The sequence below is a fragment of the Mus caroli genome, unplaced genomic scaffold, assembly GCF_978045245.1.
Source record: "Mus caroli unplaced genomic scaffold, Mus_caroli_1 scaffold_9, whole genome shotgun sequence".
Taxonomy (NCBI): Eukaryota; Metazoa; Chordata; class Mammalia; order Rodentia; family Muridae; genus Mus; species Mus caroli.
Genome location: NW_028227264.1, coordinates 15,037,501 through 15,176,566, shown reverse-complemented (window position 1 = coordinate 15,176,566; position 139,066 = coordinate 15,037,501). Strand labels below are relative to the sequence as shown.

General features: G+C 40.5%; 1 protein-coding gene and 1 pseudogene across 1 annotated transcript; one reads left to right on the top strand and one right to left on the bottom strand.

Annotated features, from left to right (window-relative positions):
- Window positions 1-38,593: 38,593 nt before the first annotated feature.
- On the top strand, window positions 38,594-86,483 carry Heca (HECA ribonucleoprotein granule regulator). Its single transcript, XM_021174994.3, has 4 exons — window positions 38,594-39,119; window positions 70,520-71,560; window positions 78,390-78,544; window positions 84,211-86,483. The coding sequence occupies exons 1-4, from the start codon at window positions 38,846-38,848 to the stop codon at window positions 84,373-84,375; spliced, it is 1,635 nt and encodes a 544-aa protein (XP_021030653.1). The 5' UTR covers window positions 38,594-38,845; the 3' UTR covers window positions 84,376-86,483.
- Window positions 86,484-100,566: 14,083 nt separating this feature from the next.
- Window positions 100,567-101,655, bottom strand: LOC147002566 (protein kish-A pseudogene; annotated as a pseudogene).
- Between the last annotated feature and the right edge of the window lie 37,411 nt (window positions 101,656-139,066).

The following is a 139,066-nucleotide window of genomic DNA, read 5'->3' as shown; positions in this document are numbered from 1 at the left end:
TCTATTTCAAGTCTGCCTAGGGAGTCTCTAGGGCTGAAGTCAACATAGGAAAGAAAATGGTAATAGGTATATGTGGTTTGAAAAAAAATACCACAGTTTCATACCTTCTGCATATACTGATGTGGTACACAAATCTCACAAATGCTGGAATGGAAAGGTGCATTTGTGTCAATTTTTCATCACTATAACACCTTGTAAGGAAAGAAAAAATGATTTGCTTCCAATTCTGGAGGCTTCAGTCCATGATTGCTTCCTGTCATGGTGGTCATGTATGTCAGAACAAAAACCTTTTGCTTCAGGGCCAGGAAGTAAAGTAGATTAAGAAAAGGAGGCTGGGTTCCTATTACCTGCTTTGAAGCACTCCCCAAAGGCCTGGAGACCTTCTACTAGGCTCCACCTCCAAAAGTTCTACCACCTTCCAATAGCCTGAAAGTTGGAACTGGCATTTAACACAAGGGCCTCTGGGAAACATATAGATCTAAACAATTGTCGCAGACCCTCTGGGTCCCTGTGTCTGTGTAAAACGGGTCTCTAGAGTAGGTGGGCAAAGCTTAGGATTAATTTGACAAACAGATACACACACAGGAGAGGTTGTGCAGAATCTGAATGTAATGTTCTGGTCGAGCTTTAGACTTTTTATAATACAGAGAATTATCAGGAGCTACAAATCACAAATAAGACAAGGTACACTGAAATTTACCAGATACAACAGAAAAGAATTTGCAGGAACTAATTAAATGTTTACATTAGGGATAAGAAGCCCTGCCTAGGATCAGCCTAATGCCAGGCAAGAATTTTACACTTTAGTGTTAATAGCACCAGGGGGTTTTAACTCTTGACAGGCTTCAAGAATAATGTAGTGTCACTGACCCCGAAATTCTCTAGGTCTTGTTAAATTTTATCTAGTCTGGAGAATCCTCATTATCAGGATAGTATATTAACTTGCTCTTGGCATGGAATGTAGCTTGTGGTAAAATTTTTATCTCAGTGAGAATTCCAGTCTCTTTCTGCAGACAACTGAGTTAATGGCTCTGTTTTATTGTAGTGCTTAATTAGTTACTGAATAGGTTAAGCTCCTTGCTGCTATCTGGGATCTTGGAACACTGGGAGAGGCTTTAGCTAATTCAGAATACAATCTTAAAAGGCATTTACAATAAGGTAATACTAAACAGAGAGCAGGTGGATCCATACACTAGACTAACGTGGGAGTGGAAAATTAATTTTATGGTTTAGGGGAAACGCCAAACTCCAGGAGGGAATTTCCGTGGAACTCTTTTCCTTGTGGGCAGCTTTCAAGCTTTCGCTTGTCAAACTGACCCAATTGGAGAGCTGGCTTTTGTCAGACTCCAGGAGGAGAGCTTCCTTGAAACTCTTTTCCTCGTGAACAGCTTTTAGGCATCTCTGCCTGACAGGCTGACTCCACCGGAGTGCCGTGGCAAACAATAGCATTATCATATTAAACTTCTCTCAATTTCCTACTTCTGGGATCTAGGATATGTAAATTATCATTATATATCTAAAACTTTCTTTGCTAACTATAGCATCTTCCAGAAAGCAAAGCTAGGATCAACAGGTACAAACTATAAGGATGTACAATTACTTTTGCCACAAAGAGAAACTTTGTTGTGTCTGAAGAGGTAGCCTGGTAGTTAGAGCACTTGCTTCTCTTTCAGAGGACCCGGATTTCTCAACCATTTGAGCTTCCAGTTCAGGGGATCCAATGTTCTCTTCTGACCCCTGAGGAAATCAGACATGCATGTAGTACATACACATACATACATACATACATACATACAAACAAACAGGCAAGCCATGGATTGAAACATTGGAGTTTGGTTGGTAAAGTTCATGTTTGGATCTTAGCAACCTTGTAAAAGATGGCTGGTGCAGTGTCTATGAGCCTAGGGCTGGGAGGCAGAGACAAAGGATTACCAGGCAATCCAGTCAATCAGTGAGTTCCAGCTTCAGTCTGAGATCCAGTTTCAAAACTGTAATGTGGAAAATGACTTAGAAAGACATCAATGCAGACACCCCTGGCATCCACTGGTGCATGTCTACACACATCTATGTAAACTCTTATATAAACCAACCCTCCACACACACACACCCCCAAAACGTTGATATGTGAATACATATACATTCTGTGTGACTTAAGTTCTTAAGGTGCATGGCAGATACTAATTTCAAGTGAAATAAGGACCTCGTTATAAAAAGGGTATAGAAAACTTACTTTGAAAGGAAATAAAGTTGTCTTTTAAGTCTATTGCATTATCTGCATTTAATGAGGCTCCAGAATTTCTTTTAGTCCCTCCTCTTTTTCCTCCCTTTTATTCTACTCCTTTATGTGCCTGTCTAGATCCTGTTTTCCCTTTCTTTCAGTTGCTTTCATAGAAACATACAAAGATGTCCAAGTCCTGGACAAATCTACCAGTTGAGAAGAAAGAAGTATAGCTCAGAAATACATTTTTACAAATGATTAAAGGATAGCAGAAGTAGATCTTCCCCTCCCCTCGCCCTCGCTCTGTCTCCATGTTGCTGTCTCTGTCTCTCTGTGTATGCGTAGAAGGCCTGTGGAGGTATCATCACAAGATCTGGAACTGCAGCAGACAAGTGGGTCAAGAATGAGTCAAATAACCCCATTAAAAAATGGGGCTCAGAACTGAACAAAGAATTCTCACCTGAGGAATACCGAATGGCAGAGAAACACCTGAAAAAATGTTCAACATCCTTAATCATCAGGGAAATGCAAATCAAAACAACCCTGAGATTCCACCTCACACCAGTCAGAATGGCTAAGATCAAGAATTCAGGTGACAGCAGATGCTGGCGAGGATGTGGAGAAAGAGGAACACTCCTCCATTGTTGGTGGGATTGCAAGCTTGTACAACCACTCTGGAAATCAGTCTGGCGGTTCCTCAGAAAATTGGACATAGTACTACCGGAGGATCCAGCAATACCTCTCCTGGGCATATATCCAGAAGATGTGGCAACCGGTAAAAAGGACACATGCTCCACTATGTTCATAGCAGCCCTATTTATAATAGCCAGAAGCTGGAAAGAACCCAGATGTCCCTCAACAGAGGAATGGATACAGAAATTATGGTACATTTACACAATGGAGTACTACTCAGCTATTAAAAAGAATGAATTTATGAAATTCCTAGCCAAATGGATGGACCTGGAGGGCATCATCTTGAGTGAAGTAACACAATCACAAAAGAACTCACACAATATGTATTCACTGATAAGTGGATATTAGCCCAAAACTTAGGATACCCAAGATATAAGATACAATTTGATAAACGCATGAAACTCAAGAAGAATGAAGACCAAAGTGTGGACACTTTGCACCTTCTTAGAATTGGGAACAAAACACCCAGGGAAGGAGTTACAGAGACAAAGTTCGTAGCTGTGATGAAAGGATGGACCATTTAGAGACTGCCGTATCCAGCGATCCATCCCATAAGCAGCTTCTAAACGCTGACACCATTGCATACACTAGCAAGATTTTGCTGAAAGGACCCAAAAATAGCTGTCTCTTGTGAGACGATGCCGGGGCCTAGCAAACACAGGAGTGGATGTTCACAGTCAGCTATTGGATGTATCACAGGGCTCCCAATGGAGAAACTAGAGAAAGTACCCAAGGAGCTAAAGGGATCTGCAACCCTATTGTTGGAACAACATGATGTACTAACCAGAACCCCGGAGCTCTTGTCTCTAGCTGCATATGTATCGAAAGATGGCCTAGTCGGCCATCAATGGAAAGAGAGGCCCATTGGACTTGCAAACTTTATATGCCCCAATATAGGGGAATGCCAGGGCCAAAAGAATGGGAATGGGTGGGTAGGGAAGTGGGGGGCGCTATGGGGGACTTTTGGGATAGCATTGGAAATGTAATTGAGGAAAACATGTAATAAAAATATTAAAAATCAAAAAAAAAAAGAATGAGGTGAAAGCAACTATAGCCTTTCAATCATCTTTATTAGTTTGTTAGCTAACACCCTCCTTCCCCTCAATGTTCTCACACCTCTCTGTGTTTCTCTCATTCATTTGGCCTTATCCAGATTTATCTTGTAATTATTTGTGAAGATGTAAAAGCAATGAGGAGCACACAGAATTAAATACTACTGTTGATCCTCTAATAGAGTGTGCCCCATGCCAATGTTTAAAAGTTGTCATTTTTCCTGTGATTCTCTGTGTGTAGGAGCCTGGTGGGTGGGAAGTGGTACAGAGTTTCATTGTGTGAGACATGTCTCTCCATCCAAAGCTCTTTCCTTCTCCCTAGGCCACTCTGCCCACATGAAAGTCCAGTTTCCTTCCCTTCCTGGCTTCCTCATACATCATACCTCTGCACTGGAATATCTCTCCCCTGTCTCCTTCTCTCACTTGTCACATAATACTGTCTTCAAGTGGCTATAGAACTGAAGTTGACATCTACTTTTAGCAAAGAAAAAATCTTTTATGAAAAGATCCACTCTTTCTAGATAGATTTTAAGTATTTGATTTTTGTTACTGGGAAATACCACAGGTTGGCCTTATATCTAATGCTCTGTTGGTTAGAAATTTTAAATATGGTTCTATAATCTAAGCAAATAATTCCTTATCACCCCCAAAGAAATGTGGATGTCAATGTTTCTGAAGAGTGCATGAGCATACAGGTAAGATCTGAGATGACTCCTCCCTCCCTCCCTGCCTATCATCCCGTGCTCTGCATTGCATCTGTGGAAAGCTGACATTATTCTTGGCTGTCAAGTGTCAGGCTCAATTACAGCACTTCTGGGATTCCTTCTGTCAGGCACCTATCCAGGACTCAAAGGCTAGATTATTACTCATGATAAGAAAGCTAGTGATGGTCTGAAGAAGCTGAAAAGGATACCCCCACAACCCCTGCTTTGGCTGCCTGACTGAAAAATAAAAATACTGATAAAATACTAGCCTGATAAAAATACTAGCTTCATAAAGTCAGCATAAGAAATATGCTATATTCTACTTCCCTTTAAATCAAACTTTGTTACCTGTCCCATTTATTGAATAATTGGAAATCTATGACCTTTTTTTAGACATTAGGGGTGTGGATTTTATAATCAGAATATTCTTTTATGTTTTGGTCACTGTTTTTTCTATTACTAGGTTAAAAATAATATTCTTGAATGTGTATTTTCTTTTAAAAATAAAAGTCAATATGGAATCAGAATTAGTATTCAAAGAATAACTTCTGTTTTGTGCTCTTGGACTTCTGGGGAGATTTACTTGAAACTCTAAACATGCATTTATTCTTTGGACAGCTATTCCTTGTGTGGTGATTTGAATGGGAATGGCCATCACAGACTCATGTGTTTGAACGCTTGGTTCATAGGGAACGGCACTATTAGGAGGGGTAGCTTGTTAGGGTAGGTATGGCCTTGTTGGAGGAAGTATGTCACTGTGGGGGCAGACTTTGTGGTCTCATAAGCCTAAGCTATGCACAGTATAACATAGCCTCTTTCTGCTCTCTCCACACCAAGATGTAGCACTCTCAGTTTCTTCTCCAGCACCATATCTGCCTGCATGCCACTATGTTTCCTGACATGATGATAATGGACTACAATTCTGAAACCATAAGCCAGCCCTAATGAAATGTTTTCCTTTATAAGAGTTGCTGTGGTCTGTTCTCTCCCTCCCCCAGCTCCACTGCCTTCCCTCCCCAGGAGGCCTTCCTGGCCCCAGGAACATCCAGGTTAGACCCTGCCCTACCTGTCTCCTGCCTGTCTGATCCACCTAGGGCACAGCCAGCAGAGATAGGCTGCCTATACCCCTCCCCTGACCCCACCAGGAACATCCAGGTTAGACCCCTCCCCACCAATCCCGTTTACCTGGTCCACCTGGGGCACAGCCATCAGAGGTTAGCAGCTTGCTATTCCCTGAGCTCCACTGTCAGGCCCAAGGCTCTGCCTGACTCCCTGAGGAGTCTTGTCAGCATCAGGAATATTCAAGCTAATATCAGGCACTATCAGATAGCTAAAGGCCAATGCAAGAACATGACCAACAAGAACCAGGGCAATATGGCAACACCAGAGCCCAGCTATCCTATCAGAGCAAGTCCTGGATATCCTAACACAGCCACAGAAGATGACCTTAAATACAATCTCATAAAGATATAGGCCTTTTAATGGGGAAATGAATAAAAACTACAGGAAAATACAATCAAGCAGTTGAAGGAAATGACTAAACCTGTTCAAGACCTGAAAATGGAAATAGAAACAATAAAGAAAAACACAAACTTAGGAAATCCTGGAGATGAAAACCTAGGGAAGAGAACAGGAACTACGTACGAAAGCATTACCAACAGAATACAAGAGATAGAAGAAAGAATCTCAAAATAGAAGATATGATTAAAGAAATTCACACATTACTAAAAGAAAATATTAAATATAAAAACTGTCTGACACAAAACATGTAAGAAATCTGGGATACTATGAAAAGACTAAACCTAGAGAATAATAGAAATAGAAGAAGACTCCTAGCTCCAAGGCCCAGAATATATTTTCAAAAAAAAAAGATAGAAGAAAATTTCCTCAACTTAGAGAAAGAGATATCTGTAAATATATAAGAAACTTACAGAACACCAAATAGATTGGACCAGAAAAGAAAAATTTCCCATCACATAATAATTAAAACACTAAATGTACAGGAATAAAAGAATATTAAAAGCTACAAGGGAAAATGGCCAAGAAATATATAAAAGCAGACCTATCAGAATTATACCTGACTTCTCAACAGAGACTCTAAAAGCCAGAAGGGTCTGACAGATATCTTGCAGATTCTAAGAGAGCACATGTCAACCTATACTACTATATACAGCAAATTTTTTTAATAACCATAAATGGAAAAATAAGATATTCCAAGGCAAAAGCAAATTTAAAAAAATCTATCTATAAGTCCAGCCCTACAGAAAATAATGGGGAAATTCCCACCCAAGGAGGTTAACAATATTCAAGAAAACACAGAAAATAAATAATTACACACCAGTAAAAGCAAATAAGAGCAGTTACACAGACACACACTAACACCACCAACATAAAAATAACAGGAATTAACAATCATTGGTCATTAATATCTCTCAATATCAATGAACTCAATTCCCCAATAAAAAGACACAGAACAACAGACTGAATACATAATTAAGATCCACCATTCTTCTGCATACAAGAAATGCACCTCAGCAACAAAGATAGAAACTATCTCAGAGTAAAGGGCTGGCAAAAGGTTTTCCAAGCAAACAGACGCAAGAAGCAAGCTAGAGTAGCTATTCTAATATCTAAAATAATAGACTTTCAACCAAAAGTAATCAAAAGAGATGGGGAAGGACACTTCATACTCATCAAAGAAAAAAAAAATCCACCAAAATGACATCTCAGTTCTGAACATCTATGCCTCAAATGCAAGGGAACCCACATTTGTAAGAGAAACATTACTCAAGCTTAAATCACACATTGAATTCCACACATTAATAGCGGGAAATGTTAACACCCATCTCTTACCAATGGACAGATCATCAAGATGGAAACTAAACAGAGAAATAATGAAATTAGAAGATGTGGTGAATCAAATAGACCTAACCTATATCTTCAGAACATTTCACCCAAACACAAAAGAATATATCTTCTCAGCACCTCACAGAATCTTCTCCAAAATTGACCATATACAAAGCAAGCCTCAACAGATACAAGAAACTTGAAATAATCCCCAGTATTTTATCAGACCACCATGGATGAAATCTGGACTTCAACAGCAACAGAAACAACAGAAAGCCTACAAACTCATGGAAACTGACCAACTCTCTACTTAGTGACGACTGGGTCAGGAAAGAAAGTAACAAATTAAAGACTTTTGGAATTCAATGAGAATGAAGCCACAACATACCCAAGCTTATGGGACACAATGAAAGCAGTGCTAAGAAAAAAGTTCATAGCACTAGATGCCTTCATAAAGCAATTAGAGAGTTCTCATACCAGTAATTTAAAAGCACACCTAAAAGCTCTATGAAAAAAAGAAGCAAACATACCCATGAGGAGTAGAGAGCAGGAAATAATCAAATCTGAGGCTGAAATAATAATAAATTAGAAACTAAGAGAATAATACAAAGAATTGACAATACCAAGAGCTGGTTCTTGGTGAAAATCAATGAGATAGACAAACCCTTAGTCAATCTAACTGAAAAGCAGAGAAACAGTACCCAAATTAACAAAATGCCTAAACCACATGAAGACTCAACAAAGATAATTTTAGACTAATTCTCCTTATGAACACTTATGCAATAATACTCAATAAAATTCTCACAAACTGAACCCAAGAACACATGAAAAAGATCATTCATTATGATTAAGTTGGCTTCATCTCAGAGATGACTTTTCAACATGCAAAAATCTGTCATTATAATCCATCATATAAACAAACTGAAAGAAAAAAACACAACACAAGCATCTCATTAGATGCTGAAAAAACCTTTGACAAAAGCCAACACCTCTTCCTGATAAAAGTCCTAGAGAGATCAGGGATACAAGGCTCTAAACACAACAAAGGTAATATACAACAAGCTGATAGCCAATATCAAATTAAATGGCGAGAAATCTAAAGAAATTCCACTAAGATCAGCGACAAGACAAGGCTGTTCACTCTCTCCATATTTATTCACTATGGTACTTGAAATTCTAGCTAGAGCAATAAGACAACTAAAGGAGATCAAAGGGATACAAGTTGTAAAGGAAGAAGTCAAAGTATTGCTGTTTTCAGATGGTACATGTGATAAGTGACCCCCAAATCCTGCCAGAGTATTCCTACAGTCAATAAACACCATCAACAAAGTGGCTGGATACAAAATTAACTAAAAAAAAAAATCAGTAGCCCTTCTTTATATGAATGATAAATGGGTGGATGATTATGAGATGGACCCCCTGGTAGGGCAGTCTCTGGATGGTCCATCCTTTCTTTTTAGCTCCAAACTTTGTCTCTGCAACTCCTTTCATAGATATTTTATTCCTTATTCTAGGGAGGAATGAAGTATCCATGCGTTGGTCTTCCTTCTTGATTTTCTTGTGTTTTGGAAGTTGTATCTTGGGTATTCTAGGTTTCTGGGATAATATCCACTTATCAGTGAGTGCATATCAAGTGACTTCTTTTGTGACTGGGTTACCTCCCTCAGGATGATATCCTCCAGATACATCCATTTGCCCAAGAATTTCATAAATTCATTCTTTTTAATAGCTGAGTAGTACTCCATTGTGTAAATGTACCACATTTTCTGTATCCATTCCTCTGTTGAGGGACATCTGGGTTCTTTCCAGCTTCTGGCTATTATAAATAGGGCTGCTATGAACATAGTGGAGCATGTCACCTTATCACCAGTTGGAACATCTGGGTATATGCCCAGAAGAGGTATTGATGGATCTAATGGTAGTACTATGTCCAGTTTTCTGAGGAACCGCCAGACTGATTTCCAGAGTGGTTGTACCAGCTTGTAATCCCACCAGCAATGGAGGAGTGTTCCTCTTTCTCCAAATCCTTGCCAGCATCTGCTTCCACCAGAATTTTTGATCCTAGCCATTCTGACTGGTGTGAGGTGGAATCTCAGGGTTGTTTTGATATGAATTTCCCTGATGATTAAAGATGTTGAACATTTTTTCAAGTGCTTTTCAGCCCTTTGATATTCTTCAGTTGAGAATTCTTTGTTTAGCTCTGTACCCCATTTTTTAATGGGGTTATTTGAATTTCTGGAGTTGAGCTTCTTGAGCTCTTTGTATATATTGGATATTAGTTCCCTATCAGATTTAGGATTGGTAAAAATTCTTTCCCAATCTGTTGGTGGCCTTTTTGTCTTATTGACAGTATCTTTTGCCCTACAGAAGCTTTGCAATTTTATGAGGTCCCATTTGTTGATTCTTGATCATACAGCACAGGCCATTGCTGTTCTGTTTAGGAATTTTTCCCCTGTGCCCATATCTTCGAGGTTTTTCCCCACTTTCTCCTCTATCAATTTCAGTGTCTTTGGTTTTATGTGGAGTTCTTTGACCCACTTAGACTTGAGCTGTGTACAAGGAGATAAGAATGGATCAATTCTCATTCTTCTACATGATAACCACCAGTTGTGCCAGCACCATTTGTTGAAAATGCTGTCTTTTTTTCCACTGGATGTTTTTAGCTCCCTTGTCAAAGATCAAGTGACCATTGGTGTGTGGGTTCATTTCTGGGTCTTCAATTCTATTCCACTGATCTACCTGTCTATTGCTGTACTAGTACCATGCAGTTTTTTGTTTGTTTGTTTTTTTTGTTTTTTTTTTTTAATCACAATTGCTCTGTAGTACAGCTTGAGATCAGGCATGGTGATTCCCCCAGAAGTTCTTTTATTGTTGAGAATTAGTTTCTGTATCCTAGGTTTTTTGTTATTCCAGATGAATTTGCAAACTGCCCTTTCTAACTCAGTGAAGAATTGAGTTGGAATTTTGATGGGTATTGCATTGAATCTGTAGATTGCTTTTGGCAGGATAGCCATTTTTACTATTTTAATCCTGCCAATCCATGAGCATGGGAGATCTTTCCATCTTCTGAGATCTTCAATTTCTTTCTTCAGAGACTTGAAGTTCTTATCATACAGATCTTTCACTTCCTTAGTTAGAGTCACACCAAGGTATCTTATATTATTTGTGACTATTGTGAAGGGTGATGTTTCCCTAATTTCTTTCTCATCCTGTTTATCCTTTGTGTGGAGAAAGGCCACTGATTTGTTTGAGTTAATTTTATATCCAGCTAGTGCACTGAAGCTGTTTATCAGGTTTAGGAGTTCTCTGGTGGAATTTTTAGGGTCACTTATATATACACTATCATCTCATCTGCAAACAGTGGTATTTTGACTTCTTCCTTTCCAATTTGTATCCCCTTGATCTCTTTTTGTTGTCGAATTGCTCTGGCTAGGACTTCAAGTACTATATTGAATAGGTAGGGAGAGAGTGGGCAGCCTTGTCTAGTCCCTGATTTTAGTGGGATTGCTCCAGCTTTGATCCATTTAGTTTGATGTTGGCTACTGGTTTGCTGTATATTGCTTTTATCATGTTTAGGTATGGGCCTTGAATTCCTGATCTTTCCAAGACTTTTATCATGAATGGGTGTTGGATTTTGCCAAATGCTTTCTCGGCATCTAACGAGATGATCATGTGACGTTTGTCTTTGAGTTTGTTTATATAGTGGATTATGTTGATGGATTTCCGTATATTAAACCATCCCTGTATCTCTGGGATGAAGCCTACTTGGTCATGATGGATGATCGTTTTGATGTGTTCTTGTATTCAGTTTGCGAGGATTTTATTGAGTATTTTTGCATCGATATTCATAAGGGAAATTGGCCTGAAGTTCTCTTTCTTTGTTGGATCTTTGTGTGGTTTAGGTATCAGAGTAATTGTGGCTTCATAAAATGAATTGGGCAGAGTACCTTCTGTTTCTATTTTGTGTAATAGTTTGAGTAGAGTTGGAATTAGGTCTTCTTTGAAGCTCTGATAGAACTCTGCACTAAATCCATCTGGTCCTGGGCTTTTTTTTTTTTTTTTGGTTGGGAGACTATTAATGACTGCTTCTATTTCTTTTGGGGAGATGGGATCAGATTGTTAATCTGATCCTGATTTAACTTTTATATCTGGTATCTGTCTAGGAAGTTGTCCATTTCATCCAGCTTTTCTAGTTTTGTTGAGTATAGCCTTTTGTAGTAGGATCTGATGATGTTTTGGATTTCCTCAGGATCTGTTGTTATGTTTCCTTTTTCATTTCTGGTTTTGTTAATTAGGGTACTGTCCTTGTGCCCTCTACTTAGTCTGGCTAAAGGTTTATCTATCTTGTTGATTTTCTCAAAGAACCAGCTCCTGGTTTGGTTGATTCTTCCAATAGTTCTTTTTGTTTCCACTTGGTTGATTTCAGTCCTAAGTTTGATTATTTTCTGCATTCTACTCCTCTTGGGTGAATTTGCTTCCTTTCATTATAAAGCTTCTAGGTGTGCTGTCAGACTGCTAGTGTATGCTCTCCCTAGTTTCTTTTTGGAGGCACTCAGGGTTATGAGTTTTCCTCTTAGGACTGCTTTCATTGTGTCCCATAAGTTTGGGTATGTTGTGGCTTCATTTTCATTAAACTCTTAAAAGTCTTTAATTGCTTTCTTTCTTTCTTCCTTGACCAAGGTATGATTGAGTAGAGTGTTGTTCATTTTCCACGTGAATGCTGGCTTTCTATTATTTATGATGTTATTGAAGATCAGCCTTAGTCTGTGGTGATCTGATCAGATGCATGGGATAATTTCAATATTTTTGTATCTGTTGAGGCCTATTTTGTGACCAATTATATGGTCAATTTTGGAGGCGGTACCATGAGGTGCTGAGAAGAAGGTATATCCTTTTGTTTTAGGATAAAATGTTCTGTAGATATCTGTTAAGTCCATTTGTTTCATAACTTCTGTTAGTGTTTATGTGTCTGTTTAGTTTCTGTTTCCAGGATCTGTCCATTGGTGATCGTGGGGTTTTGAAGTCTCCCACTATTATTGTATGAGGTGCAATGTGTGCTTTGAGCTTTACTAAAGTTTCTTCAACGAATGTGGCTGCCTTTGCATTTGGAGCATAGATATTTAGAATTGAGAGTTCATCTTGGTAGATTTTACCTTTGATGAGTATGAAGTGCCCCTCCTTGTCTTTCTAGATAATTTTGGGTTGGAAGTCAATTTTATTTGATATTAGAATGGATACTCCAGCTTGTTTCTTCAGACCATGTGTTAGTTAAGGTTTTACACTGTGAACAGACACCATGACCAAGGCAAGTCTTATAAGAAACAACATTTAATTGGGGCTGGCTTACAGGTTCAGAGGTTCAGTCCATTATCATCAAGGTGGGAGCATGGCAGTATCCAGGCAGGCATGGCGCAGGAGGAGCTGAGAGCTCTATGTCTTAATCCAAAGGCTGCTAGTGGAGACCGACTTCCAGGCAACTAGGGTGAGGATATTATGCCCACACCCTCAGTGACACACCCATTCTAACCAGGTCACACCTATTCCAACAAGGCCACACCTTCAGATGGTGCCACTCCCTGGTCCAAGGATATACATACCATCACAGACCATTTGCTTGGTAAATTGTTTTCTACCCTTTTACTCTGAGGTAGTGTCTGTCTTTATCCCTGAGGTGGGTTTCCTGTAAGCAGCAAAATGTTGGGTCCTGTTTGTGTAGCCAGTTTATTAGTTTATGTCTTTTTTAAAAAAATATTTTTATTAGGTATTTTCCTCATTTACATTTCCAATGCTATCCCAAAAGTCCCCCATACCCTCCCCCCCACTCCCCTACCCACCCACTCCCAATTTTTGGCCCTGGCGTTCCCCTGTACTGGGGCATATAAAGTTTGCATGACCATTGGGCCTCTCTTTCCAGTGATGGACGACTAGGCCATCTTTTGATACATATGCAGCTAGAGACAAGAGCTCCGGGGTTCTGGTTAGTTCATAATGTTGTATCACCTATAGGGTTGCAGTTCCCTTTAGCTCCTTGGGTACTTTCCCTAGCTCCTCCATTGTGGGCCCTGTGATCCATCCAATAGCTGACTGTGAGCATCCACTTCTGTGTTTCCTAGGCCCCGGCATAGTCTCACAAGAGACAGCTATATCAGGGTCCTTTCAGCAAAGTCTTGCTAGTGTATGCAGGGTGTCAAAGTTTGGAGGCTGATTATGGGATGGATCCCTGGATATGGCAGTCTCTAGATGGTCCATCCTTTTGTTTCAGCTCCAAACTTTGTCTCTGTAACTCCTTCCCTGGGTGTTTTGTTCCCAATTCTAAGAAGAGGCAAAGTGTCCACACTTTGGACTTCGATCTTCTTGAGTTTCATGTGTTTAGAAAATTGTATCTTATATCTTGGGTATCCTAAGTTTCTGGGCTAATATCCACTTATCAGTGAGAACATATCATTTGAGTTCTTTTGTGATTGGGTTACCTCACTCAGGATGATGCCCTCCAGGTCCAACCATTTGCCTAGGAATTTCATAAATTCATTATTTTTAATAGCTGAGTAGTACTCCATTGTGTAAATGTACCACATTTTTTGTATCCATTACTCTGTTGAGGGGCATCTGGGTTCTTTCCAGCTTCTGGCTATTATAAATAAGGCTGCTATGAACATAGTGGAGCATGTGTCTTTCTTACCAGTTGGAACATCTTCTAGATATATGCCCAGGAGTGGTATTGTGGAATTCCCCAGTAGTGCTATGTCCAATTTTCTGAGGAACCACTAGATTGATTTCCAGAGTGGTTGTACAAGCTTGCAATCCCACCAACAATGGAGGAGTGTTCCTTTTTCTCCACATCCTCACCAGCATCTGCTGTCACCTGAATTTTTGATCTTAGCCATTCTGACTGGTTTGAGGTGGAATCTCAGGGTTGTTTTGATTTGCATTTCCCTGATGATTAAGGATAGTGAACATTTTTTCAGGTGCTTCTCTGCCATTCAGTATTCCTCAGGTGACAATTCTTTGTTTATCTCTGAGCCCCATTTTTTAATGGGGTTATTTGATTTTCTGGAGTCCACCTTCTTGAGTTCTTTATATTTATTGGATATTAGTCCCCTATCAGATTTAGGATAGGTAAAGATCCTTTCCCAATCTGTTGGTGGTTTTTTTGTCTTATTGATGGTGTCTTTTGCCTTACAGAAGCTTTGCAGTTTTATGAGGTCCCATTTGTCAATTCTTGATCTTACAGCACAAGCCATTGCTGTGCTATTCAGGAATTTTTCCCCTGTGCTCATATCTTCGAGGCTTTTCCCCACTTTCTCCTCTATAAGTTTCAGTGTCTCTGGTTTTATGTGGAGATCCTTGATCCACTTAGATTTGACCTTAGTAAAAGGAGATAGGAGCTCTTCCGGTCAGAAAAGCACCGCGGTAGCTAGGGCGCAGAGTCAGCTGACACTCGCCAGCTACCCACAACACCCGCCACAGGATCTTAAGACTTCTGGTGAGTGGAACACAGCTTCTGCTCCAATCCAATTGTGCGCGGGACCTGAGACTGCATTAGTTAGGGAAGCAGAAACTGGCCTGAGTAGGGCCACAGGCCTCATCCGGCCGGAACAGCACCAGTGTAGGTAGAGCGCAGGGTCGGCTGACACCTGCCAGCTACCTACGACCCCCGCCACAGGATTTTGATACTGCTGGTGAGTGGAACACAGCTTCTGCTCCAATCTTTAAACAGTGACAACGACAACAACTAACCCCAGAGATGACCAGATGGCAAAAGGTAAACGTAATAATCTTACTAACAAAAACCAAGACCACTCACCATCATCAGAACCCAGCACTCCCACTTCGCCCAGTCTAGGGCACCCCAACACACCGGAAAGGCTAGACACGGATCTAAAAGCATATCTCATGATGATGGTAGAGGACTTCAAGAAGGACTTTAATAACACACTTAAAGAAATACAAAGGAACACTGGTAAACAGGTAGAAGACAATAAAGAGGAAGCACAAAAATCTCTTAAAGAATTGCAGGAGGACACTGCTAAAGAGTTACAAATCCTTAAAGAAAAACAGGATAACCTAATCAAACAGGTAGAAGTCCTTACAGAAAAACAGGAAAACACATCCAAACAGATGATGGAAATGAACAAAACCATACTAGACCTAAAAAGGGAAGTAGACACAATAAAGAAAACCCAAAATGAGGCAACACTGGAGATAGAAACCCTAGGAAAGAAATCTGGAACCATAGATACCAGCATCAGCAACAGAATACAAGAGATGGAAGAGAGAATCTCAGGTGCAGAAGATTCCATAGAGAACATCGGCACAACAATCAAGGAAAATGTAAAATGCAAAAAGATCCTAACTCAAAACATCCAAGAAATACAGGACACAATGAGAAGACCAAACCTACGGATAATAGGAGTGGATGAGAATGAAGATTTTCAACTCAAAGGACCAGCAAACATCTTCAACAAAATTATAGAAGAAAACTTCCCAAATCTAAAGAAAGAGATGCCCATGATCATACAAGAAGCCTACAGAACTCCAAATAGACTGGACCAGAAAAGAAATACCTCCCAACACATAATAATCAGAACAACAAATGCTCTAAATAAAGATAGAATACTAAAAGCAGTAAGAGAAAAAGGCCAAGTAACATATAAAGGCAAGCCTATCAGAATTATACCAGATTTTTCACCAGAGACTATGAAAGCCAGAAGATCCTGGACGGATGTTATACAGACACTAAAAGAACACAAATGCCAGCCCAGGCTACTATACCCAGCCAAACTCTCAATTAACATAGATGGAGAAACCAAAGTATTCCACGACAAAACCAAATTCACACATTATCTCTCCACGAATCCAGCCCTTCAAAGGATAATAACAGAAAAAAACCAATACAAGGACAGGAACCACGCCCTAGAAACTACAAGAAGGTAATCCCTCAACAAACCTAAAAGAAGACAGCCACAAGAACAGAATGCCAACATTAACAACAAAAATAACAGGAAACAACAATTACTTTTCCTTAATATCTCTTAATATCAATGGACTCAACTCCCCGATAAAAAGACATAGACTAACAAACTGGCTACACAAACAAGACCCAACATTTTGCTGCTTACAGGAAACTCATCGCAGAGAAAAAGATAGACACTACCTCAGAATGAAAGGCTGGAAAACAATTTTCCAAGCAAATGGTATGAAGAAACAAGCTGGAGTAGCCATTCTAATATCTGATAAGATTGACTTCCAACCCAAAGTCATTAAAAAAGACAGGGAGGGACACTTCATACTCATCAAAGGTAAAATCCTCCAAGAGGAACTATCAATCCTGAATATCTATGCTCCAAATACAAAGGAAGCCACATTCATTAAAGAAACTTTAGTAAATCTCAAAGCACACATTGCACCTCATACAATAATAGTGGGAGACTTCAACACACCACTTTCACCAATGGACAGATCGTGGAAACAGAAACTAAAAAGGGACACAGTGAAACTAACAGAAGTTATGAATCAAATGGATCTGGCAGATATCTACAGAACATTCTATCCTAAAACAAAAGGATATACCTTCTTCTCAGCACCTCATGGTACTTTCTCCAAAATTGACCACATAATTGTTCACAAAACAGGCCTCAACAGATACAAAAATATTGAAATTGTCCCATGCATCCTATCAGATCACCATGGATTAAGGCTGATCTTCAATAACAAAATAAATAATAGAAAGCCAACCTTCACTTGGAAACTGAACAACACTCTTCTCAATGATACCTTGGTCAAGGAAGGAATAAAGAAAGAAATTAAGGACTTTTTAGAGTTCAATGAAAATGAAGCCACAACATACCCAAACTTATGGGACGCAATGAAAGCATTTCTAAGAGGAAAACTCATAGCTCTGAGTGCCTCCAAAAGGAAACTAGAGAGAGCACACATTAGCAGCTTGACAACATACCTAAAAGCACTAGAACAAAAGGAAGCAAATTCACCCAAGAGGAGTAGACTGCAGGAAATAATCAAACTCAGGGGCGAAATCAACCAAGTGGAAACAAGAAGAACTATTCAAAGAATCAAACAATCAAGGAGCTGGTTCTTTGAGAAAATCAACAAGATAGATAAACCCTTAGCCAGACTCACTAGAGGGCACAGGGAAAGCATCCTAATTAACAAAATCAGAAATGAAAAAGGAGACATAACAACAGATCCTGAAGACATCCAAAACACCATCAGATCCTTCTACCAAAGGCTATACTCAACAAAACTGGAGAACCTGGATGAAATGGAGAAGTTCCTAGACAGATACCAGGTACCAAAGTTGAATCAAGATCAGGTTAATGATCTAAACAGCCCTATATCCCCCAAAGAAATAGAAACAGTCATTAATAGTCTCCCAACTAAAAAAAGCCCAGGACCAGATGGGTTTAGTGCAGAGTTCTATCAGACCTTCAAAGAAGATCTAATCCCAGTTCTTCACAAACTATTCCACAAAATAGAAACAGAAGGTACTCTATCCAACTCATTCTATGAAGCCACAATTACTCTGATACCTAAACCACAAAAAGACCCTACAAAGATAGAAAACTTCAGACCAATATCCCTTATGAATATTGATGCAAAAATCCTCAATAAAGTTCTTGCTAACCGAATCCAAGAACACATCAAAACAATCATCCATCCTGACCAAGTAGGTTTCATCCCAGGGATGCAGGGATGGTTCAATATACGGAAATCCATCAACGTAATCCAGTATATAAACAAACTCAAAGACAAAAACGACATGGTCATCTCGTTAGATGCGGAAAAAGCATTTGACAAGATCCAACACCCATTCATGATAAATGTTTTGGAAAGATCAGGAATTCAAGGCCCATACCTAAACATCATAAAAGCAATCTACAGCAAACCAGTAGCCAACATCAAAGTAAATGGTGAGAAGCTTGAAGCAATCCCTCTAAAATCAGGGACTAGACAAGGCTGTCCACTTTCTCCATACCTATTCAACATTGTACTTGAAGTCCTAGCCAGAGCAATTCGACAACAAAAGGAGATCAAAGGGATACAAATTGGAAAAGATGAAGTCAAAATATCACTTTTTGCAGATGATATGATAGTATATATAAGTGACCCTAAAAATTCCACAAGAGAACTCCTAAGCCTGATAAACAGCTTCGGTGAAGTAGCTGGATATAAAATTAACTCAAACAAATCAATGGCCTTTCTCTACACAAAGAATAAACAGGCTGAGAAAGAAATTAGGGAAACAACACCCTTCTCAATAGTCACAAATAATATAAAATATCTTGGCGTGACTCTAACTAAGGAAGTGAAAGATCTGTATAATAAAAACTTCAAGTCTCTGAAGAAAGAAATTATAGAAGATCTCAGAAGATGGAAAGATCTTCCATGCTCATGGATTGGCAGGATCAACATTGTAAAAATGGCTATCTTGCCAGAAGCAATCTACAGATTCAATGCAATCCCCATCAAAATTCCAACTCAATTCTTCAACGAATTAGAAAGTGCAATCTGCAAATTCTTCTGGAATAACAAAAAACCTAGGATAGCAAAAACTCTTCTCAAGGATAAAAGAACCTCTGGTGGAATCACCATGCCGGACCTAAAGCTTTACTACAGAGCAATTGTGATAAAAACTGCATGGTACTGGTATAGTGACAGACAAATAGACCAATGGAATAGAATTGAAGACCCAGAAATGAACCCACACACCTACGGTCACTTGATCTTCGACAAGGGAGCTAAAAACATCCAGTGGAAGAAAGACAGCATTTTCAACAAATGGTGCTGGCACAACTGGTTGTTAACATGTAGAAGAATGCGAATCGATCCATTCCTATCTCCTTGTACTAAGGTCAAGTCTAAGTGGATCAAGGAACTTCACATAAAACCAGAGACACTGAAACTTATAGAGGAGAAAGTGGGGAAAAGCCTTGAAGATATGGGCACAGGGGAAAAATTCCTGAATAGAACAGTAATGGCTTGTGCTGTAAGATCGAGAATTGACAAGTGGGACCTCATGAAACTGCAAAGCTTCTGCAAGGCTAAATCCACCATCAATAAGACAAAAAAACCACCAACAGATTGGGAAAGGATTTTCACCTATCCTAAATCAGATAAGGGACTAATATCCAATATATATAAAGAACTCAAGAAGGTGGACTCCAGAAAGTCAAATAACCCCATTAAAAAATGGGGCTCAGAACTGAACAAAGAATTCTCACCTGAGGAATACCGAATGGCAGAGAAGCACTTGAAAAAATGTTCAACATCCTTAATCATCAGGGAAATGCAAATCAAAACAACCCTGAGATTCCACCTCACACCAGTCAGAATGGCTAAGATCAAAAATTCAGGTGACAGCAGATGCTGGCGAGGATGTGGAGAAAGAGGAACACTCCTCCATTGTTGGTGGGATTGCAAGCTTGTACAACCACTCTGGAAATCAGTCTGGCGGATCCTCAGAAAATTGGACATAGTACTACTGGAGGATCCAGCAATACCTCTCCTGGGCATATATCCAGAAGATGTGGCAACCGGTAAAAAGGACACATGCTCCACTATGTTCATAGCAGCCCTATTTATAATAGCCAGAAGCTGGAAAGAACCCAGATGTCCCTCAACAGAGGAATGGATACAGAAATTATTATTATTATTACAGAATTTTATTGAGTAGTTTTGCATCGATATTCATAAGGGAAATTGGTCAGAAGTTCTCTTTCTTTGTTGGGTGTTTCTGTGGTTTAGGTATCAGAGTTATTGTGGCTTCATAAAATGTATTGGGTAGGATACCTTCTTCTATTTTGTGGAATAGTTTGTGAAGAACTGGGATTGGGTATTCTCTGAAGGTCTGATAGATCTCTGCACTAAACCCATCTGGTCCTGGGCTTTTTTTGGTTGGGAGACTATTAATGACTGCTTCTATTTCTTTAGGGGATATGGGACTGTTTAGATCGTTAACTTGATCCTTATTTAACTTTGGTACCTGGTATATGTCTAGTAATTTGTCCATTTCATCCAGGTTTTCCAGTTTTGTTGAGTATTGCCTTTTGTAGAAGTATCTGATAGTGTTTTGGATTTTTTCAGGATCTGTTGTTATGTCTCCTTTTTCATTTCTGATTTTGTTAATTAGGATGCTGTTCCTGTGTCCTCTAGTGAGTCTGGCTAAGGGTTTATCTATCTTGTTGATTTTCTCAAAGAACCAGCTCCTCGTTTGGTTGATTCTTTGAATAGTTCTTCTTGTTTCCACTTGGTTGATTTCGCTCCTGAGTTTGATTATTTCCTGCAGTCTACTCTTCTTGGGTGAATTTGCTTCCTTTTGTTCTAGAGCTTTTAGGTGTGCTGTCAAGCTGCTAGTGTGTATTTTCTCTAGTTTATTTTTGGAGGCACTCAGAGCCTCCCTCTTAGACATGCTTTCATTGTGTCCCATAAGTTTGGGTATGTTGTGGCTTCATTTTTATTAAACTCTAAAAAGTCCTTAATTTCTTTCTTTATTCCTTCCTTGACCAAGGTATCATTGAGAAGAGTGTTGTTCAGTTTCCACGTGAATGCTGGCTTTCCATTATTTATGTTGTTATTGAAGATCAGCGTTAGTCCATGGTGGTCTGATAGGATGCATGGGACAATTTCAATATTTTTGTATCTGTTGAGGCCTGTTTTGTGACCAATTATATGGTCAATTTTGGAGAAGGTACCATGAGGTGCTGAGAAGAAGGTATATCCTTTTGTTTTAGGATAGAATGTTCTGTAGATATCTGTTAAGTCCATTTGTTTCATAAATTCTGTTATTTTCACTGTGTCCCTGTTTAGTTTCTGTTTCCATGATCTGTCCATTGGTGAAAGTGGTGTGTTGAAGTCTCCAAATTTATTGTATGAGGTTCAATGTGTGCTTTGAGCTTTACTAAAGTTTCTTTAATGAATATGGCTGCCCTTGCATTTGGAGCATAGATATTCAGAATTGAGAGTTCCTCTTGGAGGATTTTTACCTTTCATGAGTATGACGTGTCCCTCCTTGTCTTTTTTGATAACTTTGGGTTGGAAGTCGATTTTATTCGACATTAGAATGGCTACTCCAGCTTGTTTCTTTAGACCATTTGCTTGGAAAATTGTTTTCTAGCCTTTCACTCTGAGGTAGTGTCTGCCTTTTTCCCTGAGATGGGTTTCCTGTAAGCAGGAAAATGTTGGATCCTGTTTGTGTAGCCAGTCTATTAGTCTATGTCTTTTTATTGGGGAATTGAGTCCATTGATATTAAGAGATATTAAGGAAAAGTAATTGTTGCTTCCTATTATTTTTGTTGTTAGAGTTGGCATTCTGTTCTTGTGGCTGTCTTCTTTTTGGTTTGTTGAAGGATTACTTTCTTGCTTTTTCTATGGCGTGCTTTCCGTCCTTGTATTTTTTTTTTCTGTTATTATCCTCTGAAGCGATGGATTTGTGCAAAGATGTGTGAATTTGGTTTTGTGGTGAAATACTTTGGTTTTTCCATCTATGGTAATTGAGAGTTTGGCTGGGTATAGTAGCCTGGGCTGGCATTTGTGTTCTCTTAGTGTCTGTATAACATCTGTCCAGGATCTTCTGGCTTTCATAGTCTCTGGTGAAAAGTCTTGTGTTATTCTGATAGGCCTGCCTTTATATGTTACTTGACCTTTTTCCCTTACTGCTTTTAATATTCTATCTTTATTTAGTGCTTTTGTTGTTCTGATTATTATGTGTTGGGAGGAATTTCTTTTCTGGTCCAGTCTATTTGGAGTTCTGTAGGCTTCTTGTATATTCATGGGCATCTCTTTCTTTAGGTTTGGGAAGTTTTCTTCTATAATTTTGTTGAAGATATTTGCTGGCCCTTTAAGATGAAACTCTTCATTCTCATCTACTCCTATTATCCTTAGGTTTGGTCTCCTCATTGTGTCCTGGATTTCCTGGATGTTTTATTCAATTCCCTCACCTGTTTGGTCGTGTTTTCCTGCAATTCTTTAAGAGATTTTTGTGCTTCCTCTTTAAGGTCTTCTACCTCATTAGCAGTGTTCTCCTGTATTTCTTTAAGTGAGTTATTGAAGTCCTTCTTGATGTCCTCTACCATCATCATGAGATATGCTTTTAAATCTGGGTCTAGCTTTTCGGGTGTGTTGGGGTGCCCAGGACTGGTTGGGGTGGGAGTGCTGCGTTCTGATGATGGTGAGTGGTCTTGGTTTCTGTTAGTAAGATTCTTTTTTTTTAAATTTTTAATATTTTTATTACATATTTTCCTCAGTTACATTTCCAATGCTATCCCAAAAGTCCCCCATAGCGCCCCCCACTTCCCTACCCACCCATTCCCATTCTTTTGGCCCTGGCATTCCCCTATATTGGGGCATATAAAGTTTGCAAGTCCAATGGGCCTCTCTTTCCAGTGATGGCCGACTAGGCCATCTTTCGATACATATGCAGCTAGAGACAAGAGCTCCGGGGTTCTGGTTAGTACATCATGTTGTTCCACCAATAGGGTTGCAGATCCCTTTAGCTCCTTGGGTACTTTCTCTAGCTTCTCCATTGGGAGCCCTGTGATACATCCAATAGCTGACTGTGAACATCCACTCCTGTGTTTGCTAGGCCCCGGCATCGTCTCACAAGAGACAGCTATATTTGGGTCCTTTCAGCAAAATCTTGCTAGTGTATGCAATGGTGTCAGCATTTAGAAGCTGATTATGGGATGGATCCCTGGATACGGCAGTCTCTAAATGGTCCATCCTTTCATCACAGCTGCGAACTTTGTCTCTGTAACTCCTTCCCTGGGTGTTTTGTTCCCAATTCTAAGAAGGGGCACAGTGTCCACACTTTGGTCTTCATTCTTCTTGAGTTTCATGTGTTTAGCAAATTGTATCATATATCTTAGGTATCCTAAGTTTTGGGCTAATATCCACTTATCAGTGAATACATATTGTGTGAGTTCTTTTGTGACTGTGTTACTTTACTCAAGATGATGCCCTCCAGGTCCATCCATTTGGCTAGGAATTTCATAAATTCATTTTTTTTAATAGCTGAGTAGTACTCCATTGTGTAAATGTACCATAATTTCTGTATCCATTCCTCTGTTGAGGGACATCTGGGTTCTTTGCAGCTTCTGGCTATTATAAATAGGGCTGCTATGAACATAGTGGAGCATGTCTCCTTCTTACCGGTTGGGACATCTTCTGGATATATGCCCAGGAGAGGTATTGCTGGATCCTCCGGTAGTACTATGTCCAATTTTCTAAGGAACCGCCAGACTGATTTCCAGAGTGGCTGTACAAGCTTGCAATCCCACCAACAATGGAGGAGTGTTCCTCTTTCTCCACATCCTCGCCAGCATCTGCTGTCACCTGAATTTTTGATCTTAGCCATTCTGACTGGTGTGAGGTGGAATCTTAGGGTTGTTTTGATTTGCATTTCCCTGATGATTAAGGATGTTGAACATTTTTTCAGGTGCTTCTCTGCCATTCAGTATTCCTCAGGTGAGAATTCTTTGTTCAGTTCTGAGCCCCATTTTTTAATGGGGTTATTTGACTTTCTGGAGTCCACCTTCTTGAGTTCTTTATATATATTGGATATTAGTCCCTTATCTGATTTAGGATAGGTGAAGATTCTTTCCCAACCTGTTGGTGGTTTTTTTTTGTCTTATTGATGGTGTCTTTAGCCTTGCAGAAGCTTTGCAGTTTCATGAGGTCCCACTTGTCAATTCTCGATCTTACAGCACAAGCCATTACTGTTCTATTCAGGAATTTGTCCCCTGTGCCCATATCTTCAAGGCTTTTCCCCACTTTCTCCTCTATAAGTTTCAGTGTCTCTGGTTTTATGTGAAGTTCCCTGATCCACTTAGACTTGACCTTGGTACAAGGAGATAGGAATGGATTGATTCGCATTCTTCTACATGTTAACAACCAGTTGTGCCAGCACCATTTGTTGAAAATGCTGTCTTTCTTCCACTGGATGTTTTTAGCTCCCTTGTCGAAGATCAAGTGACCATAGGTGTGTGGGTTCATTTCTGGGTCTTCAATTCTATTCCATTGGTCTATTTGTCTGTCACTATACCAGTACTATGCAGTTTTTAATCACAATTGCTCTGTAGTAAAGCTTTAGGTCTGGCATGGTGATTCCACCAGAGGTTCTTTTATCCTTGAGAAGAGTTTTTGCTATCCTAGGTTTTTTGTTATTCCAGATGAATTTGCAGATTGCTCTTTCTAATTCGTTGAAGAATTGAGTTGGAATTTTGATGGGGATTGCATTGAATCTGTAGATTGCTTTTGGCAAGATAGCCATTTTTACAATGTTGATCCTGCCAATCCATGAGCATGGGAGATCTTTCCATCTTCTGAGATCTTCTATAATTTCTTTCTTCAGAGACTTGAAGTTTTTATTATACAGATCTTTCACTTCCTTAGTTAGAGTCACGCCAAGATATTTTATATTATTTGTGACTATTGAGAAGGGTGTTGTTTCCCTAATTTCTTTCTCAGCCTGTTTATTCTTTGTGTAGAGAAAGGCCATTGATTTGTTTGAGTTAATTTTATATCCAGCTACTTCACCAAAGCTGTTTATCAGGCTTAGGAGTTCTCTGGTGGAATTTTTAGGGTCACTTATATATACTATCATATCATCTGCAAAAAGTGATATTTTGACTTCATCTTTTCCAATTTGTATCCCTTTGATCTCCTTTTGTTGTCGAATTGCTCTGGCTAGGACTTCAAGTACAATGTTGAGTAGGTATGGAGAAAGTGGACAGCCTTGTCTAGTCCCTGATTTTAGAGGGATTGCTTCAAGCTTCTCACCATTTACTTTGATGTTGGCTACTGGTTTGCTGTAGATTGCTTTTATGATGTTTAGGTATGGGCCTTGAATTCCTGATCTTTCCAAAACTTTTATCATGAATGGGTGTTGGATCTTGTCAAATGCTTTTTCCACATCTAACGAGATGACCATGTCGTTTTTGTCTTTGAGTTTGTTTATATACTGGATTACGTTGATGGATTTCCGTATATTGACCATCCCTGCATCCTTGGGATGAAACCTACTTGGTCATGATGGATGATTGTTTTGATGTGTTCTTGGATTCGGTTAGCAAGAACTTTATCGAGGATTTTTGCATCAATATTCATAAGGGATATTGGTCTGAAGTTTTCTATCTATGTTGGGTCTTTTTGCGGTTTAGGTATCAGAGTAATTGTGGCTTCATAGAATGAGTTGGGTAGAGTACCTTCTGTTTCTATTTTGTGGAATAGTTTGTGAAGAGCTGGGATTAGATCTTCTTTGAAGGTCTGATAGAACTCTGCACTAAACCCATCTGGTCCTGGGCTTTTTTTAGTTGGGAGACTATTAATGACTGCTTCTATTTCTTTGGGGGATATAGGGCTGTTTAGATCATTAACCTGATCTTGATTCAACTTTGGTACCTGGTATCTGTCTAGGAACTTCTCCATTTCATCCAGGTTCTCCAGTTTTGTTGAGTATAGCCTTTGGTAGAAGGATCTGATGGTGTTTTGGATGTCTTCAGGATCTGTTGTTATGTCTCCTTTTTCATTTCTGATTTTGTTAATTAGGATGCTTTCCCTGTGCCCTCTAGTGAGTCTGGCTAAGGGTTTATCTATCTTGTTGATTTTCTCAAAGAACCAGCTCCTTGATTGTTTGATTCTTTGAATAGTTCTTCTTGTTTCCACTTGGTTGATTTCGCCCCTGAGTTTGATTATTTCCTGCAGTCTACTCCTCTTGGGTGAATTTGCTTCCTTTTGTTCTAGTGCTTTTAGGTATGTTGTCAAGCTGCTAATGTGTGCTCTCTCTAGTTTCCTTTTGGAGGCACTCAGAGCTATGAGTTTTCCTCTTAGAAATGCTTTCATTGCGTCCCATAAGTTTGGGTATGTTGTGGCTTCATTTTCATTGAACTCTAAAAAGTCCTTAATTTCTTTCTTTATTCCTTCCTTGACCAAGGTATCATTGAGAAGAGTGTTGTTCAGTTTCCAAGTGAAGGTTGGCTTTCTATTATTTATTTTGTTATTGAAGATCAGCCTTAGTCCATGGTGATCTGATAGGATGCATGGGACAATTTCAATATTTTTGTATCTGTTGAGGCCTGTTTTGTGAACAATTATGTGGTCAATTTTGGAGAAGGTACCATGAGGTGCTGAAAAGAAGGTATATCCTTTTGTTTTAGGATAGAATGTTCTGTAGATATCTGCCAGATCCATTTGATTCATAATTTCTGTTAGTTTCACTGTGTCCGTGTTTAGTTTCTGTTTCCATGATCTGTCTATTGGTGAAAGTGGTGTGTTGAAGTCTCCCACTATTATTGTATGAGATGCAATGTGTGCTTTGAGATTTACTAAAGTTTCTTTAATGAATGTGGCTGCCTTTGTATTTGGAGCATAGATATTCAGGATTGATAGTTCCTCTTGGAAGATTTTACCTTTGATGAGTATGAAGTGTCCCTCTCTGTCTTTTTTAATGACTTTGGGTTGGAAGTCAATCTTATCAGATATTAGAATGGCTACTCCAGCTTGTTTCTTCATACCATTTGCTTGGAAAATTGTTTTCCAGCCTTTCATTCTGAGGTAGTGTTTATCTTTTTCTCTGAGATGAGTTTCCTGTAAGCAGCAAAATGTTGGGTCTTGTTTGTGTAGCCAGTTTGTTAGTCTATGTCTTTTTATCGGGGAGTTGAGTCCATTGATATTAAGAGATATTAAGGAAAAGTAATTGTTGTTTCCTGTTATTTTTGTTGTTAAAGTTGGCATTCTGTTCTTGTGGCTGTCTTCTTTTAAGTTTGTTGAGGGATTACCTTCTTGTTGTTTCTAGGGCGTGGTTCCTGTCCTTGTATTGGTTTTTTTCTGTTATTATCCTTTGAAGGGCTGGATTCGTGGAGAGATAATGTGTGAATTTGGTTTTGTCGTGGAATACTTTGGTTTCTCCATCTATGTTAATTGAGAGTTTGGCTGGGTATAGTAGCCTGGGCTGGAGTTTGTGTTCTTTTTTGTGTCTGTAAAACATCCGTCCAGGATCTTCTGCCTTACATAGTCTCTGGTGAAAAATCTGGTGTAATTCTGATAGGCTTGCCTTTATATGTTACTTGGCCTTTTTCTCTTACTGCTTTTAGTATTCTATCTTTATTTAGAGCATTTGTTGTTCTGATTATTATGTGTTGGGAGGTATTTCTTTTCTGGTCCAGTCTATTTGGAGTTCTGTAGGCTTCTTGTATGTTCATGGGCATCTCTTTCTTTAGATTTGGGAAGTTTTCTTCTATAATTTTGTTGAAGATGTTTGCTGGTCCTTTGAGTTGAAAATCTTCATTCTCATCCACTCCTATTATCCGTAGGTTTGGTCTTCTCATTGTGTCCTGTATTTCTTGGATGTTTTGAGTTAGGATCTTTTTGCATTTTACATTTTCCTTGATTGTTGTGCCGATGTTCTCTATGGAATCTTCTGCACCTGAGATTCTCTCTTCCATCTCTTGTATTCTGTTGCTGATGCTGGTATCTATGGTTCCAGATTTCTTTCCTAGGGTTTCTATCTCCAGTGTTGCCTCATTTTGGGTTTTCTTTATTGTGTCTACTTCCCTTTTTAGGTCTAGTATGGTTTTGTTCATTTCCATCATCTGTTTGGATGTGTTTTCCTGTTTTTCATTAAGGACTTCTACCTGTTTGATTAGGTTATCCTGTTTTTCTTTAAGGATTTGTAATTCTTTAGTAGTGTTCTCCTGCAATTCTTTAAGGGATTTTTGTGCTTCCTCTTTATTGTCTTCTACCTGTTTACCAGTGTTCCTTTGTATTTCTTTAAGTGTGTTATTAAAGTCCTTCTTGAAGTCCTCTACCATCATCATGAGATATGCTTTTAGATCCGTGTCTAGCCTTTCCGGTGTGTTGGGGTGCCCTAGACTGGGCGAAGTGGGAGTGCTGGGTTCTGATGATGGTGAGTGGTCTTGGTTTCTGTTAGTAAGATTATTACGTTTACCTTTCGCCATCTGGTAATCTCTGGGGTTAGTTGTTGTCGTTGTCACTGTTTAAAGATTGGAGCAGAAGCTGTGTTCCACTCACCAGCAGTCTCAAAATCCTGTGGCGGGCGTCGTGGGTAGCTGGCGGGTGTCAGCAGACCCTGCGCTCTAGCTACTCCGGTGCTGGTCCGGCCGGAAGAGGCCTGTGGTCCTACTCAGGCCGGTTTTCTGCTTCCCTAACTAATGCAGTCTCAGGTCCCGTGCGCAATTGGATTGGAGCAGAAGCTGTGTTCCACTCACCAGAAGTCTTAAGATCCTGTGGCGGGTGTTGTGGGTAGCTGGCGAGTGTCCTCCATCCCTGCACCCTAGCTACCCTGGCGCTTTTCTGACCGGAGAGGCTTGTGGCCCTATTCAGGCCGGATTTCTGCCTCCCCAACCAAAGCAGTCTCAGGTCCCGCGTGATTGGACTGGAGCAGAAGTTGTGTTTCACTCACCAGCAGTCTCAAAATCCTGTGGCGGGGGTCGTGGGTAGCTGGCGGGTGTCAGCCGACCCTGCGCTCTAGCTACCCTTGTGCTGGTCCGGCCGGAAGAGGCCTGTCTGTTAGTAAGATTCTTAAGTTTGCCTTTCACCATCTGGTAATCTCTGGAGTTAGTTGTCTCTGGTTAGAGCTTGTTCCTCAGGTGATTATGTTTGCCTCTATCAGCAGACTTGGGAGACTAGCTCTCTGCTGCGTTTCAGTGGTCAGAGTATTTTCTGCAGGCAAGCTCTCCTCTTGCAGGGAAGGTGCCCAGATTTCTGGTGTTCGAACCTTCTTCCTGGCAGAAGTTGTGTTCCACTCACCAGAGGTCCTAAGATCCCGTGGAGAATCCTGTGGGAACCTTGGGGGTGTCATCAGACTCTGCACCCAAGGTGCTCTGGTGCTGGTGCTGGTGCCGACTGGAAGGGACTTGTGACCCTGGTCAGGCCGGGTTTTCTGCTTCCCTAATTGATGCTGTCTCAGGTCCCGTGCGATTGGAGTGGACCAGCAGTTGTGTTCTACTCACCAGAGGTCCTAAGTTCCCGTGGAGAGCCCTTGGGGACCTTGGGGTGTCAGCAGACTGTGCATCCAAGGTATGTTAGTACTGGCGCCGACCGGAAGGGCAGTCTACGTGTTTTTATTGGGGAATTGAGTCCATTGATGTAAAGAGAAATCAAAGAAAAGTAATTGGATTTTCCTGTCATTTTTGTTGTTAAAGTTGGTAATCTGTTCTTGTGGCTGTCTTTTTAGTTTTGTTAAAGGATTACTTTCTTGTTTTTTGTAGGGTGTAACTTCCATCTTTGTGTTGGTGTGTCTCTTTATTATCCTTTGAAGGGCTGGGTTTGTGGAAAGATATTGTGTGAATTTAGTTTTGTCATGGAACACTTTGGTTTCTCCATCTATGGTAATTGAGAGTTTTGCTGGGTATAGTAGCCTGGGCTGGCATTTGTGTTCTCTTAGTGTCTGTATAACATCTGTCCAGGATCTTCTGGCTTTCATATTCTCTGGTGAGAAGTTTGGAGTAATTCTAATAGACCTGCCTTTGTATGCTATTTGACCTTTTGCCATTACTGCTTTTAATATTTTGTCTTTATTTAGTGCTTTTGTTGTTCTGATTATTATGTGTTGGGAGGAATTTCTTTTCTGGTCCAGTCTATTTGGAGTTCTGTAGGCTTCTTTTATGTTCATGGGCATCTCTTTCTTTAGGTATGGGAAGTTTTCTTCTATAATTTTGTTGAAGATATTTGCTGGCCCTTTATGTTGAAAAATCTTCTTTCTCATCTACTCCTGTTATCCGTAGGTTTGGTCTTCTCATTGTGTCCTGGATTTCCTGGATGTTTTGAGTTAGGATCTTTTTGCATTTTACATTTTCTTTGATTGTTTTGCAGATGTTCTCTATGGAATCTTCTGCACCTGAGATTCTCTCTTCCATCTCTTGTATTCTGTTACTGATGCTCACATCTATGGTTCCTGATTTCTTTCCTAGGGTTTCTATCTCCAGAGTTGTCTCTCTTTGGGTTTCCTTCATTGTTTCTACTTCCATTTTTAGATCTTGGATGGTTTTCTTCAATTCCATTGCCTGTTTGGTCGTGTTTTCCTGTAATTCTTTAAGGGGTTTTTGTGTTTCTTCTACCTGTTTAGCTGTGTTTGCCTGTAGTTCTTTAAGGACTTCTATGTGTGTAGCAGTGTTCTCCTGTAATTCCTTGAGTGATTTTTTTGTTTCCTCTTTAAGGGCTTCTACTTGTTTAGCAGTATTCTCCTGTAATTCCTTGAGGAATTTTTGTGCTTCCTCTTTACGGACTTCTACCTGTTTAGCAGTATTCTTTTGTATTTCTTTAAGTGAGTTATTAAAGTCCTTCTTGATGTCCTCTACCATCATCATGAGATATGCTTTGCAATCCGGGTCTATCTTTTCGGGTGTGTTGGGGTATCCAGGACTCGTTGTGGTAGGTGTACTGGGTTCTGATGATGCCCAGTGTTCTTGGTTTCTGTTAGTAAGATTCTTACGTTTGCCTTTCACCATATGCAAATCTCTAGTCTTAATGTTCAAGCTGTCTCTGGTTGGGGCTTGATCCTCCTGTGATTCTTTTAGCCTCTGTCAGCACTCCTGGGAGTTCAACTCTCTCCTGATTTCCAGTGGTCAGAGCACTCTCTGCAGGCAAGCTCTCCTCTTTCAGGGTAGGTGTTCAGCAGTCTGGAGCTCTGATCCATCTTCTGAGTTCTGGGGTCAGAATTCTCCCTGTAGGCCAACTCTCCTCTGGCAAGGAATGTGCCCAGGGGTCTGGGTCTCAGCTCTGCCTCCTGGCTGAGGATGAAGACCAGACAGGACCCTGACCAAGAGGCTCTGTTGCTTCTATTGCCCACGTGCTCTCAGGTGATCAGGAGGTCCTGGGTGTGCTAGGGGTCCTGCGGCGTGGAGAGTCCTCTGGTGCCCTAGACACCCTCGTCCTGGTTCAAGCAGAATATGGCGGGGCTGGCCCAGACCTGAATGCATCCCAGCCTCTGGTTGGGTTGGGTTCCTTTGTCCCTGTTTCTGCCGGAATAAGACCCTCTGAGATTCTTTGGAGCTGATGTTGCATTCCACTCACCTGTGATCCCAAGGTTCTGTGGCATGGAGAGCACTCTGGAGCCCTTAGTGGCCTCTGCTGGGCTCAGAAGGAAGGTGGCGGGGGCAGCTCTTTATCTTAAGGAAGATCATTCTTTTCATCAATATACATTTCAAAGTGTTGTAGAATTAGTGCGGAGTGGAGTTCCTGCTATGATCCTCTTTGGAATGTCTTAAGTAAACCAAATTTGAAGATTTTAATGGTAAAAAATAATGGCCCAACCCAGAAAGACCATAAAAACAATCAATGTCTCAGCATTTAAAAGTGAAGCTTCCAATAGAAATGCTATGTAAGTAGCACAATATGTAAGTAGGGATGTAGTCATGCCCACCATCCACTAGAGGTAGTGGAAAAGAAAAGTTATTAGGACACAGGGGAAATAGACTTGTTCAGAAATAGTTCTTTGGGGTGAGTCCAGTCTTCGTTGTCAGGATATCAACAGTTCAGTACAGTAGCAAACACCAAATATGAATCAGCAGCTGCAGTCTAGTCCACGCTGCAGTCACCACACATGAACCAGCAAGGGCAGTTCAGTCCAGAAGTAACTACAAGGCTTGCCAAGTGGTTGAAGCTGTGGAAGCGACAAGAGGCAGGAACCTCAAGAGCAGTTCTTTGGTGAGTTTTTCTCTATGGTGCCCCCACAAGCAGAACTCAGCAATGCAATGTAAGGTGAACCAATACATGTGTGTTGTCGGTAAATAACAACAAAGCAGAACAAAGTAAACCAATGCTTGAATTCCCAGTGTCTGTGTGGTCATATTTATAGTCCTCTTGAACATCATGCATCCTTTTATGTATTTGCTATACCAAAACATCTTTTCACCTGTGCTGTCCATCAAAACATTACTTGACATTACTGATTTCATAAAAAAGCAAGAAACGAACAAAAAATATAGAAGTTTCCACTTCACAAAGAACTGACCAGAAGCTCAACAAAACACAGAAAATAACCATGTCGAGTGTTTCAAATGTAAAGTAACAAGATACATGGATTGTTCCATATATTATCTAGTACAGTGAAATCTCCCACGTGCTCATGAGAGCCAACAGTAAAACCTGTGACCTACCTGGATTCAACTCTCCTTCTACTGCTAAGCTTGCATTAGCCACAATAAGAATCCATACCATGGCCACTTGGGAACGCTATTAATCAGGGGCCCTAATTCCTATACTAGTACACGTTGTGATTCTTAAAATATCACAGTGTTTTTAGACATAGCTAGGCACATTAAGAGATGCATCTCCTCTTCAATTGCATCCCTAAACTATTTTTCATAAAAATTGCTCCAAATGGAAACAAAGAAGGAAAGTGTCCTTGACAACGAATTCTAGTTATGTCAATCAAAAGTATTCCAGAATCAAGCAATGCACCATCCTTAGCATTGAAATAATGGGCATCCTTGGAGCAGACCTTGAGACCCAGCACTTCAGCACTGACTGTGATTATTCTAAGCCAGGAGTGCTTTGAATACACAGGTTTAAAACACCCCAGGCAGTTTTTTTTAAAGTTAAAAATTACTGAGATTTAATTATCTGAAATCATCAGTGATTGATTACCTGAAGCAACAATTTTAAAAGAAAGAGTCAGAATAACTCCTTGCCATTTTCCTCTTCAAACTAAACTTAAATCTTTGGGAATTAGTGTATTATTCATTCTGCCTTCCATTTTCATGATGGAACACCTGAAAAAGTCAACTTAAAAGGAGGGAACATTTATTTTGCTCTACAGATGCAAAGGCAGCCATCTATAGTATCACATTGCTTTGTCAATTTTGGGTCTGTGGTTAGGTAGCTCGTCACGGTAGAGAGTGTGTGTTGGGGCAAATTGTTTTTTGATTATGTCAATACAGATGTCAGAAGCTAATTTTTGGGTAAAGGAAAAGAGGTGGGATTTCCAGGTCCCAGGGGGAAAAGCAGGGAAAGAGATAGAGAGAGGGGCTTTTCTGCTAGGCTTTGGAGGGAGGAGCATGAACCATGTAAGGCCTGGGGGTGACTGAATGGTGGAAGCCTCTGTCACCAGTGGAATTCTAATACAGGATAGCTGAGAGTTTAGGGCCATAGATTCTGCACCCAGTAGTTGTAATATCTGGCTAGTTTTAAAATATTAAGGCTGTCTGGTTTTTCTATCCGTGGTGACTCAGGTGGGCAAGAGAAAGGGCATAGCCTGGGAGGTTGTTAGAGCAATGGAAGAGCTAGCACTGCCACGCGGTTGGGCTGGTGGTTTGGCAGAGCTGAGTGAGACCTGAGCAGCTTGGTGAAGCTAGCTGTGGAAGCTGGATGAGATGGCCATGGGCAGCAGTTGATCTCAAAGCATAATGTGTGCTGAGGCACCGAGCAAGGAGCAATCGTGCATTTAAATTACATGCAACAGGTTAAATGCACAGTTTTGAGAATGAGAATTGTTTTCATCTAATGATGACTGAGGTCTAAGCCAATGCTGAAGCCAAGCTGAGAACAAAGACGGCTCAGAAGTTAGAGGGAAAAAAAAATCAAGTCTGGAGGTTATGGAGAATAAAATTCTGAACTTGCAGTAAATCCTGGACATAATATAAAAATTGTAACTAAGAGACTGAAGAGATTTTGAAGCAAACATATGAGAGCAATATATTAGTATTACTAATTGAGAACAGTCTTATGGGAGAACAGACTTGCCATTTAATAGTCAATGTGGTGTTTGCATTACTATTTCACTAATATTTTTTAAGGATCTGGAGAGATGGCTCAGCCATTAAGAGCACTTGCTGCTCTTCCAGAGGACCCAGAGTACATTCCCCAGGACCCACAACTACCTGTAACTCCAGCTTCAGAGGATCAGATGCTCTCTTCTTGCTTTCTTGTGTTTGCATGTGCACACACACAGAGAGAATATATTCATATAGGTCTATACATGTAAACATACACATACACAAAAATAGTACAAACAAGTCTTAAATGAAAAAAAAAAACCCACAATAGTCAATATTCCTCAAAGTAAACCTGCAGGCAGAGAGGACAGGTTTTCTAGAAAACACTGATCATATAGATAATAGACAGTATTGAAGACATGTTAATTTTAAGTGACTTTTAGCAGATCACCATAGCACCTTGACGACTGTGTGCATTACCACATGACCTCTAGAATTCTGAGTCCCTCTACAATGTTTGTACCAAGCTGTTTTTTCTTTTTATACTCAGCTTCTTTATTTCTTGTTTTATTTAAAAGTGAAGGTAATACAGTAGTCTTACCTTAACCCAGGTTTGACTGACATCAAGAGCTCAAAAGAGAGTCTCAAAAGGTCAAACCAACAAAATTACAACAGGGAAACAATATCCTTTATCTCTCCAACCTAGTCCTGAATATTTGTTCATTCTTTTTCTCAAAGGTATAAGTTGCTTATCTTCAAAGGCCTTGGCTTATTACTGTTTTTTTTTTTTTAAACTTGTAGAGAATTGTCTAATAGAGCCCATGATACTCAAGGGGAAAGAAAGCCGAGTGGAATAGAATGGTACCTTTGTGAAGTGAATTTCAGAGCACATGAGTTGATAAGTTAAAGACCGAGAAGGCATGTGAGAGAGGTATACAGTACAGCATAGCTTTTAGTCTTAGTTTTTTTTCTAGAAGTACCTAAGGTGAGGGGATCTACCTCATTCTTTCTCCCTCTGTATGCAACCCCCATTCCTAGGCTTGGTGGGACAAATGGAAAAAGTTGGGATGTCAGGATTGTAGTGAAATTTCACAGTATAGAATGTGGGAAAGAGGGTGCTTTAGTATCACTTGAGTTTTGTTTCTAACATCTTCATTTTTGTACCTTGCCTTTGTACCAATAAAACTGGAACAATAGCCTCTGTGTCAAATTTGACTAGGTCTAAAATTAGATATGAAGGCTGAACATGGAAATGGCCCAGCTTCTCCTTTCTCCCCTTTCATTCTGCTGCAGTTTGAATGAGAAGGTGACTCGCACAATTAACTAGAACTGCAACTGGCTGGGTGCCTGCGTACTTTCAGCCAACTATATTTCTGTGGGAAGGTTTCCAATTCTTTAATCTCAGTTATGGAGAGGTGGTAGGCAGCTGGTGTAGATGCCTGTCTGCAGGGTGTGTGCGTGCTAACTCTGATCAACGTTGCATGACAGCAGAGGGCTTATTAAAAAACAAATTCTCAATTTTCTTGTAATTCATCACCACCAATTTAAAAAACAAAACCAAATCTAGAGGTAATGTAAAAATATTTTTTGAACTCTTCTAACTACCTCTCATGAGATGTAGCAGTAATAAAGTTAATGAAATTTAAGTGCCATATTTACCCGTTATCGCCATCCACAGTTACACTGGCCTGCTGATGCTTCCATTAATGTCATAAGTTCTTTCAGTTTTCAGACCATCTTGACTGTACTCCTTAATTCCCCAATTTTAAGTGGCCACTGAATCTTCCTGCATCTACCTCCAATTCACCTCTCTTTTCATTTATTCATTTTTCTTGTAATGGACTTAATGTCCTACCTTGTACAATACACTGTGTGTATGGTAAGACAGACACAATACTGCCATCACAGCGAGCTCCAAACAAGAGACAAGTGAGTGAACAACTTCATCCTAAGTGTGTAATGTAAGCCTTTCTGGTGAAAAGGTATGAGGGCCCATGGAGGCAAGCCTAACTTTGGGTTACCAGAGAAGACTTGGTAAGTTATTAATGGCTTAGTGGAGATATTAAGGTTCAGAAGAAATGCAGGCAGAAGAATCCTTTAGATATATTTCACACATTTGAAGAATTTGTACTAAACATGATAGTGGAGAAGGCTTTATATTAGACTGCAGAGTTAGAAACACAACCTGCCCTGTTCTACTGATACAGGGTGTGTGTGTGTGTGTGTGTGTGTGTGTGTGTGCACAATGTGTGAATATAAGACATAAACACATCATAAGCACAAAATAGCTATTCTCTAGCTGGGGAGATACTTAAATTGGTAAAGTGCTCTTTGTACCAACTTAAGAACTTTATGTGACCCATGTAAAAACTGTGCACAGAGACACATATCTATAGTCCCAGAGCTGGGAGGCAGAGAAAGGTGGATCCCTGGAACTCACCGGCTGGTCATCTAATATGTCAGTGAGCTCCAGGTCCATAAGAGACCCTGCCTCCAAAAAACAAGAGAGACCCTGCCTTCAAAAAATAAGAGAGATCCTGCCTCCAAAAAATAAGGTGGAGAGGAATAAAGGAAGACACCTGATACTGATCTCCAGCACACACATCTCTCTTCCACCTCTCCCTCCTTCCTTCCCTATCTATCTTAGCTATCATTTGGGCCTTCTAAAGAATTACTTTCCTTTAACATATAGTGTACTTCATTCAACTAGCAATTGCTCTCAAGAATACATTGTTGCTCCAGGCTCTGCCCATCAGCTGGAACTTACCAGCTGGTCATCTAATATGTCAGTGAGCTCCAGGTCCATAAGAGACCCTGCCTCCAAAAAACAAGAGAGACCCTGCCTCCAAAAAATTGATTCCTGGCTAGGAAGTCATGCAGATGGCTCTTCTCTGAGCAATTCCTTGGTCATCTTTCTAGATCATTCAACCTAGCCATAGTGCCTTGCAACAGTCCAGTCAATTAAAGATCACGCCATAGGAAGAAGACACTGTAAACGAGTTCAGTCTTTTTCTCTAGTCATGGATCAAGAATGTTGTTTATACATTCACCAAGATCAGTTCAGTTGTTTCTTACGGCGCCCAAGATAAAAATATGGCTGTTTCATGCGAGGGAACAGAGGAAAATTATTTAAGCATATACATTACCAACGTAATCAGAGGTAGACAGGAGAAATAAACTGATACTCGGACAGCTCTTCTGGGAAGGTATGGGATCATTCTGAAGAAATGAGCTGAGATCAGAAGGGTGGAAAGGAGCGGGTCTTTGAAAGGGGCAGAAGAGAGTGCAGAAAAGGAGATGACATCAAACTCTTCCCAGGAACCCTGTGCCCCTGTGCTCTCATCTCTTTTTCTTTCTTTCTGTTTTTCTTCTTTAAACATAGATTTTAATACACTATATTCTGCTATTCTTTCCCCTTCTCCACCTCCCTTCCCAGCTGAATTCACAGCTTTCCTGCCTCTTCTTAGAAAACAAATACGCATCTAAATAATAATAAAATACATAAGATGAAAACAAACACACAATATAGGACAAAACAAACAAATGAAAAAGCATGAGAAATACATATAGATGTATTCGTTCAGTGAGGTATTCCACAAAAACAGAAAACTGGAAGCCATATGTCTATACAAAAGACCTGTAAAGATATATATATATATCTCCCTGACAAAACATTCTGAGACAAAGAACCTCTTAAGATTCAACTGAGTCTCTTTTGTGTTGTTCATCTACTGCTGAGCATGGCTGTGCCCTCACTTCTTCACCTCTGATGTCCTCCTCACAACCCGGCCGGCCATTCTCTCCAGACAACTCAGTCTTCTTTGTGCAGCCTGGCTCCTCCTGGCTGGCTCTGCTTCTGACAGAACCGACAGAACCCTTGGGTCTCTGGTAGGTCTGGGCTAAATAAGCTTTCCACCACGAGACTGAAGAATTCCCATACAGGAGCTCAACTGCACTCTCCAGAAACTCCTATATCTTACCATTATTGAGCCGCAGAGCCATTGAGCGAATTATTAATCCGAAACCCTTTGTTTTGCTGTCCTGTTCTAGTCACCTGTTTGTTTTTCCAGACCACGTCGTCAGGTTTAGCTCCAGTAAGGTCAGAAGGTCAGTTAACAACTTCACGAACACTGCCTGCCTCCCGGACGTGGCTGTCAGCACACGCGGGAAGCCGGCGAGCCTCCCTCTCCAGAGAAGGCGCCTGGATGACGTCACCCAGAGCCGAGGGCTGAGCGCCGAGCGTGACGTCACGGGGGCGGGGCGACCTGCCGTGAGGTCACCGGGTGGGCGGGGCCGGGCTCAAGCCCCAGTGTCGTCACGGGCGGGGGCGGGCCTGGAGCGTGTCAGCGCAGCCGAATCAAAACAAGCCCGAGACCCGCCTTTTCCCTCGGGCTCCTCCGCGTCTCGCTCCGCTCGAGGGCCCGTTGCGCCCGCGCGGCTGCGAGCCTCGGGTGGCCGCGCGTGGCCGCGCCGGCTTCTGCCGCGGAGGGCGCGGCGGCCGGAATGTCGCGGCGAGGGCCGCGCGGCGGGGCGGGCGCCTGAGGAAGAGCGGCCGGCCCGCGCTCTCCGTGGCCGCCCCGGTGCGGCGGGGGAGCCGCCTTCGTGGGCGCCGGGGACCGGGACACCCGCGAGCGGGCCGGGGAGATGCCCAACCCCAAGAACAGCAAAGGCGGCCGCAAAAACAAGCGCGCCAACAGCAGCGGGGACGAGCAGGAAAATGGAGCCGGGGCCTTGGCGGCGGCGGGTGCGACAGGCGCGGCGGCCGGAGGGGCCCTGGCGGCGGCGGCGGCGGGCTGCGGGGCGGCGTCGCCGGGCGCGGTGGGCACCGGCGGCGCGGCGGGCCCGGGAGGTGCGGGCACGGGCGCCGCCAACGCCACCGTCGCTGCGGGGGCTGCAGCCGCGGGAGACGCTAAGAATGGTAAGACGACAGCGGCGGGGCGAGCGCCAACTTCCTCCCCGACGGGCGGGCGGGCGGGCGCGGTGGCGGGGCCCTGGGTGGCGCGGGCGGCGCGTGGACAATGCGAGTCAGGAAGTGCTCGCCCCGCCCCTCCGCCCCGCGCTGGCTTTCCTTTCGCGGTCCCCACGCGGAGCGGCGAGGACCGGGGCTGCGGGCCCCGCGGCGGCGCTCCGGTTGGTAGCTGCTCCCCGTGGTGCCCGCGCGGGCTGAGTCTCAAGTGTCCCGGGTTGGTGGGAGCGAGGCAGCCCGCAAGCAAGAAAAGGTGCCCAAGTTAGAACGATCGGATTGGAAACTTCCCTGCTCACCGCGACCCACCCACCCACCATTGCCCCCAAAGAAGAAAAGCTGCAATTCCCAGCAGATGTAGGCCTGTTGCCTGATTGCCACAGGTGGAGAGTCCTGAGAGAGAGAGAGAGAGAGAGAGAGAGAGAGAGAGAGAGAGAGAGAGAGAGAGAGAGAGAGAGAGAGAGAGAGAGAGAGAGAGAGAGAGAGAGAGAGAGAGGGAGAGGGAGAGGGAGAGGGAGAGAGAGGGAGAGAGTGAGAGTGTGTGTGTGTGTGTGTGTGTGTGTGGTGTTAATTCTCTTGTCTCGCTTGAGGAAGGAAGAGAATCTGAACTTGACTTCCGTTCCCAGCCTGAAGTGTTTGGGTGTCTTTTTCTTCTCTCTCTCTCTCTTTCTCTCTTTTAGGTGCCTTGTATAATTGTGTCACATTTGTTTTTCTGAAGAAGCCCTGATAATTTCATGAGCGCTTGAATGATCCTTTAGAAGGGAGGAATGTAGGTAATAGCTAAGGTGTGACAGGATTTTCCCTTCTTACCACCGGATGCCTGACATTTATTTGGGCAGCTTTTAAACTTTTTTCTTCTCAGGCAGTTTTTCAGGGGGAGAAAAATATGTATATTTTAATGTAAGTAGATGAGAATCGTTAGAATAGTTATATTTGCTTTTTAACAGTTTTCAAAGCCATTCTCTATGTAAATGGTCTCCCTTAAAAGGGGCTACAGTACTTACAAGAATGCCACAGTGATTCCCATAGGAGATAGACTACAGGCTGTTGGAAAGGGGCCCCACTGGCTGAGCCCCTGCAGTTTTGAAATAGGAAGATTTGTTTATTGGGAGGAGCAAACGTACACGTTTGTGAGTGTTTGATAATACATTTGGCTAGCCTGTGCAGGCTCTTGCTTTCTTATCTCTAACCTTCCTTTTGATATTGATGTGACAGAGAAGATGATACTTAGACTGCACAATACCAGCTCTTCCTCAGCCATTTAGAGCTTTGTTATCTGGAGAGAGGCCAGTTTTTCTGAACCTCAGTTTCCTCATGGACAGACTTGATGGGAGTTGGGGGGGGGCAGTGAGGGTTACACTGGTCCTTTAGAGGATAATTGTGAGGGAGGCTTAGAGTGACCCTTTACTTTTAAGTTTCTATTTTGTGTTATTTTAAAGGCTTATTATGTAAAGGTCGATAAAAGCTCATTGCAAATAATAGATGGTTGGTGAATAACAGCTACTAGTTATTCATTCAAAAGATTATTTTAAAGTTATTAGATTATTGTTATTAAATATTAAAATAACTATTTTAAATGAACTTTTTAATTTGTAATGTTAATAGTACTGTGTATTAGATAGGGACTAGGCTAATGGTTATACTTCAGTACATCCTCGGTTCTCACAAAGACCTGTGTCTTTACCACACTCTGAAAGATTGGAGTATCTTAAAGTAGTTGAGGAAGTTTTTCTTTGGCAGATGGTACCTACTAGACTGAAAATATTAAGCCAGTTACATTGTTCTTTTGAAGTAGTCAACTGGTAGATTTAGCAGTACTGTGTATATCTGGGTAAAACTATGGATTTCTTAGTAGGTCTTTATTCTATTAGATGTGGGAAAAGAAGCAGTGGGCCCCCATATTGCCATAGCCACAATCTCAGAAGCTGCATATTCAGGAGCAGTGAGCTAGGGGTTGTGGCACCCATCTTTGGTGTCACCTTGGTGAAATAGTTTGATTTAACTGAAGAATCATCTCTGTTTCTGAAGACAATTTTAACATAGGTTCTTAGGCCTACACAAAATGAATAAGGAGATTGTAAATTATGTGTGTGTATGTGTGTGTATAGTATAGATGTAGGGAGAGGTGATACTGGTGAATTTTTATAGGAAGGGGCAATGGACATGATAACAAAGATTCATTTTGTTTTTTAGCTGTGTGCGTGTAGAAATAGCATACTTTTTTGGGGTCAGAAAGCAGCGTTCAGGAGTTCTCTCCTTCCCCAGGTAGATTTCGGGGATTGAACTCCAGTTGTCAGGCTTTGTGGTAAGCGCTTTTCCCACTGAGCCATCTTGTTGGCTCAAGACTAAATTATTTTCTAATTTTAAAGTTACATTAGTTGGACTGCTTTATGATTTCTAAGTATATTGTAGATTTTATTATTATAAAAATTTCAAAAGTATTTACAGTCTTTTGTTGGTGGTGAGACAGTGCCTTAGCTATATAGCTCTCAGGCTGGCCTTGAAATGTTTCATATCTATTACAATTTTACATGGTTTGTTTTGGTCAAGTCGGTTTTGAATGTACACTTACATGTAAACTTAATGACTAGTAGATGTTTCAGATTTATAGAGTGGTTTTATGTCCTGTAAGTATAGGGCATTGTAGTTACCAAAGCAAGGTCGTATTAGCCCTTAGTTGTTCATTGTTAGTGTAAATAACTCCTCGCTCTATAAAGTTGTTAGCCAGGGGAAGCCTGAGGAAACTGGTATGGTTGGAGTTGAGGTAGTTGAACTGGTTGCTGTTATGCACTTGAATAGGAATTCAAAGGATGTTGTACTCGTATTTTTTAGATACTAATTTATGAAGCCTTCTGCAGGGAATGGAGGAAGCAAGCATGAGGGAGTGCCATCGTGTCCTACATAGTAAACATCTGTGCACTACTGCAGCATTGTGATTGCAGGGGGACAGGATTTGTCACTCATTATTTCTAGACTCTAGTAATCAGGCAGCGGATTGCAACTGGGTTCATTCTGAAAGGCTGGCTCCATTAGGCCTCTGCCTTTTTTTTTTTCCCTTCAGCTCGAAAACTACTTGAAATCTTGATTGTGGTATATCTAGTTTCCAGTAGACCTGATTTGTTCATACTTTTATAAATCTCTGTTTTGTGGCTGAGCAAGGTTCACCACACATTCATTCCTAGCACAGCCTTTGAACTAATTCTGCCTTAGTCATTCAACAGCTCCGCCTGTTAGTGTTTGCCTTGCATTCTAGGGCCCACTTTAAATTAGTCCCTCTGATTTTCTTGGGTAAGTTACTTAGGTTCTGAGCCTAGTTTCTGCATATATAAAACGAGATCATAGAACCTCCGTAAATATGAAGCAAGATAGCTATTATATATTAAAGGGAGTATGCTAGAACAGTTCCAAAGGAGTTTATAGTGTAAGTCATTTGTGTTTGGTCCTGGGAAATAATCTCTTGAAAGAGGAAAGAGATTTATGGGCAGGAGGCTTATTGTGGTGGTCTCTTCACTAGTGGGGGAGAGGAGGCAGGACTGGGCAGAGGGGAGACTTGTAGGCACACCAGAGATAGGATGCTTCTCGATGCTTTTAAACCTTGAGATAGGTATTTAAACCTATAAGTCTAAGAACATAAAACCTTGAAATGTCTCCCCTAGAAAATAGTAGCCCTTAGGGCTTTATGCTGAAGAACTTAACGTGGGGAGGACTCTTGTTTTCCTGGCCTTTCCTGGGGTCTTCTTTAGCCATATCAGTGGCACCACAGAAGCCATTGTGGGATGAATAAGTATATCTTATTAGCTGCTATATAGGTTTTGTGAGACAGACTGAGGGATAACCACTGTATAACTGTTCAGAATCATGTCAGTTTATAATTTTTTGAGTACCACCTGAGTACTATCTATGAACAGGATTTATATTTTGCTTTATTTTTTGACCAGAAAGTAAACACTTTATAACCAGGTTTGTAGTATACCTTAAATGGATTGTCCCTTTCAGGCGTTTATTTTATCCATACATTTATAAGCTACCTATAGGAATCAGAAGTAAAACAGTGCTTGCCTGATTTTCCTTCCTTGTTTTCTTTCTTTTTGCCCAGGCTTTCTTCAGTTGTTATTCCCGAGGGCTTGGGTAACAGGCATGTAGCACAGCACTGGGCTGGACATTGGTTTCTGTAGCACAGCGCTGGGCTGGACATTGGTGTTTTTGTTTTGTTTTGTTTTGTTTCTTTGTCAGTGTATCTTTGTATAGTCATGGTTATCCTGGAACTAGCTCTGTAGATCAGGCTGGCCTTTAATTCACAAAGGTCTCCCTGCCCCTGCCTCCAGGAATAGTGGGATTAAAGATGGAGGACATGACCAAAGCAAAAACCAGGAGATAAAACTGGCAGTTAATCTTGTAGCTTAGTCTTATGAGTTTACTTCAAGCTTTTAGTTGCGCTAAATTTTAATTTGGTTAACGAACTTGAAGGTAACTGAAGGAACGTGTTAAGAGGGGGGAAAATATGTCCTGAGGTTATTGGTGATCACTTCTCATACAGTCTGAAGAGATTTATTTAAAACAGTGGTTCCCACCCTTCTTAACACTGTGACTTTTACATACAGTACTTCATGTTGTGATGACCCCCAAATGTAGTTATTTGCATTGCTACTTCATAACTGTAATTTTGCTCCTGTTAGGAATTGTAAATATCTGATACGAAGGCTGTCTGGTATTCAACCTCTGTGAAAGGGCCATTCAACCCCAGGAGGGTCCCAAACCACACGCTGAAAACCACTGAATGAGAATGTTACATTGGCTTGGAGATGTAGCTCAGTGGTAAAGCCCTTGTGTGCCCTGTGTATGGGAAGCTCTGGCTTCATTTCTCAGTACTGGGCTAGAGGAGGAAAGAAAGAAAGTGAAGAGTGGCTGGAGAGATGATTCAGTGGTTCAGAGCGTTTGTTTCTCTTGCAAAGGACCTGGGTTTGGCTCTCAGCACTGACATGGTGGCTCACAGCCCTCTGGATTTGGTTCTCAGTACGCACATGGTGATTTATAGCAGTCTGTAAGTCCAGCTCCAGAGGATCTGACACCCTCCTGTGGTCTCTGTGGAAACTTGTAGACATAGAAGTGAGCAAGACACCCATACACAGAAACTAAAAATACATAAATCTAAAGAAAATTTTAAGAAAGAAAAAAGTTAAGATATGCCAAATTCTTTTCACATTTCTAGTCAAAAATATATAATCCAACCACTGAGATAGCAAATAATTGATATTTTAATATTTTGAGGGCTGGAGGGATGGCTCAGTCATTAAAGGCTAGGCTCACAACTAAAATATTTTGACATACCTTCTTTCAGCCTTAAATTTCTTTTTTTTCCAACCAGAAAATACTTGAGATATAAAAAAAAGCATTGTAATTAGAAGAATTAAGAAGATTAATATAGAAATTAAGTACATCAAAAATACAAAAACAAAAGACTCAGGTTTATAAATTCATTTTAAAAGTAGCCTGTGTTCAGTGGTAGTCCTCACCACAAGATTTGATCATAGTTTGAGACTTTTTAAATTTATATTTTATTTTATGGTATGTTTTGTTTCCATGTATGCTGTGTACCACTTACATGCCTGGTGTCTGTAGAAGTCAAAAGAAGTCATTGTCTCCCCAGAAACTGGAATTATGGATAGTTGTGAACTGCCACGTGGGTCCTGGGAATCAAATACTGGTCCTGTGAAAGAGCAGCTGATGTTAACTGCTGACCCATGTTACCAGCCCCACAATTCTTCTTTTTCTTTTAATTTATTTGTGAAGAAAAATATGTTTGTGATTACATGAAATGTTTATTCATAAAAAATCTATTACAGAATTAAGAACTATTAATGGATAATTGATAAAGGTCATTAACTATGTATGCAACACTATTGGTCAGCTACTCTTATTCTATTTCCTTCTTTAGTTTTCCTGAGGGAAATATTAAATCATACCTTTAGCAGAGTAGTCAAGTAGAAGTCAGTGGTAGAAATTGTGTAGTTGGCCTTGAGTGAGGAAGCACTGGTCCTTTGTCTTGCCATTCTTACCATTTATTGTATTGAGATTATACTGTAATTCCATTATTTCCTTTCCTTGCTCCAGTCTTCCTGTATACCCTTCTGTGCTCTCTTTCAATTTCATGGCCTCTTTAATTGTTGCAGGTATACATGTACAGGCATACATACATATTCCTAAATGTAACTTGTTCAGTCAATATAATGTCACTGTATGTTCTTAGGACTCCCTGTTGGAATTGGATAACTAGTTGGTATGCTTTTTCCCTACGAAAGACTATTTTTCCCAATTTCAGCATTCCTTAGTTCTTCACGTAGGGTTGAGGCCTTGTCCTCCTGACCCTCTTCCCCACACACTTTGGCATATCTCTTGTTGTCCTTGTTCTGCTCATGTTGATTATGGATGTAGTTTCTGACATTACTAGGATTTACAATCTTACTTTCTGATCCTCTGGCTCTTAAAGTCTTAATACTCCCTCTTCTGCAAGGATCCCTCAGCCTTAGGAGTGGGATTTGTAAATCCCACTTCCATCTATTGTAAAGAAAAATTTCCCTGATGAAGAGTTAACACTACACTTTATCTGTGGGTCTAAGGACAATACTTAGAATGTGGTTAGAGATAATGCTGTTTAAATAAAGTGATGGCAGTTGGTTTTTATCCAAGATTGATTAATTCACTAGTCCTGAGTAGCTGGCTAGGTTTCTAGTACCAACCATGATCTCACTCTTGTTGAACAAGTCTTAAGTCCAGTTAGAGAGCTGTTGGTTACTACCAAGGGAGGAGTGCCACTACTGCACTCTTAGGTTACCGTGCTGGATTGGTTGTTGATGTGGTTCAGAGGTGTTATAGCTGGGTAGAACTGTTGGTTGCTGTTCATTCCTTTGGAAGCTTACATGGTGACTCCTGGTCCTATGAAAGCTGTCCTCAGGGAGGAGGCATTCAGGTCAGTTCCAACTCAGGAACCCCTGGGCCTGTGTCTGAAGTGCGTGGAGTCTTGAGCATGAGGAACTTACCATCTGCTTCTAGGAGTGGCCAATGCCGGCAGCAATAGTTTGTCATGGTTGGGGAGTCTCTTGGATACTTCCTGACGAGCTAGTCAAAAGAAGAAGGTGTTGGGGTGTTGGTTAGGTAATGTTTGCTTCTTAAAGGGAGTATTGTCTGCTCAAAGGGCTTGTGTATATTATTTCTTTTTTTTTACTTAGTCTTATTATTATTTTTTTTTTACTTACTCACTTTACATCTCCTTCACTGCCCCCTCCCAGTCACCCCTTCTCACAATCCTTCCCCCATCCTCCCTTCCCGGTTCCTCTAAGTGGGTGGGGCCCCCTGGTATCCTCTGACCCTGGCATTTCAAGTCTCTGTGAAGCTAGGCGCTTCCTCTCCCACTGAGGCCAGACAAGGCAGCCCAACTAGTAGAACATAGCCTACATACAAGGGAACAGATTTTGGGATAGCCCTTGTTCCAGTTGTTCAGGACCCACATGAAGGTCAAGCTTCACTTCTGCTACATATGAGCGGGTCTCTGGTTGGTGGTTCATTCTGCAAGCCCCAAGAGTCCAGGTTAGTTGAATCTTTTGGTCTTCTTGTGGAGTTTCTGTCCCCTTCGGACCCATAATCCTTCCTCCTGTTCTTCCTTAAAAGTCCCCAAGCTCCATCCACAGTTTGGCTGTGGGTGTCTGTATCTCTCTGAGTCTGTTGCTGTATGGAGCCTCTTAGAGGACAACATGCTCCTGTCTGCGAGCATAACAGAGTATCATTAACAGTGTCAGGGATTGGTGCTTGCCCATGGGATGGGTCTCAAGTTGGGCTGGTTATTGGTTGGCCTTTCCCTCAGTCTCCCTCCTCTGTGCCTGCATTACTTGTAGACAGGATAAAAAAAAATGTTCAACCCAAAATTTATCCTGCATTATAGTTTCTTTTGGTAGGTAGTTAATAATATGATTCCTTATGAGTTTTTCAGACATTCTTAATGTTATTTTACCATCTTCCTTCTATATTTATCTCCTTCCTCTGTCCCTAGAATCCCTCCTTTTCTTTCCTATCCCTTACCCTATCAGATCACTGTACCCTGCTATTCTCCTCTCTATTGTTCTCCCACCAGCCTACCCAATGGTCCATTTTTAATTCTCTGAATTCTGTACTTACACCAGAATATATATTCAACCTGAAGATTTGGAGTTAGGAGCCTCTGATGAAACAAAACATGTGATGTTTGTTTTCTTGGGTCTGGGTTACCTCATTCAATATAATCTTTACTAGTTCCATTTGTTTACCTAGAGAGTTCATGATTTGATTTTTCTTTACAGCTGAATAATACTCCATCGTTTATATATACACCACATTTTCATTATTGATTCATTGATTGAAGGACAGTGAATTCATATTTAGAGTGGTCTTATTACTTCGATTAACTCAGTCTGGAAATTTACAGAGTTTTGTGTCTTAGGTGATTTTGAATTCTATCAAGTTGACAGTATTAACCATTGCAGGTTGCTCAGTATAAAAGGTTTATTGTGGAGGATGATGGGAAGATCTGACCATGTCTGCTGATAGAGGGAAAGGAACCAGTGGAAGGGGAAAGATGAAAGATGGATTCAAAGGAGGGTATATGCAATACTTATAACAAAGCTGCACGCACACAAAGCCGGGAAACACAAGCATGCAACAGGAAAGCTGGGCCTTGATAGGAAGAAGGGGTCCTCCTAGGAAAAGTAACAAGGAAGTTTAGTGGTGGCGCACGCCTTTGATCCCAGCACTTGGGAGGCAGAAGCAGGCAGATTTCTGAGTTCGAGGCCAGCCTGGTCTACAGAGTGAGTTCTAGGACAGCCAGGGCTACACAGATAAACCCTGTCTCAAAAAAAAAAAAAAAAAAAAAAAACCAAAAAAAAAAGTATCCTAAAGTACATACACATAAAAAATAAATACTACATAGTCACATTTTATAACCTGCGTTTATACTTAGTATTTTATGGACATTTTTAGTAGATCACTAAGTGTATCGGTATTATTTTTAAAGAATATGTACTGTACCATCATCTTTCTGTACCTTAGAGAGTATACTTCTTCTATGCGACTCCTATCCACACATACATAATTTATCTAGTTACTTCTACCTACATCAATTCCTGTTGCCATATCTGTAAATGAGGTTATATTGAAACCACTGAACTAGACCGTTTGTGGGTAGGGGAAAAAAGGTTGGGCTATCTCAGGACATGGGTTGGGGGAAAAATGGCACAACAGTAAGTAGATTTTATATGACAGTTAAGAGGATGAGTCTTTGAGCTGATAAAACTGTTGCAATTGACAAGACTAATGCTCTTGCTCAAGGTTCACCTTAGGGGTGTCGAGGGGCAGATTAAGGGAGGCTCTTGGAAAACAGAAACCCACCTATAGGCTTCTGTTGCCTGCCAAGGTTCTTTTCTTTAAGACATAGTCATCAACATCAGACTGCCATGAGAGTAGGCCAGCTTTGGACCTAACAATCAAAATAACACAGGCTTTGACATTTTTAAATCCTAGAAATAAAATTTTTACAGTTCTGAAAGTTGGGAAGTAAAAGATCAGGTAATAGATTTAGTATTTGGGCAGGGTCTGCTCTATGGATTACGTTATTTTATCACAGCATCCTTAAAGAGCAGAACAGATAGAAAGGATGCACCTAGTCTAAATCACTTTTCTAAGGATAGTAATCCCATCTCTATGGTCACCTTCTGAGCACTAGCTGCCTTCTTAATGCTTGTGCATTGGGAATCAAATTTCAACAAAAGTTTCAGGCGAGACCTCGGTTTTTAGAGTGTATTTTACGTATGGACTTGGTATGTAGAGATAATCATTCCACCTATGGTGGTGCACACCTTTAATTCCAGCACTCAGAAAGCAGAGACAGGCAGATCTCTGTGAGTTTAAGGCCAGCCAGGGCTATATAGTGAGAGCCTATCTTAAAAAAAAAAAGATAAGTCTATATTTTACAATGAATTATATCTCTGGTTCTTAGTTTTACAAGCATGCTAGAGAATTTTTGGCACCCATGAGGGTCTCAGCAATGGGAGAGTGCTGTTGTGACTCGGTGCTTAGAGCAGATGCTATTGTGCTTAGGGATTTTAGTGATTTGGTAGCTCACAGAGATACAAGAAATTATGTACTAATGGCAGATAACAGATTAGTAGCTGGTGATAATGAAGGTGCAAGCATAGCTGTTGACATTCTGTGTGCACTATTCTAATGTTAGTGTTGAAGATGACTGGTATTATATGGGTTTTTATTTAAGCAATGCTTTAACTATACATAATCTTTTCTTCTACCATCATTTCTCTCCAGTTTAACTGGAAACAAATGGGATGATTTAGAAAAAATTAAATACAACAAAGTATGAAACAGTTATGCCTTCCTTATAAAGAAATAAACACAAGGATTTTATTGCATATACTACAGCAGCAGCGGTGAAATAAGAGCTGGGACGTGTGTAGTAAAGAATTGCTTTAACTATAGGGGCTGGAGGTAAAGATTGAGAGGTGAAAGGATCATGTGAGTTGAAGAGTGATCAACACCAAGAGTTCATTCCATTAGTGTGCTCATTGTTTTGTTTTGTGCACTTATCTATCTACAAGGTATTTATTATGTGCTTATTGTCTTCTAAGACAGGAAGTATAATCTTACATTATACACAGGAGCACCAGAATCTACACTTTTAAAGATGTTCCCAGTAGGAGGAAGTAAGAAAGGCCCTGAGTTTTGGTTGCTGTCAACGTGATGTGGCTGATGGGGCTGAGTAGTCAGTTTGGTTGTGTGGCAGCCAGTGAACTCCCAGTCATCTAGCAAAGACTGTAACCAGGACAGCTGCAGGAGCCATGGGTCATTGAGACGCTTGCCAAGTAACTGTATATTTTAACAAGATGATTATTCTAGAGCTTTTAAAAACTGGTAAAAAGTAAGTAGTTTTAATAGTATTTGTAAATTATGTTGTAATTTATCAGCTGTGGAAAGGGGAAGCAAATAACTTATACTGTTATACTCAGGACTATAAAAAACTTGAACAATCTGAGAAAAATATTAAGAGGGAGCTTTAAGAAAGATGACTTAATGAGAAACTGAAATGTTAGTTATCTAAACAGTTAGCTAAGACTGCATTTGCTAAGTTACCATGGCTCTCAGATGCACTCAGTGCAGTGCAGGTCATGGTGAAAGTGTTGGGAAGGCAAAGCATTCCCTCTTCCTTCAGAGTCAGGCCCTGAGGAGCTGCAGTTAGATTGTAACAGAAATATGTGGAACAAAGTCATGGGTAGAATTTGAAGCTTTCTTCAATTTGATGGTAAGGAATAAGCGGGGAAGGGTCACTTCTGGGGAAAGTCAACTTTGTGGAATGACAAATGGACTCTTAGAATAAATGGAAGAGTCCAAAGATTTGTGATGGTGTCTCTTTTGTGTGGTGGAGAGACTTCTCAATTCTGGTAGTAAGGAGCAGTCTCAGTAAGGTGATTTTTGGAAACTGAGTTCTTTTGGTGGGAAGAGGGAAGCTGTTCTACTTTTAGGCAGATAAGAGATTTCAAAAAGTGAAAGCTGTCAACAAATACTTTTGTAAAGAATTTTTTTAACCATAATGACATATTCTGGACTCTTAAAGTATTTTGGCGCTCAAATTATATCACCCTCCAAGAGCGACTTAAGATAGTAAAAGATAACCCACATGCCATAATTCAGAATTTCTGCTTATTTCATTTCATTGACAATTCACTTGGTATAGAATGCTTTAAGGTATAAGCCTGTATAGAACTAATCCAGAGGATACATTGTAGCAAAAGTTCCGATTACTATTGTAAGTTAGGAAAATCATACTTTAATGTATATTTTCCCCTATGGGTAAACATAGGTTTGGTTATATTTTAGATCATATCCTTTCAAACTATAAAAATATGTCAGGAGAGCCTTTCTGGTGTTGGGTGAAATCACAAGCTCTGTTTGACATTCATTACTTTGTGAGCGTGAAGATGATTTCAACATGATATTTCATAGAATTCTATTAAAAAAACTTACTACTACTTGTTATGACTAGCAGAGTGTCTGGTCAGAAATGGAAACTGGGCAATATACAGAATTAAGTTCTAGCTGTTTTTTATTGGCAGCAGAAGAAGCCTGTAATCTGAGAGACTGAGCCTGGGATAGTTGGCAGCAGTTGTTAATGAACAAATATGGTGTGTCTAGAGCAGTGATAGTCACAGAGAGAGCTTGGCATTGAGAACTCAAAGTGCCCTTCAGTGGTTGAAGAAGAAATGTGCACATCTAGCCCATGGGACAGCTCAAAGACTTCTTGCAAAGGGTTTTAGTTCCGTGTGCCTTCTTCCTCTGTGGTGCTTATGTCAGGTAGCAGTAAAGGCTCATTAAGGGGGAGCTGCTGGTCAGGAGTGTCTTTCCTTTTCTCCCCTTCCTCCTCTTTTTTCTCTCCCCGATTCTTGGGGATTGAACCTAATACCTTCTCATTACTTGCAAGAAAAACATACTACTACTAAGCTATACACTAGCCTGTGGAATAGTTATTTCATCATATTGTCTAATGTAAATTTTTAACATCATTTTTATCTTTGCAGTCACATAAATGAAAAATACACAAATCATTTGCATTTGAAAGATTGTCAGTGAGTAAACATCTGTATCGTGGTATTTTTCCTGTTAAATTTTTTAATCTTTTATTTACAAGTTTTTGTGTTTTATTGATTTACACAGTCTTTATATATTCAGGGTTTTTTGCATCTGTGTATTACATTCTACTATTTATTAGTCTTTCAGCTTTTTTAGGTCAGTCTATACTAGCTAGAAATGTCTTGTATGATTATATACTATCTACATAGAGACAGAGTCTCTGGAAAAGCAGAAGGTTTGGAAGTTTGTGCATAGCATCGTTATTGACACTTAAGTCCTTTGAATACAGTTGCACAGTAATGCTGTTAAGTTTATGGAGTTTACTGATTTGACTGCAGTTTCTGCTGCCCTCCTCTGTGATTCTCTTTATCCCTGGCCACTACAGTCTAGCAGACAGCTGAGCTCAGTGCTCAACACCTGACTCAGATGCTTTGCAGTTTTTATGCATCTAAGTGGCATTTTGCAGCTTTTTGATACAGGCTCCTGTTTCCTCTTCTCATGAACCAGGTTGCAAAATGAGACCTTAAAATCCAAATTGCCTATTCTTGGTTATGATAACAAACTTAAGTTCAGAGTCAGAAGAAAGGTCTCATTTTCCTCACTCGGCACTTAAACTGAAACGGCATGTGTGTGTTAATAAAATTCCAAGTTTATTCATGCACTGTTCATGATGCTAATCCAGGCAGGCCCACACCTTAGACATCAGTGATTTGGAAAAGGCTCCCAAACTCACTGATTATGCTAATGAGTGAGATTGAGAGGGACAGGTTAGAGTTGTACATTTGTGTTGCCATTTTGCAAGATTCCTGACTCTTTCCAAGCCTAATTTATCATTAAAAGTTGTGTGCATGTACATGCTTCTATGCATGCCTCTGTGTGTATGGGTTTTCTGATGTGGTTGGTGTAATGGGGTTCATTGTGCCATAGTCCACATGTGGAGGTCAGAGAGCAACTCTGAAGTGGTTCTGTTCTTCCACTTCTGTGTGAGTTCTTGGGATGAGACTCAGGTTGTCAGGCTTCTGCCCTAAGCCCAGTGTTATCTAGAGAAAGCAAGGGTAACATGACATTGCTTGTGACGAGCCCTCTGTAAACCATAAAGCTGTTTGAAAAAGCAATTAGTTGTGCCATGATCTAGGAGTTTTAGTGCTTTCTAGATGAGTTTCTGCTTCTCAGTTTGTGAAGGAGAGTGGCTGCATTCCAACTAGTGATGAATGCATCTGATCTGTTGGAACCAGCAATCCAGGACAGACCTTGGCCTTTCTCCAAGGAGTTCACAGTGAATGCTAATCTTCCAAAATTCATGTGTTGCTTTTGTAGGAGGAGGGGGCTTTTGTGTCTCTACAGATTTGGATATGAGAGCTCTTACTGTGTAGATTTCCCTAGAGAACCTTCCTGTTGGCCTCAGGGAAGACCAGTTATTTGAGTTAGTCTTTCTAGAATTGCTGCAAAAGACTTTATGATACAATTAAATTTCCAGGTTTTTTTCCCATTAGTTTATGTGATACTTCACTTTTTCCCTTTCAGTTTTGAAATGAATAATTTTGAATCTTGGGGAATGTCCATAGTACAAAATTTATCTGTGTTTACAAAAGGTAAAAAATGAAGGTTTAGTTATTGTGGCATCCCTAGCTTAAACAGTCATTGGGAGTCTGTAAGTTGGCACTTACTAGTTTCCCTTAGAACATTTTATGAACTCCTCTTCAAGGGTTGTATCATAGCAGGCTACGTTAAGTGTCTATGTATGAGGTAAGGGATCCTTTTTAGGCCATGAGGCTATAGTCAGGACTGATTTGGGGGTTGTTTTCATTTGCACTAAAGTATATATAGGACTTAAGCATGCCCTCTCAGTCTACAAGCCTTGCCTTGTTGTAACGGATTCTTTGTTGCTTGTTGGTTGCTACGAGAGCATTTGAGAGATGCTGTTCAGTTTGACTGTAGGCAAAGGCTTGTCTCCCTGAGTCCCCATAGAATGACTGCGTGGGTGATAACTAGGAAGCTTTCTGACCAGGTTATTTTGAAGGAAAAATGTGATTACAGAGTATCGTATTTTGGAGATTTCAGCTCAGCAAATTAAATAACTAAATGTAATTGTTTATTTAAGGATATAGATAGAGGGAGGACATTAGCTGTATTGTGATTAAGATATTACTGGTTTAAACTCAAATCACACATGTTAGTGTGTTATTCCACCAGGATACACCTGAAAGAGGCTAAACTTAGTCTTAGTGCCCAGTGTTTTGTCTGCTGTCTGATTTAATATTCTCCATACCATATTGCGTTTCTTGACTTTCTTTTCAAGGAAAACTGCTTTTTTGTTTGTAACTTTTTCCCTTTCCTTTTGAACTCAGCAGCTTTCTTAGCTCCAGTAGATTTATCTCCTTGTCTTTTATGAAAGGTAAGGGTCAGCAAGCTTTTATGATGTAGTTGGGTTTAAATATTTCTTCAATGTGGCTTAGCTTAGAAGTTTAGTAAGTTTGAGTGCTAATTATGAGTGCCGAATGTTTTGAATAGACTGTTCTTAGTTATAGAACTTTATGTGTCTTACTCCATCTGGTTATTCAAGATTATTGGTCACTATCTCTGTGCTCTTTTTTTTCTTTTCCTTTTTTCTTTTCTGGTTTTTAGAGGCAAGGTTTCTATGTGTAACAGAGCCCTGGCTGCTCTGGACTCTCTTAGAAGACCAGGCTAGCCTCGAACTCACGGAGATCTGCTTGCCTCTGCCTTGAGTATGGGCTTAAAGGTGTGTAGGGCCATGGCGCTGCCTGGCTTTTCTGTGCTCTTTTAAAAGTGCTGCTGGGGATTCACACCAGGACCATGAGCATGATGGACAGATATTTCACCACTAACCCACATCTCTAGCCCAGCTCTTTACTCTGTGTGTGCTGATGCTTGGGGATGGAGGAAGGAAGGCCACTAAAAGCTAAATGCCCTTGAGTATATGACTAAAGGATCCTCTGTATGTCTGAGAAGTGTCTGTAGACTCTGCATGAAGGGTTCTTCTTATTTCTATTATGTGGAACTGTGATATTTTTATCAGAAAGAATAGTAGATCATTTTCTCTACTCTGATAGTCAGACTAAAGTAGCCATATTTTGGGTCTATGTCCATTTGGGTTTTGACATGAGTCATAATATAGCTTATGTTAGAAAATGAAAATGGGGCTTTTCTACCTTCAGGAGATTATTGATGTGTCCTTTTTACTGATGTTAGCATGCCGGAGCCAGAATAAGAATTTAAAATGGGTAAATATCTGTATTTAGTTTGAATTTGAAGCTAGGTTAACTTTTAGGTTTTAATTGAATTTAAGGTCTAGGAGAATAGACTGGGTATACTGAGATAACGTAAAAGTGTATGATGTTAAATACAAGTGAAGACCTGCTTAGAATGACAGCATTCCTGTGCTTATGAACTTAGGTTGCTTGCACAAGGTCAAGTCAGACAACATTCTAACATGGAGTGGAGTCCTTTCATGAGGCCTTCCTCTTAATTGGGGTTAGTTTGCAATGAGAATAATAGCAAAATTGTCAAAATCAAGTTTTCAAACTCTGGTAGTTTATTTAATTCTAAGAATGCCTTTTCAACAGAAATAGTTGGATCAGAATAATGGGATTTGTGGTGTTTTAGCTTGTCTTGTTTCTACCCTTCTTTTTTACATCCATGTCAAAGTAGCTTTCAAAACTATAGTTGCTTGGTAATCATGGAAGGTGGGATAGGTCTGAAGTTCCCCTAACAATCCTAGCCCTGCTGAATTGTCACTATTTAATCTGTCTAGAAGCTCTCTGGTAGGGCATGCCCCCTTGACCTGCCATTAGTGCAAAGTCTTGGTCCTGAGATGTCTGTTGAAAACTGTTGCCTGCAGTTACTTATTGAAGCTGCAGAAGTGCCAACAGTAATTATAATAGTTGGGGCCAACAAAAATTGGTTCATGAAACATAAAATAAAAAATTTGGGGAATGAAATGTCCTTATGGGTCTTAAAATCTCAGATATAATCCTGTAACTCTTGAAAACCATGTCTTTGTGCAGGGTAATATGCATTCTTTGAAAACCCTTGAAATAAGGCTCCAATTCTATCTGTGGCTAACCTCCAGATTCCACAGGACCAGAAATTAATGGCTAAAAGAGAGTTTTAAACTGTCACATCACCATTTGAAGGCATGCCCCAATGTATGTATGTACATACAGCCTTTCTGCAAAGGCCATTAGACTTATTCAGGTTACTTAAGAAAGTCTGTGCAGATACTAACCACTAAGTTAGATGAACCTTACTTAGTAACTGCACAGTACAAAAAAAAAAAAAAACAAAAACAAAAAAACAAACAAAAAAAACAAAAACAAAACAACCCCCCCTCAAAAAAACCCCAAAATAAACCTTTACCAAAACTACTTCAAGAATATTAGCTTATCTATATAGCAATAAGTAACAGTGACAAGTCTTAGAAGACAAGGAAATCAACATGCTAGTTTTTAACCTAATATTAGGTAGGCATCCAGGTTTTAATAAAACAAAAATACAAGGTAAGCAAAAAAGGGGGGCTATGACTTACTTTTATTTCCCTCATGTTTAACCCATATAACAAACTCCACATTGGGCATATAACAGTTATTTAAGATACTTTTTGAATTGGCCTACATCTTCAGCAGTTGATAGGAATTAGAGCATTTTCAGAGACTTCATGTATTTTTTTCTTCTATAATTTGATAGTCAGGGTTTTCCCCCTGTAACAAGTATTTAAACGGCTCTGTTTATAAAAAGAAAAGGCTGCTGGGTGTGGTAGTGCATGGTTTTAATCTTAGCACTCGGAAGACTGAGGCAGCTAGGCCTTTGAAAGCAAGGCTGGCATGGTCTGTATAGTGAGTTGCAGGTCCAGGCTACAGAGAGAGACCTAGTTCAAACATAGAAAGGAAAGTTTGTTTGGGTAGACGATTTTCGACGTTTCAGTTAATTGGCCCCGTTGCTTTTTGACTGTGGAGGTACGTCGTCAGCACATGGTAGACCAAATCCACTCATATAATGGTTGGGAAGTAAGAAAGAGAGGAGACAATTGGTATCCCACATCCCAGTGGGAAAGTCTCCCGCTTCACCACATTCTGTGAACTAAGCTGAGGATCAGGCCCTTAACAAAGAGAGCCCCCTGGATTCCAGATCAAAAATACAGCACACACTGCAGTATTTGACCCTAAAATGAACCGGGTGATTTTATTTTATCTTTTAGAAGAGTCCTTTTTAAGTGTTGCTTATCCAAAACAAATCCCATACCTATGTCCATTAGTATCCATGTTACGTGGCAGTCAGTTTTAATTGTCATTTTGACAATCTACAATCACCTGGGAAAGGTATCTCATCGGAATTAGTTTAGCTTGTGGCCATGTCTGTGGGGGATTATCTTGATTCATAGGAAGACTTGCTTTTTTTGAGTGACACAAAACAAAACTAAGGTAGTCAGTATCCTGTAAAATAGAGAGACTCTTTCTGTACACAATTATATGTGATAAACTTGCCCAGAAAACTGAGTCATAGTTTTATGAAGTGATTAAAGTTTATAGTTTGAGTATCAAGGCACTTTGGGAGTGTACTATGCACATGTCCTTGTATTAGTTATGTTTCTGGATACTATGGCCAAATACTTGACAACATACAGCTTACCTTTTTAATTCGGTTCCCAGGGCAGAGGGTTGTAATTCTCATGGTGGGGAAGTCATGGCAGTGAATGTGGCTTGATCTATAGTGCTGACCAAAAGCAGAGAAAGGGGAATATCATTGTTTATCTGGCTGGACCAAGACCATGAGAATGGTGTCCCTTAGATTTAGAGTGGGCTTTCTTTCTCTGATAAGCCTCTATGTAAACACTCTCAAAGACCTGCCTGAAGGCCTGCTTTAGTGCCAGGGGTATTCATTAATCCAATCAAGTTGTTCTCACAGTTCTTATCTGTAGTGACTTCTACTGCCAGGTACTCAAGCTATTCTATATTTTACTTTACTTTTTTCATTTTCTTTTTCTTGTTTTTTCCTCTCCCCCTCCCCTTTCCCTATCTTTTTATTTATTATTTTGCAGGAACCCAGGGCATGGCACACCAGGTGTGCTCTCTACCACTGAACTCTACTTCTGCCTGCTTTGTCGGGAGAGGAGAGAAGGGGAAGGCAGTTTGAGATAGTATCTCAGTGTGTAGCACAGGGTGGCTTTGAACTCAACAATCCTTGACCTCCTGCCATAGCTTCCTAAGTGCTGGGATTACTACTGTGTGCCGCTAGGCTTGGTTCCCTCTTTATTGTAGTTAGGCTTTTTTTTGTTGGTTTGTTTTGTTTGTTTTTAGTCTGATATAGTAAGTTGATGTTGACTATACTTACTAGCATATACTAATTAAAAAGAAATCTGACCTCATCGTAATATTTATAAGTAATTAAACATAGCTGTGATTAGTTACAGTGGGCGAGATTCAGGTTGTCATTTCATGGTGTTCCATTCACTGTAGAAGTAGAAAAGAGGAAGTGGAAAGTGTGGATAACAGCATATTAGCACACAAACTTACTATCAGTATTTCCAATAGTCATTTGTTTTTATTTTTCTGTCTTCCATACTACTCTTTTGTTTTAATACAAAAAAGATAAATCTACTAGACTAGCGGGTCTAGTCATTTGTTACTGCAAAGGAAGGATTTCTGCTCACTGAATTTGCATTGAGGCCAACCAAGCGACGACACCCTTCTTTGGCTGGCTTTGCAAAATGAGGGCTGGAACTTTGGCTCCTATCAAGTACAGACTTTAATTCATATTTGATAAAACTGAATTGTAAGTTAAGAAAGCATGTGAAGAGACTTTTGCTTTAGTTATGAACTTCCTTTACACAATTAAGCTGTCTTTCAAAAGAATATACATAGTATAATGTAAATAATCACAGAGAATATTAAAAATAGGGACTTAATAGGTGCAATAGTGTTTACCCTAAGCCATTAGAAGAAGTAGGTCACAAGTTTAGCTTTAGTTCTAGCACAATGTGGTCAGGAGGCAAACAGTAGTGATGTGCTCTAGTCTTTATTAGGTTAAATAACTAAAGCCAGCCACTTAACTGTCAGGGATTGTAAACAACAAAAAAATGTTAAGGACAATATGTTTTAATAAATAAGCCATATTTATTTTGTCTACTGTTATTATGAAAGGCAGTTTGTTCAAGGGATGAAACAGTGTGGCTCAGTAACCATCTCTTAGCCATTTGACTTGAGAAGTCTATTTTATTTTGCATAGGAGTCCTCCACCTTATTGTCCCCAGTGTCCACATCTGATAACAAAAACCCAGGACTGATTTAAGATGTCATACTATAGGGCGGATTGTCTATTGGGGAAGTTTGAGGGCTCGTTATACATATATCTATGATAACTTACTGAAGAAAACTTACTTAAATCACTCTGAAGTATTTCCTATGTGAAGTTTGCAGTTTGAATTTTAAAGTACTGTGCTGGCTAGGTTTTTTTTTTTTTTTTCAACTTTGCACAAGGTACGAGTCATTTGAGAAGAGGGAACCTCAATTGAGAAAATGACTTCAACAGAGTGGCTTGTAGGCAAGCCTGTGGGACTTTTTTTTTTTTTTTGGTTAGTGATGATGTAGGAAGGTCTGGATCATTGTAGATGGTGCTGTCTCTGGGCAGGTGGTCCTAGGTTGTACAAGAAAGCAAGCTACACGAGCACTGAGCGAGCAAGCCCGTAAGCAGTATTCATCTATGACCTCTGCTGCAGTTCTTGCCTACAGGTTCCTGCCTTAAGTTCTTGCCCTGACTTCCTCAAGGGTGAAGTATAAATTGTAAATTGTAAATTGTAAGCTGAAAAAAACCTTTTCCTTCCCAAATTCCTTTTGGTTTTGGTGGTTTTTAATTACAGCAATAGAAACCCTAACTAAGACAAGCATTTGGTGAATATATTATGCTTTGTTCTCATATGTCCTTATTTTAGCTTCTATGCTTACCTATGGATTATGACTCAAAATTGCTTCTTAGTTGAGCTTTTAGAAGATACTGAATAGTAGCAAATATTGGTTGTATTTTCTGACAGGAAGCTGGCATTTGCTGCTCACACTGCCAGATAAGTCAGTATTTTATCTATTGGACAGCCAGGAAGAGGTAAAACCTTTGCATCTTCAGCCATTGGAATTCCAAAGGTGGGGAGGACAGGGACTCTCCTGTGGTCTTTCTCCTTAGATACTATTTGGGAACTCAGAGGAGAGAAGTAGTACATTTTGAGGTCCTGAACTATAACTTGCATGGCAAGTGGGAATCTATATAAGAAAATAAAGACATTTAATTTTGGCCAAATCTTGACTACTTGTTACTGAATACAAAGGATATTGGCAAAGATTATGAAAACCCAGCCTGTTTTTTTCATGAACAAACAGGCTTTGAAATCTGATTACAGTGCTATAAAATGAGGTAAAGACTTTAAAGCTCCTGCAGATACCCACGTCTACATGCATGCACCTGCACACATAACTCTTTATGATGTGATGCAATTTAGAAAACTGGCCCTGCTTTTCCTTCAGAAAGATACTAGTACTGCATTTGAGTGCTGTAGTACCACATAGTTTTCTAATATTCTTAAGCTGTAAATCTGAGCAAGAGAAAAGCCTACAAATTTATTGTCTAGGACAATATGATCCTATTATATAAATGTAATTGTACAAACTTCAAATAGAATAATATTAACAAAAGACTTATATTATATGCATAATTTTAGCAGATATAGTTCTCCAAATTATGCATTAAACCACTTTTTATTTCTAAACTAGCAGATGATTAAATTATAAAAATGCTTTGTTACTCAGTGGTGCTATTTAGAGCTACTAACCCTAGGCAGTATGTTTCCATGAATCCTTAACCTTAATAGAACATCTTCAAGGATTTGGGTGATTTGGTGATATTTTGATGTTGTCTGTTATAATTTATACTCTTCAAAGTATTTGGGTGAATTGATATTAGTGTTTAAAAACATTGTGAAAATCAGCAACTTTGGAGGAGAAATGAGATGGGGTGAAAGATACTGACACGTCCCATTGTTAATTTATGAGATAAACTAGATGTAGAAATAAAGCTAATACAAGTTAAAAGACACCCATTAAATTAAAACACAACACACAATGATTGCTTATTTAGGCATTTTGAACATGTTTTTCTTATACATGAATCACAGACTCAAGATGATTGATTTGTTTGTTTTGTTTTGTTTTTTGGTTGGGGCAGGTCTTTAGGACCAGTTTCATAAATAAAATTATATTTTGTGCTTTATGAATCCCTGTCACCCAAGCTCGGGATAAAAGGGCTTAGTTGGAGAAGATATAAAGTACTTATTTTTTGATATTGAGGGCATCTTTAAGATGTTAAAACAAGTCAGTTAGTGAAGTGTTTGGAGTATGCTATCCTGCTTTGTTTATTACAGGGGAAAATACACCTCTACCTCTTTGTAGCTTAAAACACACAGGAGAAGTCTTGGTCTGGTCAACAGGAAGTGAGGTTGAGAGTAATACAGGCAAGATCGTGGTGGCGTTTTGCACGAGAGCATTTATTTAGCGTGGAACTTGGAGGGTCACTGTAGAGAGATGTGTGAGTTGGAGTCAGGAGTCTATGGCCTAGGAGTCTGTGATAGGGATGTGAGGCTGAGAGGAAGCTAAGAGAAACCAGGTGGGAAAGAGGAGGGGGTGTGCTTGTGTGCAGTGGGAGGGGAGAAGTAAAAAAGGGTTAATAGACACTCTTTGTGCTGCCCTCCCCGTGTGTCTCAGCAGTCTGCGTATGTGACAGAAGATTGCTTACCTCCCTGGAGCTGTGCTATAAACTCAAATTTCTTGATATTTTTATTTTTTAATGTTTTTAGCATTGTGTTGTTGCAGACTGAGTTTTTAGCAATAATTGCTTAAAGTTAAATGAATAGGTGTTAAGCTCTATTTGAACTATTTCAGTAATTTTTATTACTCATAGTGACCCTTTGATGTAGGCACTGTTATTTCTACCATTTTATGGGTAAAGAAAAAAAAAAAAACAGTGGCACGGGGCGGGGGGGGGGTGTGGGGGGGGAGGGGGAGCAGTTAAATGTCCTGGCCAAGGCCTGAAGGCTAAGGAATTGAGTGCTCCACAGGTTGCTTTCCATGTCTGAAGCTAGAAGTGAAGACACTCACCAGGAGTTCATGCTGTGAAAGAGACTGCTTAGACATGGGTTGTTCAGAAATGCTGAAATTCATACTTGGTATTCTGAGGAAAGAAGCTTGGGCGCGTAGTTGTTTGAGAAAGTGAGGTGACAATAAAAGGCTGGGTATATCTGTCCCTCCTTCCTATCTCTGTTCACCAGCACTTCAGCTACTCCAGAGTAGCTTGGTCCATTCCTTCCATACCTACTGCATTTTCCTAGTCACAGATTTACAAGGGTAGGTAAGACCTTGTCTCCACTACAGGCTTCAGAGTTTAGAAAGTTTTTATAAAGTCAGATGATCTATCTTCCTGACCCAGCCCACCTAACTCTCATTATGCATAGGATACTTGAAATTGTTTTAAAGGGGGGGTGGTGGTGGAGATAACTCAGTTTTACAGTTAAATTCCTGAAAACAGAGTACCTCATAGGTGAGCAGTAATGACTAGTCTTTATTGTTTTAAATTTAAATTTTTAGTTTTTGAGAATTCATACATGAATACTGTATCATTTCTACCACTGCCTCCCTCCCTCCAATTCCTTCTATGTGGCCCCTACTCCCTCTCAAGTTCATGACTACCTCTTTAATTATTGTTACATATATGTTTATTTGTATATACATATATACACAACTGCTGAGTCCATTTAGAGTTTCTCTTGTGTATATGTATTTACGGCCTAGTTTAAATCTATCAGGCTTTTGCCTAAAGAAGACTGAATCTCTCCTAGCAGCCATTGATGACTTATAGTCCTTCATTCAAAGGTGGGGCCGTGTGAGATGTTCCTCGCCAATATTGGCATGTTAGCTAGTATTTTCATTACATAGGTTTTGTTTTAATGGCCATATTGTTGAGATTTCATGGGTACAGCCTCCCTTTCAAGAATAGAAGACACTATCTTGAAGCACATATCCTGGTCCGTTGGGTCTTCTGCCCCTTATTCTCCATGGTGCTCCATGCTGTTGTAGATGTATCAATTTGAGATGAACAGCCAGTTCTTCTCTGCAATGTCAGGTTACCAGACCCTTTAAAAAGTTGTTAGGCCTGAAGTTTTATCCAGAATGAGCAAGATTGCATAAGAAAAAAATTGTATATTTTTTTCTTGAGTACAGGGAAATAGAAGTTGGGTCCTAAATACTTGAGGATAAACCTATGAAAACTGGTCCTGGAAGGTTTATATACACAATTTTGGTATATATATCTGGAGGGCAGGATATGAGTGGTGTGTGGAGTATTTGTGTGGTACATTTATGGACATGCTTGTATGTATGTCCCAGTGTGCATGTGAGAGCCAGAAGTTGACCTTGGGAGCCTCTTCCAGACTCCACTTTATCTTAAAAAACAAACAAAAAAAAAAACCAAAAAACAAAAAAACAAAAACCAAACCAAACCAAAAAGTGTTCCACTAAAGGTGGGGCTGATTGATTGGCTAGCCGGCAAGCTCTAGCAAACTGCATATCTCCCTGCCTGCTCCAGTACTGGGCTTACAGATGAGATGAGGACACCGCACCTGGCTTTTATGAAAGTCATGCATGTGTGGGTGACAGGAAGCACCTTACCAGCTGAGCTGTTTCCTCAGCTCTATAGACATTTTTTTTAAACATTGCTGACTGTGTACAGGACGTTTGCAGTGTCACGTGTGAGATTATCATGATTTAATGTTTCAGGAGATGGTTGTGATGCATGCTTTTCCTGAAAGGAGAGTTTCTCTTCTTTACTAAAGGGTTTTAGATGTGTCTGGTAAGTTCATCTTATTTATATCTCTGTGGGACTGCTGTTCTCTTAAGGATTAGGGATTTTAGGTGGTGCTTTTAATCTCAGCATCTGCAAAGGTAGGCTGATCTCTTGAATTTGAGGCCTGCTTTGGTCTGTGTAGCAAGTTCAAGAGAGCCGAGGCTACATAGTGAGATAGCAACACAACAAAAGAGTTAGGGATTTTATAATATAACTAATTTATGGTAGATATGATTTGGAATCTGTTAGTGCTGTTTTCTTAGAGTCATAAAATCTGTTTGTAGAAGTTTTGGTTAGGAAATGAAGAGTGGAGCATCACTCACTCTCTTAATTTCTAAGCACTTGTTGTATGGTATCTTCAAAACAGAAAAGTGGGAACTAGAATGGGGCAGTTGGCATTTAGCTGGGGAGCTAGCCACAAGGTAGGATGTTATGGTGGAAGTAGTTGAAAGCAATGCACAATATCATGGAACTTTGCAGCATATAAAGGCTACATACATCTGAGATGAGTAGGCAGGTGCTTTTGTCTTGATGGGTGATGAATGGCTCAGTGTGGGTCAGCAACAGAATTAGCACATGCACTCCATCTTTCTTACTCATCTCTGCTGCCTGTCCTGTGTGGTCAAGGGAAGGAGAGACTGCATGAGAGGATAGGGCAGCAACACAGGTCCCTGTGCTGTCCCCACTGTGCTCTTGCTGTTATTATTTCTAATCATCCTATCGCTTAATCTCCTGCCTTCCTCCCATCCTCACTCTGGGTAGGAGGTGTCACAGAGTGTGATTTCTGTTGAGTGTATTTCTCAATATTAAGCAGGCTCTTGACTTTGTTTTTTGTAGCCTAGCTACAAAGCCACATTACAGAGGCTGATGTGTAAACATACAGAACCGGCAAGGTGGAGTGCTGACCTATATTTGTCAGCCTTTCATTGCTATAATGAAATACCTGAGGCAGGGTACTTATGAAGAGTTTATTTAACTTATAGGTTTGGAGGTTCCAGGGCATGGTGTGTGCATTGGTCCAGTTCTGTGTGGGCTCTGTATGGCTCTAGTACAGGAACAGGTCCCCAGGCAGCCAGGTTACTAGGACTGCATTTCAGAAGTATTCCTAACTAACTGAAGACAAAAATCAAGAAATAGAGCAACTCAATGATCATCCTCTTGCTCCAAGAGACTGAGTGTCCTTCCAAGGGCACAGTTCTTGTTAGGCTGCATCCCATAAAGCTCCATATCCTCTCACATTGCCACAATGGGGATCAACACATGAATATATGGGAATACTCAACTATGTCCACATTGTAGCAGGGCCTTTCCACATAGAAACGTGGATGCAGAAAGCAGGTGAGACTTGCTATGATGAGTGATGGTGTTTAAAGCCACAGGGAGGTGTAGGAAAGTTATGAACTTATGTCTTTCTTCCATGTATCTGTATTAGAGCTCTTAAAAAAAGATTTATTTATTTAATGTGTATGAGTATACTGTCGCTGTCTTCAGACACACCAGAAGAGAGCATCAAATCTCATTACAGATGGTTGTGAGCCACCATGTGGTTGCTGGGAATTGAACTCAGCACCTTTGGAAGAGCAGCCAGTGGTCTGAAACACTGAGCCATCTCTCCAGCCCTAAAGCTCTTAATTCAGTTTGCTGATAAGGGTCCAGCTTCCAGGGTCTGTTATATCTACTGCTTTTTGGAAATAATCTAAATAGAATTTTTTCTTATTAGTTTACCTTAGTCTTTTTTTTTAAGGCAAATGGACTTCAGGATTTACATTATGAATAATTGTGAGTGAAGAGATCAGTAGCCACCCTTAGTTAGTTCTGGGTTCATATATCTTAGTTATTATTATTACTACATTTCCAAGATATGCTATTTAAGGCTGTCCCTCTGAAGAATTGAAGTTAAAGCAACTGAACTTTAATTGACAACATTTTCAAGGACATAGTCCAAGTGATTGTAGTTACTCAGTATGAATCACTTGTACAGTTTTTTTTTTCAGTGTGCTTTGGTATAATTGGATCTTTGTTCCTCTAGTATTACAGCTCGTTCTTCCTTCTGCTTTTGTCAGGTATGAGTTTTACATGGCAGTGTCTTAATGAAACTTTATTTTGCTCCTGATTGTAAGAGGCCTGGGTCAGGTGGTATAGTAGGTGTGTGAAGGTAGTATGTGAAGCAGTGGGCAGGAAGACCTAATGTTTAATAGATAGCATATCCTTTCTGTTCTAAGCACTGTGTGTGTGTGTGTGTGTATGAATTTTTTATCATTAACAACTAAAGTATTTTTATCTGCATTTTCCACAGAAGAAACTGATAAGAAGTAATTTGTCTAAGGGTACTAGCTTGTTTGTAAATCTGTGGGTCACAACACCCTTGAACAACCCTTTCACTTAAGACCATCAGGAAACACATATTTAAATTACAATTTATAACAGTAGCAAAACTACAATTATGAAGTAGCTATGAAACTAATTTTATGGTTGGGGTTCCCCACTTCATGAAATACTGAATTAAAGGGTTACAGCATTAGGAAGATTGAACACTGTAAATGGTACTGGTATACAGGCATCCTGATGGCAGAATCAGTGCTCTGGATTACTCGCCTATACAAAATGGGATTTGTACAAATGAAGATTAAGGGTTTAGACTCCTTGGAGGCAGATGGAGAGCCCACGGTAGTCATCTAGGGCTGTTCTGCTGAGACCCTGGCGTCCTGCTCTGAAGGAGACAACTGGAGTTCAGGAGGCACAGCTAGGATTTGCACAGGTTTAAAGGTATGCCCACCCATGCTCTTGGAAGTGGTGGGAAGTTGTGTTAGTTATTCATTGGGCAGTGGTCAGGTTGTGTTTCTAAGGAAGTTGGGGATTTGTTCCCTGTGTTATGTTTTCAAGCTGCTGAGTTGTCCTAAGCTTCTAAAACATGCTCTGATCTCAGCATTGGCTGTCCCCTGTTCCATTCACATTCTCCTTTCTTCCCTTTGTGGCTGGCTACACTCCAAGTCTCTCAGAGAGTTATAGACACATAGTGGCCACCTTTTCATCTTGCACACCCTTTGCTCACCATTGCCTTTGATGCCTCCCTCCCTCACCAGGAGAACAGCCCTCACAGAGATGGCAGTGCTTGATTCTCTGCTCATTCTGTGAGCTTTTGACCCTTACCTTACTAGTAGTTTTCAGTCATTTTGCCCTACAAGGAGTATCTGGAAATGTCTGCAGACATTCTGGGCATTAAATTTGAGAGAAAGGATACTATTGGTAACCATTGAGTGGAGGGCAAAAATGTAGCTAAATATTTTGTAAAGCACAGGATAGCTCCTACCCGAGGACTTATCTAATCCCCAATTTGTCAGTTGTTCAAGGATATAACACTATCCTCCATTCTTAAACATTTCCCGTTTGACATGATTCTCTCTTGACTTGTCTTCCAGTGACTTCTGTTTCTGTCTTACTGTTCTCTGTAGAGGACTCTCTTGTACTGTTCTTGGTGGTAGTACTTTCTGCCATGATTTTCTTCCCTATCTCTTGTTTATGTTCGTGTTTCATATTCTCCTTGAATGTCTCCTGGGTCCCAGGAATTTAACCAGCATCTCTTGACATGTGATTCCATCTGTATTGTGTTTGAACTCTCTTAAGCTTTGGTCATATTCATCTTTCTTCATCACACAGGTACTTTCTGTTCATCAGGTTCCAAGTAGGGAAGTTGGTAAGATCATTGCTCTTCATAGGAGTTATGGTGGTGGGGTTATACAGGTCAAATGCTCAGGGTCCACTGATGCTAACTTCCTGTAATGCACTGGACAGTCAAACTCCACAAAGAGTTCTCCAAGCCAGGCCTGGTGGCGCACGCCTTTAATCCCAGCACTCGGGAGGCAGAGGCAGGTGGATTTCTGAGTTCCAGGCCAGCCTGGTCTACAGAATGAGTTCCAGGACAGCCAGGACTACACAAAGAAACCCTGTCTCGAAAAAAATAAAACAAAACAAAACAACAACAACAAAAAAAGAATTGTCCAAATGCCAGAAGTGTTAAGGAATAACAAATTTTGCTTTTAGTTTCTACTTGGGGAAGCGAGGAAAGAAATGCTGACCACTGGTTCCAGTTAGTAGTCATCTGGAAGAATGGGAGGCAGAAGGCGAACAGCATAGAAATGCAGACTGGAATGTAAAAAATGTAATGAATTATGTTGAAAATTGTAGAAGTGAAGAGAGAGCAATTGGGGAAGCTGTTGATTGGTTGTTCTGTGTCCTGGTCTTTTCTGGGCAGGTAGTCACACTTAGTGTCTGCCCACATCAGTGGCAGTTGTTAGTTTGGGCCTGTGGTATTGAATCTAATCTGTTTATGCCCTGTTAGGCTCTTAATTTCCCAGTTTGGATATACACTTTGCAGATTTTGCTATCACTTGTTGAGACCTTCAGCTATTATTACCACACTAAGCTTCTTTAGTAAATAACTATGCCAAGAGCTATATAGTAACGGTTCCATTAATACAAGAACAACATCAGTAAGCCTTACATGCTAGGTACTGTGAACTCTCTAAACATGTATTTCTAAGCATGTGTATATTTCTTCCCAAAATTATAACCTACCAGTTATTTAAATATAAGTATATATATTATACACATTTATAAAAAAAAGATGGAAAGAACCCAGATATCCCTCAACAGAGGAATGGATATAGAAAATGTGGTACATTTGCACAATGGAGTACTACTCAGCTATTAAAAACAATGAATTTATGAAATTCTTAGGCAAATGGATGGATCTGGAGGGCATCATCCTGAGTGAGGTAACCCAATCACAAAAGAACGCACATGATATGAACTCAATGATAGCAGATATTAGCCCAGAAACTCAGAATACCCAAGATACAATTTGCAAAACACATGAAACTCAAGAAGAAGGAAGACCAAAGTGTGGATACTTTGCTCCTTCTTAGAATGGGGAACAAAATACCCATGGAAGGAGTTACAGAGACAAAGTTCAGAGTAGAGCCTGAAGGAACGACCATCCAGAGACTGCCCCACTTGGGGATTTATCTCATAATCAGTCACCAAACCCAGACAATAGGCAGATGCCAACAAGAGCTTGCTGACAGGAGCCTGATATAGCTGTCTTCTGTGAGACTCTACCAGTGCCTGGCAAATACAGAAGTGGATGCTCACAGTCATCCATTGGACAGAACATAAGATCCCCAATGAAGGAGCTAGAGAAAGTACCCAGGGAGCTGAAGGGGTCTGAAGCCCCATAGGAGGAACAACAACATGAACTAACCAGTACCCCCAGAGCTCCTTGGAACTAAACCACCAATCAAAGAAAACACATGATGGAACTTGTGGCTCTAGCTATATATGTAGCAGAGGACGGCCTAGTCAGCCATCAATGGGAGGAGAGGCCCTTGGTCCTGTAAAGGTTCTATGCCCCAGTATAGGGGAATACCAGGACCAGGAATGGGAGTGGGTGGGTTGGGGAGCAGGGGGAGGGGATAGGGGATTTTCGGAGGGGAAATTAGGAAAGGGGATAACATTTGAAATGTAAATAAAGAAAATATCTTTAAAAAAATTAAAATAAAATAAAATAACCAGAATACTTTCTCAGGTTAGTATTTCTGAGAAATACTGGTACCAGGAATTCAGACTTACCTATTCACCCCTTCCCCACTTTAAAAAAATAATATTTATTTTTTTCAGATTGGAGAAAAAAATGAAAATACAGTGAATGTGTATCTAGTCCTTATACCACCCCCAAGTTGAACCTCCCAGTCCACTGTCAGTAGGTTCTGTAACATTAGGCTCTGAACCTGTGTTTATACATAGTAGCACTCAATTCTATAGCTTACCTTAGGGTCCACTCCTGCTGTTTGTGGGCTGTGGATTTTGACAAGTGTGTGTGATGATATCCAGATTCTGTCACAGTATCATACAGAGTATCTGTACTGTCCTAGAAACACGTTCATGCTTCTCTTCGCTTCCCTGGTAACTACTGATCTTGTTTAGTGTCTCTATCACAGGTCTTACTTAAATCTTTAAAATATAGATTCTAAGCTCAGATTCTAGATTGCTGTTGAGAAGCTGTAAGAATCTGGTGGCTATCAGTCACCATGCACACATTTCCCTTTCAGAAGTGGGCCTGCTTTGAGCTATCGTGTTGTCTTCAGTTGTGGGAATGTGTTTAGCTGTTCGGGCCCTGTAAGACTTGAGAGATGCTTCCTTGTTGCTTTCTTTCTGTGTGCTCTAAGAGAGTTCTTGTTTTCTTTCTTAACTGGAGTTCTATGTAGGCTAACAGTCTAACCAGACATCCTGCATTTAGTATCTGCTGACTCTAGAAGAGTTGAGATGAGGCTGGTCTGTTTTCTCAGTGCCATCCACTATTTGGGACAGATGCTATCTAAAACCCCTGATGATAAAGCACTTTGAGGGCCCTTTTGAAGATGCCACCAGAACTTGTTGGGGTAGACGCTTCATATTCCTAGTTGCCTTGCAGTTTTAAAGGAACTCTGATACTGTCTGTTGTTATACCCACATCTTGAGAAAACTTTATACCACACTGTTAGAAGGCCAGACACACAATTGAACTAGGAAGGATTTGGACTTCTTGAAACGTACCAGTATGTTTTTTTCAGCAAATAATAATAGAATATATATTTCTTTGGGACAGCATCATATCAGAAGAAAATAATAGATTTTTCTAAATCTGCCTGGTGTTTGTTCTAGGGGAGGTGTAACTCGCATGAATGGGCCAGGCGGACAGAAGGATGGATGCCCTCTGGAGTCCTTGTATCCTTGTGCTGAATCTCGTTTTCTTCTTCTTTCAGAAGCTCCTTGTGCCACGCCTCTGATCTGCAGCTTTGGGAGACCAGTGGACCTGGAGAAGGATGACTATCAGAAGGTGGTGTGCAACAATGAGCACTGTCCCTGCAGCACCTGGATGCATCTTCAGTGCTTCTACGAGTGGGAGAGCAGCATCTTGGTGCAGTTCAACTGCATTGGCAGGGCCCGCAGCTGGAATGAGAAGCAGTGCCGCCAGAACATGTGGACCAAGAAGGGCTATGACCTGGCTTTCCGCTTCTGTTCCTGCCGCTGTGGGCAGGGCCACTTAAAAAAGGACACAGACTGGTACCAGGTAAAGCGAATGCAAGATGAAAAAAAGAAGAAGTCTGGGTCAGAGAAGAACACAGCAAGGCCTCCAGGGGAGGCTGGGGAGGAGGCAAAAAAAGGCAGGCCCCTGAACAAGCCCCAGAAGGGCCTGAACCATGACCTTCCTCGGCGGCATTCCATGGACAGGCAGAACTCCCAGGAAAAGACAGTCGGTTCTGCAGCCTATGGGGCCCGCTCCCCTTGTGGCTCCCCTGGCCAGTCCCCACCCACAGGCTACTCTATCCTCTCCCCAGCCCACTTTAGTGGTCCCCGATCCTCCAGATACCTTGGGGAATTCTTAAAGAATGCCATTCATCTTGAGCCTCACAAAAAGGCCATGCCAGGAGGCCACGTGTTCAGAAATGCCCACTTTGATTACAGTTCGGCTGGTCTGTCTGTACACAGGGCAGGACACTTTGACACCCCTGTACAGTTCCTGCGGCGGCTGGACCTCTCTGAACTTCTCACTCACATCCCCAGGCATAAGCTAAACACTTTCCATGTCCGGATGGAAGACGATGCCCAAGTAGGCCAAGGCGAAGATCTACGGAAGTTCATTCTTGCAGCCCTCAGTGCCAGCCACAGGAACGTTGTAAACTGTGCTTTGTGCCACCGAGCGCTCCCCGTGTTTGAACAGTTCCCTCTGGTGGATGGAACTCTGTTCTTAAGCCCCTCAAGACACGATGAGATTGAATATGATGTTCCTTGTCACCTTCAAGGTATAGGTGTTGATTCACCTTGCCTGGTTTCTATTTGTTAAAACCCAAAAGAGCAAACAAGATGGAACTACATTTTTACTTTATTTAATTGTAACTGACATGTTTTTATTCTAGCCAGGGACTAAATAGGTAACATGAGTATTCTAGCTTCTCCCAGTGGCTGGTGTTTTTTGTATTTGGATCTCACTGTACTGGGTACAATTTTATGTCTTTGTTCTGTGCTAATTTGATGAAAGGATAGCTAATGTTTAGCTTCTTATAACTGGGTAAAAATTTATAGAAGAAATTACATTTTTCTCTTTGCTGTGAAGTAGTTTGAAACCTTTAATGTGCCCAGCAGGCTGTTATCCTTGTAAACAGGGAAAGGAGGAAACAAGAAGGGCCAGTGTTAGTCGAATTAATTTTAAAATTGTGAAAGATGAGAACATTGATAGTATCAAAAAGAAAATGGGGGATGATTGAAGCCCAGGCATGCTGTTAGTTGGGGGACTGTAGTGGTCAGCTTATATGTATGACAAAGACTTGGGTACTTTTTAGGCATAACTTAAATAGCAAGTAGTTGGGCAGTACAGGTATGAAATTAAAACTGTTGAACTTCCAAAGAAGAGATGCATGTATATAATAGTTCATAACTTTAACAATATGCTGCAGTGTCAGATAAAAATGATTCCTGTCTTCTTCCCACTAAACCCTGCTGTTTCCACCCCCAGAGCCAAACACATTGAAATGCTAAGTGATTCTTCAAGGTTTTTGACATCAGGATTTGAATACAGTTATCTTAAGTCTCTGGTTTTAAGTACTGTATCTTTTGATAAGACTGGCACATAAGATGGATGACTACGGATCTCTTTCCTTTGGAGATAAATCCCTAGTGTTTCTACTCTATGTTAATGGTGTTGTACATTACATACATACATACATACATACATATGTGTGTGTATGTGTGTGTGTGCGTGTATATATATGTGTGTGTATGTGTATACATACACATATATATGTGTATATACATATATATATGTATATATATACACGTGTATACATATACACACACATATATACACACACACACACACACATATTTTTCCCCATTATATCCCTTGAAAGGGATACTTTTAAAAATTAGAGTTCATTTCTTCCATTACCATGTGTTTGTTGTTTTGTTTTTTGGAGGCAAAGGTCTCACTCTGTAACCCAGGCTTGCTGCAGTCACAGTCCTGGAAAGACTTATTATTGAGAACTAACCGTTGGTTTAGCGTCTAAAGGTTCAAGTGCCTGAGAGTGGTGTATTTATTTTTTGTTTTAACTTTGGGCAGTTGCTCTCATCTAGCAGCTTTGTAAACCACTTTTCTAAAGCATTTCTACACACTTAACATTTTTTGAAGTTTCTTTTCTTCTGTAAACATCTCTTCTGAAGGCTTTCATTTCTATGCTCTCTCTATTCTGCCCTGAAGAACTCAGGACCTGCTGGACTTGAAGGAAAGCCTTTCTTATTTCTCACGCTTTATGTCTTGCCTTCTAGCCCATATTTTCTTTTCTTTACTTTTTCCCTCAGACACCCTCAGAAGCTGCGACATTGGAAGTTTGAGAATGCCTTCATTCAGTCTTAAACACTTGGTTGTTACCTAGCCAGGTCATGCAGTCCTTTAAATTACAAACATTTATTTCTGGAAACTTAGAAAGTGTTTCTTCACTATCTCCTGTCTTACCTTGTTACTGTCTTGAAGTCTGATATTCTGAACCCCCAGCCCCCAATCTCTATCCTCTTTAAAGAATTTGACTTTTCCCTTACTCTCTCTGTGTTAGGAAACCCTTCTATATATGGTGGCTACTCAGCTCCTCTACCTTCATAGACTGTGGGCTGTCTTGGATTATTGAGTATAGAAACTTAGATCCTCACTTTAGAGAAACTTTGCTTTTGTATTATAAATACAAAACTTTGATAAATTTCTTTCTTTCTACTTAATGTGTGATATTGTACCTCTTAGCTTGACATTTCTGACTTTCTTTTGATGGGAAAGAAAATCCTGTGTTTTTCTGTTATGTGTTATCTGTTAAACCTTCTGGAAATGGACTGTTTCCTTAGATTTCTCTTCTAGTATTTTGAATTTCTAGGACCTTTTGTGTGCTTGCTTTTTTGAGACACTCACTATGTAGATCAGGCTGGCCTAGAAGAGATATTCCTGGCTCTGCCTCCCAAATGCTGGGATTAAAAGCATGTGCCGCCAAAAAAAAAAAAAAAAAAAAAAAAAAAACAAGAAACATTGTTGTTTCTCAGGTGCAATTTCTTTACTGTCTTTCAGAGTAAGAAAAAAGTTGCAGTCACAGTGCAGTCTTCTTTGGATGTGGTGTGTGGTTCTCAGGAGTTCTTTAGTTTTTGTTGTAAGGTGGAACTCCCCAAAGCCTAGTGGCTTCAAGGGACTTAAGCCCTCTCACGGTTCCATGGCTGGGCTGGTTAGGATGGTTTCTCATCCTACTGGTGATAGACAGGTTGGCTTCTGGTACTCCCATGGAATGGGTTCTCTGTTAGCCATGTCCACCTTCATCCTCCATTAGGTTAATTTGAGGTGTTTTTTTTTTTTTTTTTAAAAGTTGTGCTTCTAATCGAAACACAATTGTAAATACTTATGGATTGTAGTGTAATGTTTTTGTGCCTGTTTATATTATGTAATAAGATTAGGGTACTGAAGATTCCATTCACTTCGTATTTATAATCTATGTGACAAGAATGTTCAAAATCCTACTAATTTTGAAAAATATATAATGAACTGTAGTCAGTACAATACAGTGAACCATTAGCACTTTTACTCCTCCTAACAATATAGTTGTTTGCCCATTAACTAGCCTCTTTCCACCCACCCCAGTGTCTCTTTCTTCCCTAGGAGAGGTACCCACTGTACTTCATCCTTGTACATTACACAACTATGTGGCTCACATGGTATTACGCTTTTTGTGCCTGGTTTATTTATTACTTAATAAAATGTCCTTCGGGTATATCCATTTAATGGAAGTATGATTAAATTTCTTTGGTTGCTAAATATGTGTGTATATGTATGTAAACAAAATATTTTCTTTGTCCATTCCTCTTGTAATGGACACTTAGTTTGATTCTGTAGCTTTTGTGAGGAATACTGCAGTGAATATGGGAATGCCTGTACTTCTGACATACTGATTTGACCTCTGGATCATGTGGTAATTCTAATTAATTCTAAGAATTACACAAGTCAAGAATTATATAATTCTAATTACACAAGTCAAACCATTCTATTATTAGGTAATTCATAATTGTTATTTATGTGTTTATTTTTGAAACAGAATCTTAGAGTGTAGCCTTGGCTGGCCTGGAACTTCCTATAGATCGGGTGGCCTCAACCTCAGAGATCAGTCTGGCTCTCCCTCCAGAGTGCTGGGATTAAAGGTGTGGGCCACTATCCCTGGCCTATTTTTTTTTTAGTTTTTTTTTAAATATTCTTCTTTTTTCTTTTTTAAAGATTTATTTATTGAATATATATGAGTATGCTGTCTCTGTCTTCAGACACACCAGAAGAGGGCATTTGATCCCATTCTACATGGTTGTGAGTCACCATGTGGTTGCTAGGAATTGAACTCGGGACCTCTGGACAAGCAGTCAGTGCTATTAGCTGCTGAGCCACCTGTCCAGCCCCTATTTTTTAGTTTTTTTTTTTTTTTTTTTCTTGAGGGAACTGTATGCAGTTTTCTCTGATGGCTTTGCTATACCGCACTAGAAGCAGGTGAGGATTCACCTTCTACTTATTCAAATCCATGAAGCTAGAGGGCATAATTAAGTGAAATAGGTCAGGTACCGAAAGACAAATGCTGCTGTATGATTTTATTCAGCTATAGAGTCAAAACAACTGCTCTCAGTAGAATGTATTGAACAGTGTGCTCAACTTCAGGGCACCCTTCCCAGGGTAGGAAACGGAACAGCTAAAGGCAGAAATACCATTAGATGGCACTTAGGTTTCTTCCTGTGTTTTAGAGGTAGGGTTTTTGTTTCTTATTTAGCATAACTCCTAGTAACTTCCTAGAGGGAAATGGATGGAAATACCTTTATTTCTACACCTCAAAACTTGTACCACACTTTATGGAAATGAATTAGGGTGCTCGTCTATCATCAGTCAAACTTTGCACATGTGCTGCGTGGGATCATCAGTATGTGTCTTAGTATATAAAATGCTTTTTATGTGCTAACTTCTATAACTTAACTGTCCTGAGCCCGAGGCTGTGAATAGTAGCATCATACATGGAATTAGTAAGTAGCACATGCCTCGTATGTACATCCTGTACTCTGAGCACTCTGAGATTTCCAAGGAAGAAAGGGCCAGTTCTTGGGTTTGGTTCTTCAGGAGGCAGTATGGAATAGGAGATGTGGGGAGCAGGCGGGGCATTTCTTTCAAGCCAAAGAGGCCCTTTGCCATGTTATTATGAATTTGAATTTAAAAGTTTTCCACATTAAAAAAAAAAACTAATATACTAAAAAAAGCTGCTTAAAAAGTTTGTAACCTAAAGACAGAGTTGAAATTTTGTCACATCTGTATGCATGAAGATAAGAAACTACTGTTTGTAGATGGTGGGAACTAAAAGGAAGGAATATCTGCAGGAGACTTAAGGAAAATTACAGATTTGGAGAGTCTTTGGTTGTGAAAATGAAGGGTCTTCTTTAGTTCACTTTGATTCCAACCATATAACCATATAAATGATATTTTTACAGGCTAGAGTAGACCAGGTTGGGAAAATACTGATTTTATGGGAAAGAAGATGAGGTCATTTGTATATCATTTGTATATATTTAGTTAACTTTCTGTGAAGAAATCTAGCAAGCACTGTTAGAAGCATTTCTGGTGAACATGTGGGATATTATTTTTAACATTGGTGGCTAAATCTTGGAAATGAAAAGAAGAAGCAGTGTGATAGCACTCAAGACTAAATCCTTAAGGTGTTGATCAGAATGAGGATGGAGAAAGAGGCAAGTATACAGAGATAATGGCTGTGCTTGGTACACTCTACAGAGGTACCAAGAACTAACTGCTGATTTTAGAATCTGTGGTCAAGAGGTTTAATGAATGCTAGAGGCGTCACCAGTACCACCACTGAGGCATTAGTCATGGATCAGTGTTTCTATTGCTGTACGTCGGAAGTCTGGGTGATCTTATTTATAGTGAGCTCTTAGGCCAGCCACATTTATAAAGCGTTTCCAACTCCCAACAGGATGGCCACATTCTAGGGCCCGGGATTCCACAGTTCACAGTTGATTATATGTTGGTGAGATGTTTACTGTGCTCATTGGGTTGTTATTCTCTTGCTCTGCCCCTTAATCCTTTGGGCCTTCCCCAGCTTTGTCTCCAGACCCTGCTCTCAGATTGAGAAAATGGTTTTATTTGGTCTTTCTAAGTAACACTGGTCTATTTAAGAGGGATTTGATGGCCTTCTTTACTACTGTGCATCGTATGTGATTGTGCTATTAGGACACTGCTTACAGAATCTTTTCTATGGCTCAGAAATTCTCTTTATAGGACATCATGGAATAGTAATAGAAAACAATTCCTGAAACTAAGTTTCGACTCGGGCTTCCCAAGAGTTTGTTTGCCTGTAAGTTTAGTGTCAAGAGAGACATGAATTGAATCTTGTTTTGGCTCCTTATTTTCTTTGTAAGCATTCCCAGGCTGCCTAGACTCTTTAAGCATCTGCCTCTCCTGTTTGAAATGGGAATAAAAGTCATGAGCCCTTTGTAGTGTTGCAGTGAAAGTTAAATGAAAGGATGTATGGAACACTCATGGTACAGGGTAAGTGCACGGTGAACATTCCTGTCTTCACCATCACAGCCACTGTTACCAGCACCTTCTGTGTCTGGTGTTAACTTCCACTAGCAGTCCTGATGTATCATTGAGCACTGTAGGAGGAGACTGGAAATGAAGTGTTCTAGTGGTTCATAGATAATTAAATTGACTTGGATATGGTCCCAGGAACTCAGTTGTATGGCATATGAGACCTTGTTTTCAGTGTTTTAGAACATAGGTGGGTGGTACTGCAAGGAGCTCTTCCAGTCGTCCTGGTTTTGGCAGAGACCCCACCTCCCAGTTTATAGTGTTCTTGGCTGTTACCATGCTCCATCCACTCACTCAGCACACAGAGCTTTTCACACTGTGGACATTGTGCTGGATACCAAATTGACAAGGATGAATGAGGTGTGGCTCCTGCTCTCGAGGAGGAATCGGGCCATGTAAACAAATGCAATGAAAATGTTCTCTTCAAAGACAACTAGATGTCTCTGCAGTAGAGAAGGAAGAGAGAGCTGCTGGTCCTTGCAAGTTAATGGTAAAATCCCTCGATCTGCGTTAGATAGCAGCACATTCTGATTAAGAAGCCACTGTGCTGTGTTCTAGCGCTCCCTGCTCTCAGCAGTGTTGCTGTTACAGATGGCCCAGGAGCACCCTAGACATGCTTACCAATTTGAATGCTTACCCCTCCATATATTTGGATGACCTTTTTCTTATATATACATTAAGTCCTGGATAAACTGAAGAAATTGAGGTTGTGACTTTTAAAAGCTCAGTAAATATTATATTGAATTTCTAATGTATCACAAGTAATATATAATTCTAGTTTCTAAATTAGCTGTGGTGATAGCAGTTTTGGGATTGAGGACTGTTAACATAGTAATTGTGACTTTTGTAAAAATTCTGGGCTGTCGATATCAAGACTAAATTATTTACTCAAGTAAAATGTTTGCTTTTTGTTGATGATGGGGCTTTTTATCACCACTGGAGATAAAGTTGCTTTGCACCCTCACTCTTGTGTTTTCTTTGTGCAGGGAGACTCATGCATCTGTATGCAGTGTGTGTGGACTGCCTGGAAGGGGTTCACAAGATTATCTGCATCAAGTGCAAGTCACGATGGGATGGCAGCTGGCACCAGCTGGGCACCATGTACACCTACGACATCCTGGCTGCCTCTCCCTGCTGTCAGGTTGGTATCAACTGAACTGAAGGTGCAGTAGATTATGGGCTTTTGTCACCAAATTAACTTAGAGAGTTAAAGGCTGCTTTGTGGTTACTTTGCATGTGAGGTATGAGGGTTTGGTCATGGTGTCCGTCTAAGAATAAAGAATTCAGGTAAGGTAAAATACTATTTAGTCAAAGGGAAACACACACACATATACACATACACACACACTCTCAGAGAGAGGGGGCATAGAGAGAAGTAGATTTGGAATATTTTTTATCTGTTAAATCAAAACTAAAATAAAACTGCAAAGCACCTTGCTTCCATTGAGACAGCATGAAAGTGCTCTCTGACTATCTGCAGTTGGGTAGGTGGCCCAAGGGGTTAGGTATCTGTTTGGTTTCTTTAGTTTTCATTTTGCTTATAACTTTCTCATTTTGTGAGATTAATTTGTACTACAAATCTGTAACAAAGGGTTTTAATTTGAAAAGGAATTTTTTTTTTTCTAGAACAGAAAAAATTCACCAATTGCGTACTTTCTGTGAGATGTTTGCAAAACCCTAGCATCTCCCACTTAAGTTATGTGACATTGACCAGAAAGCTTTATAATTCCTCAAGTGCTGGAAGCAGCACTCTTCTTCCCTGACTTGTAGGAAAGGAAAGGAGCAGGTGCTGACACAAAACCCCATGAAATAAGAAATAGAAACCAAAGGGATAAAATCCCAAGAATACCTGAATTGTTATTATTCAACATGCTTGAGGAAGACGTATTACGTCCTTCCCTGGTGGGTGACTCTGGGTAGCAGACGTTCTCTGCTGGCATTGTGTTAACCCATATCCTTTACAGATAGTGAGTATTACACTGTGGTTACAACAGGAGTTTGTATCATCACCATTGTAACTTCATTTTAAAAAAATATTCTACTAGTATCAGTTTGATTAGTAGGTGACCTGTTTGTGTTGAGTTCAAAGCCACAGACAGTAGTTCCCCTCTTTTTTGCTCATTCAGGTGTTTTACAGAAGAGAAATATGCTTGTGAGCGAGGTGGATAGCCTTCTTCCTTTGTCTTTTGGTTTTGGATAAGGTTGACTAGTTCTCTTTTCTTTTCTTTCTTTCTTTTTTTTTTTTTTTTGAATTGGACATTTTATTTGTTTACCTTTCAAATGTTATCCCCTTTTCCGGTTTCCCCTCTGCAAACCCCCTGTCCCGTCCCCCCTTACCCTGCTTCTATGAGGGTGCTCCCCCACCCACCCACTCCCATCTCACCGCCCTAGCATTCCTCTGCACTGAGGCATTGAGCCTTCACAGGACCAAGGGCCTCCCCTCCCATTGATGCCAGATAAGGCTCCTTCAGCTCCTTCAGTCCTTCCCCTAACTCCTCCATTGGGATCCCTGTGCTCAGACCGATGGTTGGCTTTGAGCATCTGCATCTGTATTTGTATTGGTCAGAATCCGGCAGAGCTTCTCAGGAGACAGCTGTATCAGACTTCTGTCAGCAAACACTTCTTGGTATCAGTAATAGTGTCTGGGTTTGGTGTCTGCATGTGGGAAGGATCTTCAGTCTCTGTTCCACTATTTGTCCCTGTATTTCCTTTATTTCAGGGTTAAAATTTTGGAGCTGGTTGGGTGGCCCCATCCCTCAACCTGGGTTTGGGGGGTGGAGTGCCTAACCTCTGGATATGGTCGCAACAGTTAGGCTAATGGCATCTCCATGGCATCCTGAGAGGCTCTTTGTTTCCTGGCATCTGGTACTTTCTGGTTGCTACCCCCAGTTGCCCATCCCCCATTGCTACACATCTCTGTTGATTTCCTGACCCTCTGTATATCTCCTCCATCTCCTCCCATACCTGATTCTGCCCCTCTTTTTCCTCTCCCATTCTTCTCTTCCTCCAATTCTTTTCCACCCTCTACTTCCTTTGATTATATTGCTCCCCCTTCTAAATAGGACTAAAGCATCCACTCTTTGGTCTTCCTTCCTCTTGAGCTTCATGTGGCCCATGAGTTGTATCATAGGTATTCCACAATCCTTGCCTAATATCCACTTATCAGTGAGTACATACCATGTGTGTTCTTTTGTGACTGAGTTACCTCTCTCAGGATGATATTTTCTAGATCCATGTATTTGCCTGCAAATTTCTTGAAGTCATTGTTTTTAATAGGTGAGTAGTACTCCATTATGTAAATGTACCACATTTTTTGTATCCATCCCTCTGTTGAGGAACATATGGGTTGTTTCCAGCTATTATAAATATGGCTGCAATGAACATAGTGGAGCATGTGTCCTTATTACATGTTGGAGCATCTTCTGGGTATATGCCCAGGAGTGGTATAACTGATTCCAAATTTCTGAGGAACCATCAGACTGATTTCCAGAGTGGTTCAACCAGCTTGCAATCCCACTAGCAATAGAGGAGTGTTCCTCTTTCTCCACATCCTTGCTAGTGTCTGCTGTCACCTGAGTTTTTGATCTTAGCCATTCTGACTGGTGTGAAGTGGAATCTCTTGTTTTGATTTGAATTTCCCTGATGACTAAGGATGTTGAACATTTCTTTAGGTATTTCTATTAAGGAGTAGAGATTGTTGCTTCCTATTATTTTTGTTCTTAGAGGTAGAATTATGTTTGTGTGGCTATCTTCTTTTGGGTTTGTTGAAGGAAGATTACTTTCTTGGTTTTTCTGGGGTGTAGTTTCCCTTCTTGTGTTTTCCATCAGTTATCTTTTCTGGAGTTGGATTTGTGGAGAGATACTGTGTAAATTTGGTTTTGTCATGGAATATCCTGGTTTCTCCATCTATGGTAATTGAGAGTTTTGCTGGGTATAGTAGCCTTGGCTGGCATTTGTGTTCTCTTAAGGACTGTATAACATTTGCCCATAATCTTATAGCTTTCATAGTCTCTGGTGAAAAGTCTGGTGTAATTCTTATAGGTCTGCCTTTATATGTTACTTGACCCTTTTCCCTTACTGCTTTTAATATTCTTTCTTTATTTAGTGCATTTGGTGTTTTGATTATTTTGTGACTGGAGGAATTTCTTTCCTGGTCCAATCAATTTGGAGTTCTTTAGGCTTCTTGTATGTTTATGGGCATCTCTTTCTGTAGGTTAGGGATGATTTCTTCTATAACATTGTTGAAGATATTTACTGGCCCTTTAAGTTGGGAATCTTCTCTCTCTTCTATACCTGTTATCCTTAGGTTTGGTTTTCTCATGTGTCCTGGATTTCATGGATGTTTTGGGTTGGGAGCTTTTTACTTTTTGCATTTTCTTTGACTGTTGTGTCAATGTTTTCTATGGTATCTTCTGCACCTGAGATTCTCTTTTCTATCTCTTGTATTCTGTTGGTGATGCTTGCATCTATGACTCTTGATCTCTTTCCTAGATTTTCTAACTCCAGGGTTGTCTCCCTTTGTGTTTTTTTTTTATTGTTTCTATTTGCATTCTTAGATCCTAGATGGTTTTGTTCAATCCCTTCACCTGTTTGGTTGTGTTTTCCTATAATTCTTTAAGGGATTTTTGTATTTGCTCTTTAAGGGCTTCTAGCTGTTTGCCTGTGTTCTCCTGTATTTCTTTAAGGGAGTTATTTAAGTCCTTCTTAAAGTCCTTTATCATCATAATGAGATGTGATTTTAAATCAGAGTCTTGCTTTTCTGATGTGTTGGAGTATCCAGGGCTTGCTGTGGTGGGTAAGTTCTGATGATTTTAAGTGGCCTTGTTTTCTTTTGCTTATGTTCTTGTGCTTGCCTCTTACCATCTGGTTATCTGTGGTGTTAGCTGGTCTTGCTATCTCTTACTTGGCTTGTCCCTAAGCCTGTGTGTCAGCACTCCTGTGAGACTAGCTCTCTCCAGGTGGAATGTGTATATGGAGAACTGTGGCACAGGGTCAGCTCTGGGCACAGATGGAATCCAGAAAGATTCTATCCTCAGCTGCTTCTCAGTTCCTGTGTTCTCATGAGGGCTCTGGGCAGGTCCCTCTTGGGCCAGGTATTTGAGCAAAAGTGGTGGTCTTACCTGTGCTCTCAGGTGTGTCTGTGCTCCTGGAAGACTAGCTCTTTCCAGGCGGGATTTGGGTATGGAGAGCTATGGCACAAACTGGAAGACCTTAGTCTCCTGTTCTGGTGGTGTTCTGACCACATTTGCAGATTCCAGATTAGCTTTGATTGAGTTACTGTGATCTTCCAGTTACTCACTGTCATGCTTTATGTTACTGCTCTACCTTAGTGTCTATTCGTAAGATGGTAGAAACCAAAGGGAGTGTGGTGCCTTTTCTGTGTACATAGATGATGTAGCAGGAGGGTTAGCCTTTTAAGGAAGTGAGAACATGAACAAAGATTTGGGCTATATTAAATAAAGCTCATGGCATTTTAGCATTGCATGGGACCTTGCCAGAGCTCATTCAGCTTTCTGAATGGATGCTTATAATGGATGACTCAAGGTTTTGAAAGTTTTTTCCAGATCTACATAAATTGTGTCACAGCTATGACTAAAACATGTGATTCCTATTCTGGTGTTCTTTCTACTTGTTATTGAATGGGTGTGGCATTTCCATGTATTCAGTTAGAAATACAGACTGGCATCTTGCCCACCAACTCTTTTGTCTGCACTGTATGTTCATTCTTGAAACTGATATATGCCAAGATTATATTTTCTGCCCCTCAACTGAAACAGAAAACCTGTTTGATTACTGTTGTTGTTTTTACTATATTAAACAATTGAAAATATTCACCATGAAGATACACGTTGTAGACAGTTCTCAAGTATTCAGGAAAGTCTTCAAATAAGTCTGAGCCAACAATAAGTAGTATTTGGTTATCAAAAAAGAATAAGAGGTTAGAGAGAACTTTCCTGAAGACTCAGAGGGATGAAGTAGTTAAAAGAGAGTTCATTTTAGGTTTTAGAAAGATAGCGTGTGTAGGTGAAGTGTGCACTTTGGAGCACATTTAGTTTAAATCCCAGCTGTTTGGCTTTCTGTTTTCTTGGGCTTGGTATTTATCAGTGCGTGCCCCTTTCATCATCTGAAATGCACATTATGCCCCTTCACAAGAAAGCCTTGAGGGCAGATTTGTTAGCACATTTTTAGGGAGGATCTAAATCAAGACTGTTTGATCTGTAATTTCTGCCTATCCACTTCACTCCCAGATCTATGGCTGAAGTGCTGCAGGATTGTGCTTTTAGAGGCACAGGCACAGGTGAAGATGTCATGTGATAGTGAATTCCAGAGTCTCAAGATACACAACACTCTTGCCTGGATTGCCCATTTTGTTTGGATATTTTAGGGAGATTTTACTTTTGTATCAAAGAAAACTGTCATATAGAGACAAATGAAAGTGTATAAGAGCTTTTGAAATAAACCTGGACTCTTCAGGAAAGCTTTTTTTTTTTTAAATGTAGATTCAGGTGCAAATAGCCATTTCAGCCAGGGAGATAAGTTATTGCTGTTAGCTAACTCTGTTTGTAGTACCGTTTAGAATTTTCTCATTGATAGGCACCTCATATTAAGAGAGAAACTGGGAGACTGTAGTCTTTAGAAGGATGATGACGAATGCCAGAATATGCATCTTAGATGTACATGCCTTGATTCTGCTAATAATGGAGATGTTTTGCTGAATCTCAGTCAGTTCCCAGCATTTTGATTAGGTGGCTTTTGACTATATTGGGTAGCCAGTGGTATTGTGGCTTATGATGTCTGTTTCCCCAGGCCCGTCTGAATTGCAAGCATTGTGGCAAGCCTGTGATCGACGTACGGATCGGGATGCAGTACTTCTCTGAGTACAGCAATGTCCAGCAGTGTCCACACTGTGGGAACCTGGACTACCATTTCGTGAAGCCATTCTCTTCCTTCAAAGTTCTCGAAGCTTATTGATGAAAGCTTTGCTTTAGTAATAGCTATTTTATTGATATTATTACTTTACTACATATCTTTTATAGGGGAACATTCTGTGACATTAATTTCTTTTCTAATTTGAAGCAGAGTTTACTTTGTATATTTGTGCCACTAAAATGGGGACTTCCTCTTGCCCTTTCCTGATTCCCAAGTGTCAATGTGTGGGTTAAGACTGGAGGCCAGATGGGGAATTGTGCAGGTTTGGAAGGGTTTTAGTCTCATGCAGAGTCTCTGATGGGGTTCTAAGGTAGTAGGAAGAATGGGTGCCATTTAGGGGTGGGAATCTGGCTAAACTAGAGGTGTGGTAGGAGTTGGGAGGGAGCTTTTACTAAATGTTAGCTTTCTTGAGACTCACGGTTAGTTCTCTGGGCCTTGGGGAAATAAATGACAAGTGAATGTACATCTGAGCCTGGACAGCCAGTACTGTATTAGGCTGTCTGGACTCTGTTTTTCAGCACAGGTTGAGGTGCAATTTACTCCCACTGATAGATGATTTGAGAGTAGAACTGAGTGCTCTTTCTTTGACTATTTGTGTAATTTAACAGTTTTCATACTGGAAATAATATCCAAATTATACGACACGTGAAAGCTGTTGCTGTGTAGGTGAGCTGAATCTAGCAGGTCTTGTGAAGCAAATTTGGAAATGATGTACACTGAATCAGGCAGGCAGAAAGACATACCTTGGTTATTTGAACTATATCTCTAGAGGTGGTCAGAGAGTCTACAGAAAACCTGTACACTCGGTGGTTTTGATGGGCAGCATTTACAGGTTGCATTGCTGAAGTGCTGCCTGGTATCCAGAGCTTCTTGCAGGTAAACCTCTGGCCTGCCTGCTGTGCTGCAGAACCACCTGTACCACACTTCCTTTTCAGTATATCTAGTGCCACATAGTCAGAGCCAATCTGAAGAAGGAGGGCGACATTTGTTAGAATGATGAAGAATAGTTTTTATTCTTTTAAAAGTAAGTTCAGTTTTGGGAGCAGTAATGCAAAAGAGCACATCTGAAAATAGATCATCCTAAAGATTCCCATGATCCCTCACTGTTGGTTAAAGCAAAAGTAGCATACAGACCAAGTATTCCAAACAAACCTATGCAGGAGAATGTGGAAACTTCAATATGCTGAAGACATGGCCTGGCCAATTAGAATTCGAGAATTACTTCTTATGAAGCAATTTGGTATTTTCAAGTATGACCTAGAAGTATATATTAAAAGAATACTAAAACTTACCATTTATGACTAGGCAAATTTGAGATTTATGTAAATATTTTATATCACTTTTTTGGTTCATGCCCCCTACACATACAGTGGGTGTTTCTCTTCAAAATTGTCTAAGCATTATTGCCAGTGAGTTTTAAGTCCTACTGCTTGGTGATTTGATGGGATCAGCATTAAGGAACCCAACTAAAACTCTTCATCTTTGGGTGAATATTCTTCACCAGTTGGGTTGTTACTCATAGCTTGATGATCTGAAGTTTCACATCTGTAAAACCTTGCCTAGGACAAGCAGAAATCATTATTGGTCAGGTGGTGTTTAATGCAATTACAAGAGGTCTATATAACATAATACTTACAAATTTGTCTCCAAAGCACAAAGCTGTAATTAGGAATTAGCTGTTTCCCTATGAGTCTGTTGTACACTCAAGTTTAAAATTTTGGTAAGTTTCTATTCAAATTCATATTTGTCTTCGTGTTTCTGATTCTTTTAAAATAAATAAAGTACGTGCAATGCAGTTCTTTAACCTGTTGACGTTTTCTAGTAAAATTTCACTGTATTATTGTTCCGAAGTCAATCTATTCACTGTACCAAGTGAGTTCTTTAGGTTAAAAGACACTGTGGAGCTGTAAGCCACATTCCGTTCTTGTTCCTTAGATTGATTTCTGCCCCTAAAAGGAAGAGGTTTTTTTTTTCAGTTGGATAACATTTGCATTTGATGCTATGTTGATGATAAAGTGAGGACTATGTATATAGTCTTACAAAAGAAGCATAAGCCCTGCATTCCAATACTTACCTTTTGCCTTTTAGTGCATTAATTTCACTTTTGTCTGGAAGGGAAAATTTGGCTGATTGGAGAAAAAAAAATACAACTAAGCATACAATACTTGCTATAAAGGTAAATTTTACTTTGGAAATCTTCTGACCTTAATGTTTTCACCAGTCTTTGTCTGAACACGTTGATTAGAATTGGACTATGTCAAGAAGGATTATCATTTCTATTGTAGTTGGGATAGTAAAGGGTATCAGTCACCTAGGAGATCTAACTTCTGTTTCTGATAAGTAACTCATAGATTCAGTAACTCATAGATTGACTAGTAATTTAAAGTGATTTTTTATCTACTTTAATATCTTTAGTCATTTATTTTTAAAGTATTCCATACTTTGAGCTTCAGTTTTGAGACAAGCTAATTTCTGATCGTATTTTCTTCAGGCCATCTCAGCTCTCTGCTGTTTCTGATCACCTGATCACATGGGAAGCACTTACCAGAGGGACTTCTCCAACATCCTTTAATTTCCAGTTTTTGAAAAAGGGATTCATTTTTCTAAGTAAAAGAAATTTTCATACCTTTTTGGGAAAAATTAACTTATGAAGAAAGAGTTTTATATGTTTAAATAATAAAACTTAACAGATTGAGTCATAACATGCTAGACTACCAAGACTACCTTTCTGAGTTCTTCATGTCGTCTTACAATACCAGTGCTTTTTTTGTGCAGTCTGCTTTGTGCCTGTTTTCTAACCTTGTTGATTTTCTGTTCAAGTCCTTGAAGCAGTTGAGTAATTTTAGTTGGGACATTGGGGAAGAGGTGAGGAAAAAGCACTTTTCTTTAGGGTGTGGTTCCCATGACAGGATGCTGCCTAACCTAGTTCATCTTCATACCTTGTTGACTTTATTATTTTTTCAGATAATTGAAAGAGAATATAATGAATGGACACCATGAAAACCAGCTCAAAAATATGTTGTTGTCTACAAAGATTTCTTGTCAAGATGTCTTGGATTGCACTTTTGTTGAGGGAAGCCAGTGTAAATACTTAAAGAATGTTGATAAAAATTGAAGCATTTGGGTTATGGAATCATGTGTGATGTTAGAGGGTTTCTGTATGTGAAAGGTGTGTATTAAGAATAATAAAATTTTAGAAACAAATATTAAACTTTGCTTTTTAGATTTTCTTGGAAGTTTTTGAGAAACGGGGATATTTGGTAAGAAAAGATAGTAGAGAAGTAGGGATATTTTCAGAGTTTAAAAAAATTCCAGAAAGCCATTCCAAAAGTACTACTGCAACTAATCCAAAGTGAAAATTCCAGAGTAGCAAGATGGCTCAGTAAATAAAAGTACTTGTTGAGTTTGATCCCAAGACCTCACATGGTGGAAGGAGAGAAGCAGCTCTAGAAAGCCATCCTCTGACCAGAACATGTATGCTCTGATGCATGCACATGCATGATAGATAAATATAAAAAAAGAAAAAACAGGGAGAGGACCCACAATCACAAATTCTTCACTGCTTACACACATGTATCACATGTAAGCTGCTTTTGCAGCAAAATCATAGCAAATCAGCCTTCCCCTTGTTTCACATGTATTTATAAAATTATTGTTCTGGTTACACATAATTCTATGGTATAGAAAGTGTTATAGAAACATGTAAAAAGTGTGATTTTGAAACACCCAAGGCAACACTTATACCGGAAAGCATTTAATTAGGGACTTGAAAATAGTTTCAGAGGCTTAGTCCTGCTGGGGAGCATGGTTGCAGTGCAAGCAGGCGCTGGAGCAGTTTTACATCCTGATTTGCAGGCAGAGAGATATACTGGGCCTTGCACAGGCTTTCAAAACCTCAAAGCTCACCCCTAGTGATATACTTTCTCCAACAAGGCCTCACCCAATCCTAATGTTTTCAAACCGTTCCATTCTCTGGTGACTAAACATTCAATTATATGAGCCTAGGAGACTATTTTTTTTCTCAATTTATTTACTTTGCATCTTAACTGCAGCCCCCCCCATTCCCTCTTTAAAACCCCTCCCCCAGCCACCCTTCCTTTCACTTTTGAGAAGGGGCAGGTCACCTCTCATGTGGTATCAACTAACCCTGACACCTCCTGTTACTGCAGGACTAGGCACATCCTCTTCCACTGAGGCCAGATAAGGCAGTCCAGTTAGGGAAACAGGATCTACACACAGGCAACAGAGTGAGGGACACTCCCCACTCTAGTTGTTGGGAAACTTGCATGAAGATCAAACTGCAAATCTACATATGTGTGGGTGGCATAAAGACCACCTCTTAGTAAGTTCCACCTTTCAGTGTCTTAATACATTGATTTGGAGTGATGGATTCACACAGAGCAATTATATTTGAAACATCTAAGAGTAGTTTTTAGTGGGGAGGAAAGGAAAAAAATACTTGAAATAATTGTGACAGCCAGTCCCACAACATCCAGAGGAAGCTCTACTCTAAGACACGCTTAACACACCCAGGATCATAGCATCAGAGGTGAGGAGGACACGACATCTATCCCACCACCACCAGAAATAACTGGGACCAGCGGGATCAAGGGACACAGGAGCCCTACCCAACCAGTGGCAAGGGTTCCTTCTGGTCTGGGCTGGTGCCCAGAACAGACATTGGGTACAAACTCTGCAGCCAGTCCCAAAACATCCAGAGAAAGCTCCACTCCCAGGCACTCTAACATGCCCAGGATCACAGAATCCCAGGAACTTGGTCACACCAGGATCTCAGGGGCCCAGAGGGAGTTTGATTCCCAGGAACTCAGGATCCAAGGATTACAAAGACAGCTGTACTCCAAGGAGCTCTGACACAACCAAGATCACAGGAAGGACAGGCTCCAAACGGATATATGGAGGGCAGGTAGCACTAGAGATAAAAGAGATGGCAGGAGGCAAGCTTAAGAACATAAGCAACAAAAACCAAGGCTACTTGGAATCATCAGAACCCAGTTCTCTCATGACAGCAAGCTCTGGATACTCCAACACATCAGAAAAGCAAGACTGATTTAAAATCACATCTCATGATGACTATAGAAGACTTTAAGAAGGACTTAAATAACTCCCTTAAAGAAATACAGGGGAACACAGGCAAACAGCTAGAAGCCCTTGAAGAGCAAACCAAAAATCCCTTAAAGAATTACAGGATAACACAACAAACAGGTGAAGGGATTGAACAAAACCATCTAGGATCTAAGAATGCAAATAGAAACAATAAAAAAAAATCACAAAGGGAGACAACCCTGGAGTTAGAAAACCTAGGAAAGAGATCAAGAGTCATAGATGCAAGCATCACCAACAGAATACAAGAGATAGAAAAGAGAATCTCAGGTGCAGAAGATACCATAGAAAACATTGACACAACAGTCAAAGAAAATGCAAAAAGTAAAAAACTCCCAACCCAAAACATCCATGAAACCCAGGACACAATGAGAAGACCAAATCTAAGGATAATAGGTATAGAAGAGAGAGAAGATTCCCAACTTAAAGGGCCAGTAAATATCTTCAACAAAGTTATAGAAGAAATCCCTAACCTACAGAAAGAGATGCCCATAAACGTACAAGAAGCCTAAAGAACTCCAAATTGATTGGACCAGAAAAGAAATTCCTCCCATCACATAGGAATCAAAGCACCAATTAAGAGCAGTAAGGGAAAAAGGTCAAGTAACATATAAAGGCAGACCTATCAGAATTACACCAGACTTCTCACCAGAGACTATGAAAGCTAAAAGATCCTGGGCAGATGTCATACAGACCCTAAGAGAACATAGATGCCAGCCCAGGCTACTATACCCAGCAAAACTCAATTACCATAGATGGAGAAAACAAGATTTTCCATGACAAAACCAAATTTACACACTATCCTCCCATAAATCCAGCCCGACAAAGGATAATAGATGGAAAACACCAACACAAGGAGGGAAACTACATACTAGAAAAAGCAAGAAAGTAATACTCTTTCAACAAACCCAAAAGAAGATAGCCACACAAACATAAAAATAACATCAAAAATAACAGAAAGCAACAATCACTTTTTCTTAATATCTCCTAACATCAATGGACGCAACTGCCCAACAAAAAGACATAAACTAACAGACTGGATCCATAAACAGGAGCCAGCATTTTGCTGCATACAGGAAACCCACCTCAGTGTCAAAGACAGGCACTACCTTAGAGTAAAAGGTTGAAAAACAATTTTCCAAGCAAATGGTCCCAAGAAAAAAAGCTGGAGTAGCCATTCTAATATCGAATAAAATCGACTTTCAATCAAAACTTAAAAAAAGGATAAGGAAGGACACTTCATACTGGTCAAAGGAAAAATGTACCAAGATGAACTCTCAATTCTGAACATCTATGCTCCAAATGCAACGGCACCCACATTCATAAACTTTACTAAAGCTCAAAGCACACATTGTATTCCACACAATAATAGCGGGAGACTTCAACACTCTACTCTCAGCAATGGACAGATCATGTCAACAGAAACTAAGCAGAGACACAGTGAAAGTAAGAGAAGTTATGACCAAATGGATCTAACATATTTATAGAACATTTCATCCTAAATCAAAAGAATATGCCTTCTCAGCACCTCATGGTACCTTCTCCAAAACTGACAATATAATCGATCACAAAACAGGCCTCAACAGATACAAGAAGATTGAAGGAATCCCATGCACCCTGTCAGATCTCCACAGTCTAAGGCTGGTCTTCAACACCAACAAAAACAACAGAAAGCATGCATATACATGGAAGCTGAACAGCGATCTACTCAATGATAATTTGGTCAAGAAATAAAGAAATTAAAGACTTTAGAATTTAATGAAAATGTAGGCACAACATACCCAAACTTATGGAACACAATGAAAGCTGTAATAAGAGGAATACCTCTTAAGTGCCTCCAAAAAGAAACTGGAGAGAAGATAAACTAGCAGCTTGACAGCACACTTGAAAGTTATAGCATAGAAAGAAGCAAAGGTAGCCAAGAGGAGTAGATGCCAGGAAATAATCAAACTCAGGGCTAAAATCAACCAAATAGAAACAAAAAGAACTGTACAAAGAACCAACAAAACCAGGAGCTGGTACTTTGAGAAAATCAACAAGAAAGATAATCCTTAGCCAGACAAACCAGAGGGTAGAGAGACAGTATCCAAATTAATAAAATCAGAAATGAAAAGGGAGAGATGATAATGGAAACCGTGGAAATTCAAAAAATCATCAGATCCTAGTACCCAAGCTTATATTCAACAAAATTGGAAAATCTGGATGAAATGGACAATTTTTTAGACAGATAACAGGTGCCAAAGTTAAAACAGGATCAGATAAACCATCTAAACAGATAATCCCTAAAGAAATAGAAGCAGACATTTTTGGTCTCCCGACCAAAAAAAAAAAGCCCAGGTCTAGATGGGTTTAGTGGAGAATTCTATAGACCTTCAAAGAAGACCTAATACAAATACTCTTCAAACTATTCCACAAAATAGAAATAGAAGGAGCACTACCCAATTGGTTCTATGAGGCCATAATTATGCTTATGCCTAAACCACACAAAGACCCAACAAAGAAACAGAACTTTAGACCAATTTCCCTTATGAACATAGGCGCAAAAACACAAAAATTCTTGCCAACTGAAATCCATCAACATAGTCCACTAAAGAAACAAACTCAAAAAAAACCCCACATGATCATTTCATTAGATACTGAGAAAGCATTTGAAAAAATTCAGCATCAAGAATCAAGAATTCAAGGCCCATACCTAAACACAGTAAAAGCAATATACAGCAAACCAATAGTCAACATCAAACTAAATGGAGAGAAACCTGAAGCAATCACACCAGAATCAGGGACTAAATAAGGCTGTCCACTCTCTACCCATCTATTCAATATAGTACTCAAAGTTCTAGCTAGAGCAATTAGACAACAAATGGAGGCCAAAGGGATACAAATTGGAAAGGAAGAAGTAAAAATATCACTATTTGCAAATGATATGATAGTATACTTAAGTGACCCCAAAAATTCCACCAGAGAACTCCTATACCTGATAAGCAACTTCAGCAAAGTGGCCGGATATAAAATTAACTCAAACAAATCAGGAGCTTTTCTCTACTGAAAGGCTAAACAGGCTGAGAAAGAAATTAGGGAAATGACACCCTTCACAATAGTTATAAATAGCATTACATACCTTGGTATGACTCTAACCAAGGGAGTGAAAGATCTGTATGAGAAGAACATCAAGTCTCTGAAGAAAGAAATCAAAGATCTCAGAAGATGGAAAGATCTCCCATGCTCATGGATTGGCAGGATTATTATAGTAAAAATGGCCATCTTGCTGAAGCAATCTACAGATTCAATGAAATCCCCATCAAAATTCCAACTCATTTCTTCATAGAGTCAGAAAGAGCAATTTGTAAATTCATTTGGAATAACAAAAAACCTAGAATAGTAAAAACTATTCTCAACAATGAAAGAACTTCTGGAGGAGTCACCATCCCTGACAAACAAGGTGTATTACAGAGCAACAGTGGTAAAAACTATATAATATTGGTACATAGTCAGGCAGACAGATCAGTGGTATAGAACTGAAGACACAGAAATGAACCCACACACCTATGGTCACTTGATATTTGACAAAGGAGCTAAAACCATTCAGTGGAAAGAAGACAGCATTTTCAACAAATGGTACTGGTTCAACTGGAGGTCAGTATGTAGAAAAATGCAAATTGACCCATTCTTATCTCCTTGTACAAAGTTCAAGTCCAAGTGGATCAAGGACCTCCACATAAAACTAGATACTGAGACTTATAGAGGAGAAAGTGGGGAAGAGTCTGGAGCACATGGGCACAGGGGAAACATTTCTGAACAGAACACTAATGGCTTGTGCCCTAAGATCAAGAATTGACAAATGGGACATCATTAAATTGCAAGGCTTCTGTAAGGTAAAAGACAGTGTCAGTAGGACAAAATGGCAACCAACAGATTGGGAAAAGATTGTTACCAATCCTACAGCTGATAGAGGGCTAATATCCAAAACATACAAAGAACTCAAGGTGTTAGACTCTGCCTGGCAGTGGTGGCTCAAGCCTTTCTTTAATCCTCACACTTCTGGGGGGAGGGGCAGAGGCAGGCAGATTTCTGAGTTGGGACCAGCCTAGTCTACAGAGTGAGTTGCAGGAGAGCCAGAGCTACACAGAGAAACCTTGTCTTGAAAAACCAATACTACTACTACTACTACTACTAAAGATGTTAGACTCCAGAGAATCCAATAACCCTATTAAAAAATAGAGTACAGAGCTAAACAAATAATTTTCAACTGAGGAGTATCAAATGGCTGAGAAACACCTAGAGAAATGTTCAGCACCTGTCTTAGTCAGGGTTTCTTTTTTTTTAATTTTTAATATTTTTATTACATATTTTCCTCAATTACATTTCCAATGCTATCCCAAAAGTCCCCCATACCCTCCCCCCCACTTCTCTACCCACCCATTCCCATTTTTTTGGCCCTGGCGTTCCCAGGTACTGGGGCATATAAAGTTTGCGTGTCCAATGGGCCTCTCTTTCCAGTGATGGCTGACTAGGCCATCTTTTGATACATATGCAGCTAGAGTCAAGAGCTCCGGGGTACTGGTTAGTTCATAATGTTGTTCCACCCATAGGGTTGCAGTTCCCTTTAGCTCCTTCGGTAATTTCTCTAGCTCCTCCATTGGGAGCCCTGTGATCCATCCAATAGCTGACTGTGAGCATCCACTTCTGTGTTTGTTAGGCCCCGGCATAGTCTCACAAGAGATAGCTATATCTGGGTCCCTTCAGCAAAATCTTGCTAGTGTATGCAATGGTATCAGCGTTTGGAAGCTGATTATGGGATGGATCCCTGGATATGGCAGTCTCTAGATGGTCCATCATTTCGTCACAGCTCCAAACTTTGTCTATGTAACTCCTTCCATGGGTGTTTTGTTCCCAATTCTAAGAAGGGGCACAGTGTCCACACTTTGGTCTTCATTCTTCTTGAGTTTCATGCGTTTAGCAACTTGTATCTTATATCTTGGATATCCTAAGTTTTGGGCTAATATCCACTTATCAGTGAGTACATATTGTGTGAGTTCCTTTGTGATTATGTTACCTCACTCAGGATGATGCCCTCCAGGTTCATCCATTTGCCTAGGAATTTCATAAATTCATTCTTTTTAATAGCTGAGTAGTACTCCATTGTGTAAATGTACCACATTTTCTGTATCCATTTGTAGTGGCTATTCCTGGTTGTCAACTTGACTATATTTGCAATGGACTACAATCCAGAATTGAAAGGCTCACCAGTGACCCTTATCTGGAGGCTTGGAGATCCTTATCTGGATCTTGGTATGGAGATCTTGAGCCATAGTGGCTATGGATTCCAGAAGATTAAATCTCCGAGTTTAAGGAGATTTAATCTGGGCTACACCTTTCATCTGGGATTAAAGGTGTGGTGGAACACACCTTTAATCTGGGCTACAACTTCTGCTGGAGACAATATAAGGACATTGGAAGAAGGGAGTCTAGCTCTTGCTCCTTCGCCTGCTTGCTGTGTGAGACTGAGTAACTGCTAGATCCTTGGACTTCCATTCACAGCTGCGACTGAACCATTGTTGGGAATTGGGCTGCCGACTGTAAGTCATCAATAAATTCTTTTACTATATAGAGACTACCCAAAAGTTCTGTGACTCTAGAGAACCCTGACTAATACACCATTCCTCTGTTGAGGGGCAAATGGGTTCTATCCAGCTTCTGGCTATTATAAATAAGGTTGCTATGAACATAGTGGAGCATGTGTCCTTCTTACCGGTTGGGACATCTTCTGGATATATGCCCAGGAAAGGTATAGCTGGATCCTCTGGTAGTACTATGTCCAATTTTCTAAGGAACCACCAGACTGATTTCCAGAGTGGTTGTACAAGCTTGCAATCCCACCAACAATGGAGGAGTGTTCCTCTTTCTCCTCTCCAGCATCAGCTGTCACCTGAATTTTTGATCTTAGCCATTCTGACTGGTGTGAGGTGGAATCTCAGGGTTGTTTTGATTTGCATTTCCCTGATGATTAAGGATGTTGAACATTTTTTCAGGTGCTTCTCTGCCATTCGGTATTCCTCAGATGAGAATTCTTTGTTCAGTTCTGAGCCCCATTTTTTAATGGGGTTATTTGATTTTCTGGAGTCCACTTTCTTGAGTTCTTTATATATATATTGGATATTAGTTCCCTATCTGATTTAGTATAGGTAAAGATCCTTTCCCAATCTCTTGGTGGCCTTTTTGTCTTATTGACGGTGTCTCTTGCCTTGCAGAAGCTTTGCGGTTTCATGAGGTCCCATTTGTCAATTCTTGATCTTACAGCACAAGCCATTGCTGTTCTATTCAGGAATTTTTCCCCTGTGTCCATATCTTCAAGGCTTTTCCCCACTTTCTCCTCTGTAAGTTTCAGTGTCTCTGGTTTTATGTGAAGTTCCTTGATCCACTTAGATTTGACCTTAGTACAAGGAGATAGGAATGGATCAATTCGCATTCTTCTACATGATAACAACCAGTTGTGCCAGCACCATTTGTTGAAAATGCTGTCTTTCTTCCACTGGATGGTTTTAGCTCCCTTGTCAAAGATCAAGTGACTATAGGTGTGTGGGTTCATTTCTGGGTCTTCAATTCTATTCCATTGGTCTACTTGTCTGTCACTATACCGGTACCATGCAGTTTTTATCACAATTGCTCTGTAGTAAAGCTTTAGGTCAGGAATGGTGATTCCACCAGAGGTTCTTTTATCCTTGAGAAGAGTTTTTGCTATCCTAGGTTTTTTGTTATTCCAGATGAATTTGCAGATTGCTCTTTCTAATTCGTTGAAGAATTGATTTGGAATTTTGATGGGGATTGCATTGAATCTGTAGATTGCTTTTGGCAAGATAGCCATTTTTACAATGTTGATCCTGCCAATCCATGAGCATGGGAGATCTTTCCATCTTCTGAGATCTTCTAGAATTTCTTTCTTCAGAGACTTGAAGTTTTTATCATACAGATCTTTCACTTCCTTAGAGTTATGCCAAGATATTTTATATTATTTGTGACTATTGAGAAGGGTGTTGTTTCCCTAATTTCTTTCTCAGCCTGTTTATTCTTTGTGTAGAGAAAGGCCATTGATTTGTTTGAGTTAATTTTATATCCAGCTACTTCACCGAAGCTGTTTATCAGGCTTAGGAGTTCTCTGGTGGAATTTTTAGGGTCACTTATATATACTATCATATCATCTGCAAAAAGTGATATTTTGACTTCATCTTTTCCAATTTGTATCCCTTTGATCTCCTTTTGTTGTCGAATTGCTCTGGCTAGGACTTCAAGTACAATGTTGAATAGGTATGGAGAGAGTAGTCCCTGATTTTAGAGGGATTGCTTCCAGCTTCTCACCATTTACTTTGATGTTGGCTACTGGTTTACTGTAGATTGCTTTTATCATGTTTAGGTATGGGCCTTGAATTCCTGATCTTTCCAAGACTTTTATCATGAATGGGTGATGGATCTTGTCGAATGCTTTTTCCGCATTTAAAGAGATGATCATGTGGTTTTTGTCTTTGTTTTTGTTTATATAATGGATTACGTTGATGGATTTCCATATATTAAACCATCCCTGCATCCCTGGAATAAAACCTACTTGGTCAGGATGGATGATTGCTTTAATGTGTTCTTGGATTCGGTTAGTGAGAATTTTATTGAGGATTTTTGCATCTATATTCATAAGGGAAATTGGTCTGAAGTTCTCTATCTTTGTTGGATCTTTTTGTGGTTTAGGTATCAGAGTAATTGTGGCTTCATAGAATGAGTTAGGTAGAGTTCCTTCTACTTCTATTTTGTGGAATAGTTTGTGCAGAACTGGAATTAGATCTTCTTTGAAGTTCTGGTAGAACTCTGCACTAAACCCATCTGGTCCTGGGCTTTTTTTTGGCTGGGAGACTATTAATGTCTGCTTCTATTTCTTTAGGGGATATGGGACTGTTTAGATCATTAACTTGATCCTGATTTAACTTTGGTACCTGGTATCTGTCTAGAAATTTGTCCATTTCATCCAGGTTTTCCAATTTTGTTGAGTATAGCCTTTTGTAGAAGGATCTGATGGTGTTTTGGATTTCTTCAGGATCTGTTGTTATGTCTCCCTTTTCATTTCTGATTTTGTTAATTAGGATGTTGTCCCTGTGCCCTCTAGTGAGTCTAGCTAAGGGTTTATCTTGTTGATTTTCTCAAAGAACCAACTCCTCGTTTGGTTAATTCTTTGATAGTTCTTCTTGTTTCCACTTGGTTGATTTCACCCCTGAGTTTGATTCTTTCCTGCTGTCTACTCCTCTTGGGTGAATTTGCTTCCTTTTTTTCTAGAGCTTTTAGATGTGTTGTCAAGCTGCTAGTGTGTGCTCTCTCCAGTTTCTTTTTTTTCTTTTTTTTTTTTTAAAGTACCAAACAATAAAAACATCCCCTCCAAATTTATTTTGACAAGTCACAGATGAATGGAGATAAGTTACTCTAGTCATAATGGCCACCCTCTAAGCTCCATGTACTGCTCTCTTTCAATGTGATATAACAAAACTAGAAGGCTTTTGACAGTTCATTTTTTATTACATAGCAGATGTATGAACTAACCAGAGACTAGGATGATTACCTCTTTTAAACATGAATTCTACTTCTTTCTACAAAAGGTATTGAAATGGCCTGTCAGATTATATAGGAATTAGTTTGGGGCAAAGTGGAAATGATATGAAGTTATTTCTCAGAAGTTAGTCGTGACTCCCTGTAACAAGGGCGATTGCTAGCACCGGTTGAGAACATTTATTATTACTAGAAGATACCAAAGGAAGAGAAGAGCAGACCCTAAGAACTTTCCATTCATGTTTTCAGATAGTAATGATAGAGTAGCTTCTCAAAGGCTTTTGTGGAGCTTAAGTTCTTGATAAGTAGAAATATTTTCTGTATGTCCAGGAAATGCACACTGTGCACTTTTGGGATGGGTGCTTGTTTTAACAGCTGGGGCTGCTTTTAGCAGATAGAATACGAGATTTTACAAGTTTCTGAAAACACAGCCTTGACTGGCCAGTTGCCTCTACAATGTTTACAGAAGTCTCAGGAGAATCTACTAGTGTATTCCTTAGTCAACTTTGCTCACTCGTAAACCAGGGAGACTTTATTATCTTCCTGAAGGATTTGTGAGGCAGGAGGGGACAATCTCAACTTCAATTTTGAGGTAGGTAAAATACATGACTTTCCAGGATATAACATCCGTTGACCTTTATGGCCACGCATTACCTCACATGTGCCACAACAAACTAAGGGACATACAATCCCTAACATAGAATTGTTTTTTTTTTTTTTTTTTAAAAAAAACACTGTCAAGTTCAGTTTAATTCATGATCTCTGAGAAGTTCTACCCGCAATGAATCATCACTCTTCATTTTTTTTTCTAGAATCCTGGGATTATGTCAATAACAAGTACTAGCACATTATACTTCATAGACATTAATTTCATCTTTCATGTACATTATGAATACAGACAAACAACTCATCTATTTGCAATGGTCACATGCCATACCAATTGTGTAAATGTTTCCTGAAAAAAATATTATTTACAAGTGTTAAATAATTTTCACAAATGGAGGCAAGGATTTGTTTGTCTTCGTAAACTTGGAAGAGTTAATTTATGGAACTCTGTGTCACCCTATGGTACAAGACTAATTTTATTAAGAAGATGAACAAATTTATTATAAATTTATAAATATTCTTACTAACCCCAGCAGGAAACACCTTGAATTGAAACATATATGGTAGTTTCCAGCCTAAGTAGAAAAGGTATCAATAGGACACCATATTGGAATTTTAACTTTAAAACTATTAAGACCAATTTGACATGTGTCCTTTTGACTATCTTGCAAGACTACCTGGAAACAAGACATATCCCGCCCTGTCAATGGTCCAGATAAGGCTAATCAGGAAGCAAACAACAACATTAAACAAATGTGGGGCCATGGATTGAAGATTCTAGGGCCAACAAGGCGCTAGGGAGAGCATGTGGACATTGTCAGACCTGAGTCTTGGTGCTCCTCGCCCCTAAGCTTTGTGTTTACAGTCTGTGCAGATGCCAGCTGCCTGAAGTGCTCTACTGCTCCTCCACACCTCCCACACGACCCGGTGGCTTAGAAAACGAGTCAGTGTTTGTACACCAAAATGCTAATTGCCTTTCTTTATATGATTCTTTTATCTTTGCAGCTTTTCTACACCCCTAAAGAGCCTGTACTTTAAAAGATCAGGATGGTAGCAGCTAGAAATACCTGTCTAGACTGCTCAGTATCTACATATTGCGCAAAATTTTATGTTACCATGCATATTTCAAGTTAACTATGTCTTCCTCTAATTTCCACCTACATTGTCTAAAATGTCAAACTAAAGAGAACATGTTAGATGATTCTTTATTCTCTCCAGTTTGATATGAGATGCATGTTAACTTAGGGAAAAAGTTGACAACATTTCTGGAAATGTTGTTAGTGATGATGAACAGATGGCCACCCAGAAATCAAACTGATAGGTGACTACTTACTGTGCACAAATATGGTGACGAGGGAGTCCTACTTTTGGGACACAGTGAAAATCCTTGACCTAATACAAAGCCTAAGGTGAAATTCAGAGTAGAATAATTATCATAACCTGATTTCAAATTCAAAATAAAACAGACCAGTTTTAACTAGCTGTAGGCATCCCAAAGATCTTTTTGAAAACAAGCAACCCCAAAGAAACAACAAGTAAGCGTTCCTAGATGTTAGACTACACTGTCCTCCACAGCTTAGAGCACTACGTCAAAGCTGATGGTCTAGCGGCTCTGGTGGCCATTTGGGCTACACAGTGAAGACTGCAAGTTCACTGCTTTGTTTTTATAGAAACTTCACTTCTAAGAAAAAAATTTTTTTCTTTTTCAAACTTTAAAAAGAGCAGTTAAACCCAGTAATTAATTAATAAATGCTATGTATAGTTTTCAGCTAGGATTTAATTCTTCTTTGTTTTGAAACAGTAACTGATTTTCAGCTGAACCTGAAGAAATGTTGGATACAAACTTGTAAGTATCCTTTGATATTTGTCTATTCACATTCTGTGTCAAAGCTGAAATGTACTTAGAGCATAGTACCCAGACTAAAGCAGATATGAGATATGTTTATAATCTACAAAGTTACAAAAGAGATTCCAGTTCAAGCTGACAGAACATAAACTAGACTTAAAGTACTGCATTAAGAATAGCACAAATGCCACCTTTGGGTAACTACAATGCACGTTCTATTTGGAAGACGACTACAGAGAACGAAGACTGCACGGTGCTTCCTTGCTCACCGCTCCACTTGCTGCTTTTCATTCTAAGGTACTCTTCATCATAGGGTGGCAGCTGTATCTTTGTGACTAGAAGCCAACTCTTAGGCTAACTAAAGAAATTCAGAGTTTTGTTTAAAATACTTTAAACACCTGTAATAAACTATGGAATTTGCCAAGAATAGAGGTACTCTGGTTAGCAATCCAAAGGGTTTAAATATGAATGCAATCCATAAGAACAGTAACAACAACAAAAATAGAACAATTTTTTTTCTCAATAAAAATAGGCCAGTCGCTAGAAGGTATCATTCTGTGAAGACATTATTTTGAAGCCCTAGTCAAAGGAGCCTGTGGAATTTGCCACTGGGTTTCTACTTTGTGCCTGGAGAACCTTATGAAAAGCAGTCCTGGCACAACAGAATGACATTTGCAGAATGTAATACTGGAGTGAGAGAACTGAGGTTGATGGCTACAATCACATTCCTGTGTATTGAACTGTTACATCTTAATTATTCATTCAGCTCATTGGTCCAATAGCATAAAAATAGAGAACAGCATCTTGAAGTTTATCTCATTCCATGTTCAGAGACAAATGGCTTAACCATTCTTCCCATTATTTTCTGAAGGCAAGTCCTTGTTTACAGTCTGATGGTAAACACATGCTGGTAGTTTCCAAAGCTACTGTATGAAGAGGATGCTGAAGGCCATCACTATACAGCATATGGCGACATAAGGACTCTTGCGTTCCCCAATTCGGGCACACTTCCAAAATATTCCCAATAGTCCAGTTTTATTTCTGTCCAGGATGCTGGGTGCCAGGGATCGGATATAAGCACATGTACATATAAGCAGCAAGATTACAGTCAATAGACTCTGAAAATTGAAAATGGCAGACACAGTGAGGCCGGTGCTGGTCCAGCCACATCACCCTTCCGGGCCGGGGCCTCCAGTTTCTTTTTGGAGGCACTCAGAGCTATGAGTTTCCCTCTTAGAAATGCTTTCATTGTGTCCCATAGGTTTGGGTATGTTGTGGCTTCATTTTCATTAAACTCTAAAAAGTCTTTAATTTCTTTCTTTATTCCTTCCTTGACCAAGGTATCATTGAGAAGAGTGTTGTTCAGTTTCCACGTGAATGTTGGCTTTCCATTATTTATGTTGTCATTGAAGATCAGCCTTAGTCCATTGTGGTCTGATAGGATGCATGGGACAATTTCAATATTTTTGTATCTGCTGAGGCCTGTTTTGTGACCAATTATATGGTCAATTTTGGAGAAGGTCCCGTAGGTGCTAAGGATAAGATATATCCTTTTGTTTTAGGATAAAATGTTCTGTAGATATCTGTTAAGTCCATTTGTTTCATAACTTCTGTTAGTTTCACTGTGTCCCTGTTTAGTTTCTGTTTCCACCATCTGTCCATTGAAGAAAGTGGTGTGTTGAAGTCTCCCACTATTATTGTGTGAGGTGCAATGTGTGCTTTGAGCTTTACTAAAGTATCTTTAATGAATGTGGCTGCCCTTGCATTTGGAGCATAGATATTCAGAATTGAGAGTTCCTCTTGGAGGATTTTACCTTTGATGAGTATGAAGTGTCCCTCCTTGTCTTTTTTGATAACTTTGGGTTGGAAATCTATTTTATTCGATATTAGAATGGCTACTCCAGCTTGTTTCTTCAGACCATTTGCTTGGAAAATTGTTTTCCAGCCTTTCACTCTGAGGTAGTGTCTGTCTTTTTCCCTGAGATGGGTTTCCTGTAAGCAGCAGAATGTTGGGTCCTGTTTGTGTAGCCAGTCTGTTAGTCTATGTCTTTTTATTGGGGAATTGAGTCCATTGATATTAAGAGATATTAAGGAAAAGTAATTGTTGCTTCCTTTTATTTTTGTTGTTAAAGTTGGCATTCTGTTCTTGTGGAAGTCTTCTTTTTGGTTTGTTGAGGGATTACTTTCTTGCTTTTTCTAGGGCGTGCTTTCTGTCCTTGTATTGGTTTTTTTCTGTTATTATCCTTTGAAGGGCTGGATTCGTGGAAAGATAATGTGTGAATTTGGTTTTGTTGTGGAATACTTTGGTTTCTCCATCTATGTTAATTGAGAGTTTGGCTGGGTATAGTAGCCTGGGCTGGCATTTGTGTTCTCTTAGTGTCTGTATAACATCTGTCCAGGCCCTTCTGGCTTTCATAGTCTCTGGTGAAAAGTCTGGTGTAATTTTGATAGGCCTGCCTTTATATGTTATTTGACCTTTCTCCCTTACTGCTTTTAATATTCTATCTTTATTTAGTGCATTTTTTGTTCTGAATATTATGTGTTGGGAGGAATTTCTTTTCTGGTCCAGTCTATTTGGAGTTCTGTAGGCTTCTTGTATGATCATGGCCATGTCTTTCTTTAGGTTTGGGAAGTTTTCTTCTATTATTTTGTTGAAGGTATTTGCTGGCCCTTTAAGTTGAAAATCTTCATTCTCATCTACTCCTATTATCCGTAGGTTTGGTCTTCTCCTTGTGTCCTGTATTTCCTGGATGTTTTGAGTTAGGATCCTTTTGTGTTTTGTATTTTCTTTGATTGTTGTGCCGATGTTCTCTATGGAATCTTCTGCACCTGAGATTTTCTCTTCCATCTCTTGTATCCTGTAGCTTATGCTCACATCTATGGTTCCAGATTTCTTTCCTAGGGTTTCTATCTCCAGCGTTGCCTCACTTTGGGTTTTCTTTATTGTGTCTACTTCCCTTTTTAGGTCTAGTATGGTTTTGTTCATTTCCATCATCTGTTTGGATGTGTTTTCCTGTTTTTCTTTAAGGACTTCTACCTGTTTGGTTGTGTTTTCCTGTTTTTCTTTAAGGACTTGTAACTCTTTAGCAGTGTTCTCCTGTATTTCTTTAAGTGGGTTATTAAAGTCCTTCTTGATGTCCTCTACCATCATCATGAGATATGCTTTTAAATCCGGGTCTAGCTTTTCGGTTGTGTTGGGGTGCCCAGGACTAGGTGGGGTGGGAGTGCTGCATTCTGATGATGGTGAGTAGTCTTGATTTCTGTTAGTAGGATTCTTATGTTTGCCTTTTGCCATCTGGTAATCTCTGTAGTTAGTTGTTATAGTTGTCTCTGGTTAGATCTTGTTCCTCAGGTGATTATGTTAGCCTCTCTCAGCAGACCTGGGATACGAGCTCTATCCTTAGTTTCAGTGGTCAGAGTACTCTCTGTAGGCAAACTCTCCTCTTGCAGGGACGGTGCCCAGATATCTGGTGTTCGAACCTGCCTCCTGGCAGAAGTTGTGTTCCACTCACCAGAGGTCTTAAGATCCCATGGAGGGTCCTGTGAGGCCCTTGGGGGTGTATGGAGACTCCCCGGACCAGGAACCCCGGTGCTGCAGTGGACCGGAAGGGACTTGCCCCTGATCAGGCCGGGTTATCTGCTTCCTTAATTAAAGCAGTCTCAGGTCCCGCGCGATTGGATTGGAGCAGACGCTGTGTTCCACTCACCAGAGGTCTTAGGATCCTGTGGGGGATTCTGTGTGGGTCCTTTCAGGTGTCCGGAGACTCCCCGGACCAGGAACCCCGGTTCTGCCTTAGTCAGGGTTTCTATTCCTGCGTAAACATCATGACCATGAAGCAAGTTGGGGAGGAAAGGGTTTATTCAGCTTACTCTTCCACATTGCTGTTCATCACCAAAGGAAGTCAGGACTGGAACTCAAACAGGTCAGTAAGCAGGAGCTGATGCAGAGACCATGGAGAGGTGTTTCTTACTGGCTTGCTCAGCTTGCTTAGCTTGCTTTCTTATAGAACCCAAGACTACCAGCCCAGACATGGTACTACCCACATGGGGCCCTCCCATTTGATCACTAATTGAGAAAATGCCTTACAGATGGAGGTACTTCCCCAACTGAAGCTCCTTTCTCTGTGATAACTCTAGCCTATGTCAAGTTGACACACAAAACAAGCCAGTACAGCATCCTTAGTCAGCAAGGAAATGCAAATTCAAACAACCCTGAGATTCCACTTCACACTAGGCAGAATGGCTAAGATCAAAAACTCAGGTGACAGCAGAGGCTGGCAAGGATGTGAAGAAAGAGGAACACTCCTCCATTGTTGGTGGGATTGCAAGCTGGTACAACCACTCTGGAAATCTGTCTGGTGATTCATCAGAAAATTGGAGATAGTACTACCTGAGGACCCAGCTATACCACTTCTGGGCATATATGCAAAAGATATAACAAGGACACTTGCTCCACTATGTTTATAGCAGCCCTATAATAATAATAGCCAGAAGCTGGGAAGAACCCAGATGTCCTTCAACAGAGGAATGGATACAGAAAATTTTGTACATTTACACAATAGAGTACTTCTCAGCTATTAAGAACAATGAATTCATGAAATTCTTAGGCAAATGGATGGAACTAGAAAATATCATCCTGAGTGAGGTTACCCAATCACTAAAGAACACACAGGGTATGCATTCACTGATAAGTGGATATTAGCCCAGAAACTCTGAATGCCCAAGATACAATTCACAGACTACATGAAGCTCAAGAAGGAAGACCAAAGTGTGGGTGCTTTAGTTTTTCTTAAAAAGGGGAACACCCTTATAGAAGAAGAGGGAGGGAGGGGAGATGGGATAGAGGGTTTCCGGGACTCGGGGAATGGGGATAACATTTGAAATGTAAATAAATATAATATCCAATAAAATTATATATATATAGAAAAATAATTGTGTCTTTTACCTATTTTTTCAAGTATTAATTTGTTGACATTTCTTCCTATTTGTCAAAATAGGTTACTGCTTGAGGAAATGGAACAAAAGATGACATTTTAACAATCTACACTTAAAAACTCACACTTTATTCTCTTCGGGATCTTTGAATCATTTTTGAATTTGTATATGTCAAGCTTTCAGGTTTGATACCATTGGACAACTGATATCCAATCTGGGCAGGATTTTGCTTTTAATTAACTTTTAAAACAGTTTTTATATCTTATGTTCCATATTCAGTTTCTCTTGATCTTGTTGGATGAAGATGTTGGTATTTCAGTTTAATGGTCACTGTATATGAGTTTCTTACAGCCTTATGAAAAAAATGAACTGGTTACACATTTTTAACCAATATTTCTCATGCTTTGGGGCCTGTATCAGTTGTCCTTTCCTGTTGCTGTTATTAAAACAGCATGACTGAAAGAACTTAAGGAAGAAAGTTTATTTCTTGCTTATAGCTCTGGAGACCTAACATCTATAATGGTGGAAAAGGTGCTGATAGGAGCATTTTGGTACACAGACAGGAAGCAAAGAGTGGTTGGAAGGTAGGATGGGGGTTAGACCCTCAAAGTCTGTACTTCCTGCAGTAATGTACTTCATACTATAGGTACATCCCCTAAAGGTTTCATAACCAAATAGTGCCACCAATTGGGAACCAATTGTTCAAATACATGTGCTATGTGGGACATTTCTCACTAAAACCACTACAGAGTAATTAATAACTGCAAAATCATGGGGTGATGATAAATATTGTACATCTTGTTCATCACATTAACTAGTCCAGTTGTCCTGAAGGTTTTATGTTAAAGCAGATTGATTAGGAAAATAAGGACAGAGGAAGGCCATAGACTAGTGTTTCTATGATGGCTCAGAACACCATGGTTCCAAAAAGAATAATTTAGGAAGGAGTCCTTGAGATGACTGATTATTTTAGAGAACTTCGTAGACATCATAAGGTTACCCCAGGCTGCACAGAATGTCATAAAGGTCATTTAACTTTGTGCAAGGATTATAGAAATTATGGGTGTTGTAGATTGTGCAGAAACACTGGCAGTAGTATGTGTTTTCATGGATAAGAAATAAGAATATAAACTATTTATAACTACTGGTAATTCTGTAGATGTCTCCTTTTAAAATATGAAAGTGATAGTTTTAGTGAGAGGATAGTTTTGGTTGATAGCAGAGTTGGCAAATGGCATTAAAATTTCACCCACTTTTTCTAGTCCTTTTTACCATCGTTCTGTCACCTGTCGGTTCTCCTTTATTTCCTGTTGCATCAGGTTTCCAAATCATCAGGATACAATAAAATCTTCCAGATAAATAGTTGTGCCACACTGTTTCTAGAGAGGTATAGATAAATAACTTCAGTCCAGGTAGGGAACCAATGACAGACCAAAGTACAGATCCCATCAAACAAAAACAAAAACAAAAACAAAAAAACAACTTAGTGAACAAATGAGTTATTGGGGTTACTTACAGGAGCAGAAATCATACAAAGACATCTTTATTACCAAAATCCCACCCAAGCATAAGTAGCAATTCACAAAAGTTAGAAATCTGGAGCACATAGCATAACCTTCAGGGTTGTAGGGTGTCCATTCCAAGCATTTCATTGAGTTTTAGGCCCTTTCAAAAAGCTCAGCTGGTCTTTTCTAGGCATCTTGCTTTGTCTGAAAATATCTCCCAGCTGTCCTGACTTATATTGGATTAGGAGAGAGAAGGGTCCAGTGAATCTGGTCAATTTCAGGAACTTCCTGAAGCTTTTGAGTTTTGTAATGTTTGATCCTAAGGAGCTTCCCTATAGGGTGGAATTTTTCACCTCCCTGTAGAACATTGTTGTTTTACCTCCCTATAAATATCTTAAGAAGTTTCTTCCTTAGATTATCTTGCTGTTTAAATATATACCCCATTTTTAAATTGTATTATTTGGTTTTTTGATGTTTAGTGTCTTGAGTTCTTTACATATTTTGGATATCAGCCTTCTATCAGATGTGGGCTTGGTGAAGATTTTTTTCCCATTCTATAGGCTGCTGTTTTGTCCTATTTATGGTATCCTTTGCTATACAGAAGATTTTCAGTTTCATGAGGTACCATTTTTTAAATTATCAGTCTTAATGCCTGTGCTATTGGTGTTCTATTCAGGAAGTTGTCTCCTGTGCTCAATGAGCAATGAGCTTATTGAGATCAATCCTCAGACAGAGGGCAAGGTCTACACCCGGTGTTTCTGCTTGGAGGAACCTCAGAACAGCAAGGTGGGCGAGCAGGGGAAACTGTCCCACCCCTCACTTGGCCGAGGCTTGCCACCAGCTTCAGCTGATGATGTGCCTAGGCTGGGGAAGTCCCCCAAATGTGGACTCAATGTAGGTCTTACCTTACGGAACTCAGAGAGGCAGAGAGAGAACCCGTGGAATAACCATTCAAGGCTACTCCCCAATTTATCTTCTATCAGATTTAGTGTATCTGCTTTTATGTTGACATCAGGAATGGTGATTGGAAATTCATTTATTGTACAGGATAGTTTTAGTTATCCTGAGAGTTTTTGTTCATAGGAAATTCAGTATTGTTCTTTCAAGGTTATTTTGGAATTTTGTTGAATTATGTTGGAATTTTGATGGTAATTGCATTGAATCTGTACATTGCTGTTGGTAAGATGGCTATTTTTGGATGTATTTTTTATTAGATTATTTACATTTCAAATGTTAAGGTGGCTATTTTTTTTACTATGCTAATTATACAGATCCATGAGCATGGGGGGGTCTTTCCATCTTCTGATATCTTCTTCAGTTTCTTTCTTCAAAGACTTGAAGTTCTTGTCATACAGATCTTTCACTTGTTTGGAGTTGCACCAAGATATTTTATATTATTTGTGGCTCTTGTAAAATGTGTTGTTTCCTTTATTTCTTTCTTAGCCTGTTTATAGTTTGAATATAAGAGGACTACAGGTGTTTTTAAGTTAATCTTGTATCCAGCCACTTTACTGAAGGTGTTTATCAGTTGTAAAAGTTCCATGCTAAAACACATGAAACTCAAGAAGAAAGACCAAAGTGTGGATACTTCAATCCTTCTTAGAAGGGGGAACAAAATACCCATGGAAGGAGTTACACAGACAAAGTTCAGAGCAGAGACTGAAGGAATGACCATCCAGAAACTGCCCCACCTGGGGATCCATCCCATAAACAACCACCAAACCCAGACACTTTGCAAATGCCAACAAGAGCTTGCTGATAGGACCATGATATAGCTGTCTCCTGAAGAGGCTCTGCCAAGTGCCTGACTGATACAGAAGTGGATGCTCACAGTCATCCATTAGATGGAGCACAGGGTCCCCAATGAAGGAGCTAGAGAAAGTACCCAAGGAGCTGAAGGGGTTTGCAGTCCCATAGGAGGAACAATAATATGAACTAACCAGTAACCCCAGAGATCCCTGGGACTAAACCACCAATCAAAGAAAATACACGGAGGGACTTGTGTCTCTAGCTGCATATGTAGCAGAGGATGGCCTAGTCAGTCATCAGTGGGAGGAGAGGCCCTTGGTCCTGTGAAGGTTCTGTGCCCCAGTATAGCGGAATGCCTGGGCCAGGAAGCAGGAGTGGGTGAATTGGAAATCAAGGCGAGGGGGGGAGAGGATAGGGGATTTCCCGAGGGGAAACTAGGAAAGGGGATAGCATTTGAAATGTAAATAAAGAAAATATCTAATAATACAAAAAGTTCCTTGCTAGAATTTTTGTGGTCACTTACCTGTACTATCATATTATCTGGGAATAGCAAGACTTTGACCTCTTCTTTTCCAGTTTGTATCCCCTTTATCTCCTTTAGTCGCTATAACTAGAACTTCAAATACTATATTTGAGTAGCTATGAAGAGAGTGGACAGCCTTGCTTGTTCCTGATTTTAGTGGAGTTGCTTTGAGGGTTTTTTTTTTTCCATTTAGTTTGCTGTCGACTTGGCTTGCTATAAATTGCTTTTATTATGTACATTGAGGTATGCACCTTGTGTCGATGATCTCTCCAAGACTTTTATCATAAAAGAGTGTTGGATTTTGTCAAGATTTTTTCAGTATCTAATGAGATTATCGTGTGGAATTTTATTTCAATTTGTTTATATGGATTACAATGACAGTTTTTTGTATGTTTAACTATTCCTGCATCTCTGGAATGAAGCCTATTTGGTCATGGTAGGTGATCTTTTTGACATGTCTTCGAATTTTGTTTTCAAGTATTTTTTGATTATTTTTGCATCAGGAAAATTGGTCTGAAAATTTCTTTGTTCAGTCTGGGTATCAGAGTGACTGTGGCCTCATAAAATGATTTTGTGGAATTTCAGTAGTATTGGCATTACCTCTTTTTTGAAAGCCTGGATAGAATTCTGTGCTATAATGTGTTTGGCCCTGAGCTGGTTTTGGTTGGGAGATTTTAACTTTGGTATGCGGTATCATACGGTCTAGGAAGTTATCAATTTCATATAGATTTTCCAGTTTTGTAGAGTATAGGCTTTTGTAGTTGGTTCTGATGATTTTTTCTTTTAATTTTCTCAGTTTCTGATGTTATGTCTCCATTTTCCTCTTTAATTGTTAATTTTGATACTGTTTCTGTGCCCTTTAGTTAGTTTGGCTAAGGGTTTATTTATCTTAATGATTTTCTCAAAGAACCAGCTCTTGGTTTTGTTGATTCTTTGTTTCATTCTCTTTGTTGTTGACTGGTTGATTTCAGCCCTGAGTTTGACTTGTCTTCTACTCCTCTTTGGTGTGTTTGGTTCTTTCTGTTCTAGAGCTCTCAGGTGTGCTGTTAAGTTGCTAGTGTAGGATCTCTCCAATTTCTTTTTCTTTTCTTTCTTTCTTTCTTTTTAAATTAATCATTCCATTTGTTTACATCTCAAATGATATCCCACTTTCTGGTTACCCCCTCCACCGATTCCCTTCCCCCATCCCACATCTGCCCTCCTTTCTCCCCTTTGCCTGTATGAGAATGCTCCGCCACCCACCCACCCAGCCACACTCTCCTGCCCCACCCTGCTCCAGCATCCCCTTACTCTGGGGCATCAAACCTCCCCAGGACCAAGGCCCTCCCCTCCCATTGCTGTACAGCAAGGCCATCCTCTGCTACATATATATCGGGAGCCATGGATCCCTCTAGGTACACTCCTTTGTTGGTGGTCTAGACTTTGGGAGAATTGGGTGGTCCAGCCAGTCTATGTTGTTCTTCCAATGGGGTTGCAATCTCCATCTGCTCCTCCAGTTCTTCTGTCAACTCCCTCACTAGGTTCCCTGAGTTCAGTCTGATGGTTGGCTCCAAGCATCCATATCTACATTGGTCAGTTGCTGGTCAGACCTCCCCAGGAACTGCCACACTTGGTTCCTGTCCACAAGTGCCTCTTGACAACAGCAACAGTGTTGGGTTTGGTGTCTGTAGACATGATGTTTCCTCAGGTGGGGCTGTTCCCCAGTTGGCCCTTCCTTCAGTCTCTGTTCCATTTTTTGTCCCTGTTTGTCCTTTGGACAGGAACATTTCTGGGTTAAAAAAAACCTTTGAGATGGGTGGGTGGCTCCATCCCTTGACCAGGGGCTGTGCCTATCTATTTGAGGTGGTCTCCACTGGTTCTATCTCCCCCTACTCTGCACATTACAGCTAAAATCAAACCCATTGGGTCCTGGGAGCCTCAAATTTCTCTGGTATCTGGGACCCTCTAGTGGCTATCCCCAGTTCCTCATCCCCACTGCTGCCTATTTTTATTCCATTTCTTGAGTCTCTGTGCCTCTCTCATATCTCCTCCAGTTCCTGATACTGCCACCCTTATTTCCTCCTCCTCCTTTCTCCCTCCCTTGTTCCCCTCTCCTTCCACCTCCCACTTTCGCCCTGTTACCCTCTCAATGCAGGACTGAAGCATCTGCCCCCTGTCCTTCCTTCCTTCTATGCTCCATATGGTCTGTAGATTGTAGCATGGGGATTATGAGCTTTTGGGCTAGTATCCACTTATTATTGAGTACATACCATGTGCGTTCTTTTGTGTCTGGGTTACCTTACTCAGGATGATATTTTCTAGTTTCATCTATTTAGGTAGAACTATTTCCAATTTTCTGAAGAACCGCCAGACTGATGTCCAAAGTGGTTTTACTAGGTTTCAGTCTCACCAGCAATGGAGGAGTGTTCCTCTTTCTCCACATCCCTCGCCAGCATCTGCTGTTACCTGAGTTTTTGATCTTAGCCATTCTGACTGGTGTGAGGCAGAATCTCAGGATCCTTTTGATTTGCATTTACCCCAATGACTAAGGATGTTAAACATTTCTTTAAGTGCTTCTCAGTCACTCAATATTCCTCAGTTGAGAATTCTCTATTTAGCTCTGTACTCCACTTTTTAATAGGGTTTAATAGGCATCGAACACCCTCAGGCCCAAGGGCCTCTCCCCTCACTGATGTCCAACAAAACTACCCTCTGCCACATATGCACCCAGAGCCATAGGTCCCTCTATGTGTACTCTTTAGTTGGTGGTCCACTCCCCAAGAGCTCCAGGGGGGTCTGGCTGGTTTATACTGTTGCTCCCTCCATGGGGCTGCAAACTCCCTCAGCTCCTTCAGTCCCTTCTCCAACTCCGCCATGGGGGACACCACACTTAGACCAATGGTTACTGCAAGCATCTGCCTCTGTATTTGTCAGGCTCTGGTAGAGCCTCTCAAGAGAGAGCCATACCAGGCTTCTGTCAGCAAGCACTTCCCCACATCCACAGTAGTGTCTGTGTTTGGTGACTGTATATGGAATGGATCCCCAGGTGGGCAGTCTCTGGAAGGCCTTTCCTTCAGTCTCTGCTCCACACTTTGTCTCCATATTTCCTCCTGTGAGTATTTTGTTTACCCTTCTAAGAAGCACTGAAGCATCCACAGTTTGGTCTTCCCTCTTTTTGGGCTTCATAAAGTCTGTGAAATGAATCTTGGATATTCCACACTTTTGGACTACTATCCACTTATCAGTGAGTACATACCATGTGTTTTCTTCTGTGACTGAGTTACCTCACTCAGGATGATATTTTCTAGTTCCATCTATTTGCCTGTGAATTTCATGAAGTTGTTGTTTTTAATAGCTGAGTAGTATTCCATTGTGTAAATATACCACATTTTCTGAATCCATGCCTCTGTTGAGCGACATTTGGGTTGTTTCCAGCTTCTGGCTATTATTATTATGGGCTGCTATGAACATAGTGGAGCATGTGCCCTTATTACATGTTGGAGCATCTTCTGAGTATATGCCCAGGAGTGGTATAATTGGGTCCAATTTTCAGATGAATCACCAGACAGATTTCCAGAGTGGTTGTACCAGCTTGCAATCCCACCAATAATGGAGGAGTGCTTCTCTTTCTCCACATCCTTGCCAGCATCTGCTGTCACCTGAGTTTTTGATCTTAGCCATTCTTCCTGGTGTGAGGTGGAATCTCAGGGTTGTTTTGATTTGTATTTCCCTGATGACTAAGGATGTTGTACATTTCTTTAGGTGCTTTTCAGCCATTCGAGTTTCCTCAGTTGAGAATTCTCTGTTTAGCTCTGTTTCTCATTTTTAAATAGGGTTATTTGGCTCTCCAGAGTCTAACTTGTATGTATTTGTATATATACAAAAGATCTTTGTATATATTGGATATTAGCTGTCATGAGTACTTGGGTGAGATTCTCACCTGTGTCTTTGGTTTCTACAGACCTCCTGAGAGGTAAGCAGGCTGTAGCATTTGGGCTGGCATCAGCCTGCCAAATTGGCCCCTGGTAGGGAAGTGGGCCAGAGCAAGTTTGGTCTTTTCATACTTTCCAAGATTTCCTAGATACTTTGTGTCAGATATTTTTAGATTTAACACTTTTCTTAAGCAATATATCAGTTTCTTTTATAATATTGATCTCAAGGTTTTACTGTATGAAGAGATACCATGATCAAGGAAATTCTCATAAAGAGAACCATTTAATGGGGGCTGGCTTACAGATTCAGAGGTTTAATCCATTATCATCATGGTGGGAAGCATGGCCACATAAAGGCAGATGTGGTGTTGGGGATGGAGCTGAGAGTTCTATATCTTGATCTGCATGCAAGAGGAGACTGTGTTAGACTAGGTGTAGCTTGAGCATAGGACACCTCAACGCCCACCTCCACAGTGACATACTTTCTCCAGCAAGGCCACACCTACTCCAACAAAGTCACACCTCCTTATAATGCCACTTCTTATGGTCCAAGCATTTAAACACATGAGTCGGTGGGGGCCATATCAATTCAAACCAGTATGGTATTCTCTGTGCCTGTGATTCTTCCATCTCTTGTATTCTGTGGGTGATAGTTGGCATCTGTAGTTCCCATTTACTTACCTGGATTTTCCATCTCCAGGATTCCCTCAAGATTTATTTGTTGTTTTTTGTTTTGTTTTGTTTTGTTTTGTTTTGCTTCTATTTCCATTTTCAGGTCTTGAGTAGTTTATCTGTTTGTTTGTTTGTTTGTTTGTTTGTTTCTTCTCCTCCTCCTCCTCCTCCTCCTGCTGCTTCTTCTTCTTCTTCTTCTTCTTCTTCTTCTTCTTCTTCTTCTTCTTCTTCTTCTTCTTCTTCTTCTTCTTCTTCTTCTTCTTCTTCTTCTTCTTCTTCTTCTTCCTCTTCTTTTCTTGAGTCTCTTGGCTTTCTTTAAGGGATTTAGTAATTTCCTCTTTAAGGGCCTTTTAAAAATGGGTCTTAAGGTTATTTTCTTGTGCTTCAGTTGTCTTGGAATATCCAGGGTTTGTTGTAGTAGGATAGTGGGGCTCTAGTGGTGCCATATTGCACTGGAAATGGTTGATTGGATTCTTATGTTGGCCTCTAGGCACCTAGGTTTGGAGTAATATAGATTAGTTACTGATTTCTGAGTTCATCTTTGTTAAAAGGATGCTTTCCCCTTTTTGTTTCCTCCTGGTCATCTGGCCTGAATGGCCTATGGTTCTGGTGACCAGCAAGTTCTTAGGTCCAGTAGGATGTCTCTTCTGGGGTTTTGGTGGCCTATATAAGCTCTGGGGTTCTCATGGCTTATGTGAGCTCTGGGGTTTTGGGTGCCAGCATTGTCTCTGGGGTGGTGGAGCCTCTGGGGTTCCAGGTTTTGGTGTGGCCTCCAATAGAACAGTGTACTTCTGCCAGAGTTGTGGGCTGGCTATATAGAGAGGGAAAAGGGTACTGTTGGGGAAGCTGGGTGGGCTTTGTATAATGTGCAGGTGGCTTCTTACTTGGCATTCTAGGTACCAGTATGGCCTCTGATAGAGCAGTGGGCTTCTTCTGCTGTAGCTATGGACAAAGACATAGAGATGAGGGGGAGGGAGTGAGTGCCTTTGGGGAAACTGGGCAGGCTCTAAGGAGTTTTGGGGGTTGTGGGTAGGTTCTTACCTTGGGTTCTGAGTACTGGAGTGATCTCTGGTACAGCAGTGAACTTCTGATGGCGTTGTGGGCCAGGGTATGGAGAGAAGGGTAGGTGACTTGAGGAAAACTAGACAGGCTCTACATAGTGTTGGTGGCCTGTGGATGGGGTCTTCCCTGAGGTTCGATCAGAGTGACATGTGGTACAACAGTGGACTTCTGCTAGGCTTGTGGGCTGGGGCGTGGAAATGAGGGGTCATGTGCTTTTGGGAAAGCTGGGTGGGTTCTGAGGCAAGGTCTCACTTGTAGTGCTGGGTACGACCATAGCCTCTGGTAGAGCAGTGGGCTTCTGCTGGAGTTGCAGGGCAAGATCTTTTCCAGATGACTTTATTCTAGTCTTCTATGTTGGTGGAACATGACCTGTGAAGAACATACAAAAACTCTTTTGAAATTGAGGTTTGAACATTAGGCATTCATATGATATTTCTTATAAGAAATACTAACGTTTTACTGTAGGTTTCACAGTGAAAAGCTTTCAGTAGAGGATAGGCATATTCTATTGCTGAAAACATAATGACCTATCTTAAATCTGATACTTCTCATACTGTGCATATGGGTTGAATTGGTTAAAAATTTTAAGTAAATATCATTAGCAAGTCATCCTGAGCTGTACAAGAAAACTCATTCAAAATTGCTTAGCATTCAAATTAAAAAGTGAATCTTTTTATTTAAAAAGAATAATGTTTAAAATACTCAAATTGACCTTTTTTTTGCATTGCCTCAATTTTGAAGTTGGAGCAAGTACTTTAACACTAAGCTTTGGGTTACATACAATTTTTTAAATAACAAAAATAAATCTGAAGATTTCAGAACATACTATTAAGCATCAAAGAAAAGAAATCAGAAGTCTTTAAATAAGTGGAATTCTCAGCTTGTAGAGATTTGCCTCTTGAAAATACAGACTTTGGGTGAAATTTCTGTTTGGCTCAAAGATGTAATATTTCACGTCTTCAGGGACAATGCCTCTGTATTATAGAGGGTTGCTTCTATACCTCCATGTGCCCAAACCCACAAACGCTCAAGTCCTTATAAAACCAGTTAGTATGTGCTTGTGGTCCACTTGCTCCTTCTGCATGCTTTACATATTTATTTTATTAATTAAATTATGTGTATGTGTGTATGAGTATGTAACATATTCAGCATGGCTTGGTCCTGGAAACAGACTGGGATGATGAAGAAATAAAAGCTAGACATGCAGATATCTGCAGAAAAGCTGGGATTGGTTGGGTTGTGCATGTTCTTGTGTAGACACCAGCGTGCGGACCAGAATCTCAGCATGTTTAGCATGTACTACATGAGAAGGACTTAGCTAGACTCGGTAGGACATCTCTGTGGAGGGGCAGTCTCAGGTTGCAGTCATTCTGGAAGAAGAATCTGTAGTTGCTAGCTTTTGGATACACTGTCAATATATACAAACCAACTAGAGAAGGCTTTACTAATTCTTGAACCTGACCCAGGGGAGGCGTTGCTGTACCCATGGGTATGAGGCATTGGGATCCTTGTCAATAGTACACATTTTCTCAGAGCTTTGGTTGCCCACTAAGGCCAGAAAAGGGTCAGATCCCATGGAGCTGGAGTTACAAGTGGCTGTGAGCCATCTGGTGTGTGGTCTGGAAACTAATTCTAGTCCTTTGCAGGAACAACGACACCCAACTGCTGAGCAGTCTCTCCAGCTTCTTTCTGTACAATTGAGATCATTTCTTGGTTACTTACCATGCCCAAGGCATGTGCTATGAAAATAGAAGTCATTCTTTAGTACTGAGATAATAGTAAATATTAAGTGGAAAAAAATTGTACAAGTTCAGTACAGACACACTTCCCCCTACTGAATATTTTCAAAAATATGGTTGGTTGAATCCATGGGTATAGAATGTGTGGCTAACTGTGCTGTCTTTCCAGTGGGGGCTGAAGCCACTTAAATGTAGTGTACAGAGAAGTTGTTCCACTATTCCATTCCAATCTTTCAGTCTGGCTTCCATAGGCCTGCCACATCCAGGGCTACCTGAGGCCTGGATGGTTATCTGCAGTTGCATGGTGGGGATTCACTAAAACCCTTCAGCAGCTCCACTCCTCAAGCATAGCCACCACTAGAGCTCAAGACCTACCTTCAGGAGGTGGGGAATCCTTTCTTAAATCAGCTTGCCTCTTTCTGGAGGGGATCAGAGCTCCACTGAAGGCAGTTCTTTCCCACTGTCCTATTTCCCACAGCTGTGGCAATCAGTCCCTTTAGAATCTCCTTTGGGGATTTCTTTTAGAAAATTCAGTGCCAAAATGGCAACTAAGAGGAAAGTAAATACGTGACTCATAAGACCTAACCTATTCTTGGAGGTTGGTAAGGAGCCTTTTATCTCTTACCCAGTTCAAATGCATGACTATCTTGGTATTAGACAATGTATTAAATAGGATACTTGGTATTTTGCTTTAATTTTATGTCTAAGAGTTCTAGCCTGTACGCACACATGTGCACTGTGCACATGCCTGGTGTTCATGAGGTCCAGAAGAAGGTGTCAGAATCCCTAGAACCAGAGTTATAGACAGTTGTGAGCGGCTGTGTGGATGCTGGGAACTGAATGTGGCTTGTCTGGAGGAATAGCAAGTGCTTTTAACCGCTGATCCATTTCTTTATACCTAGACATTGTGATTTATAAACAAAAGACATTGTTTACATTCTAGAGCTTGGGAAACCAAACGTGAGCTGCCATCAGATGTGATGTCTGATAGGGACCAGTTCTTCACAGATGGCAGGAGGGGTACACAAGTTCCTCTGGACCTCATTATAAAGGCCCTAAGTCCACTCATGAAGGTTCTGCCTCTATTTTCTAATCATATCTTAAAGGTGCTTCCTTTAATGCAGCATCATTGAGGTTGTGTTCCAGCATATGAATCCAAGGAGCACACAAACATTTAAATGATGTGTGGGGTTTTCTTAGTTAAGATTAAAAAAACTATTGGATGTCAGATAGAAAGATTCCTTTCTCAATCCTCTTACTATAATATATAGAAAGGAAAAAAAAAACACAGATTGTGGTGAAAGTCTCCAAGAGGAGCCCCTCGCTCAGGCCTCAGGACAATAGCGGACACCCAAGAACTCACGATAGACCTCTTGTTGCAAACCACAAGAGGCTTTATTCGGGGAAAGCCAGAGCTCTGGGAACAACTCATATCCCATGCAGGGGTAGAGAAGTTGTCCTCGAGAGGAAAGAGGTCCCAGTTTTTATAGGCCCTCGGGGGGGAAGGAGAAGGGAGGGGGAGTAGGGGATTTCCAGATCTAAACAATATCTATTCTCAAGAAATGGGTATGGGAGGGGTACAAGGAAAGAGTCTGGTGCAGGTGTAGCAACTCAGGATTGGCCAGGCTGTGGTTGCTGGGGAGATTTTCTGATTCTTTCTCAGCAACCAATATCACAAACACCTGGCAATGGGCTTCATCAGTGAGCACACACATGGGTCAAGGAATGGTCAAAACATTGGCAGACACACGGGTTCAAGGAGTGGCCAGAGCATTGTGCACCTCTATTTTTCTAAATCAGTGAAGCTAGTTCTGCTAACACTGATGTCTGTCTTGCCAATTTCAGGGCTTCTGTGTCCTTTTACATTCTGTCAGGATCTTTCAGTGGTTGTTCTAGAACACTTATGAAGGTGTCCAGTTGTTTCAGATTTTAATAATGTCCAGTGAGCAGTCATAATACTAAATTTCATATATAATGGGAAATGGCTTAACTTGGTCCTTGTGTATGCCAAGTTAATTTCAGATGCATGTCAATCAAAAGTAATTCTCTCATGCTATAACTATAGCATGTTAAACATAACTGTTTTACTTGCCCTTTTTCTACAAAGATTTGAGCATACCATCAATCCAGCTTTTGATAATATAATTGGATTTTTAAAGTTGTCCTCTTGTACCTATTGAACTTAATCAAGGCTGTTTTTCCTTGTTGAGTGGTTCTCTGGGGTGGGGGTGGGGCACGTGTGCTCGCAAGAGTGTGTGCATGACAGTAGGTCTCACATGTGCTGGGGTTGAAGACATAGGTTCTTCCTGTGTGTGTGAGGGGGATATTCTGTCTATTATGCTGCCTCAGAATACTTACCCTAGCTCTCTGCCAGGACCACCCTGCCTCAGTGATCTCTATACCGTATTATGCCCTCTTGAAGGCATAAACCGAAATGTCTAATGACTATTGAACAATCACAATGACTACCTATCCTCCTTACCCACTCTCCATTCTTCCTTTCTTTCTTTGAGAAAGGACTTCGAGCTGGGCATGGTGGCGCACGCCTTTAACCCCAGCACTTGGGAGGCAGAGGCAGGCAAATTTCTGAGTTTGAGGCCAGCCTGGTCTACAGAGTGAGTTCCAGGACAGCCAGGGCTATACAGAGAAACCCTGTCTCAAAAAACAAAAAAGAAAAAAAGAGAGAGAGAGAAAGGACTTCCTAATCCCAAGGTGACCTCAGGTTTGCAGTGTGGTTGAGGGTGACCTCAAATTCTTGATTCTCCAGCCTTCACCTCCACATCCCAGGATTACAGCTATACTTTACCACACCCAATTAATGTCATGCTAGGGATCAAAGCTAGGATTTCATGTGTTAGGCAATTATGCTACCAACTCAATTACATCTCCAGAACCCCAGTTCTTTTCAAGGCACTTGGGACCAACTACCATACAATATATTGTGTTTATATGTTGTGTTATTGTCTGTTTTCTCTACTAAAATTAGAGCATTGTTAAATAGCAATTTCTGTCTTTAAAAAAGTCATTGCTGTATGACCTGATTCTAGGACAAGATTTGCCACAAAAGAGATGCTCAGGATGTATTTGTGAGAAATATTAATCATCTTTCATTAGTTGAAGATAAGAAGCACTGTCACCAACTAAGGAAAGGCGTTAATCTTGATTGGTAGTTCTTCCTTGAGAAGTATGTATCTAAGAAGATCTAACACAAGACAGAAAGGCTGTTGTAGGTTTCGAAGGTTATACAAAGGCACCCTAGGAGCTTGTGCAGTGTAGATAGACACTAGGTTGTAATGACAATGTCTTGCTCCATCTGTGGTGTTATGTTAGAGTGCTTGAGACTAAGTAACTTGTAACAACAGAAATTAGCTGAGAGTTGTGGGCCAGGAAGTTACCAGCCTGTCTGGGCTCTGGTGAAGGTAGACATCTTCTAAGATGTTTAACTCTGAACCGTCTTACTGACACTCAGCATCAGCTTTTAAGGAGATAGGCATTCAAATTACAGCAATCAGTATGTGAGAGAAAAAATTTCCTGAGAAAAATGGATGGCATCTTTCATTGAAACCATCTCTTGTCATATTTCATTCAGCATTTGTTTCAGGAAGGCCCACTCAATATACATTCTTAACTTTCTTTACAGTATAAGCAAAACCTCTCCAACCATGATTTGACTGTTAAATTCTATTACCTCTTTTATTATTACCTGTCTCTGAGGCTGTTACCTTGCTGTCTGGAATTCAGTTGGATTTGGTCAAATGAGGCACTTGACAGGGATCGGTGTGGGAAGGGAACATGATTCTTTTCTCTACTTCCTCTGAGTGCATTGTTTCTGGCCTGTCAGAGGTCCTGTTCCTCTGGTGGCCATAATGCTTGCCCAGAGGCCCCTCTTCCAAGTCTTCAGGTCATGATGGGTTCCAGTAAAGTTACCCTTACTTCCTTCAGCCTGGGTATGGGAGGCAATGGCTTCCCGCTAGTCAACTCCAGGGAGCCTCACCTCGATGCTGTCTTTAGCATCGTCTACATCTATTAATAGTGGCTCCTTCATACTTTGTTCCTTTTGACCACTTTGAATGTGTCATGTGTTTCATGCTGGGATCCCCTACCAATAGAGCTTTGTAGTTAGGCTCTCTGTTCTATGTGCTAAATTTAATCTTAACTGTGACAACCTATGGGAGCCAAGTTTGAAAAATAACTATATTTAGACTTTAGATTTACACATAGTTCACAGAATGATCACTTTGTGAGCATGATCTTTGCCTTAATTTTTTCTCTGCAAACTAAATCAGTAGAGTTTTTTTAAAGGCCCAATTCTCATATCTAGGTGTTTCTCAGGGTTTCCTTTCTTAATTTCTAGTCTTAATTTAAGAACCCCCACCCCCCCTTTTTTTTTGCCAGAAATCCCCTTCTATCTGATATTTTTTTTACTTCTTAATCAAAATGGGCTATTGAGCTTTTAGTGAGGGTGTTAAAAACACTCGTAATGGTGCATATTAGCAGTACAGAGTAAGGCATAATGAGTTTAATTCCGATGTTTCTATACATGCATCTGATAGAATTTGGTAAAAATGTACCCCTTCTGTTACTCTCAACACCCTGTGTTAGGCCCCAGAGTGCAGAGAAGAACAGGTTCTGCTGTTAGGGCACTAAATCATTTGATAGGAAAGTCATCCATCAGGCAGGCTTCTACTCGTGTGACCAGTTCTGAATGAAGGACTGACCATAATGGGGGATATAGTCCAAGGTGAAGAATATACACAGGAGAATTGGGAGAAGCATCGAACAAAAACATGAGTTAAAGGCTGAGTTAAGAAACAGGCTAAGATGAAATGGGGTCTGGGTGAGGTTTCCTGGCAGGGGATGCAACATGAAAAGCCTGCGGAGGAGAAACTGAACATGATGTTTTAGTGTTAAAAAAAAAAGAGCTCTGAGACTTTTGGAACAGAAAAAAAATGGCTACAATAAGGCTGGAGTTGTTTAGTGGATGCCAAATAAATAAGGTTGTTAAGACTTTTTAAAGGATTTGAGACTGTAGCCAAAAGGTTTTGAGAATTGATGTGTGATAACCATAGGACTGTATCATTCTGCTGGTGATAAGGAATGACATTAGTCATCCCAGGGCCACATAGCTACTCTTAAAATCATAAGTGTTTTCTTTAAGGCTTGCATAGAAGCTGAAGCTAGTGACATTTATCAAAGAGACCTAACTCTGGGAAACAAGACAAAGAACTCATTGGAAGGTCATCTTTATTTCAAGGGCTTCCTTGTAGCCTCATCTCCTTTTCCTTTGATCTTGTGAATCTCAGGAGATTTTTATTCACCTTCCTTCCTGTGGCCCCCTCCCCGCCCCCCCCCTCCACCAAGGCTGTTGGCCACCAGCCTGAGGCGAGAAAGGGAGCAGAGGCAAAAGTCAGGGTCCTTGCAGCCATGAGCATGGCAGAATGACCTCCAGAGACTGCTGCAGCAAGACAGTCTATTTTGCTGTTTTAGGGAGAGGGAATTATGGCTGGAAAGGGCTAGTTGGTCATGCATCATGTATGTAAGCAGGATGCACTGATTGATTAAAATACAACATCTAATTACCATGGGGGCAGGAAACCAGAGCAGGATGTGTGTGTTCAGTAAGGCAGCCTTGCAGAGAGCTCTGGACAAGGTCCCTTTTCAGACAAGGCCAGCCACCTGTGTCCAGGGACACTTTCCAGATGACAGGCAGAGACAGAGAAAGGGAGCCCCCATCTTGTGCCAAGGTCAGAAAGCCATCAGGTCATGGGGGACTGCAACCTTAATAGCACGGTTCCCCCAACACCTTCCCTCTCTCCTTCACTTAGAATCAGACTTATGCCATTGGCTGACAACTCTCCTATGCTCTGACTCCTTCTTCTTCTCCCTCTTCGTCCCTCCCTCCCTCCCTCCCTCCCTCCCTCCCTCCCTCCCTCCCTCCCTCCCTTCCTTCCTCTCTCCCTCCCTCCCTCTGATCTGAGATTTTTCTAGCAGTGTCTTTGAATATTTAACCGTGTTTTGGTGTCTAGGATCTGGCTGATACATTTTAAGAGAGACATTTTAACTGGGGCACATTAGATAAGTAGTCCTAAAGAGTAAGAGGAATAAGAAGCCTGCACTAGGGCTGGTGAGATGGCTCAGTGGGTAAGAGCACCCGACTGCTCTTCCAAAGGTCCGGAGTTCAAATCCCAGCAACCACATGGTGGCTCACAACCATCCGTAACAAGATCTGACTCCCTCTTCTGGAGTGTCTGAAGACAGCTACAGTGTACTTACATATAATAAATAAATAAACAAACAAACAAACAAAGAAGCCTGCACTATAAAGCATATTTGAAGGACTTCTGTGCTCAGCTAATATCCTGACACAGCACGGAAAGGTTTACAGCAGGCACAAGCAGCAGAGGTCTAGATGTTAAAGAAAAGATGAAGGATGTGGGAGGAAGATGTGTTAGAAGGTAAGGTATGCTGATGAGCAGACAAAGACATAAAGGTAGAGAGAATGAAGAGACACTTCAGATGTGCGTCCCTGAAGGCCCAGGAAACAGGGTATTGGGGTTTCTATTGAGGTTCTAGTTTCATATATTCTTTAATTTCCTTGTTCAACATGATGTATTGAGTGACTTCTACCTTAGTCTCATATAGATCACATGGTCTTGGTGCTTTAATTGCTATTTTCAGAAATATTCTTTATAACACAAGTGCCAATACTCTATCCCCAGCCCACTGTCTTAGAGCCTCCTTAGTCATGACTAGAGGCTGCAGCAGAAACATCTCCAGTTGGATCTATTTTCTTACATGCCATGATCTCAACTTTATTTATAACTGAACAACATTCCTTTGTATATATATGTACCACATTTTCCTTTTTCCATGCTCACCTCCTTCTTCACAGCCTGCTTTGTCTTTGATTTTAGTTTTGATTTGACTGTTCACTTTAAGCATAAGCTGCCAGTTCAAAGGCCTCATCCTTAAACTCCAAGTGACCACATGGAAACTGTTATTCTGGCTGCTAAGAAATCAAAGGAAGCTAAGAACCAAGTGTCCAAGTAGACCAGCTTTATCCAGCGGGAAGTGATGTCTTCTGTGCTGTTACCCAGACATGGACAGAAGCCTGGTGTCAGCCAGTCTGGTTTTGTGCATGCATACTTGATGGTACTGTGCTCTAGTGATTTTGCAAGTACCACCGAGTTTTCTTTCTTTGAAACTGAAGGGTAACTCACATCTACTGGCTTCATTTTTCCAGCAGTGTATGTTTACTTTATATCTTTCTCTATCACATCCAGTATTATTTTAATTAAGACACATCCACTTTTAATGTACAAAGTTATTGCACATTTACAAGATTACAGCACAGAGTAAATATAACTATTGTATCTATTGGGAAACCACGAAATTCAGGTGACTCACTTTATCCCACTCCTCACCTTCCTGCAGTTGTCTGGACCTGTGATACCTCAGAGGGATGTTTCTAGCGCTCTGCTTTCTTGATCACAGTCAAACTTTATAAAGGCCACCGTTCTGTCTTCCCTAGTGTTAGATGAGATACTGCCTGATTCATATGTTGTAATATCAAAGCAAATTGCTTCATTTAACTAAGTTTGTTAAAATGTTGTGTCCTTCTGCTGTGTCAGGTTCTTTTTGTCTAGATTATTCCATAGTTCCCCCTACTGGCTCCATAGAGCTTGCTTTTTGTTTTGTTTGTTTGTTTTTTGCTTACTTATTTGCTTGTTTACCTACTAATTAACTAGTTATCTAGTGTGCAAGAGAAGAAATAAAAGGCCAAGTTTGACTTCCTGTGGGACTGTAAGAGGTAGCTTGGTTTCTGGTTGAGCTAAGGCTTGAAACCCCAGAGACCCTGAAGATAGGAGGTTCACTGGTCCCCAGGTCCCCAGGTCCCAGGCCCCTGTAACTAGACACAGCCCCCCATGCATTTGTGGCCGCCAGTCACACATGGGCAATGCCCCAAGTTCCTCCACATGTAGAGGATGTGACCTGTAGTCACCCAGGCTCAAGGCAGATCTCCATTTTAATGAGGTACCTAAAGGCCTGGAGGGCTTAGCCAATAAGCTCTCCTTCCCAGACACTCCTCTGGTATTTAATCTCAGCCCCACCCTGAAAAGTGGGATGTGGTTTTACTCATCCACTTTCCCCTATGACAATAAATGTTTTAAAATGATGGACTGCCTCTTTTCATCAGGATCCTCTGTGGGGAGCCTTGGAGAAAGCCTTCACCTGTAGAGCTGTTGTCTAGTCTCTTATAGAAGGCCTCTCTGCACTCCCAGCCATCTACTCCACAAACTCAGGCCTGCTGCTGCCACTAAACCAAAGACTCTCCCCAGCTGGAGCTCCCTCTTTGGGCCCCCAGCCCCGGGCTAGTTCCAACTCCTGACCCCCACCCCCAAGCTCTTCCACAGCTTCCAGCAGCACCTGGATGTCCGAGAGCCTGAGAACCAGACAGCCCCAGCCTCATCTCTGGCCCAGGGACTCCCAAACCAGCTCCAGCTGTTCTGTGCCTCACCCCCACCCCCATTAGGATTAGTGTCCTGGGGCTTCCCTAGGGCCCAAGCAGTGTGGGGTAGACTAGGACTCCTCACGTCCCGTCCCGCCTCCCCAGAGGCCTTGCCCTGTGGAGGAGTGGATGCGGGACCCCACAGCCCTACAACTTCCTACTTACACTGGCTAGCTTGAACACATTGGGATTATTGCAGGAAAAGCATATTAAAAAGAACTGTCAGCCTGACCTTTGACCTGAGACTACCAAAGCAAACCATGTTTGTCAATTAGTGCCCACATCATAGCCACTGTTTTATATTTCCACAGGGCCATGCTTTATTTGTTTCATTTTTTGGTTATGAAAATGACATCATAGAACATAAACTTTCTATTCGAAAATTTCACAATTGTAGCTAGTTTTATAGTATAAAACTTGGACAAGGTCAAGTTCCTGGGTCAAACTGCAGATTACAAGCTATTTGTGGTGTGGAGTGGTAAATAAAAGTGAGGATAACAAAGAGCGAACTCTTCCAAAGAGTGAAAGATTCAAAGAATATTTAAATCACAAGAAGAGTCATTGGACAGACAGGCAATCGTGAGAAACCCAGCCGCAGCACCTAGCCCCAGCCTCTACTTCCTTGTGGTGGGAGAGTATGACAAACTTTCCTGTAAAAGGTAAGCCAAGGGCCCCAGTGAAAAGGGAATGGTGAGCCTACCCATGGGTAAGCTCACCGTTCTTGTAATCCTGTTGGGAATTCTGGTTAGACAATGAGTCCTCCAAAGATGGACAGCTGGGGCGGAAGGTTTATTCTGGAACTTACCATGCATGGCTCAGCTCCATTTGGGAGGGAGCCTGTTGTTTAAGACTGTTAATCTGGGGGCTTGATGGCAAGGTACAATCATTAAGTCTGAAATGAATTGACACAGACCCTGGTTGAGAGGTGACTTCATGGTGCATTTACCACTTGGGGGGAGGGCTGGATGCCAATACTTGGAAAGCAGGGAAGAACAATTGCTTTGGCAATGGATAGCTGTGGGCTAGAGGTTAGTAAGTTAAGTGGTTTGAATAATACCCCTAGTGTGTGTTTGTTTAAATGCTCAGTTTCCAGTTGGTGGGACAGTTTGTTAGAGGAGATCTCTCTCTCTCCCTCTCCCCTCTTCCCTCTCAGATTATTCATTTTATTTTATGTATGTGAGCACACTGTTGCTCTCTCTTCCGACACACCACAAATAGACATAGGATCCCATTACAGATGGTTGTGAGCCACCATGTGGTTGCTGGGAATTGAACTCAGAACCTCTGGAAGAGCAGTCAATACTCTTAACTGCTGAGCCATTTTTCCAGTCTGGAGAGAGCTTTGAGGTTTCAAAACACTCGTGCCATTCCCAGTATGCTCTCTTGACCTCCTTCATGCTGATTACAATGCGAGCTCTCAGCTGCCATTCATTTGCTCTGCCAGCACAGACTCTGACCTTCTGAAACTTTCTTTTATAAATTACCTTAGCTGTGGCATTTTATTACAGCAATAGAAAAGTAACTAAGACGAGGCTTGAAACTCCTCAGTAAGCCACCTGGTTTCCACTAACAGCACTGAAAACTTTAAAGTGTGGATTTATTATATAATCCCCACAGCATCCTTCCTCCTATGGGAAAAGGATCAGGAAGCATTGAGACAGACCCTCCAATAACACATCTCAGTGCTCTTTCCCACACCCCACACTGTTGAAGAGAGAACCCTTGCCTCCTTTTATTGCCCGCGCTTTTGTTCCCCCTGGTAAGAACACGCTCAGGGCAACCGGAATCTTCTGCAGCACAAGCTTTATTGCTTACCCCATCAGGAGCCAGTGGAGAAGAGAGCCAGAGAGAGAGCCCAAGAGAGAGATGGCGGAGCCCCATCCCTTTTATGGAGGACTGTCCTCCGCCTCGGACGTGTCGCTCCCTGATTGGCTGCAGCCCATCGGCCGGAGTTGTCGTCACGGGGAAGGCAGAGCACATGGGGTGGGAAACTACCCCGGCGCATGCACAGATGGTTTGATTACACGGGTGCCAGTGCCATCAGCGCCATCTTGTAATGGCGAATGTGAGGGTGGCTCCTTACATCCTTTGACTTCAGCCATGCCAGTGCTCTTTCCCACACCCCACACTGTTGAAGAGAGAACCCTTGCCTTTGACTTCAGCCATGCCACATTGTAGATTCTGGAGAGTCTCTGGAATGACTGCGACCCAGCTTAGCCCATAGGCTACAAAGCTAAGGTTAGTCAGAAGTGGCTCCTGGTATACTATATCAGTTACTTTCCTCATCCCTAAGACCTAATACCTGACTAGAAGCACCTTAATGGAGAGGGTTCTATTTTGGCTCACGATTTGATGTCATGGTCCAGTATGACAGGGACAGGGGTATGTGTGCAGGAGTGAGAGGCTGTTGTTTAAATCTGGGTAGGTAATGATGCATGGCAAGGAAAATGCAGGCACTCAGCTGACGTTGCCACCTTCCTGTTTTAATTCAGTCCAAGATATTCACACCATCAAGGTTACTCTCTTCATAATTCTCTTTTCATCACATGCAGGCTAAAGGTGGTTAACAGACTTCTAATAGTCATCTGAGGACACTCAAAAAGGCCTGTGAAGATGTTGTACTCTGCTCTTTAAAATGTGGGCTCAATACACGTGGAACTCAGCTTTGAGACTATATTGGAATTGGGGCAGTACAAAATAAATTCTCATTTGTTGTCCTGTTATACTAATGAATCTTTTATAAAATACTCTTACTCCAAGTCTTGCTTTCTTTTTATTAAAGACCATTCTTTGCTCAGATGCTTCTCTTTCCCTGTGTAAAGTAGAGTTTTCATTAATGTGTCAGCTTTTGCATCCTGGATGAGCATAGACAAGTATCCTTGCCTGAGTGAGCTACTAAGAGTCTGAATATTTGATAATTCCAATAGTCATGAAGAATTCAAGAGAGAATAATGAAAAATTGATCTCATTCTATTTATTTAAAATTTGCTTTTAATTATGAATATGTTTGTCTGTGTCTGTGTGTGTGGGCATGGGTATAAGAGGCCTCTGCAAGAGCAGAATACGCTCTCTCCAGCCTGTCATTACATTTATCTTATTATTTATATGTTTACTTATTCATTGTTGGTCTTGGAAATTGAACCTAGGGACTCATACATGCCGGACATGCACTCAAGCACTACGCTTTTTTTCATATTTTAGTTCAAAGCAGGGTCTCTACGTAGATCTGCCTGGCTTCAAACTCAAAGATTTCAAACTTCAAATCTTCCTACCTCAACTTCTGAGTGCTGGGACTAAAGGTGTCACCATACTTGGTTTCCTGTTTTTTAAATAGGTGGTTTGGTGTAAGGTTAATAGAGATTTATTTCTTTCAACAAGAAATTTGGCAAAAAGTATTGGCATGAACACAAGGAAAGATTAACGACAGATGTGGAAGAAGAAGAAAATTTAGTGCAGTTTTGTGTGGTGGGGGAGGAAGAGAATGAGAAAAAACTGGATGGTCTGAACCCTGAGTGGGCTGCTTTGGAGTTAGTCGGTTCCATCATCTCCAGAGAGGAGTCACCAAGGTACAGAGTAAGAGGCGGAATCAGAGTTGTGAAGGATGCTTTTCCTACTAGAATCGATGACTGTTTTTATTTAGTTTCATGTTGATTTTTACAAAGACTGACCTCAAGTCTTCCACATTTTGGTTGCCAACCAAACCATTCTTTGAGAAAAGAGACAGAGGGACAAAAATGGAGAGAAGAAGATAGATAGATGAAAGATGAGTCTCAGCCCAATTCTTATTAGGTCCTCTTCAGCTTTGAGCACCGTCCCCAAAAGAGATCAAAGTAGGCTGTGAGAGAACAGAAGATGTTCTGAGTAAAGGCTATAGCAGCTTCATATTTTTCTGATTTGGGGTTTGGAGAGACACCTAGGGGTGTGTGTGTGTGTGTGTGTGTGTGTGTGTGTATTTCTTTCCCAGGTACACAGCTAATGCTTAAAATATTTTGTGTTCTAATGGATAATGCATGTTCGAAAAGCTATCAAGTCAGCAGCTGAAAGATAAAATATGAACATTGTCAAAATAACTTTTCACAGAAGCTTGCAAGAAGAGGGGAGCGAGAATGAGTAGGAGGCATGAAGGCTCACAGGTAGAAATGAGAGCTCCCAAAAAATAGTTAATACACAACTCTGAAATTATTGACTACCTAGCCCATATTTGTACGCTGTGATAAAACACCATGACCAAGACAACTCAGAGAAGAAAGGGACTTTATGTGATTATAGAGGGTCAAGAGACCAGCATGGTGGGTAAGCATGGCAGCAGGCAGCAGGTCACAAATAGAAAGTCAAGAGAGCAAACTAGAAAAGGGAAATAGTTATGAACTCTTTAAGTCTATCCTCAGTAACATAGTTCGTCCTGCAAAACCGCACCTCCTAGCCCTCCTCAAACAGTGCCTCCCACTGGATTTAACATGGTTTACAAGATTAAGATTCTAGTTGTGCCCAGCGATTGAGTTATAATTGTTTATGAACTAAGTTTGTGTGGTGTTTTCCTTCACTTAGAGGCTTGACTGGGTTCCAGAGAGAAAGGTATGGTGGCAAAGTGTGGGCTTGCCTGATGTGTACCCCAAAAGGACTTGGGAGTTTTGAAGTATGGGGCTGGTGTGGTAGCGACCTGCCAGTGGGAACTTAGTGAGCAGGGTGGAGAGATTTCAGAGTTCTGAGTCAGAGAGTCTCCATGAGATGAGAACAGGTCAGCCATTGCCTGTGGCTTGACTGCAATAGCATGGATTTTTTTAAAAAAAATTTCCTGCAACAGGTGACAAACCAGTGAGTTGGGCAAGAATCCACGAGAAATGTAAGATTATTAGCCTGAGAAGTAGAGTTTTATTTTCTAAGTGAGAGAAAGGTGGTGCTGGGACTAGTCACATGGACTCAAGAGTGGGAACTTCAAAACAAAGAAAGAGAGCTCTGAGGTCCCCGGCTGTGAAAAGAGACAAGATGGCTGCCCTTGTCAGAGAGCTAGAGAATGGAAGCTCTCTACATCTTGGGGCAGATATTGATTTAACTGTAAATTTATAAAATTGGGATTATTTGCTTTTAGGATAGATTTATATACAGGTTTTGTCCAACTAGGATAGAGAAAATCAGTCACTGACTCCGAGTAGAGAGGGCAGTGATAATTATCTGCTATAAACAGGTAGTAGTAATGTCTGTGGCTTCAGGTAGAGAGCTCAACAGATAGATGGCGTAACAGGATGGCTGCTCTAGGCAGAGAGCTTAACAAGTAAAAACAACCTGCTTCCTACAGGCAGATATTAGTGAAAGTTTGAATTAATTGCTTTAAAAAAACTATAAAGATATATTGCTCTAATAAGTCTTACAGGATACTCAAATTCTGTCTAGCGTGGGCTCCACAGAAATTTTGGGTTTAAATCCTGGTTTGACCCGCTGTCTACTTATCAGCCGGTATAGATAGAAGTGTGAATCAATTGTTTTAAAGATGGTGTAAGAAGGTCTGCAGGATAACTAACTCATATTCTCTAATGTGGGCTCCATGGGAATTTTGGGTTATTATTCTGCATGGCAAAATAGAAAAGGCTTAAGAATAGGCACATACAGTATTTTAATTTACTTCATTTGTTTTGAATTGTTTTAATTTTCAAAATGGGTGTGATTTTGAGTTTTGTGGTTACATTGCTCATCTGGGAGAGAGGTCAAAATAAAGTTTTGTTTTGTTTTGTTTTTGTTTAGTGGCTCAAGGATATGCTGATTTGGGAGAAAGGTTTTGTCTTTGCATCTTTAGAAAAGGTGATTAGGGTCTATCCACCTTCCAGAGTAATAAGGGTCAGATATGATGAAGGGAGACCTCCTGGAGAACTAGATTCCAGAGAATCAAACAAAAAAAGTTATCTTGATGATACTGAAGTTTTGTTTTGAATATACAGCCTTGGTGAGTCTCATCGTCAGACATGCTGAACTGAGTTACTTGAACTCCTGATGTCTTGGACTTTCAACTGGATCCAGTCAGGACACAGACATCAGAGACTAATACAATCCTTGGTGTGGCCTTCTTAAAGCCAACCAACTCCCCCATTTTCCCTACCCTTTCCTCCACCCCTCCAAAAATATCTCAATGCCCATATTCCACTTGAAAAGAGTCGTCGTCCCAGTTCCCTGGGCTTTGGGGCTGGAGGTGGTTATTCTAAGGTTGCCTTTCTAGGGAATTTAGAAATGGTCATAATTGGAACAGGGAAGAAATAGCCAGAATTGATTATATAGCCATAATCTCATTTGGTAGAAATCTTTATAATTGTTACCAAGTTGAAGTCATAATTTTTTGTTTTAGTATAGAATTTATTTTGATACAAAATCAAGGTTTTCATTACTATAAATTTCTTATATTAATACACAAATTTTAGAAGTGCAAAGCTTGGACCCAATCCTCCTGTAACTGTTATTATAGACTGATCTGAGATGTTTAAGCCTGTGAGTTAAGGGCCAAATAGCAAATGCATGGCTCTAAGTGTATTGTTAGGGTGTTTTCAGATATTTTAATTAGAAATAGATGAAGGTAGTTAACAGACAATAGTCCAGATTATTTTACATAGATAGTTGGTTTTCAAAAACATTAGAAATCCACAGAATGTGACATTTAATGTTATTTATTCACTTGTTGAGACAAATCTGCTCCTAACAGCTTCCCATTCATAGATTCAAAGAAGCATTTATACCTCCTGGTGAGGTGATACATTGTGGCTAGGTGGTCACTGGGCAGAAATTGCCTACCTGTCCTGCAGACCTGTACTGTCCTTGAGAGGATGAAAGGTATAGGTTAGGACAGCTTAGTTCTGCGTGGACACAATAAGGTAGTCCTTAATAATTCCCGTTTTTCAAGATCTGTGAGCTGACCCTGGGCCAGAAGGCTGAAGACTAATGCTCCAACTTCCTGACTTACTGGGGCTGTGTGGGTAGGCAGCTGCCTCTACAATTTGTCCCAGTTCTGGAAGCTGTGTTAGGTTTTCTATATTTTCAGATAATGTTGGTCATTTTCGGATTTCTGACAGGGTTAAAAGACTAGTTATAGTCTCATAGTCAATGCAGACTATTCAGCATTGAGTGAATATATTTAAGAGATAGTTTTCAGATAATATACAAGCTAACCAGGACATAACATATGGATTTATAAGCCTTTATAAAAGTTAGATAACAGAGTGTTCTATTAATTATGGACTGGGTGTTAGGTCTATCTTGTATTTTATAAATTACAAAATGGTAATAGTTGTGCTCAATTTATTTATTTTTTTATTTTATTTTTTTATTTTTTTTAATTTTTAATATTTTTATTACATATTTTCCTCAATTACATTTCCAATGCTATCCCAAAAGTCCCCCATAGCACCCCCCACTTCCCTACCCACCCATTCCCATTCTTTTGGCCCTGGCATTCCCCTATATTGGGGCATATAAAGTTTGCAAGTCCAATGGGCCTCTCTTTCCATTGATGGCCGACAAGGTCATCTTTCGATACATATGCAGCTAGAGACAAGAGCTCCGGGGTTCTGGTTAGTACATCATGTTGTTCCAACAATAGGGTTGCAGATCCCTTTAGCTCCTTGGGTACTTTCTCTAGCTTCTTCATTGGGAGCCCTGTGATACATCCAATAGCTGACTGTGAACATCCACTCCTGTGTTTGCTAGGCCCCAGCATCATCTCACAAGAGACAGCTATATTTGGGTCCTTTCAGCAAAATCTTGCTAGTGTATGCAATGGTGTCAGCGTTTAGAAGCTGCTTATGGGATGGATCCCTGGATACGGCAGTCTCTAAATGGTCCATCCTTTCATCACAGCTACGAACTTTGTCTCTGTAACTCCTTCCATGGGTGTTTTGTTCCCAATTCTAAGAAGGTGCACAGTGTCCACACTTTGGTCTTCATTCTTCTTGAGTTTCATGCGTTTATCAAATTGTATCTTATATCTTGGGTATCCTAAGTTTTGGGCTAATATCCACTTATCAGTGAATACATATTGTGTGAGATCTTTTGTGATTGTGTTACTTCACTCAAGATGATGCCCTCCACGTCCATCCATTTGGCTAGGAATTTCATAAATTCATTCTTTTTAATAGCTGAGTAGTACTCCATTGTGTAAATGTACCATAATTTCTGTATCCATTCCTCTGTTGAGGGACATCTGGGTTCTTTCCAGCTTCTGGCTATTATAAATAGGGCTGCTATGAACATAGTGGAGCATGTGTCCTTTTTACCGGTTGGGACATCTTCTGGATATATGCCCAGGAGAGGTATTGCTGGATCCTCCGGTAGTACTATGTCCAATTTTCTGAGGAACCGCCAGACTGATTTCCAGAGTGGTTGTACAAGCTTGCAATCCCACCAACAATGGAGGAGTGTTCCTCTTTCTCCACATCCTCGCCAGCATCTGCTGTCACCTGAATTTTTGATCTTAGCCATTCTGACTGGTGTGAGGTGGAATCTCAGGGTTGTTTTGATTTGCATTTCCCTGATGATTAAGGATGTTGAACATTTTTTCAGGTGCTTCTCTGCCATTCGGTATTCCTCAGGTGAGAATTCTTTGTTCAGTTCTGAGCCCCATTTTTTAATGGGGTTATTTGACTTTCTGGAGTCCACCTTCTTGAGTTCTTTATATATATTGGATATTAGTCCCTTATCTGATTTAGGATAGGTGAAGATCCTTTCCCAATCTGTTGGTGGTTTTTTTGTCTTATTGATGGTGTCTTTAGCCTTGCAGAAGCTTTGTAGTTTCATGAGGTCCCACTTGTCAATTCTCGATCTTACAGCACAAGCCATTACTGTTCTATTCAGGAATTTTTCCCCTGTGCCCATATCTTCAAGGCTTTTCCCCACTTTCTCCTCTATAAGTTTCAGTGTCTCTGGTTTTATGTGAAGTTCCTTGATCCACTTAGACTTGACCTTAGTACAAGGAGATAGGAATGGATCGATTCGCATTCTTCTACATGTTAACAACCAGTTGTGCCAGCACCATTTGTTGAAAATGCTGTCTTTCTTCCACTGGATGTTTTTAGCTCCCTTGTCGAAGATCAAGTGACAGTAGGTGTGTGGGTTCATTTCTGGGTCTTCAATTCTATTCCATTGGTCTATTTGTCTGTCACTATACCAGTACCATGCAGTTTTTATCACAATTGCTCTGTAGTAGAGCTTTAGGTCCGGCATGGTGATTCCACCAGAGGTTCTTTTATCCTTGAGAAGAGTTTTTGCTATCCTAGGTTTTTTGTTATTCCAGATGAATTTGCAGATTGCTCTTTCTAATTCGTTGAAGAATTGATTTGGAATTTTGATGGGGATTGCATTGAATCTGTAGATTGCTTTTGGCAAGATAGCCATTTTTACAATATTGATCCTGCCAATCCATGAGCATGGGAGATCTTTCCATCTTCTGAGATCTTCTATAATTTCTTTCTTCAGAGACTTGAAGTTTTTATTATACAGATCTTTCACTTCCTTAGTTAGAGTCACGCCAAGATATTTAATATTATTTGTGACTATTGAGAAGGGTGTTGTTTCCCTAATTTCTTTCTCAGCCTGTTTATTCTTTGTGTAGAGAAAGGTCATTGATTTGTTTGAGTTAATTTTATATCCAGCTACTTCACCGAAGCTGTTTATCAGGCTTAGGAGTTCTCTGGTGGAATTTTTAGGGTCACTTATATATACTATCATATCATCTGCAAAGAGTGATATTTTGACTTCATCTTTTCCAATTTGTATCCCTTTGATCTCCTTTTGTTGTCGAATTGCTCTGTCTAGGACTTCAAGTACAATGTTGAATAGGTATGGAGAAAGTGGACAGCCTTGTCTCGTCCCTGATTTTAGAGGGATTGCTTCAAGCTTCTCACCATTTACTTTGATGTTGGCTACTGGTTTGCTGTAGATTGCTTTTATCATGTTTAGGTATGGGCCTTGAATTTCTGATCTTTCTAAGACTTTTATCATGAATGGGTGTTGGATCTTGTCAAATGCTTTTTCCGCATCTAACGAGATGACCATGTGGTTTTTGTCTTTGAGTTTGTTTATATACTGGATTACGTTGATGGATTTCCGTATATTGAACCATCCCTGCATCCCTGGGATGAAACCTACTTGGTCAGGATGGATGATTGTTTTGATGTGTTCTTGGATTCGGTTAGCAAGAACTTTATTGAGGATTTTTGCATCAATATTCATAAGGGATATTGGTCTGAAGTTTTCTATCTTTGTTGGGTCTTTTTGTGGTTTAGGTATCAGAGTAATTGTGGCTTCATAGAATGAGTTGGGTAGAGTACCTTCTGTTTCTATTTTGTGGAATAGTTTGTGAAGAACTGGGATTAGATCTTCTTTGAAGGTCTGATAGAACTCTGCACTAAACCCATCTGGTCCTGGGCTTTTTTTAGTTGGGAGACTATTAATGACTGCTTCTATTTCTTTGGGGGGATATAGGGCTGTTTAGATCATTAACCTGATCTTGATTCAACTTTGGTACCTGGTATCTGTCTAGGAACTTCTCCATTTCATCCAGGTTCTCCAGTTTTGTTGAGTATAGCCTTTGGTAGAAGGATCTGATGGTGTTTTGGATGTCTTCAGGATCTGTTGTTATGTCTCCTTTTTCATTTCTGATTTTGTTAATTAGGATGCTTTCCCTGTGCCCTCTAGTGAGTCTGGCTAAGGGTTTATCTATCTTGTTGATTTTCTCAAAGAACCAGCTCCTTGATTGGTTGATCCTTTGAATAGTTTTTCTTGTTTCCACTAGGTTGATTTCGCCCCTGAGTTTGATTATTTCCTGCCGTCTACTCCTCTTGGGTGAATTTGCTTCCTTTTGTTCTAGTGCTTTTAGGTATGTTGTCAAGCTGCTAATGTGTGCTCTCTCTAGTTTCCTTTTGGAGGCACTCAGAGCTATGAGTTTTCCTCTTAGAAATGCTTTCATTGCGTCCCATAAGTTTGGGTATGTTGTGGCTTCATTTTCATTGAACTCTAAAAAGTCCTTAATTTCTTTCTTTATTCCTTCCTTGACCAAGGTATCATTGAGAAGAGTGTTGTTCAGTTTCCACGTGAATGTTGGCTTTGTATTATTTATTTTGTTATTGAAGATCAGCCTTAGTCCATTGTGGTCTGATAGGATGCATGGGACAATTTCAATATTTTTGTATCTGTTGAGGCCTGTTTTGTAACCAATTATGTGGTCAATTTTGGAGAAGGTACCATGAGGTGCTGAGAAGAAGGTATATCCTTTTGTTTTAGGATAGAATGTTCTGTAGATATCTGCCAGATCCATTTGATTCATAATGTCTCTTAGTTTCTCTGTGTCCCTGTTTAGTTTCTGTTTCCATGATCTGTCCATTGGTGAAAGTGGTATGTTGAAGTCTCCCACTATTATTGTATGAGGTGCAATGTGTGCTTTGAGATTTACTAAAGTTTTTTTAATGAATGTGGCTGCCTTTGTATTTGGAGCATAGATATTCAGGATTGATAGTTCCTCTTGGAGGATTTTACCTTTGATGAGTATGAAGTGTCCCTCCCTGTCTTTTTTAATGACTTTGGGTTGGAAGTCAATCTTATCAGATATCAGAATGGCTACTCCAGCTTGTTTCTTCATACCATTTGCTTGGAAAATTGTTTTCCAGGCTTTCATTCTGAGGTAGTGTCTATCTTTTTCTCTGAGATGAGTTTCCTGTAAGCAGCAAAATGTTGGGTCTTGTTTGTGTAGCCAGTTTGTTAGTCTATGTCTTTTTATCGGGGAGTTGAGTCCATTGATATTAAGAGATATTAAGGAAAAGTAATTGTTGTTTCCTGTTATTTTTGTTGTTAAAGTTGGCATTTTGTTCTTGTGGCTGTCTTCTTTTAGGTTTGTTGAGGGATTACCTTCTTGTTGTTTCTAGGGCGTGGTTCCTGTCCTTGTATTGGTTTTTTTCTGTTATTATCCTTTGAAGGGCTGGATTCGTGGAGAGATAATGTGTGAATTTGGTTTTGTCGTGGAATACTTTGGTTTCTCCATCTATGTTAATTGAGAGTTTGGCTGGGTATAGTAGCCTGGGCTGGATTTTGTGTTCTTTTAGTGTCTGTATAACATCCGTCCAGGATCTTCTGGCTTTCATAGTCTCTGGTGAAAAATCTGGTGTAATTCTGATAGGCTTGCCTTTATATGTTACTTGGCCTTTTTCTCTTACTGCTTTTAGTATTCTATCTTTATTTAGAGCATTTGTTGTTCTGATTATTATGTGTCGGGAGGTATTTCTTTTCTGGTCCAGTCTATTTGGAGTTCTGTAGGCTTCTTGTATGTTCATGGGCATCTCTTTCTTTAGATTTGGGAAGTTTTCTTCTATAATTTTGTTGAAGATGTTTGCTGGTCCTTTGAGTTGAAAATCTTCATTCTCATCCACTCCTATTATCCGTAGGTTTGGTCTTCTCATTGTGTCCTGTATTTCTTGGCTGTTTTGAGTTAGGATCTTTTTGCCTTTTACATTTTCCTTGATTGTTGTGCCGATGTTCTCTATGGAATCTTCTGCACCTGAGATTCTCTCTTCCATCTCTTGTATTCTGTTGCTGATGCTGGTATCTATGGTTCCAGATTTCTTTCCTAGGGTTTCTATCTCCAGTGTTGCCTCATTTTGGGTTTTCTTTATTGTGTCTACTTCCCTTTTTAGGTCTAGTATGGTTTTGTTCATTTCCATCATCTGTTTGGATGTGTTTTCCTGTTTTTCTGTAAGGACTTCTACCTGTTTGATTATGTTATCCTGTTTTTCTTTAAGGATTTGTAACTCTTTAGCAGTGTTCTCCTGCAATTCTTTAAGGGATTTTTGTGCTTCCTCTTTAGTGTCTTCTGCCTCTTTAGCAGTGTTCTCCTGTATTTCTTTAAGTGTGTTATTAAAGTCCTTCTTGAAGTCCTCTACCATCATCAGGAGATATGCTTTTAGATCCGTGTCTAGCTTTTCCGGTGTGTTGGGGTGCCCTGGACTGGGCAAAGTGGGAGTGCTGGGTTCTGATGATGGTGAGTGGTCTTGGTTTCTGTTAGTAAGATTATTTCGTTTACCTTTCGCCATCTGGTAATCTCTGGGGTTAGTTGTTGTCGTTGTCACTGTTTAAAGATTGGAGCAGAAGCTGTGTTCCACTCACCAGCATTCTCAAAATCCTGTGGCGGGGGTCGTGGGTAGCTGGCAGTACCCCGGTGCTGGTCCAGCCGGAAGAGGCCTGTGGTCCTACTCAGGCCGGTTTTCTGCTTCCCTAACTAATGCAGTCTCAGGTCCCACGCGCAATTGGACTGGAGCAGAAGCTGTGTTCCACTCACCAGCAGTCTCAAAATCCTGTGGCGGGGGTCGTGGGTAGCTGGTGGGTGTCAGTGGACCCTGCGCTCTAGCTACCCCGGTGCTGATCCGGCCGGATGAGGCCTGTGGCCCTACTCAGGCCGGTTTCTGCTTCCCTAACTAATGCAGTCTCAGGTCCCGTGCGCAATTGGATTGGAGCAGAAGCTGTGTTCCACTCACCAGAAGTCTTAAGATCCTGTGGCGGGTGTTGTGGGTAGCTGGCGAGTGTCAGCCGACCCTGCATCCTTGCTACCCCGGTGCTTTTCTGACCGGAAGAGGCTTGTGGCCCTATGTAGGCCGGATTTCTCTCTCCCCAACCAGAGCAGTCTCAGGTCCCGCATGATTGGACTGGAGCAGAAGCTGTGTTCCACTCACCAGCAGTCTCAAAATCCTGTGGCGAGGGTCGTGGGTAGCTGGCGGGTGTCAGCCGACCATGCGCTCTAGCTACCCCTGTGCTGATCCGGCCGGATGAGGCCTGTGGCCCTACTCTGGCCGGTTTCTGCTTCCCTAACTAATGCAGTCTCAGGTCCGGCGCGCAATTGGTTTGGAGCAGAAGCCGTGTTCCACTCACCAGAAGTCTTAAGTTTCTGTGGCGGGTGTTGTGGGTAGCTGGCGAGTGTCAGCTGACCCTGTGCCCTAGCTACCCCGGTGCTTTTCTG

Excerpts from the sequence above, each read along its gene's own strand:
- Heca (XM_021174994.3), top strand. The coding sequence starts at position 38,846 with ATGCCCAACCCCAAGAACAGCAAAGGCGGCCGCAAAAACAAGCGCGCC. Across the intron at positions 39,120-70,519 it reads CGCGGGAGACGCTAAGAATG|AAGCTCCTTGTGCCACGCCT; the intron begins GTAAGACGACAG and ends TTCTTCTTTCAG. Across the intron at positions 71,561-78,389 it reads TGTTCCTTGTCACCTTCAAG|GGAGACTCATGCATCTGTAT; the intron begins GTATAGGTGTTG and ends TTCTTTGTGCAG.